This window comes from Staurois parvus, unplaced genomic scaffold, assembly GCF_062004578.1.
Source record: "Staurois parvus isolate SC_StPar_1 unplaced genomic scaffold, SC_StPar_1.0 ptg000687l, whole genome shotgun sequence".
Lineage (NCBI taxonomy): Eukaryota > Metazoa > Chordata > Amphibia > Anura > Ranidae > Staurois > Staurois parvus.
In genome coordinates this window covers 732-144910 of record NW_028318483.1, presented here as the reverse complement: position 1 = coordinate 144910, position 144179 = coordinate 732, and the positions used below count along the sequence as shown (strand labels likewise).

General features: G+C 40.5%; 1 protein-coding gene across 1 annotated transcript; it reads right to left on the bottom strand.

The window, feature by feature from the left end:
* Nucleotides 1-34156: 34156 nt before the first annotated feature.
* PPIP5K2 (diphosphoinositol pentakisphosphate kinase 2) lies at nt 34157-119182 on the bottom strand. Its single transcript, XM_089652596.1, has 30 exons — nt 118810-119182; nt 117724-117919; nt 115004-115094; nt 113584-113669; nt 96293-96447; nt 94675-94776; nt 94299-94460; nt 87578-87699; nt 85973-86074; nt 85041-85127; nt 83988-84063; nt 83773-83882; nt 79315-79400; nt 77238-77363; nt 75856-75977; nt 74736-74918; nt 69911-70052; nt 69461-69684; nt 64631-64758; nt 64198-64312; nt 60750-60857; nt 60548-60664; nt 55595-55768; nt 54640-54813; nt 51487-51553; nt 41127-41246; nt 40513-40575; nt 39367-39513; nt 38600-38722; nt 34157-37575 (listed from the first exon to the last, which is right to left on the bottom strand). The coding sequence occupies exons 1-30, from the start codon at nt 118963-118965 to the stop codon at nt 37460-37462; spliced, it is 3780 nt and encodes a 1259-aa protein (XP_089508722.1). The 5' UTR covers nt 118966-119182; the 3' UTR covers nt 34157-37459.
* Between the last annotated feature and the right edge of the window lie 24997 nt (nt 119183-144179).

Below are 144179 nucleotides of genomic sequence, written 5' to 3'. Positions count from 1 at the left end.
GATTTACACCAGAACATATTTTAAGAGTACGAACAGAAACTCTTTACATCCCCATTACCAACTGTGATTTCAAACCATGGCTCAGAAATATACCCAGAGGACAGTTTATGTGTATCAAACGCAATTGCACTAAGCAGAGTAAGCAAATTGCTGCTAGATTTATATAAAAAGGATATCAGGAAGAATTTTTAGAGAAAGAAAGAAAAAAGTAAGAAAGATTAATAGGTATTTACTCATTTAAAAGAATAAGAATAAAAATGATGAGAAGGATGAAAAGGGATTACTGGTAGTGCTGGGCTATAATACACAGTATAAGATGGTAGAGCACATTGTGCGCAAACACTGGCAGATACTGAAACAAGGTGAACATCTTACCACAACACCCGAGGTACTCCTTTGAGAATCCAGTAACAGGGAAGGAATATAAAATTAAGGAATTCATATCATGTGAAAACTAAAAGGAGTAATCTATGCCCTAAAATGTCCCTTTAATCTGATTTATCTAGGGAGAACCAAAAGAGTCCTCAAAGTTAGAATAAAAGGTGCATGTTTATAATATAAAAAGATGGTTTATTAACCATTATTTGTCGAAACATTTTTGTTTGATGCATAATGAAGATGCAAGCAAATTACAATTTTGGGGCATAGAGAAACATAGTAGCCACTGGAGAGGAGACAACACTATTAGGGAACTTAGTAAGAGGGAATCATGGTGGATCCATGAATTAAAAAGCTTGGCACATAGAGGCTTAAACAAAGGCTCTGATATGACCTGCTTTTTAAGCAATTATTGATTTTTAAGCAATAACTGATCTATATGGTAATCTCCTCAGTTCCACTACACTGACCTTCAGTTTTAGTTGAAAGATGGTGTGGATTATAAAATAAACCCATATTGATAAATAATTTTATATAGGGTCTTCGCATTTAGAAACCTATGCATACGGAGGTAATTTTATTAATATAATGGGTTACTGATTATTTTTGTTTTTTAATTTTCATTTTTATTTACGTTTTACCTAATTTATATATTTTTTAGCTCTTAATTGTGATTTTGGATTATTGATGATTTAATTTGTACAACTGTTAGCTTTATGCTCTACTCACCATCTATAGAAGTAGTCTACAAATGGTTGAATATAGAGGTATAGCTCTATATCTTTAGTATCCCATTACCAACACCAGGGAACACTATGGGTGATTCATAGTGATATGATCATTAGGAGATTTTTAGTTTCAAATTTTTTAAAAGATAGGATTACCTACAACAAAGTATATAGGAGGGATAAAGATAGATCTCAACAAAATAGCACATTTAGATACCGTCAATTACTCAGGTAGATCGCATACATGAACACTAGAGAATAGTGTTAGAAGAAGACTCATGGACCATGAGAAAATGGCGCTGATAATGACATGATGTACTACAACAAATTGGCGTCTGGATCACCTTTATATAGGAGTGAGCGCCGTGCTGTCCAATCATTTCCCCGATGAAGCCATGTGGCGTAACGCGTAGGGGAGTGGCTTGACAACGCGACGCTCGAGGTTTAGTGAGATGGGGTAAATATCAGCTGGCTGTTCACTGATCGGTGCATGTACATGGTTGGATTTTACTTGATGTGCAATATAGTGTGGTTCGCGAAGACACCTTGTAAATATGAGTTCATTTATTGGGAATTATCTATATAAACAGAATTTTAAAAAAGGATAAGCACTATGTTGGTGTCTTTTCCCATATATATGCTCTTGTCCTCTGCACCAATGGCTGCAGGAAAAGGAGAGTTGGAAATATAAGGAATGTGGTTTCATCTGACCCCACTGGGAACACAGATCAGTCCTACTAGATGGGCATAAGCACTATACGACCTCACTTAACGGTTTGGTCATAAATTTAAGCTGAAAGCACATCTGGTGGAGGGTGGTGTGCCACCATGTTGCAAAAATCATTATTATGTTGGCACAAACAGTGGTGGAAGATGATAACTCATAACTGAAGAAATGCTTCAAGTGGAAAAGGGATTATCTTTTGGAATTATTTCCACACATGGATGTTCATGGACATTATATTTATAATGCTGGTGATTACATAATGCGCCAATATTGTATTCTGGCACATAGTATTTATTAATATAGTGAAGTGCGGCACTTTGATGATAGATATATACAGTATATACACACACTATAGGCAAAAGTATTGGGACACCCCTCCAAATCATTGGATTCAAGTGTACCAATCACCTCCATGGCCACAGGTGCATAAAATCAAGCACCTAGGCATGCAGACTGCTTCTACAAACATTTTTTGAAAGAACAGGTCTCTCTCAGGAGCTCAGTGAATTCAAGCAGGGTACCATGATAGGTTACCACCTGTGCAATAAGTCCATCCATGAAATTTCCATGCTACTAAATATTCCACGAGCAACTGTTAGTGGTATTATAACAAAGTGGAAGCAACTGGGAACAGCAGCAACTCAGCCACCTAAAATTACACAGTGGGGGTCAGTGTATGCTGAAGCGCACAGAAGTCGATAACTGTCAGCAGTCAATAGCTAAAGATCTCCAAACTTCATGTGGCCTTCAGATTAGCACAACAGTGCGTAGAGAGCTTCACGGAATGGGTTTCCATGGCTGAGCAGCTGCATCCAAGCCTTACATCACCAAGCGCAATGCAAAGCGTCGGATACAGAGGTGTAAAGCACACCGCCACTGGACTCTAGAGCAGTGGAGATGTATTCTTTGGCGTGGCGAATCACACTTCTCTGGCAATCCGATGGACATGTCTGGGTTTGGTGATTGCCAGGAGAACAGTACTTGCCTGACTGCTTTGTGCCAAGTGTAAAGTTTGGTGAAGGGGGGGTGGGGAACTTATGGTGTGGGGTTGTTTTTCAGGGGTTGGACTTGGCCCCTTAGTTCCAGGGAAGGTAACTCTTAAGGCATCAGCATGCCAAGACATTTTGGACAATTTCATGCTCCCAACTTTGTGCGAACAGTTTGGAGATGGCCCTTTCCTGTTTCAACATGACAGCGCACCAGTGCACAAAGCAAGGTCCACAAAGACATGGATGAGAGAGTTTGGGGTGGGAAACTTGGCTGGCCTGCACAAAGTCCTGACCTCAACCCGATAGAACACCTTTGGAATGAATTAGAATGGAGACTGTGAGCCAGGCCTTCTCAATCGACATCAGTGCCTGACTTCACCCATGCACTTTTGGAAGAATGGTCAAACATTCCCATAGACACACTCATAAACCTTGCGAACAGATTTCCCAGAAGAGTTGAAGCTGTTAAGAGTAGTAAAGGGTGGGCCAACTCAATATTGAACCCTCCAGACTAAGACTGGGTTGCCATTAAAGTTCATGTGCATGTAAATGCAGGCGTCCCAATACTTTTGGCAATATAGTGTATGGGGGGATGTTTAGCTCAGTGATAGATACAATTTTTATACAGCGAGTCCATGTCACACTGGTATTATAGTTAAGGGCCTGGTAGCCCACTTTTTCTAGGATTCCCATGAAGGGGTTTCAACTTCATTCAGCAAACAAACGAAAAATACCAAGCCACCTGGCTTTCTGGTTAACAGTACCTCTGCTTGTTTTGGTCTTCCAGACCACTTGCTATTTAGGCTCTGGCTCGCTCGCTTTCTCTGTAGGTAGGCAATACCAAGATGAAACAGAAGTTTTATCCACTCCAAGTCTATGCTCTGTAGCATTGCAGTAAGCAGACATGCTAACTCTGTGCCTTTTCCCTGGCTATTTTCATAGTGTCAGAGCTTCGCACTGTCACATCCCCCCCACCTCTGTGCCAGCTGTCGGCAACATAGGCCCAACCCTTTTCTCAGGTGCTCTTCTAGGTACACCCTGTAGCAATCGTGCGCACAGAAATGGACGCGGTCATCCATTTTGCTCCAAACCCCTCCATTTTGTATCTCTCTCTCCCAAATCAGTTTTCCTCATTCCCTCTATGTTGAGTGACATGTGGTCTGTTTGATGCAGATCACAGGCAACAAACTCATTAGGAGGGTGTCATGGTTATAAATCTCACAACTAGCTGGTGCCCCTCTGTCTAGGAGACTCTTGCTGGAGAAGGTGTCGTCAAGCCATAAACCGAGCCCTCACTGAGCTTCAAAAGACATTCCATGATGTCGTAAAACAGACTTACATTTTAAAACCCACTTTTCCATATAATTTTATATCTCCAAACAGGAAATAATTACACAAACATGGAACACATATTCGGATGGCTCACTGTAAGACAAGTCGCCTAGTATATTACACCCCCTATCTGACATACACAGCAGAGCAGAAAATCATATCTCCTTAACCATTCAAGCAGATATTTCATATCTAACCATTCAGCAGATGATTCTGGGTATTAATCTACTCGTGGATAGAATGTTATATGTACCTAGGAAACGTTATTGGCCATAGTATAATTTTTGAAGGCTTTGGTCAAAGCCTGAGCTCCCCGCCTACCCAACCCCCTCCCCAAATGAGGTGATTGGTTCTCTGAGTCAGGGATACACCCTGTGAAGTTCCTAGAAAAGCTAAACCAAGCTGAGTTGAGGGAGTTGAAGAATTCTCCCTTTTTAACATCGGAACTAACGTTGGGAGATAAGGCATCCTTTTGGCTCATGAAACCTGATCTGCTTAAACCAGGATGTTTGGCAAGTACTTTACCTCCCTAAATTCCTTTCTGTTATCTCTTTGCTGTGCTATTGTTTTCTGTATATACAGTTGCAAGAAAAAGTATGTGAACCCCTTGGGATTACGAGGAGTTTTGCATGAATTGGGCATAAAATGTGCTCTGAACGTCATCTAAGTCACAACAATAGAAGAACACAGTCTGCTGAACATAATACTACACAAACATTAGATGTTGCTGTGGTTTAATTGCACATAACATGTAAACATTCACAGTGCAGGGAGGAAAAAGTATGTGAGGCCCTCGCTTAATGACTTCTCCCAGAGCTAATTGTAGCCAGGAGTGAGCCAACCTTGACTCCAATCAGTGTGATGATATTGGATGTGTTGCTGACAGCTGTCCTGCCCTTAAAAAACACACACCTGTTTTGGGTTTACTGGTTTCAAGAAGCACTGTCTGATGTGAACCATGCCTCGCAGAAAAGAGCTCTCAGAAGACCTAAGATCAAGAGTTGTTGACTTGCATGAAGCTGGAAAGGGTTACAAAAGTATCTTCAAAAGCCTTGATGTTCATGTGTCCACGGTAAGACAGACTGTCTACAAATGGAGAAAGTTTAGCACTGTTGCTACTATCCCTAGGCGTGGTCGTCCTGTAAAAATGACTGCAAGAGCACAGCACAGAATGCTGCATGAGGTAAAGAAGAATCCCAGAGTGTCAGCTAAAGACCTACAGAAATCTCTGGCACATGCTAACATTTTTCTTGACACATCTACAATAAGGAAAACATTAAACAAGAATGGAGTACATGGGAGGACACCACGCAGGAAGTCATTGCTGTCCAAAAAAGAATATTGCAGCACGTTTGAAGTTTGCAAAAGAGCACCTGGATGTTCCACAGCACTACTGGCAAAATATACTGTGGACAGATGAAACCAAGATTGAGTTGTTTGGGAAAAACACACAACACTATGTGTGGAGAAAAAAAGGCACAGCACACCAACATCAAAACCTCATCCCCACTGTAAAACATGGCGGAGGGAGCATCATGGTTTGTGGCTGCTTTGCTGCCTCAGGGCCTGGACGGATTGTTGCCATTGATGGGAAAATGAATTCCAGAGTTTATCAAGACATTTTGCAGGAAAACGTACGACCATCTGTCCGCCAACTGAAGCTCCGCAGAGGATGGGTGATGCAACAGGACAATGACCCAAAGCATACAAGTAATTCAACAAAACAATGGCTGCAACAGCACAGAATACGCCTTCTGGAGTGGCCCAGTCAGAGTCCTGGCCTCAACCCAACTGAAATGCTGTGGCATGACCTTAAGAGAGCGATTCACACCAGACATCCCAAGAATATTGCTACACTGAAACAGTTTTGTGAAGAGGAGTGGTCCAAAATTACTCCAGATCGTTGTGCAGGTCTGATCTGCAACTACAGGAAACGTTTGGTTGAGGTTATTGCTGCCAAAGGAGGGTCAACCAGTTATTAAGTCCAAAGGTTCACATACTTTTTCCTCCCTGCACTGTGAATGTTTACATGTTATGTGCAATTAAACCATGGCAACATCTAATGTTTGTGTAGTATTATGTTCAGCAGACTGTGTTCTTCTATTGTTGTGACTTAGATGACGTTCAGAGCACATTTTATGCCCAATTCATGCAAAACTCCACATAATCCCAAGGGGTTCACATACTTTTTCTTGCAACTGTGTGTGTGTATATATATATATATATAGGCTACATCTTTTTATGTAAATATTTTTATTGCACCCTTTTGACCTTTTAGTAATAAATCTTACTGTCTGAAAGTGTTGAACTGTTTCTAAAGCTCTTTAATGCAAACTGAGAACCCCTGCCTCTGGAAAGCGCTACTGTGTGTGTGTTTTAAACCTCTGTATAACCTGATAGAGAATAAACAGGTGGCGCACACACCTAGTGCATTATCCAAGGTTTATTGAAAGGAGTGAAAAATAAAAACATACTCACAGACGAAGCATGTATCTAAAAAGCATTTGCATAATGACGATGGCCACAATGGCAAGCAAGGTGTTCCTACTGTCAGTGTGGTCAATTGGCTGACGCGTTTCGGGGACGAATCCCTTTCCTCTGAGCTACTGACCAGCCTCTGATGCAGATGTGTAGTGGACGGATGATGGAAGGATACCCAACACATCTTGTACCACCTGGCTCTATCCATTGGTACTATGTAGTACCACCTGGCCCGACTGTGGTGGAGACACACAGGTGTACAGGGAATGTACCTTTACCTATTCCAGCATTTCTAACAATGTATTGGACATCTCAATACATTCCACATCTACATGACCTTTTTAGGGACTTTACTCCTGTCAGAAACATGGAAGGACTCATCCAATGAAACTTGGGAGGTTGTGGATAACAAATCTGCCATGCCAGTGCCCTGAATCGGTCCTCCAGACTGGAGAGGATCACCCTGAAAAATAAAAACATACTCACAGACGAAGCATGTATCTAAAAAGCATTTGCATAATGACGATGGCCACAACGGCAAGCAAGGTGTTCCTACTGTCAGTGTGGTCAAATGGCTGATGCGTTTCGGGGACAAATCCATTTCCTCAGAGCTACTGACCAGCCTCTGATGCAGATGTGTAGTGGATGGATGTTGGGAGCCTTGCTGGAGTTTCCTTTTTCTCTGTACAAAAAGGAGGCGGTGGCAGTGTGAAGGGTTAATTGCGTAATTAACCCAGTAACAATCGCTCTCAGGCTGCAAGTACACAGATCGTGGTCAATTAGCTGGAAAATCTGTGTGCAAGGTGCAGCTGGGCGCGGCTTTAGATTGGCTAACCCTTCGGTCACGAGTTTGGTGAGAAGGGCTGGGGTCTGACGCTGCTATCGTCACACACCCTACCCTGAATTTCAACAGAATCCTACAGTTCCTTATTCTTAGCCTTCTCCCTCTTCTCTTGTGGACCCTGGGCTTAGCCTCTTCTCCTGGGGGAACTCAGCCTTCCCTAACACTTCCTTTCAAGTCACCTTCTGGATCTTGTAGGGAATCTGCCTCTGATGATGAATCAACTTTTCCCTCATTACTAACAGTTTTACAATTCACAATAGGTCTTTCAGGTTCAAAAACTTGTCTCCGGTCCCCAATGGCAATCAAAGCATTGTTAACCCTACCAATCAATAATAGATTCCAAATTCCAGTAATTTCTCTCTCAGTGCTTGTTAGGACCACACAAAGGTGAGTGACTATATTCCATCACACAGCTCCACCTCACTTGTCCAATGCTCCTCGGGCAGCTGACCTAACAAATGACACTGATCCAAGCCCAAATCATTTCTTACTGCGATAATGCAGACTGGTGTACACATTACATTGTTACGGCAGCCAATACTGTTATCACTCCCCCCCCCAAGGCATCTCCGAGTACCTTAACTTGCATCTCTTTGTGACAGAAAGCATTTTAGCTAGTGCTGCCTCTATTCCAGGCCCTTCCTTCTCATGAGGTCTCGCATGCGAGACACTATCTACGCCCTCTATTGACCACACCTCAGACCGCACCAGCAGGAGTGTTCTTAGTCACAGCATCAGACGGAGAGACCTCTGATGTCTCCAACAGTTATGCTGAGCGCCTTCCTTACCAGCTAGTAACTGGAAGCACCCTCAAAAGGGAATCAGGACATCATGTGCCAAACTGTTAATAAGCATTGGTCCCACCAATTCCATTCTTGATCAAGGATACCCAACACATCTTGTACCACCTGGCTCAATCCATTGGTACTATGTAGTACCACCTGGCCCGACTGTGGTGGAGACACACAGGTGTACAGGGAATGTACCTTTACCATTTCTAACAATGTATTGGACATCTCAATACATTCCACATCTACATGACCTTTTTAGGGACTTTACTCCTGTCAGAAACATGGAAGGACTCATCCAATGAAACTTGGGAGGTTGTGGATAACAAATCTGCCATGCCATTGCCCTGAATCGGTCCTTCAGACTGAAGAGGATCAGCTTTCGCAGGGGGTTAACACACCCTCAACCACCGGCCGTTCTGCAATCCCTCCTTTGGGCATAGTGGGTATTATGTCCTCCCAGTTATTACACACCATTGTCTTGTAACGCACGGACACATTGTTTAGTATTATGTGTGCGTGCTCGCACCAACCATCCCAGTCAGTTTTGGTTCCATTATGAATGCTACACAGCACTGCATCATCTGCTCTAGATATCCCCACAGGAACCTGGGATTTATTAGCCAGAACAGCATATTTGTCTCTTCTATATACATCCCTTTGTGACACCATGCTCTTATTCATATTACACTGAAATTCTACATCCTCAACCAAGGCAGGCTGCAATACAAAATTTTGACCAGCTTGCTCTGGTGGCAGCTTTATCAGGCTGAATTTACCTCTCATCAACCGAGTTACAGACATGGTTGTGGGCCTGCAACCACACACTCTCACTGTGTGAAGCAGTCCCCCCCCTTGTTCCACCAGAGCAGCACCAGAGTCATCCTGGACAGCCTCCAGCTCCAACACATGGAGACCCAACGAGACTTCCTTGGACAATTCTGTGGCATTGCCTCTGGTTGTCATCATGGGAGCTATTCCACCAACTTCATCATTATTATTTTTGCTGACATTATTCTCAGACAGATCATTACCAGAAATAAAATTTCTCAATGTCATCACCATCAATAATATTACATTTACCAACAGTAACCCTTTTGTTGGCATGACCATCAGCATTCTCTTTACATGTAGACATGGCTTTTGCAGGTTGTCGCTGTCTATTACCCACCTGAGCAGCCCTTGAGTCACTCCTCACAGCACCCTCCTTCTTTAAAGGAACACTGTTTCCTACTTTGGCAGCTTCATAGCTGACCTGGGAAACCATCTGCTCCGTCACTGCAGGTTCCTGGGCATCTCTGCAGCACCTGTCACTAGGGAACATGGTATCTGGATTGTTTTGGTCACCCCTAGTTTTATTTCCCCAGCCATCTGCTGGATTATAGCAGGCACATACAGATTCCCCATGACCTTTTCAGTCTTTAGCCCTGCTGCCAGTTAGGCTTCATCCTGTGCCTTCCCACTGCAAGTCCATGTCCATCTGTACTGTGGAACTCCCTGATGGACACACTTCCACTTGATTGGGTTCAGTCTCATAAACAAACAGTCTTACCAGTTCCTGTAGCAGGTGTCATAGCCTTCACTTGAGTGTGCTGTCTTTCATCTGTGGCATCTCCGCAGGCTGACTCCCCCATGCGATCACAGGGCAACACTGCAGCCTTTCCAGACCCACCAGTACCCCCTGCAGGTAACACAGGATCCTTGTTGCTAGGGGTAACAGTGGACTTGCACTCAAAAGACAGTTGGCTATACCTCATGCAGGATGCAGACTATTGTGCCCTCCTTTCTGGGCTGACCACTTCACCCCAGTAGCTGAAACACAAAACCTTTTGTTTCTCTGCCTTTCTTATACCTTGGCCTCCAGTGACAAAGCTCCCAACCTGAAACATTGCTGGCAGACCATGACACCCTGGATCATCCCTCAAAGAAGGATTTCCTCTTTAAACTTGTGGTAGTCATCCTGGTCCCAATCCATCAAATGCTAAATTGACTGGAAATCCGTCTGTAATAAGGGTTGAAGCAATTCTGGCCACCGATCCCTATTCCATTTACTCTGTGTAGCGACTTTTCCAAATTTTACAAGGAAGTCCCCCAACCTCCTCTATAGGTAGCATGGGTTGCATGTAATCAGAAGCCCAGATCTCAGACCCTTTTGCTGTTCCCCACACTTTATTCTGGTTCCACTTGAACCAATCATTACTGTCTTAAACATCACTGGACCCTATGGACTGGCCCTCCCAGGTGGAGACATCTTCTCAGGCCACGCTGAGTTCTTACTTCCACAGGTACACATTCCTCCACAATGCCATTTGCCTGGCTGCCACACAGCCAGCAGCAGTTCCTGATGCAAAAGACTCTGGAGACCACTGGAGCAGAGACCCGGATTTCTCTCTCTCTCTCTCTGTGACAGAAACTTGCTGTCCAGGCCCACAAGGCCTCTTGACAGGATTTTGTCAGTATCTCCAGCTTGCATTCCCCCAGAGACTTACAGATTCTCTCCAGCCCCCTGGACTCATTGGCCTCCGCGGCTTCCTCAGTCTCCCAGACTCTTTTTTGGTCTCCCAGACTCTCAGCTCTGGCTAGACTTTCGCAGCCCTTGGGCCCAGAATCCCCCTCACGTGAGTTGTAGTCTCCAACAGGGACCCCCAGCTGTCCTGACAGGGCTGTCTTCAAGCAACTCCAACTCCCACCACCTACTGCTCTCACAAGACCATCATTATAAGGGCTGTGTGCACCTGGGCACATACCCTGCTGGTTATTCACAACACCCAGAGACAGGTTGCAGAATCCATCCCACCCAAAACTCTTAGAATCTCTAAACTACAGAGCCCCATCCGGCAATACCAAGATCCAGAGAAAGTTGCAACAGCAGTTCTCTCCACTCCAAATCTATGCTCTGTAGCATTGCAGTAAGAAGACATGCCAACTCTGTGTCTTTTCCCTGGCCATTGTCATAGAGACAGAGCCTCGCACTGGCACAATATATATGTATATTTATATTCACACATATATACTGTTTCTGTCCACAGATTTGGAGGGATTCAAGGATGTTACTGAGCACAACAGATTGGGGAAAAATGTGCAATCATGCCTGGGCTTTCCAATCAACTTTTGGATGTACAGTGGGGATCGAAAGTTTGGGCACCCCAGCTAAAAATTTGTATTAATGTGCATAAAGAAGCCAAGGAAAGATGGAAAAATCTCCAAAAGGCATCAAATTACAGATTAGACATTCTTATAATATGTCAACAAAAGTTAGATTTTATTTCCATCATTTACACTTTCAAAATAACAGAAAACAAAAAAATGTCATCTGCAAAAGTTTGGGCACCCTGCAGAGTTAATATCTTGTACTGCTCCCTTTGGCAAGAATCACAGCTTGTAAACGCTTTTTGTAGCCAGCCAAGTCTTTCAATTCTTGTTTGAGGTATCTTTGCCCATTCTTCCTTACAAAAGTCTTTCAGTTCTTTGAGATTTCTGGGCTGTCTGTCACGCACTGCTCTTTTAAGGTCTATCCATAGATTTTCAATTATGTTGAGGTCAGGAGATTGTGAAGGCCATGGCAAAACCTTCAGTTTACGCCTCTTGATGTAATCCCCCGTGGATTTCGAGGTGTGTTTAGGATCATTATCAAATTGTAGAAGCCATCCTCTCTTTAACTTCAGCTTTTTCACAGATGGCATCAAGTTACCATCCAAATTTGCTGAAATTTTATTGAATCCATTTTTCCTTCTACTCGTGAGATGTTCCCTGTGCCTTTGGCTGCAACACAACCCCAAAGCATGATTGATCCAACCCCATGCTTAACAGTTGGACAGAGGTTCTTTTCATTAAATTCTGTGCCCCTTCTTCTCCAAACGTACCTTTGCTCATTCCGGCCAAAAAGTTCAATTTTAACTTCATCAGTCCACAGAACTTGTTTCCAAAATGCATCAGGCTTGTCTATATGTTCATTTGCAAAGTTCAAACAATGATTTTTGTGGTGAGGAGGTAGAAGAGGTTTTTTTCTGATGACTCTTCCATGAAGACCATATTTGTACAAGTATCTCTTTATAGTGGAATAGTGTACCACAACTCCAGTGTCTGCCAGATCTTTCTAGTGGGATCGTGCAGTCAAACGTGGGTTTTGAATTGTTTTTCTCACAATCCCGCCAGCTGTTCTGTCTGATATTTTTCTTGGTCTTCCAGATCTTGCTTTAACTTCCACTGTTCCTGATGACTGCCATTTCTTAATTACATTCCGAACAGAGGATATTGACATCTGAAAACGCTTTGCTATCTTCTTATAGCCTTCTCCAGCTTTGTGAGCGTCAACTATTTTCAGTTTAAGTTTTCTAGACAACTGCTTAGAAGAACCCATGGTGCTGATTGTTGGGGCAAGGTCAGAAGAGTCTGGGCATTTAAAACCTTTGAGAATGACATCACCCGGTCTTCCCAGACGATGATTGAGAACAATCCATTACACTGGCAGGTCTCAGCTTGGCAAAGGGGGCAGTGCATGCTATAAATTCTGCAGGGTGCCCAAACTTTTGCAGACGCCATTTTTTCGTTTTCTGTTATTTTGAAAGTGTAAATGATGTAAATAAAATCTAACTTTTGTTGACATATTATAAGAATGTCTAATCTGTAATTTGATGCCTTTTGGAGATTTTTCCATCTTTCCTTGGCTTCTTTATGCACATTAATACAATTTTTTAGCTGGGGTGCCCAAACTTTCGATCCCCACTGTATATGGAACCATCAGAAGGAAGGAGTTCCAAAAGAAATGATCAAACCTGACAAGGCCCGGACTGGCCATAGGGCACACCGGGCATTTGCCCGGTGGGCAAGGGCCACTGGGCTTAAGAAGAGCGGCCTGTTGATGATCGGTCCACACAGTAGAATGTAAGCAGCGACAGCAGTCTGGACAGGGCTAACACAGACCATGGTTGATGCTCATCTCCTGCTGTGCTGACAGCAGGGCTGACAGGAGGAGCAGAGATGGCTCCAGACAACAAGCAGGAAGCACCTCCCCGGCCGGCCACTACACACACAGCCGCACTGAAGTGACAACGGCGGCCTCTCTCCTTCACCCGCTGGCACACTGTGACAGCTTGGCGGTGGACTGGGCTGTTTCTTTGCTGAACAGACTGTCTCTTTGCTGGGTGAGCTGTCTCTTTGCTGGATGAGCTGTCTCTTTGCTGAATGGGCTGTCTCTTTGCTGGATGAGTTGTCTCTTTGCTGGACAGGCTGTCTCTTTGCTGGACGGCTGTCTCTTTGCTGGTCAGGATGTATCTTTGGATGAGTTGTCTCTTTGCTGAATGGCTATCTCTTTGCTGAATAGGCTGTCTCTTTTCTGGGCAGGATGTCTCTTTGCTGGACGGGATGTCTCTTTGCAGATCGAGCTGTCTCTTTGCTGGACAGGATGTCTCTTTGCTGGATGGGCTGTCTTTTTGCTGGATGGGCTGTCTCTTTGTTGGGCAGGATGTCTCTTTGCTGGATGGGCTGCCTCTTTACTGGTTGAGCTGTCTCTTTGCTGGGTGGGCTGTTTCTTTGCTGGGCAGGATGTCTCTTTACTGGTTGAGCTTTCTCTTTGCTGGATGGGCTGTCTCTGTGCTGGACAAGCTGTCTCTTTGCTGGACGAGCTGTGTCTTTGCTGGGCAGGATGACTCTTTGCTGGACTGTGCTGTCTCTTTGCTATTAGGGGATATCTGTTTGCTGGACTGGACTGTCTCTTTTCTATATGGATTGGGATGTCTCTTTGTTGGATTGGGTCATCTCTTTGAATATATAGGGGGCACTGTGATTAGATCTCTAGGGGCACCGTAATGTAAAGGGGCACTGTAATCAATACGGTGCCCCTTTACAGTGCAGTACACTTTATATCACAGTGCTCCTTTACATTACAGTGCGGAGGATCGACTCCATGAATATTCCATTACCAACTGCCCCTGCGAACGCCGTTGCACCCGCCCCCCCGGAAAAATTGTCTGCTCAGGCTAAAATGCCGGGACTAGTTTTGTCCCAGTCCGGGCCTGAACCTGACAGTATAAGAGCAGGAAGTTGCAAAGAATATATTACAGGATTTATGCTACTTTCACGCTGCTCAATCGCAAAAACGCGGTAAAATGCACATGTATTTTTATTGTGTTTCTAGTGTGTTTTGTACCTGACATGTGACTCAATAAAACGCACCAAAAATGCAAGTTGCGGGTACATTTAATGCATTTTCCATTCATTTCAATGGGGAGATGTGTTTCTGGTATTTTTTTTTTTGTACCACACGAAAAATGCAGAAAGCAGGACATTGAAAAATGCAACACACCGGCAACTGCCCAGTGTGAAGAGGTCCATAGGATTCATTGGTCATGCATTTTCTTTCGCTTTTAACACAAAAAAAGATCAGTGTAAATGCAGCCTTGTAACTATATTGTGATACTGCCAATATTTATATATTTTGTAAAAGTTACGCTATAATACTTATCACCCCACTCCCAGAAGAATAATTACTGTACATGAACAGATTATGCTAGCTAATTACATATGTTCTCTTCAACAAAACACATAACATGCTCACCTATTAGAACTGAGGATGCTTAGCTCTTCGTTCTCTGTTACATGCTGTTTCTCACCTCTGTAAGATAACATTAAGCTATACTAATTTGTCCCTGAACCAGAATTAGAAGTTCCAGAACAAGTGCTGAAAAAAGACAGAGATGGTTGAACCACAGGAGAAGAAAGTGGTTCAGCTTGAACCACCAGCTGAGATTCTTGAAGTTGGCTTGCTTATTAAGCACATTTTATTTCAGACTTGTACTGTAAGTCTTCTATATTTCTTCATTGTAAATAATAGCATGCTGTATTAAATATCTATTAGATATAATGCCATATAGAGATTTTTAACTGGATAGGTTACGTAAAAAATGTTGACAAAGCATTGAATATATATAGATGAGCGAATCGAACCAGGCGAAGTGGAATTCGTTTCGAATTTCAGGAAAAATTCGATTTGCGTCGAATCCGAATATTTGCATAATTCGGGTGCGCGAATTGGATTTTTCCCGATCAGCCGGCAAAAGTGTCCCTGCAGAGAGCTCCGCTATTTCTGACAGTTCTCTGACAGTTCCTTCACATGTACAGCAGTTGAAACATTGTATCTATTTGTTTCCATTTAGGATACAGATGTTTTTATTTGGAAATAAATAGATACAATGTTTCAACCGCTGTCAACCGCTGGAACTGTCAGAGAACTGTCAGAAATAGCGGAGCTCTCTGCAGATACACTTTTTGCTGTACTGGAATACTTCTTCTTTTCATTCTTCTTTTCATTCTTCTTTTCATTCTTCTTCTCATTCTTCTTTTCATTCTTCTTCTTCTTTTCATTCTTCTTTTCATTCTTTTCATTCTTCATTTCTTCTTCATGAAAAGAAGAATGAGAAGAAGAATGAAAAGAAGAATGAAAAGAAGAATGAGAAGAATGAAAAGAAGAATGAAAAGAAGAAGAAGAATGAAAAGAAGAATGAGAAGAAGAATGAAAAGAAGAATGAGAAGAAGAATGAGAAGAATGAAAAGAAGAATGAGAAGAATGAAAAGAAGAAGAATGAAAAGAAGAAGAAGAATGAAAAGAAGAATGAAAAGAAGAAGAAGAAGAATCTTTTCATTCTTCTCATTCTTCTTTTCATTCTTCTTTTCATTCTTCTTCTTCTTCTTTTCATTCTTCTTCTTCTTTTCATTCTTCTTTTCATTCTTCTTCTTCTTCTTTTCATTCTTCTTTTCATTCTTCTTCTTTTCATTCTTCTCATTCTTCTTTTCATTCTTCTTTTCATTCTTCTTCTTCTTTTCATTCTTCTTTTCATTCTTCTTCTTCTTCTTTTCATTCTTCTTCTTCTTTTCATTCTTCTTTTCATTCTTCTTCTTCTTTTCATTCTTCTTCTTCTTCTTTTCATTCTTCTTTTCATTCTTCTCATTCTTCTTTTCATTCTTCTCATTCTTCTTTTCATTCTTCTTCTTTTCATTCTTCTTTTCATTCTTCTCATTCTTCTTCATGAAAAGAAGAATGAGAAGAAGAATGAAAAGAAGAATGAAAAGAAGAAAAATGAAAAGAAGAATGAGAAGAAGAATGAAAAGAAGAAGAAGAATGAAAAGAAGAATGAAAAGAAGAATGAGAAGAAGAATGAGAAGAATGAAAAGAAGAATGAAAAGAAGAAGAAGAATGAAAAGAAGAAGAAGAATGAAAAGAAGAATGAAAAGAAGAAGAAGAAGAATCTTTTCATTCTTCTCATTCTTCTTTTCATTCTTCTTCTTCTTCTTTTCATTCTTCTTCTTCTTTTCATTCTTCTTTTCATTCTTCTTCTTCTTTTCATTCTTCTTCTTCTTTTCATTCTTCTTCTTCTTTTCATTCTTCTTTTCATTCTTCTTCTTCTTTTCATTCTTCTTCTTCTTCTTTTCATTCTTCTTTTCATTCTTCTCATTCTTCTTTTCATTCTTCTCATTCTTCTTTTCGTTCTTCTTTTCATTCTTCTTCTCATTCTTCTTTTCATTCTTCTTCTTCTTCTTTTCATTCTTCTCATTCTTCTTTTCTTCTTCATGAAAAGAAGAATGAGAAGAAGAATGAAAAGAAGAATGAAAAGAAGAAGAAGAATGAGAAGAAGAATGAAAAGAAGAATGAAAAGAAGAATGAAAAGAAGAAGAAGAATGAAAAGAAGAATGAGAAGAAGAATGAAAAGAAGAATGAGAAGAAGAATGAGAAGAATGAAAAGAAGAATGAGAAGAATGAAAAGAAGAATGAAAAGAAGAATGAAAAGAAGAAGAAGAAGAATGAAAAGAAGAAGAAGAATGAAAAGAAGAATGAAAAGAAGAAGAAGAATCTTTTCATTCTTCTCATTCTTCTTTTCATTCTTCTTCTTCTTCTTTTCATTCTTCTTCTTTTCATTCTTCTTTTCATCCTACTTCTTCTTCTTCTTCTTCTTCTTCATCCTCATCCTCTTCTTCTTCTTCTGAGGATGAGGATGAAGAAGAAGAAGAAGAAGTAGGATGAAAATAAGAAGAATTCCAAGCTGGCAAAAAGTGTATCTGCAGAGCTCCTCTATTCTGCAGATACACTTAGAGGAGCTCTGCAGATACACTTTTTGCCAGTTTGGAATTCTTCTTATTTTCATCCTACTTCTTCTGCTTCTTCTTCATCCTCATCCTTGGAAGAAGAAGAGGATGAGGATGAAGAAGAAGAAGAAGAAGAAGTTTCCATAAATGGAAACAAATAGATACAATGTTTCAACCGCTGTATGGAGTGAATGTCAGAGAACTGTCAGAAATAGGCTATTTCTGACAGTTCTCTGACATTCAATATTCCATACAGCGGTTGAGGAGTGAATGTCAGAGAACTGTCAGAAATAGCCTATTTCTGACAGTTCTCTGACATTCACTCCATACAGCGGTTGAAACATTGTATCTATTTGTTTCCATAAATGGAAACAAATACAGTTGTGTCCAAAATTATTCAACCCCCACTGAAATTGAGTGTTTTGGCCAGTTTGACATTGCTTTTGATCATTCAGTCATCTTGCTTACATTTACATTAAAGAGGCACTTTTAGGTCAGACAAATATAACATAACAGTTATAATGAAATAACCACAAATGTCTTTTCTGTGCTCACAGCATTATCAGTTTTATTCAACCCCCAAGTGACATTCAATCTTAGTACTTAGTACAGCATCCTTTTACAGTTATAACAGCTTTTAAACGTGAAGCATAGCTTGACACAAGTGTCTTGCAGCGATCTACGGGTATCTTCGCCCATTCTTCATGGGCAAAGGCCTCCAGTTCAGTCACATTCTTAGGCTTGCGCACTGCAACTGCTTTCTTTAAGTCCCACCAGAGGTTCTCAATCGGATTTAAGTCTGGTGACTGCGATGGCCACTCCAAAATGTTCCAGCCTTTCCTCTGCAACCATGCTCTAGTGGACTTGGAGGTATGCTTGGGATCATTGTCCTGTTGAAAGGTCCAACGTCTCCCAAGCCTCAGGTGTGTGACGGACTGCATCACGTTTCCATCCAATATCTCCTGGTACTGAAGAGAATTCATGGTACCTTGCACACGCTGAAGCTTCCCTGTACCTGCAGAAGCAAAACAGCCCCAAAGCATGATTGACCCTCCACCATGCTTCACAGTAGGCAAGGTGTTCTTTTCATCATAGGCCTTGTTCTTCCTCCTCCAAACATAGCGTTGATCCATGGGCCCAAACAGTTCTAATTTTGTTTCATCAGTCCACAGAACACTATCCCACAACTTTTGTGGTTTGTCCACATGGCTTTTGGCATACTGCAGTCGACTCTTCTTATTCTTTGGAGACAGCAAGGGGGTACGCCTGGGAGTTCTGGCACGGAGGCCTTCATTACGCAGTGTGCGTCTTATTGTCTGGGCTGAAACTTCTGTACCCACATCTGACAAATCTTTTCTCAGTTCCTCAGCAGTCACACGGGGACTTCTCTCCACTCTACGCTTCAGGTAGCGCACAGCAGTCGAAGTCAGCATCTTCTTTCTGCCACGACCAGGTAGCGTTTCAACAGTGCCCTTTGCCTTGAATTTGCGAATGATGCTTCCTAAGGTGTCTCTTGGTATGTTTAACATCTTTGCAATCTTCTTATAGCCATTGCCCTTCCTGTGAAGAGAAATCACCTCTTCTCTTGTCTTCCTGGACCATTCTCTTGCCTTCACCATGTTTGTAACCACACCAGTAAATGTCTAGAAGGAGCTGAGTATCACAGTCATTTTAAAGCTGCCTAATTGGTGCTTATTATGCTTGATTGCTGCTCGGTGACATCCACAGGTGTTTTCAATACCTGATGGAAAGCACCTGTATGAACCTCTGTTCTTCAGAGTGGTAGTCTTTAAGGGGTTGAATAATTGTGGCAATGAAGAAACCACATAAGAACCATTTACTACTGTATTACATAAACAATTGATGTCATTTTAGTTGCATTTGGGTAGTTACAACGTCCTTGTAGGATTTGATTCTGAATACAATTCCAAATGTACACTATAGTCCCTAAACCCCTTTACAGCATTGGGGGTTGAATAATTTTGGACACAACTGTAGATACAATGTTTCAACCGCTGTATGGAGTGAATGTCAGAGAACTGTCAGAAATAGCGGAGCTCTACAGATACACTTAGCGGAGCTCTGCAGATACACTTTTTGCCGGCTTGGAATTCTTCTTATTTTCATCCTACTTCTTCTTCTTCTTCATCCTCATCCTCTTCTTCTTCTTCTGAGGATGAGGATGAGGATGAAGAAGAAGGAGAAGAAGAAGTAGGATGAAAATAAGAAGAATTCCAAGCCTGCAAAAAGTGTATCTGCAGAGCTCCTCTAAGTGTATCTGCAGAATAGAGGAGCTCTGCAGATACACTTTTTGCCGGCTTGGAATTCTTCTTATTTTCATCCTACTTCTTCTTCTTCTTCTTCTTCCTCTTCATCCTCATCCTCTTCTTCTTCTTCTGAGGATGAGGATGAAGAAGAAGAAGAAGAAGAAGTAGGATGAAAATAAGAAGAATTCCAAGCCGGCAAAAAGTGTATCTGCAGAGCTCCGCTAAGTGTATCTGCAGAGCTCCGCTAAGTGTATCTGCAGAGCTCCGCTAAGTGTACCTGCAGAGCTCCGCTAAGAAATAGCGGAGCTCTGCAGATACACTTTTTGCCGGCTTGGAATTCTCCTTCTTCTCATCCTTCTTCTTCTTCTCATCCTTCTTCTTCTTCTCATCCTTCTCCTTCTTCTCATCCTTCTTCTTCTTCTCATCCTTCTTCTTCTTCTCATCCTTCTCCTTCTTCTCATCCTTCTTCTTCTTCTCATCCTTCTCCTTCTTCTCATCCTTCTTCTTCTTCTCATCCTTCTTCTTCTTCTCATCCTTCTCCTTCTTCTCATCTTTCTTCTTCTTCTCATCCTTCTTCTTCTTCTCATCCTTCTTCTTCTTCTCATCCTTCTCCTTCTTCTCATCCTTCTTCTTCTTCTCATCCTTCTTCTTCTCATCCTTCTCCTTCTTCTCATCCTTCTTCTCATCCTTCTCCTTCTTCTCATCCTTCTTCTCATCCTTCTCCTTCTTCTCATCCTTCTCCTTCTCCTTCTTCTCATCCTTCTCCTTCTTCTCATCCTTCTCCTTCTCCTTCTTCTCATCCTTCTCCTTCTCCTTCTTCTCATCCTTCTCCTTCTTCTCATCCTTCTCCTTCTTCTCATCCTTCTCCTTCTTCTCATCCTTCTCCTTCTCCTTCTCCTTCTTCTCATCCTTCTCCTTCTCCTTCTTCTCATCCTTCTCCTTCTCCTTCTTCTCATCCTTCTCCTTCTTCTCATCCTTCTCCTTCTCCTTCTTCTCATCCTTCTCCTTCTTCTCATCCTTCTCCTTCTTCTCATCCTTCTCCTTCTTCTCATCCTTCTCCTTCTTCTCATCCTTCTCCTTCTCCTTCTTCTCATCCTTCTCCTTCTCCTTCTTCTCATCCTTCTCCTTCTTCTCATCCTTCTCCTTCTCCTTCTTCTCATCCTTCTCCTTCTTCTCATCCTTCTCCTTCTTCTCATCCTTCTCCTTCTCCTTCTTCTCATCCTTCTCCTTCTCCTTCCTCATCTCCAAGGGCATTTAAATTAAAGGTACAGTGTTCTGCACTAATTTAAAGGCTCTCTGAAGCCTAGAAACCCTTTTTATAAGTTAAATTCGTAGCGAATAAATTCGCATCGAATCAAATTTCTTCCTCAAATTCGGCGAATCAGCCGAATCGAATTTTTGAATAATTCGCTCATCTCTAAATATAGTGTCTCGGGAACAATTATTGTCTTCCCACTTACAGTGGGTTCATAAAGTATTCAGACCCCCTTCACTTTTTTCAATTTTGTTATGTTGCAGTTCTTTAAATTTGTTTTTTTTTCTAAATAATCTCAGTTCCCCATAATGACATATTGAAAACAGAATTTTTAGAAAGTCTGTGAATTTATTGTAAAGAAAAAACTGATATATGTACTTAAATATTCACACCCTCTACTCAGTAATTTATTGAAGCACCTTTGGCAGCAATTAGCGCCTCAAGTCTTTTGAGGTTTGACGCTACAAGCTTTGCACATCTGGATTGGGGGATTTTCTGCTATTTTTCTTTGCAAATACTCTCAAACTCAGTCAGGTTGGATTCAGAACTGTTGGTGGGCAGCCATTTTGAGGTCTTCCCAGTGATGTTCAATAAGGTTCTGGCTGGGCCACTCTAGGATATTCACAGAGTTGTCTCTAAGCCACTCCTGTGTTGTCTTGGCTGTGTGCTTAGGATTGTTGGCATGTTGGAAAGTGAACCAAAGTGAAGCCCAGTCTGAGGCCCTGAGCTCTGTTTGTCTGCCAGTCTCCCAGTCCCTGCTGCTGAAAAACACCCCATTGCATCATGCTGCCACCACCATGCTTCACTATTGGGATGGTATTGAACAGGTGATGAGCGGTGCCTGGTTTCCTCCAAACATAACGTTTAGAATTTAGGATATACAGTTCAATCTTGGTTTCATCAGACCAGAGAATCTTGTTCCTCACAGTCTGAGAGTCTTTTGGATGTAATTTTTCAAACTCCAAGTGGGCTTTCATGTGTTTTGCACCGAGGAGAGGCTTCCATCTAACCACTATGCCATAAAGCCCAGATCAGTGAACGGCTGCAGCGAGCGTGGTCCTTCTGGAACTTTGTTCCACCTCCACACAGGATCTCTGGAGCTCAAAGTGACCATCAGTTTCTTGATCACCTCTCTTACTAAGGCCCTTCTCCCCCGATTGCTTAGTTTGGTCGAGCGACCAGCTTTTGAAAGAGTCCTGGTTGTGCCACACTTCTGCCATTTGAGAATTATGGAAGCCACTGTGCTCTTGGAAAACTTCAGTGCAGCAGAATGTTTTATTTCGTAGCCTTCCCCAGATCTGTGCCTTGCAATAATCCTGTTTCTGAGCTCAGCAGGCAGTTCCTTAGACCTCATGGCTTTTGCTCTGGTACAGTATGCATTGCCAGCTGTGAGGCCTTTTATAGAGAGGTGTGTGCCTTTCCAATCAATTTAATTTAATACAGGTGGACTCCAATCAAGGTGTTGAAATATCTCTGCAACGATTAAGAAAATGGGAGGCACCTGAGCTAAATTTCAAGTGTTTTTGCAAAGAGTCTGAATACTTATGCCAATGTGATAGATTAATTTTTCATACATTTGCAAAATGTTTAAAATTCTTTTTTCACTTTGTCATTATTGGGTACTGAATGTAGATATATGAGAAAAAAAATTAATTGAAAGGATAAGTTCACCTTTCATAACATGTTACACTCATATTCAGGGTGTAACATGTTAGGAATAAACAAGCCCCCAATTTGACAGCTAGTGGGGGATCTTCTACTCCTGATAGCTTTCAATATTTTTAAAAAACGCAGTCGTGCAGTGCTTCGGCAGCCCGGCCATGCCACTCATTCATAGTCCTCTGTATATGGGAACTACCAGTCCCGACAGCCTTAGCAGCTGTTGGCTTGTAGTTTTCAATGAACTACCATAGCGCTGTTGAGTGCCGTGGTAGTTCATTGATTCTTCCTGTCAGTATATCTGCTTGCATGTACATCCTGTATGGGCAAGAAGATATACTGACAGGTCTGCAGGAAACCTGCATAGCACCAGCTAACCTTTGCATGTAACAAGAGAGCTTTCTACAGCTCTCAAAATCACAACAGACTACAGGAGGCTTTCTGTTTGTAGCCTGACACAGATCAGAGCTTACGCTATCTGGTGCAAGTAACAGTGACAGACGTTATAGGGTAGATGTTTACATTATGCATTTACTCTATATCAGGGGTCTCCAAACTTTCTAAACAAAGGGCCAGTTTACTGTCCTTCACACTTTAGGAGGGCCAGTAGGAATAGAAAATGTCCCTGCGTCAGAAGCAAAAAAAAATGACAGTGCTTGTAGTCAGTGTAAGGAGGAACAGTGTCCAATCACTGATATTAGTTGGAGGAATATTGCCCCATCATTGGTGTTATTGGGAGGAATATGTCCCCATCATTGGTATTAGTGGGAGGAATACTGTTCCATCATTGATGTCAGGGGAGGAATAGTGCCCCAACATTGATGTCAGGGGAGGAATAGTGCCCCATCATTGGTGTTATTGGGAGGAATATGTCCCCATCATTGGTATTAGTGGGAGGAATACTGTTCCATCATTGATGTCAGGGGAGGAATAGTGCCCCAACATTGGTGTCAGGGGGAGAAATAGTGTCCCATCATTGGTATCAAACGAAGTATTAGTGCCCCATCCTTGGTATTAGTTGAAGGAATAATACCTAATTGTTTATATCAGTGGGAGGAATTTTACCCTATCATTGGTGGCAGTGGAAGGAAAAATGCCCCATTGTTGGTGCCAGTGGAAAGAATTGTGCCTCCTTATTGGTATCAGTGGGAGGAATAGTACTCCAAGGGCCGGACAGAGACAAGCAAAGGGACGCAGTCTGGAGACCACTGCTCTATATCAAAACCCTGTAACTGCACACACTTATGCTCTGCCCAGCCTAATATGATCACATCTAAAGCTGTAAATCCTTGGAGATCACATTTTCCTTCTCTGCTCTCATGTCTCTTAACCAGCGTAGTCTGCATGTAACTATGAGACCCCTTTCACAGTTTATCTATCAGCTCAGTAGATTGTTTTTAAAAAGGCCTAGATTTTTTCCTAACTGCACATAATATAACTGGATACTAATATTTATTGCTAAAGTTATACCTGGGATATCCGATTGCCTCTTGGGGGATGAGGAGGGATTTTTTTTCCCCACTGGAGCAAATTGGATCATGCTTTATTGAGGTTTTTTGCCTTCCTCTGGATCAATTGTGGGTATTGGATAATGTATATGGAGATTTTCTATTTGTGTGTGTCTTTTGTTTTTCGCTGTAAATTGACCTGGATGGATTTATGTCTTTTTCAACTAGATTAACCACTTCCCGACCGGCCGTTGCATATAAACGGCCGGACGGTGGCACTGCAGGGTCGGGTGGCCGTTTATAAACGGCCTCCCCACACCCTGCTTGTGCGCGCTCCCTGGGAGCGCGCAGCACCGCGATCCGGTGCCCGCTGTGTCCTCCGGACAGTGAAACACTGATCGTCGGACGGGACCTCTGTACGAGGTCCCGATCATGTGATCACTGATTGGCCAATCAGTGATCACATGCAAAGTAGTAAGCAAGATGTCACTTGTGACATCATTGCTTACTACGTGTGAAATCTGTGAATGATCACAGAGGTCACATGGTACAAGGCTATTCACAACAGCCTTGTACCATGTGACCAATCACAGCTCACTCAGTACTTCTCAATGAGTGCAAGAATGCACACAGAGATAAATGATTGCTTTTACATCCTATATGGGTGCAAAAGCAATCAGTGTAAATAAAAAAAAAAAAACTTCATCACCCCCCACAAGTAGTACAGTGTCACCATGGTGATACTGTACTGCTAGGGTGACAGTATGTAAAAAAATAAAATAAAAATAAAAAATAATAATATAAAAAAATAAAATAAAAATGTAAAAAAAATGTTTAAAAATTATAATTTTTGGTTATAAACTAATTTGGATTTTGTTTTTTACTAAAAAGATAACAGAATACATTTTGGCAAATATTTCTGATGAAATATTATTTATTTGCAAAATTAAAAAAAAAAAACGTTTTTTCAAAATTTTTTGACTTTTTCATTTACATAGCAAAAAAAATAAAAATCCCAGCGGTGAATAAATATCACCAAAATAAAGCTTTATCTGTCTCAAAAAATGGTAAAAAATTCAATTGGGTACAGTGTTGCATGACCGCGCAATTGTCATTCAAAGTGTGATAGCACTGAAAGCTGAACATTGCCCTGGTCAGGAAGGGGGTAAAAGTGTTCGGACTGGAAGTGGTTAAGACATAACTGTTACATATAGTTACATAGTTAAACCATTGATAACATTTAATTTACTCAAAAGGATCTTTTGCAAATTCCCTAAAAAGGCAAGAAATAACCTGTAATGTTTATTCCCCACCAATTCGATGTCATAAACTAACATTTCTCATGATGCTGCCACCACCATGCTTCACTGTGGGTATGGTGTTCTTTTGGTGATGCGCAGTGTTGTTTTTGCACTATACATCTCTTTTGGAATTATAGCCAAAATGTTAGACCATAACACATTTTCCCACATGCTTTTGGGAGACTTCAGATGTGTTTTTGCAAAATTTAGCCGGGCTTGGATGTTTTTCTTCGTAAGAAAAGACTTCCGTCTTTCCACTCTACCCCATAGCCCAGACATATGAAGAATACGGGAGATTGTTGTCACATGTGTCACGATCGCGGCGTCAAACCCCAGACCTTCTCACCGAACTCGTGATCGAAGGACTGGCTGATCCAAACCACGATGTGATGTGCGTAACAATACCAGCTGCACCCTGCACAAGGATTTTCCAGCTAATGGACTACAATCTATGTACCTGCAACCAAAGTGATTGTTACTGGGTCGGGTTAATTTCGCAACTAACCCTCCACACTGCCACCACCTCCTTTTTGTACAGAGAAAGAAGAAACTTGCGTTATCACTTATAACACTATAATGATTGAAATAATCATCTGTATAAAACGATCCGTAGGCCGGTTATACAGAGGTTTAAACAAACAGCGTCTCTTCAAAGGCAGGGATTCGTAAATTGCAATTAAGAACTATAGAAACAGTTCAACACTTTCAGAAAGAGATTTATTACTAAAAGGGTCAAACAGGTGCAATAAAATATTTACAGAGAAGATGTAACTAAGATATATATATATAAATATACAGAGAACCATAGCACAGTAAAGAGATATCAGAGAGAGGTGAAAGGGTTAAAGTACTTGCCAAAGTCCTGGGTTTAGCAGATCCAAGTCAGAGCAGGAGGGTGCTTTGATCTCCCTATGTTACGATGGAAAAATGGGAGAATTCTTCAACTCTCTTCTCTTAGGCTTGACAGCCTGCTTTAAAGTTTCCCAGCAGGGGGTGGTCCTGAGTAACTTACCAATACTCTGTTTAGGGAGGGATCGGCAGGCGGAACCCAAAATTGGAACCAACATCTTTCATAATTCATATTCTGGTCTATAACTTCCCAGCTGCAGACGTGACAATTTACCCGCGGGTATATTATTATGCAGACAAGTCTGAGGATTATCTAGATATGAATTATGAAATATGTTGCATGGTTCACGGGTTATAGGTTTCGGCTCCCCTGATGGTCCGAGATAATTCGAATGACCCATCAAACTGTTCGCCTGCTCCTAGCCAATCTGACAGGATGTCTGGTTTTTATGTAAGTCTCTCATATTCCAAGATATGCGAAATAGTGGAAAAATGGAGTTTAACAGAGTTTATCTGATTCTGTCACCTCCACTGAGTTCGGCTCATCAGGTCAGCATTTCTTTCAACTTTTGGGAAGGCTCGTTATCTGTTTTACAAGGTGTGAAACTACAGAGGCACCTTGGTCAGTGAGGCTCCAATTCTCCTGGGAACCCTGGCCTTATCCTGGCCTAGGTGAGAAAGGCTACACTTTCGCAGACCGCTCGGCCACGAACTAGGGATGCGTTGCCCTGCCAGTGACCCATACACAGTACACGCACTCTGGCCACGTCTCCTCTCAGTGAGAGGGAGGGGTGGAAAGATGAGTTGAGAAAATGGAGATGCCTAACAAAATGGTTGAACTGCGTCCATCTCTGATGCGCATGTTTGCATCAACATGTACCACTCAGCCAGTACTTGCCAGATATTCCTGCAGCTCCTTTAATGTTACTGTAGGCCTCTTGGCAGCCACTCAGACCAGTTTTCTTCTAGTCTTTTCATCAATTTTGGAGGGACATCCAGTCCTTGATAATGTCCCTGTTGCGCCTTATTTTCTCCACTTGCTGATGACGGTCTTCACTGTGTTCCATGGTATATCTAATGCCTTGGAAATTCTTTTGTACCCTTCTCCTGACTGATACCTTTTAACAATGAGATCCCTCTGATGCTTTGGAAGCTCTCTGCGGACTATGGCTTTTGCTGTAGGATGTGACTAAGAAAATGTCAGGAAAGACTACTAGAACAGCTGAACTTTATTTGGGGTAATCAGAGGCACTTTAAATGATGGCAGATGTGTACTGACTCCTATTTAACATGATTTTGAATGTGATTGTTTAATTCTGAACACAGCTACATCCCCAGTTATAAGAGGGTGTGCCCACTTATGCAACCACATTATTTTAGATTTTTAATATTAGTTTACCCCCCCCAAAAAAAAGATTTCAGTTTGTTTTGCAATTGAATTATACAGTTTATAGGTCACATTAAAGGTGGAAAAAGTTCTGCAATGATTTATCTTTGTCTAATTTTTTTTACATCACTGAAACCTGACAATTTAACAGGGGTGTGTACACTTTTTATATCCACTGTATATATGGAAATGAACATGTATAACTGTTAAAAATATATTTATGTCTGAGAGCTGCCTCCTGAACATCACCTCTTATTTTCACACAGGCCACTGGGGGGGAATCCCGGGACCTCACAGTGGCTTTGCGTTAATCATGCTGGGGCTCCCAAAAAGTTCCTGACATGGGAATCTAAAGTCCCAAAACACCCAGGGTAGCACCAATAGGTGTGCAAAACATCAGCCACACCATTGGCCCCTCAGGAACACTGGGTGGCATCCAGAGCCATATCAATCAGTGCCACTACAAAACCTAAAAAATATTTAATGGTGACTGTCCTCTTTCCTCCATACAGAAGTACTTGAATCAGGAGTGCTGCTTCCCCAGTAAATAAAGGAATGTCCAGATGGGAACTCTTTAGTTGTAGTAATAAATTAATATCACAAAGTTCTACCAATAAAGGAAAGGGTTTCTTCATGGACAATACTTTGTATATTCTACAACAATGCAGCTTTAAACAGAGACTCAATGTTCACACAGTTTCACAGAATAAATCACAATAGACTTTAGAAACTAGTACAGGTCTGCCCCTAATTACGAGAGGAAATATGGCAGTTTTCTCTGTGTGACCTGTCAGTAGATAGCTCATATCCCTGTCTGCTCATCATGCAATAATTACACTACACGAGCAGAGTCTGCACAGGGTTAATAACCCTTCTCCCTTGGGGGGTCAGCTCTTCTTTCTCTTCACAGCCACAGCAGAACAGAGAACTGATCACTCCTAACTGACAAAGTAGCTTGCACCCATTTTGTTATAATTATGAACAGCATCTTCTCCATTTTTTATGTTTAGAAGACTGGTGCAAGCTTATGTAGAGGCCTGAAAACAACAGTAAGTGACTTAAAAAAAAGCAGCTAAGGCAGACCTAATATTTTTAGAATGATGTAAAAAAAAAAAGTGAGTTTTGTGTCACTTTAGCTATCCCGAGTACTCAGTGAGACAATGGAGTTATTTACTAAAGCTGGAGAGAGCAAACTTGGGTCTAGTTCTACACAGAAACCAATCAGCTTCCAGATTTTATTGCCAAAGCTTAATTGAACATGCTGAAGTTAGAAGTTGATTGGCTCCCATGCACAGCTGCACCAGATCCTGAGTGCACCAGTGTTAGTACATCTCCCCCACTGAATGGCAGCTAGATGCCACTAGGAGTTAAAACAATAGCCTTGGAGTCTCATTCTGCAGTAGGGAGGCAGTGCGGAGTAACAGAGAAGGGATACACATGCAGACAGCTGAGATACCTGTCATTGGTGTATACAGGCTTCCTTGCTGCGCCTAATGGCCCACACCTGTAATTCCCACTGCATATTTACTCTGTTTATAAGAGGTGTACTGTCCTAATTGGTAGCGTGAACGAGGGCTTATCGAAAAACCCATTGTTCTCCATTTGATCCCTCTCCCTAGCTACTTGTTCTAGTTCCTTGGTCACCCTTTCACCACCAAATCTGGCTCTCACTGTCCCATGCTGCATATTCACAGTGACAGAGAATGCTTCTGTTATAGTATGCATTGACATTTTTATCTGTAAATTATGTTTCAGTATCTAGAAAAGGGTATTTTATAAGCAATATGGCTCCCATTATAAAAAAAAAATATGCTGTGTCACTTTGTTCACACAGATGCACTTATAATAGTTTTCTCATGCAAAGTCCCACAAATTCCTGTTGATCCTGCCAGTGAAATCCACCTAGTGTAGCTTCCTGTGATGCAGTGGCAATGATGCTGCACTGCTCCTGAATTCTGAGCACAGTTGCCACTCTCATGTAGGCCGTGCCCTACAGTGGTGTCACTACTACTATTGTCACTGCTGATTCACAAGCTTGTATCATGTTATTTAGAACCTAGTAAGACCTGGTCCTGCACACTGCTTTCTTTATGGAAAACACTGCTTCTGTTGCTGAATCCCTGTGAGCTCTAAGCGGGAGAATGCAAAACATGATAGAGGATTTGGCTCACTTAGAGAAGAGATAACAAGTTTTCTGTTAATTTCATGAGGCCTGTGCATCACATAGAAACCAGATTTAGTACTTGTCTAAACTGTCATATGAGAGCCTCTATTTTCACTTTATCTTTTTGTTCACACCTTGGAAATATTGTAATAATTGTGAAAACAAAAATATGGCATTATTTGGTCAGGAATTACAGACGGTTCATTGTGGGATGTAGATCAATTCTGTCACACAACAAGGCTATGATAAACAGGAGCACCAGATTATGAGACATATTAATTGTAATTTCACAGTTTAATTCATAAATTCCTCATGCTGATGCTGTAAAGTAGCATTGTGAGACAATAAAACCTGACTCTGACCACTTTTTAATTCTGCGTTTGTTTTGGGGGAAATTCTGTCTCATCCTTGTTACAGTTTATCTCATCTCTAATGGCAGTTCTTTCACAGAACTGCATCAGAGCTAATTCATACATGTGTGGATTGAAGCTCAGATTTCACATCTAATTGATACAGTAGTTGTTCAGCGGTTCAGGTCAGGTTTACATCAGGTTCACAGCAGGATTGGCTCAGAATCTTATCCTGTTCACACATATGTGGTTTAGAATCGGTTCCCATAGAAGTCAAAAACTTGTAATCAGCACCTGAACACACTGCTCAGAAATCAGACAGGACTGTTTTTTTAAACCGCACTGAATCCGCACTGGCATTACACTGGATATATGTGAACAGGCACCATAGGAAGCAATGTTTTGTCACATGGCATGTGAATTGGATGCGATTCAAACCGCATCCAATCCTCATATGTGACCCGGCACTAAATCTGTCTTCCTTGGCTGTCAAGGATTAGGCACAGATGCAGCAAATAAATAAAAATTGTTCCATAGATTTGGTAACTGACAGGGAACCTGATTGGCATCTACTTTTATTGCAAATTTGTTTGCTACATGTCCTTCATTATATACTATATTGCCAAAAGTATCATTGGATTCAGGTGATCCAATCACCCCCATGGCCACAGGAGTATAAAATCAAGCACCTAGGCATGCAGACTGCTTCTACAAACATTTGTGAAAGAATGGGTCACTCTCAGCTCAGTGAATTCAAGCATGGTACCGTGATAGGTTACCACCTGTGCAGTAAGTCCATCCGTGAAATTTCTTTGCTACTAAATATAATACCACTAACATTTGACCGTGGAATAACAAAGTGAAGGCAACTGGGAACAACAGCAACTCAGCCACGAAATGGTAGGCCACGTAAAATGACAGATTGGGGTCAGCACATGCTGAAGCACACAGTGCGTAGAAGTCACCAACTGTCTGCAGAATCAATAGCTAAAGACCTCCAAACTTCATGTGGCCTTGAGAGTAGCACAACAGCACGTAGAGAGCTTCATGGAATGGGTTTTCATGGCTGAGCGGCTGTATCCAAACCTTACAACACGAAGTGCAATGCAAAGCATCGGATGCTGTGGTGTAAAGCACGCTGCCACCGGATTCTAGAGCAGTGGAAATGTGTTCTCTAGAGTGACAAATCACACTTCTCTGTCTGGAAATCCGATGGATGTGTCTGAGTTTGGCGGTTGCCAGGAGAACGATACTTGCCTGACTGCATTGTGCCAAGTGTGGTGGAGGGGGGATTATGGTGTGGGGTTGTTTCTCAGGGGTTGGGCTTGGCCCTTTAGTTCCAGTGAAGGGAACTCTTAAGGTGTCGGCATACTAAGACATTTTGGACAATTTCATGCTCCCAACTTTGTGGGAACAGTTTCCAACATGACAGCGCACCAGTGCACAAAGCAAAGTCCATAAAGACCTGGATGAACAAGTTTGGGGTGGAGGAACTTGACTGGTCTGCACAACACTATAGAGCACTTTGGGATGAATTAGAGTGGAGACCGTGAGCCAGGCCTTCTCACCCATCATCAGTGACTGACCTCACAAATGGGCTTCAGAAAGAATGGTCAAACTTTCCCATAGACACACTCCTAAACCTTGTGGACAGCCTTCCCAGAAGAGTTGAAGCTGTTATAACTGCAAAGGGTGGACCAACTCAATATTGAACCCTTCAGACTAAGATTGGGATGCCATTAAAGTTCATGTGTGTGTAAAGGCAGACGTCCCAATACTTTTGGAAATATAGTGTATATGTGTATTATGGTTCCAAGGAAGCTTTTCCATACATGAAAGAATAGAACTTTTCTACTTCAGAGGGTGATTTTAATTCTATTTTTAAACTATTTTAGAATCTGTACACAGTCTACTAGTACATCTGAAAGGACAAGCACATGAATGTCTTCTTAGGGCATATTCTGTCTACTAACCTAAATCTGCTAAGTATTCAAAGTTGACAGCAAAGATATTCCTTCTTTTTATGGGATAATATGGACGTTTGTGTCTAGAATCTAGTAGTTATAGGCAACACACTGCGCACACAGAAATATTTAAAAATTATATAGAGGCTGTCATTACAGACTTGCTGTATTTCTAAAAATGTGGCTGTCACACTAATTCTTCAAATTTAAGTGACTCTGTGAGAACTATACAGACAGTGTGCTTACTTTATTAGCTGCATACATATTGTGGACCAGTAACTAAAAGGCTCCTTCACACTGTTGCACAACACATTAATGAGCTAACCATGGTGCTGTGAAATTCCTTTTGAATGTCATCTCAATACATTATTGCAATATCTGCCAAAGTACCTGAACTGCAGTGCACATACAGAGTGTTGCTTTGAACTAAGTTATTATAACATTTTTTTTTGCTCACCATAAAACCCTTTTCTTAAAGTCCATTGAGGGGCACATGAAGTCTTTCATCTTTGGGTTTCACTGTCGCCTACAGGAGGCCTGGCAAACAAAAAACTGTGAGCCAGGCCAGGGTAACCCCAGTCCTAATGCCAAGCGAGCATGCTATAGTTCTATAGCAAACAGTGCCAAAAGCATGTGCAGAAACATACAGGGTTCAGAGACCTGTGTCCCTCAATGGACTCCAAGAAAAGGATTTTATGAGTACAAAAATCCTTTTTTTTTTTTCCCTGTCCACTAAACAATTTTGAGCCATGCAGTCACCTTGATCAAAATGGAGTGAGGTGGCAATTGTTAATTAGTTGTGCATTTTGTGTAATACTTCAGTATAGCATTTAATAAAATTAGCTTGTGTGAACTATAGCCAAAGATAAAAAAAAAAAAAAAACAGTCGGCAGCACAGTACGTAAAAAACGGCAGTTAGAGAAGCAGGCACAAACTTACCAACTGAAAGCTTTTGAACAAGTTACTAAAAATTCTAATAAATGCATCAGCAGTGTGTTTTTGTGGTATGAACTGGCTCTAAGGATGGATTTACAGTTGTGTGTGTTACTCTGCATTACCACAACAAAAAGCGATACTATTTATTTAGAATGGCAAAAGATACACCTTGCCAATGCACCACAATGTACAGATGAGATGTATTTAGGCTTAGGGGCTGCATTGAAAGAAATGCACATGTCCATTTCTTATGCATTGTATGCAAAATTTGAGTGCCATACAACAATGCACATTAAAGTAAAACTAAACTGCCAAGCCAAATGAAAAACGCTGGGCCCCAGGAGCTTTTTGCTATAATGTGCTAGTATGTACAGCATATTTGGAGTCTTTGGCCTCTTGATTAACTGGGCCCGGATGACGCAACTTCTGCACATATCCCGGCACAGAATCATGCCAAGACAGTACACTGTGCTGCATATGCATGGCTCAGTACACTTACAGAGTAAGATGCTGACAGGCAGAGAGTTATACACATGACAGTTGAGTTATACACAGCATTTCCCATCATAAAGCCTATGTTCAACACTTACCTATCAGCAACCCCAGACTCCCATCAGCTGCTGGCATCCAAGTATAGTTGTGATATATCATTTGGCTGCTCTAAAAAGGATGATGCTTAATCAGAGGAAGCCTGGTTAACAAATTTGCCTAAGTTAAGTGCGGGAAGGGAAGGCGCGGGCTGCAATACAAAACTTTTATTTAGAGCAGTGGTCTTCAAACTGCAGCCCGGAAATGGCCCTTTGCTTGCCTTTATCTGGCTCTTGAGGGACCATTCCATCCACTGACACCAATGATAGGGTATTATTCCTCCGCTAAATACCAACAATGAGGTACGATTCCTCCCACTAAAGCCAATAAGGAGGCATATTTTACACCCACTGATGCCAGGTCACTGCCTAATCCCACTGGCCACAGTCTGGCCCCCCTAAAGCCTAAAGGACCGTTAACTGTCCCTTTGTTTAGAAAGTTTGGAGACCCCTGATTTAGAATACTGTTTAGGTTTAATTTAAAGTCCTCTAGATTAATGTAAATGAACAGTTCCTCGATGCAGAGGTTCAGCATAATTGCAATATTTAACAATGCACCTTGCATGACTATTGCACACATATTTACAGTTTCTACAGTAAATAAAATCCTTTTGGCTCTTCAATACCACTCTGAAAATACCAAGTTTAGCAAAATAATTTATATTTTATTCAATATAAGTAAAATAAAACAATTGATGTCAAGTGCTAAACATACAGTAACAAAAAGGAAAAATATTTTTTATATAAGAAACAATAACAGAATTCCATTTACACAATCCTAGGCTAGAATAGATTATAGCCTATTCTGTGGTACATGAATGTGAACAATTCCCATAGTTCAATAAAAAAAGTAAGAGGACTATAGCAAGGTAACAGAAATAACATACTAAAACAATACTGCTAATGGATACAGATGTAAGTAACTGAAATATTTGGTTGTGAACTGGTAAACGGCTGATAAAAATGAACATTACAAAACACTGGGTCAAGCACAACCAATGTAACAGATGAATACCATAAAGAGAAAGTCATAAAACTAGTACAGACTAAAAATGAGATGTCTGCAGTCAGTAGATCTTCTCACTATGTGGTATTTTAGAATTTGAAGCAGCATAATTTTTATTGTTTATATATAAAAAAAAAGTGTAGTTTTAGTAAAGAGCATTCACTGCTCAGTTTCCAGCCTATGTTCACTTTATTTACCCCCCACCTCCACCCTAGGCCACACACGTATGCAAATCTCTATATGACAAATTATTGCCTACAACATCCAAATTTTCCAGGTTTTGTAGCAAGAGCTGGTTGCTATGGATAACAAAACTTGTCCTTTCAAACATCGTTGTTCAAGAAACCCTACAAAACGTATAGAAATATCAAACAAGAGCTGTTAAAATTAATGTGTTACAGCAATGTATGGTACCGCAGCATAGACGTGTTGGCACACTGCAGTGCCACCAGAACACATCTGTGCTTCAAAAAATTGTAGCATGCCCTAAACTCTTGTGCCTTGAGATACATTACACTTTTAATGGGCAAGACCAACGCAGCACGCCTCAACATAATCAAAAGGAGCACACTGCAGCCCATTGTGATCAGTCTGTGATGATGTCTGATCTGCATTGCCTTTATACACGAAAGATTGCTTGGATACAGTGACATAATCTCTCTTTTTCTGATTGGCTTGAAGTAGATTATATTGGCTGATGTCAGTCAGTAGCAAAAAATAATTCAAGCCAATTAAGAAAGGTGTGAAATCATCATTGCACCCAGGTCGACTTTCTGTGCATTGTGGAAGTGAGGTTGATTGTTACAATCTCATAAGACAGAAAACCCAAACAAGGGGACACCAGCCTCTATGTACAGGTACTGTTAGATAGCATAAGAACAGCATGCATCACTTTAAGCGGCAATGAACAAAAATTAAATATGATATGCCTTTTATAAAAGTTCTGTGTGCTGCTCATAAGCACCGAACATTTTAAAAGTTGTTAGGGTTGCCTTTAAAATGACATTAAACTATGTAAACAGTGTAAAAAAGAAAAAAATGAGTATGGTAGATTATCTATAACAATGTACCAATGGTGACCACAAATAACTCAACCTCCTGGCCCACTGCATTGTTTTCACCTGTAAGTGGTTCACTTCTGATGTCCAATTTGCTCATAACTGTTCATTGTTGGAAAACTCTGTGGGAGCGGACTCATCCTCTCTTTTTCCAAGATGCCAACGATGAACACAAAGCTTCATTCCCCTGTGGATTTGGGCACTACAAATAATGAGAAGAGGTTTCCCTAAATTCCAGAATGTGTAGTTAGCTGTGGTTAACTGTACTATACTACTGCTCAAAAAACCATCAAGGAAGTGTAATCCTTAGATAATTGTACAAGTGTGTGTGTATTTATATAAAAATACATTATGATTCTACTGGAATCATGCTGTTCTCTTATAAAGGAGGAAGCTACAAAGCTTTTACATGCAGGCTCAAAAAAAGCTTTTCAGTGATATTGAGATGCATGTGCACTATAAATAACACCTATCTTGATACTAAAAGGCTTCAAGCTAACCATTTCTGTGTCTCATTGTCTTGCAGCTCCCTCTGCCTGGATGTTGCAAGTTTCCTAGAAAGTGTATGAATCGGACACACTGTGTGGGCAGTTGAAGCTTCATGGCAATGGGATTCAATACACACTCATGCTGGTTAAATCATGCCTGCATGTCTATCCTCTGATATCAGAAACAGCAGACAACAGGATCAGAGGCATAAAGATCACCAACGTAACCTGCTAAATGCAAGACTGTGAAAGTCTTATGTGTCATATTAGTAATGCACTAACCATTCCAATATATAATTTTTTTTTTTTTAATCAGAAAAATAAAAAAGGAAATCGGCGATGGCCACAATAGTCAAGTTAAACATTGATTGATATATAGTAAAAGCAGATAGGTGAGAAGCAGTGATAAAGACAAACCGCACTCTCAGAAACAGAATGGAATGCCTTAGAGTAGACACTTCTGAGATCCACCACTCAAATGTAAGTGAGGGATCTTAGGCCACTGCACAAAAGCTACTTAATAAAAACACAGATTTTTATTTTTCTTTAAAGTGGATGAAAACCTCAGACATGAAATATGAACAAAGCATATTCCTCTATAGCGCTAAGTGGTATTTCTGTCTGCTGCTTCATTCTTCTATCAGCATGAATCACTTCTGGCAAGTTTTTGACACCAATAGAAAAAAGGTGACAGGAGAGGGACCTCCAGCACACAACTTATGATTGACGTCCTCAACTCTGTTCCTGTGTGCCGTGTGAACGGGGGTGTGTCCCTTTCCTCCAATCAGCTCTCCTCACTGGGCTTTACAGAGTGTGACTTCAGCTCTCCGCCCTCTGCTTTCTGGAAGCAGAGACAAGCTTTATAAATTCTGTACTTTGAATGGATGTAGAGAAGAAAAGAATGATAAACAGGTACAACTTAGGTTGAAAGATTTGTTTCATCTGTGTGTGTTATCTGAGGCCAGTCACTTCACTGGGTATATGTAAGGGTTTACAACCACTTTAAATATTTTTCTATATAAAGTTAACCATTATGAACAGTATATTCGTAGCACAGAACTATGCTTTATAAAAATGATAGGTTGTATTGATCAAGCATGTGGTCAGTTCTCAAAATGACAGCAGATTAGAGTTTAGCTTTCTTGATTCAGGTCAAACAAGCACTAACATTTTGAAATTTGTATTGCCACATATTAAAAGTTGATTCAGTTTAATATTAGCATTCTAGCTTGCTGGTTAAGCGTATTGTAAACACAAAATACTTTATGTACAATTCATCTGTCTTATCAGTATATACAAACTGAGACTACAGTAAAAAAATATCATTTAAATATGTTGCATATAGATACAAGGTTTAAGTAACCCCACTCTCCAGTTTTAAAGCAGTGCAAGTAATCAGGGATGCAGGTTCAGTGTTGCTTGCATACAGCCATCTGCTTTGACCTCAGTGGACTCTCTCTCCTCTTGGACAAGGTCAGTTCCAGATATGGTGTTGGATGCTCCACCGCCATCTAATATAAACAAGGAAACACAAATGATCATTTCTGCCAGTGATTGTATAACCTTCTCTAAGGGAGTCTCTCAACGCAGAGAGGTAAATAAACTACCCAGTCTCATCACAACCACCTTACAGAGCTGTGTCCTTGATGACACACACAACATTGAGTTTTGAAAAACAATGAATGATTGCTTATTGCTCATTCAATGTTGCCAGCATGACATTTGCAAGAAAAACTTAGTGTTACCAATGCTCACAAGTACTTCAAGCTTCCAATGTACAACCTGGAAGGGTTAAATTAGTTGTCAGGTTTTCATAGTTTCATGACAAAAAGGCAGCACTTCAATGATTCCCCAATAATTTTAGGAGGTCATAGATGCAAAAAAAGAAAAACCCCAGAGTTTCAGCATACAAAGCAGTGCTGAATTTATGTGACCATTCTCTGTATGCTGAAGTTCTATTTTTGGTATCTATCACCTCATTAAATTGAGGTTCCATTGAGTCAGGCTATCTTTTGTTACAAAGTTTTCATGGTATAGCAGTTGGTCAAGCACCCTCCTGCAGGCATTAGGCCCCTTTCACACAGGCAGATCAGCTGAGCAGGCGGATGACAGGTCCATCTCCGCTCTGCTTGTGCAGAGCAGACACAGACAAAGCCAGCTTTCCTCTATCTGCAGTTGGATGTAAACAGACTGCCTGTCTGTTTACATCCGACTGTCATCCAATCAATGGATGGGGTACAGATCCCCCATCCATCTGTTTTTAGCAGATCCAGGTGTGTGTAAAGTGACACAATGGGGGGGGGGGGGGGGGGTTTGCTAAAGCTGGTTCACTCAGAATCTGGTGTAGCTGTGCATGGTAACCAATCCGCTTCTAACCTCATCTTACTGAATTAAGATTTGGCAATAAAACCTGGAAGCTGATTGGTTTCTATGCAGAAGTGAAACTTGTTTTGCACTCTCTAGGTTTATTAAATAATCCCCACTGTATTCTTAAAAAATAGTTCCCAATCAGAAATTCTATCTAAGAAAACTTACATGGAGTGGAAGTGCTTGAACTGGAAAGGTCCATGCTCGGAAACAGTGGTGTTGGTAGTATTTTCGTTGGCGTATATGTATTCAAGGACACCTTTCTGCTACCAACATGAAAACCAGGTGTACCTGAAAGAAGAGGAAAAACAATCCATATTTTTAGCTTTGTACAGAATTAAGATAATGTTTTAAAAAATATTCATATACATGTAAAAAGGTAATCCATCTCTGTTCATTATCCAAACGGTTAATAATCATTATTAATATGCTTTAAATGCTTGACAGAGTATCAGTATATAGTATTTTTTCCAGATCTCATCCCATTTATGGTGAGTAAAGACAAAAGATATTTTCCAAAGGATGAGCACCTTTAATTTTCAATGCACAAATTCACAATCTTTTTTTTTTTTTTTAATTTTGGGTGGAATACAGCAGATTTTAATCAGTACTACTCTCTGTGGCCCCATGGATAATCTATGTAATCAGTAAGTGACAGAAAATCTTGCAAGAATGATTCAGCATTGTCACCTGCCCTCTTGTGGATTCTCTACATGATTTATCTAAAAAAAAAAAAACAAAATCACTTCTGCAGCAAACACTGGACACCAAGTAAGACTGGAGGTGGGGAGAAGGTCAAGCATGCAGCAGGAAACTGCTACGATGATTTCTAATGTCACATGATTGCAAAAGCTATCCTTGACTACAAAATATGACACAGGTGACATCCAAAAACAGAAATATGAATAAAAAGGTATAATAAAAAGACAGCCTACAGGGAGAAGCAGTGGGGGTATCCAGAAGACAGTCACTTGAAGGAGCTGCGATGGCAGCAAGAAATTCATCCACCTGCTTTAAAGACAAGGAGTTGTGGAGAGTCTCTAAAGGACATATGGAAGGCACCATGGAGTATAGTTCAAACCCTGAAAGATATACACATACAAACATATGTATTGTTAACTGAGACAGGTATATTATGATTGTTATAATTGCTATGTTACCAAGATTATCAACATACAAAATCTTAAACTATACAAGGCAATGCACTAAGAATTTTTTGCATTTTTTTTAAAGCAGAAAAACGGTCTTGGCCATCATCGCTATATACTTATATACTTACCTTCGCATCTGTTATTGCTAGGTTTGCACCTGCAATATTGCTTTTCCATGTTAAAAAAAAAAAAGGGAGGGGGGGGGGGGGATTCCATTACAGCCAGAATGAAAATAGAAGCAAAGCAGACTAACATTTTTGGACGCTAATAAAAAAACAAAAAAAAAAACAAAACAAAAAAAAAACAAAAAAGAAAAAAACTCTGAACTACAAAAAATTAAGCAATGAGTTCAAAATGTGCATCTTGTGGTTTTTGTAGTACTGTGAGGTTTTTTTAAAGCCTTTCGGAACAAATGCCCAAAAACTCACATATAAATTGAAATATTCTTGCATATTGCAATAAATTGTTTTTAAAAACCAGTCCCAACAGAACTTGAGTTACCATTCTGAAATATAGTTTAATGACAGTATAAAAAAGTACACTAAAAATGCCAGGTGCAAAATATTCTGAAGATTTTTCCAGGTTCATATAAATTATATTTAAATACATGTGCAGAGTCCTACACAATAATTTTTTTTAGAATAAACGTTATGGTGTAATATTAATATTCTATGAGTGCCCAGCTGTAATTCTTTAAAATTGTGTATTGACCATGATGTCTAACTGGTAAAAATTAATTTGTAAATAAACTTTCCCAAGATATAAGCATATGACAAAAATTCTTCTTTGGGGAAAAAAAAGTGAAATGTGAACGCCAATGGAGTTATGAATAATCAAAGTTTGGAAGTGAACTTGCGTTCCATGTCTGAAAAACCAAAAAGAGAAAAAAAATGGAGCACGGGGGTATCATTTAAAACAAACAAAACATACCATTGGTTGGGTGTCGAGCAAATGAGATAGAAAATCTTTTAACAGCAGAGCTGCGTGTGGAGTCTAAGAAAGAGAAAAAGAGGTACCTAAAAATTCATAACAGCTACCAAACGGGGAGAGGAAAAAAAAAAAAAAGAAAAGGAGGAGATAAAGAAACTCCCCGTGTGTGAGCCTGTTAAATTCAGCAGCATGCAGTGCACTCCACAGCAAAGAAATGTACTTGGATTAACTAGCACACTTCCCATTAGAAATATTAAGGAGAGATTCCAAGAGGAAAGCTGGCTACTCTGGTTCTAGGGTTACATTCATGTAATTAAAAATAAATTAATTCAATCAAAAATTGCAATTAAAATGGCCAAAACCAGAAATATAATAGACACCTATAATAATCAGAGAAAAAAAAAAAAAAGTTGTCTTCTTTGGTTTTTCACAAATTTATTACATCAATATTATCACTGTGAAAAATAATTATGGCCCAGGTTAAATGATTAAAACTCAAAAATAAATATGTTGTGGGAAAAAGAAATGAAAACACACCAAATATCTGTGTGTACTCCTCTGATGAGAGGTGTGGTTTTCACACAAAACGTGTGCGAGACTTAATGCGCACATACCATCTATGCAGCCAGAAGTAGTCAGCTTTTTACGATGAGCACGAGCATAATCCAGAAGGTTAGGTGCACTTGAAGAGGCCCCGAGCACTGTAGTACTAAACAGACCCGCGCAGTGAGACCCTAGTGGAAGTTAGAGAAAATACAGCAACCTAGTGTTCCTCCATTTTAGAAAAGTGATGCATGCAACATGCAGAACAATCTGGCCATCACTATGAAAGGCAAAAGACGAAACTGTATTATAGAAATAAGCTGTGTAGAATTCTACAAGATCCTGTGCCATCTTCTGCTCATCAATAAAATGGTTCCCTCTTTTTAACACAGGTTCAAATTAAAAAAAACAGCAGTAAAACTTTAAATATAAAGGAAAGCTATTATCTGCATTATAAATGGAAATTTATGATGATTTATTTGGTGAATATTTGGCCACTGACTAAAACTGAGAAAACCTTTCCCAGAAATGCAGAATCCACACTTTTTAAAACCTGGATGCCTTTCCAAAGCATTTTTTGCTTTACTTTCTTCAATGAACCTTTGGTGGCATGGCTAGCAGGAGAGTTAAGTTTTATTAATTTTGTGTCCCACAGACAGTGCTTTTTTAAAAATCTAATCAAGCACAGAATCACTATAAAAGAATATACATACACTTTATAAAATTACATAGAGGCATTTTAAAGAGTAACCTGGCAAACAAAAGCTTCTATTCACTGCTATAGGAATAACCAGGCCATAGAAAAGATCTTCTAATAACCTGACCCAAATATTGTACAGCCTCTAAATATGCAAGAACTGGTATCAGCCCATCTTCACACCAATAGCAGGACAATGTTTAGAGGCTGAAATTCTCCAACCAGCTTATTCAAGGTCCAATAGGTGGTGGTTGCATAGTTTGTTTTTCCCCAACACACATACAACCAGTTGCAAATACTTGTTCAATGCAGCACCCATGCACAGCAAAGGAGTCTGTGGGTTATGGTTGATAAACCATAGCAGTTCGGGTATCTTTGCACACTAGAATACATCACTCATCACATTTACAGTTAGTGCACAAGAATTTTCTTGCAGAACCAAAAAAATGAAGAGTATGGAGTCTGTAAGTAATTATAAATCATGGCTTCCACTGTACATCAGCTAGAAGACATAATGAGCTGTTATATGGATTAAACATGGATACAACACTATATGTACAAACTTTCTTTTAAAAACTATGGCTGTTTTGTAAAGCACATGTACACCCTGTGCATGCACATGTATTCCTATGATAAAACCATACTCCAAGTGACTGCGTGAGGAGACCATGAGATACACTTTCCCCTAGGAATAAATGGAGCAGTGGAGCACATGCACCATACAGAGCAGCCATTTGCAGGAGAAACAATATATACAGTATGTCTCCAAGCAGACTGACCATTCAAGCACTCGGGCACTGCCTGAGGGCCCGGGGTCAGTAGGGGGCCCCATGAGATGCCCCTGGTACCTTTCATTGATAGGCTTTTTTGGGTGTGGGCGAGGACACGGGCCCCATGATCCAATATTGCCCGGGGGCCCCATGAGTTGTCAGTCCACCCCATTACTCCAAATTTAATAGAAGTACAAAACTCCATAAGCAGGCCAAAGATAATGCAATTTTCTTTCCTTCCACCACCACAGGTGGAAGGGAAGATAATTGTTTGATCCCCCCATCAATCAGCCAGACCATAGATGGATCCAATCTCCGCCAGGCCTTGCTGAACTGGCCAAGATTCAAGGTATCCCTATATTTCTTTCACATTCACACTGCAATGCAGCCCGGAGCTGTGCTGCAATGGGATGCAATAAAATACAGACATGCTGCATTTTATCACAGCATACAGGATGGGATTGCATGTCATTGTACAGCAGCACACTGCTGTACAGTGACATGAACGAAGTGTCACTTTGTACACTTCAAATAAAGTTGACTAAAAAAAAAAAATACAACGCATCAAGCTGTCCCCTATCACTGGCTCACTGCAGATAGAATGGACAGCTGTTGCAAACTAAACTGCTGATGCAGCTGTCGGGACAGTGTGAATAGGCCCTTAATCAAAACAGTTTCTATTCAACATGGCTGAAAGACTGCACTGGGATGCAGTCCTTGCTTCTAGGGCACAGGTATCAAACTGGTGGCCCTCCAGCTGTTAGGGAACTACAAATCCCATGAGGAATTGTAAGGCTGACAGTTATAAGCATGACTCCCAAAGGCAGAGGCATGATGGGACTTGTAGTTCTGAAACAGCTGGAGGGATGTAAGTTTGACACCACTGAAAGGGCTTGTTCACACATGTGGTTCCCTCTGAACAGTGATTCATGGTCAGATTGCTTTTTAAAGGGCATTTGACAGGCAGTGAGGAGGGGATATGTTGCCTCCTCACAGCCTAATTTAACCCTGTAAATGCCACACCAGTGCGCCACATTTGCATGAGGTTGCAGCACAGCCCAATACACTTGCTTTGGTCACATTTGGTGACTGTAAAGCCCACTGAATATGACATACTGTTTAATTTTAGCCACGGCTGTGGCATGTGTATGGCCATGAGCAGCTGGATAATAATGTTCAGACGGTCAGTAAAATCCCATTTCAACTGCTTGGTTTCATGGCCCCCTGGCTTCAAGTGTGATTAAGGCCTAACCACAGTTGCAACAATTACAACTGAAAATGTACATTCACTGAAATACACTAGATCTTCTCTTCAAACATTTCACATCAATACATTTGAGGAATGAAGGTTGTCTGTGAATATAAAAGCAGCCAGCAGGTGGTAACAGAGCAACACAAAACAGTGAGCATTTCTGCTGGCATGTTAAGCTGCAGATCTAACACTAAAGCTAGATCTAAAATTCTGCTCAAAGCTACAAAACCAGTTTTTCCTCCAAGAAAACAATAGCCCCAATGTTACTAAATAGGAATTAAGCCTTGTGTGCTCATAGAATTAATATATTGAATAATGTAAAATTTCATGTGGTACTCTGATGATTTCCTTTAACCACTTCCAGTCCGGACACTTTACCCCCTTCCTGTCCAGGCCAATTTTCAGCTTTCAGTGCTATCACACTTTGAATGACAATTGCGCGGTCATGCAACACTGTACCCATATGAATTTTTTAGCATTTTTTTTGAGACAGATAAAGCTTTATTTTGGTGGTATTTATTCACCACTGGGATTTTTATTTTTTTTTGCTATGTAAATTAAAACGTCCAAAAATTTTGAAAAAAGTGTTTTTCTTATAAAATTGCAAATAAATAGTATTTCAACATAAATCTTGGCCAAAATATATTCCGTTATATTTTTAGTAAAAAAAAAATAACCCAAATTAGTTTATAACCAAAAATTATCATTTTTAAACATTTTTCTTATTTTTTTTATTTATTTATTTTTTTTTTTACATACTGTCACCCTAGCAGTACAGTGTCACCATGACACTGTACTACTTGTGGGGGGTGATGAAGATTTGTTTTTTTTTAACGCTGATTGCTTTTACACCCATAAAGGATGTAAAAGCAATCATTTTTCCTTCTCTCTAGCTACATTCTTGCAGCCATTGAGAACTACTGAGTGAGCTGTGATTGGTCACAGCTTGTCACATGGTACAAGGCTGTTGTGAATAGCCTTGTACCATGTGACCTCTGTGATCATTCACAGATTTCACACGTAGTAAGCAATGATGTCACCAGTGACATCTTGCTTACTACTCTGCATGTGATCACTGATTGGCCAATCAATGATCACATGATCGGGACCTTGTACAGAGGTCCCATCCGACGATCGGTGTTCCACTGTGTCCGGAGGACACAGCGGGCACCGGATCGCGGTGCTGCGCGCTCCCAGGGAGCGCACACAAGCAGCGTGGCTTATAAATGGCCACCCAACCCTGCACTGCCACCATCCGGCCGTTTAAATACAACGGCCGGATGGGAAGTGGTTAACATGTTTGGTGTAAAGTTTGCCCCTTAGAACAGTAAAGCAATCCATAAAACTGCGGCTACTACAGAAGAAACCAATAGCACTTATTGAGAAATATCCATTTTATCCAGCACTGTGAAGCACAGCTAGTATAAATGCATACAAGAACAGGTGCAGAAGGCACAGCTACTCTACTGTGCAGCAGGGAGGATGGAATACTGCTAGATTCCTTACCTCGGAGTAGAGAGCTCCCACAGTGACTTCTGATTTTACACTTTGCAGACTGAAAATACTTCCTTGTTTCTTTTTTCTGTGAATGAGGGTCTGCAGGGAAATATATTCAAGTATGACCCGACAAAATGGGAAGGCTCATGAATATGGGAATTGAAAGAAGATGCATTAGGGGCATGACATGTCAGAAATAATCATAGGTGGTAGGGTAGGAACAACTGGAGTTAAAGAAATTTTAACAGCAAAACAATACATAAATTAAAATATAACTGAAGGCAATTTTTTTTTTTTTTTAAGAGTGGAGAGGGATTCGAACACTGTGAAAATTTGGAATTATCTGTCACTTTCAATGCTGAGTGGTCACCAGAACAGGAATAGAAGGGAAATCTTCCAATGGGGACAGTAGTTTTTGTGCCTGCCAGGGATTTACTTCACTTTGGAAGAATTTCCTCTCACTTCCTGTTGTGGCTAGTGGACAGGAAGTGAAGAGAAGTCTCCCTAGTGGGACACAGATGTCAATGCCAAAACTGACAGGGGTTATATCCAAAATGAAAAAAAAAAGTTTTGCCTTCAGTTCTATTCTAAGGTCACTAAAAAGGGACACGTGGGAAAATTTACACCAGCCAGTCAATGTACGACAGCTCATTAACTTTAATAAAAATGGTAACGAGGCAGTCAGCCTCCATAACTCACATGGCTCTGATACAGAGAAAAGGGAACTTCAGGGGGGTTGGGGGTGTTACATCATTCTTGCTTAGGTGAGAATGCTGTGCTGCACGGCTCTTATTGAGGTTTACCGCAAACACAAACACCTCAAAAGAAATGACAGCCTATTAAAACCCTTACTTTTATGTGTTCCTGGAGAACATCAATAGGAGTCCCTTATGTTCTATTTAATGTAATACATGGGACGATACCCCAGGTTTTCATTTTGATGATTTTGTCTTGGTTCCCCCAACTTTTCAAATGTGCAATTTGCAAAAGGGTCAAAACTTTTAAAAAACAAGGATTTTTATCAAATTGTGGGAGAGGGAAAGGGGAGGAGCCAGGAGAAAAAAAAAGTTGTAATATTAGGTGAAGGTCTACTTTAACTATGCAATAATGTGTATAATGTATGGTTTCTCGGCCAGTGGTCTGTAGGGTTATGTCCTCTGGTTAAAGCTGAATGTCAGGAATTCAGCCACTTTGATAAATGTGCAGGCATAATAAGAGCATGCCACATCCTAGACTTGGTTCTTTAATTTACATCTGACACTTTTATGGAGCTTCAGAATGATAGCGATCGCTATAGTTCTGGAGTTCCAATGTTAGACCTCAGCTATTTCAGCAGCTGATGTGCCCAACCCTCCCCTCCCCTCTGTTGCCCATTCACAGAAGCCTTTGTATTTTGTGCATCCTCCAGGAGCACCATAAAACTGACAGATATAAATTAAAGAGATAAGTTCAGGTGGGTGGCATGCACATTGTCGAACTTAACTCATAGTGTGCCTGTACATTTTTAAAGTGACTGAATTCCTGGAGTTCAGCTTTAAATAAAACTCCAAACATAAATGTTTGAATAAATGTTTTTATATTTAAAAACATATATACTTAAAGTATATTGATGAACAGTAAAGGATGCTACTGAAACATCTGATGCTATATTATACCTAAGGTGAGAAATACTTGTATAAGGTATAGGTTCAGGAAGAGCAACTGAATATGTATAGATCCAAGATATAGAAAAGTAAATCACTGAAAATGACATTAGTATTAAATGAATTGGTGAAACTATAAAGGCCAGTACAGTCACTTACCTAAAACAGAAATAATTGCTGTAAACGCAGGCAACTATCAGAAGTTTCCAATTTATGGATAGTGAAGATCTTATATCTCTCTAGAGAGGGTGATGCAGTTTATATCAATCTCTACACTCCCCAGCTAAACAAGCACATATCGCCTGGATACAATGTTATCTTTTGTTATTTTCATTCTTGATGTAGACCAATTATTTTTTGACTTTCCTTTTTGAAAATAATCTAATCTGGCCATTCTCTCCAGAAATCCTTAAGGATGGTGACTCAAGACATTGCCTTGGCTACCCAAAGGAAGCATCAGCCTTTCCACCACGTCTCAGTGCAAGCAGAAACACACACAAAAACAGAACATTTACAAACTCCCAGCACTATTATGGACATGAGTATGGCACACAAGAATAGGATTCTTTGTTGGCTTTGCCCCAAACTAAAGCCCATAATAGAAAATGAGGGTAATCAGAAGAAAAGGCCTCTGGTAGATGGGATTTATTCTTTATGCTAGGAAGGTAAAGGAGATAAGAGGAGGAATAATATTGGAGTTTTCTAGATTTATAATCCTTGTTACAATCACGGGTAGATCTTTGACTTGCTGAAAGATTTTTAACTATTCATTCCCCACTTTAAAGGAAAGTTCAGCGAACACGGGTGCAATGCATGGCTCCTGCAAACTGTTAGTGTAAGCTTTCTGCTCATACCTTGTACATGCAAGAAGCTACACACTGACAGGAACCTTCAATGAACTACCAGATCACTCACTAGCGCTGTGGTAGTTCATTAAAAACTACAAGCCGTCAACCACAAAGTTGTAGTTTTCCTATCCACAGAACTCTGCCACTGAAAGCAGTCATGGATGTTAAATATTTATATGCAATTCAAGGATTTTACATAAATACAAAACATCAGATGAAAAAGTAATATTTAAAATAAATAAACTCCCAATAGCAGTTTAGTAAACTCACACTCACATAATATATATTTGCTCCACGTGTTGCCATTTAGTCGCACAACATTAAAATAAGGAAAACACTGCCACAAATGACAAGTAGTAAATTATTAAATTAGAGCGATATATTGGAATAAAAAAAGGTATCTTAACACTGACTGCACAGAACAGGTTCACATAGTCAGAAGGAAACAAATGAAATCATAAATTTTGTCGGCTAAATTAAAATCTAAGAAGTGCTACTCTGTATTAAAGGTGTTCCACAATCCACCTATAAGTATATTATAGTGCAAGCATTCAATCAATACTTACATTTCTTCTGAGAACTAAAGGAGAATGTTTTCTGACATGATAGCAGATACAGCAAAGGAAAAAAAATGAATTTTTGCTATAAACTAGGGGAGGCAGTGGTGATATAAGCTATATAATTATGAGAGGGAAGAAATTGGGGGCCCATATCTATTTAAAGGACAAGTTCACCTTTTGATCAATATATTAAATGCACATTTTTTGCAGGTAAAAAAAAAATGTGCATTAATTATTTTTGGTTGAAGTAGCATGTAAACCAGTGCACCAGCGATCAACAGATCACTGGTGCCAGGCAGGTCTCCTGCAGATCTGTCCGTATATCTGCTTGCCCATATGGGATGTACAGGCAAGCAGATGTACTGACAGGAAAAATCTATGAACTACTACGGTGCTCACAGCGCTGTGGTAGTTCACTGAGAACTACAAGCTGACAGCCATGTGGCCGCGCTCTATTATAAAGGTGACGGCTTCTACAGGGAACTTCTCCCCGTACTGCTGTCACAGGGAGGAGGAGGGGGGAACCGGGCGAAGGCTGCAGCAGTAGAAACGTTACATGTTCCACCCAAAGAAAGGGGGGAACATGTAATATGTTCCCAAAGGTGAACTTATCCTTTAAAACACAGTGAAGAACCAATGTTAGATTAGAACCAACGGCCTCCTGCCCCACTGGCAGATATTTTATTTTTAAGCTTAAAACATGGTTACCTACATTGCATGCAATTATCTTGTTCTTTTTCTTTCAGGATAAGGTTGTCCTAATGTTTTAAATCTGTTTAACAGAAACTAATCCACTAAACACACAGCGCTGAGTGAACTATTGGCGCTTTATAAATACTGTATAATAATAATAATAAACATTTTGCCTATAGTCAATGTCTGACAAATTACAGCAAAAATCTAATACGGGATCCAATGCCAAGATGTATAAAACAGGGAATATGTATAAGTACACAGGAAAAGGGGATTGCCATGAAAGATGTAAATAACAGGAAAGCAGAAGGTGGCACAGAATTATACACAAGGACCATAGCAGAGAAGAAACAACTCACACAGGAAATGATATACATATCACAAGATTTACATCAATATCTACATTACTAATTAGATTGCATGACATATGGCCTGCCAAGTTATTTTTATTCACCTGCTATTCATGGAAACACAAAACAGATGAATTGCATCTTTTTTAATGGCACCACTAATCTCTATAAACACAAAGCCCGTTCAACCAGTCATTGGGGCAATGCTGGTAAACTGCCTGGGATTTGTATTTTTGCATCTGCAAAGTGAGTTCTGATTGGTTTAGGAAAGGTCATTGGAAGCAATGGAAATGTACACATACATATTTATATATTTACTGTTAAAGGGGAACTCCAGCCTTTTAAATCTTTCTTAGACATAACTGTATATGTGAAAGAGGTTGAAGTGTAAATCATTTCATAAATGTGCTAATTTATTATAATTAAGTCTTTCTATGAATAGTCTGTAAATAAAATACGCTGGAGCAGTCCTTTTGACTCGCTTGTTTCAACGAGGAGGCTTTGGGGGGGAATAGAACTGCCCTATTAGACAACCGATTCCTGGCAAAGAAGTTCTTACAGAAAACATATGGTGAGGGAATGATAGCATCACTTCCTTCAGATGGTAAAGGGTCATTATTTTGAGGACAGTGAGGTGCACATTTTGGAAAGAGAGGACAAGAGATTTACAAGAGGGGTGAAATAGATAAATACATCAGTCTGGAACAACGATCCCTAAACAGAGGTAGGGGGCAGAGACAACAGCTGTCACTCACATATAAAGCTATGAATATAAAACATCTTCACCCTGGCATTCTGGTAGCAGATCATAGCTTCAGCGATATAGCTCAAACAATTAACATCTGCCCCAGACTACACAGCATCATGGTGATGGCATTATGGGAATAGAAAAAGTTTGTTTCACAAAAGCATATGCTTTGACATAATTCTAAACACAATGGTAATTGGAGTAAGGTGAACTATGTAGCTATAAATGTTGGGGTATATGTTCCGAACACTCAGAACTGAAGAAGCTACCTAGGAGAGTCGCAACATTTCTTCACCATTGCTATACCATGACCTGAATAAATGAGAACCTTCACAGAGATGTTATAAAAAGGCTTAACTGATAATAATAATACTAAGCAGTAAGACTCTTCTAAAAATACAATGGCACAGAACACAAGTTCTATGCCATGGTGTCACAAGTTCTAGGTGACATTCAAACAGTATACAAGTGACAATAAGTAGATACAGATAAACCAACAGGTATATGTCCGATCTTAAGATAATAAAACGTTTGGGCATAACACTGAAGATTGCCATGATATGCTAATCATGACATAGAACATTTTCTGGGACATCATATTTGTACTTTTGAGTTAAAGCTGCAAGTCAAGAACTGAGGGCGCCAATTCTTTTGTCTACTGCTGTTTTCACAGTTATTATCAGGTAGGGTTCACTAGTAAATTGTCAGCAGTGTGGTCACCTAACCGTGTTCACAGCCCTGTCTGCTTTCATCTATGCTTCAGTTGGAACTGTACAATTGTACAGAAATCCTAAGGACAGGAATACAGACCACACCAGATTTTAGGATGTAACTTCCAGATACCAAATGCATACAGAGTCAATATGTTTTCACAAAAAATAGATGCAGTTTAGGCTGCATTTGCAGTGAAAGCACTGCAAGGAGAAGGCACAGAACAGACCCTGGGCTCTTAAACCTAATAATGACTTAGCCACTGTAAAGTACTTCAGCAATGTACTACTTACAAAGCATATTTGTGTATAGCAGATTTTCTGGGAAATGATTAAAAAAATGATTAAAAGAATTTTAATGCAAATTGTTACACAAAGTTGTGAAAATGACTGAACATAGTAATTCTAGGGATTGGTGGGAATTTGGTCTTGTGCAGACCTAAATTTAAGTCAGAGCAAGATTAAAATTGTGCTTTCATCCAATACACAGCAAAATAACATTAGATGTTAAGTGCTGCTCAATGCCACCATGCTTGGATGCACGTTTATGTCAAGTAGCAGAGGTTAAAAAGCTGCCAGCATTTCATTAGCTTGTTAGCACTGCCCAATGTGTTTCAATAAACTTAATTTAAAAAAAAAAAAATGAACAGGAAATATACTTACCTAAGCCACTGTGCTTCTGCTCCAATATTCTGGCTGCTCTTAGATGGCTATTGTTATCTGATAGCACCTGGAAGGAAAGATTTCACTGTGAGATGTACAACGGGTAAGTACTAAAATTGTAATGCTGATATAGGTAACCCCGTCTCAGACAGGTAATGTTAATACTGATGCATGACACAAGTTAGTGGAGAAGAAACAGAAAACATTGTCATGCAATATTGCCTTCTGACAAGAATCCACTTCACAGATGAGACCCGTGGCAATGGGTTGGTGCAAAGCAAGCATTCAAAACCGTAATGGGCACATCAATTACATAGAAACAAAGGAAAAAGCCAGTAACTGAAGAGCGTTCATTTCTGCAAACCCATGTGCACATTTGTATAACAAGACATCCTGTTTGGAAGAAAGTGCACAGAAAAAGCTTGAAACAAGCAGTTTAAAAATGTCAAAACACAAAGTCACTATAGTCCATGCATGAGCCCTATAAAGAAAGTGGAGGACAGCTTGCAGTTTGTACCCAATGTAAAAGTCATACCCTTTTTCCTGAAAGAGCCTCAGCTGTACAGGCAGACAGACAGAGAAACCCTTAGCAAAAAAGGGAATGTGAAGCAGAACCTCTTCCATTATCTGTGAAATGCTTAAAGAGTATGTAAACCCAACATTTCCTATTCCTGATATGTGCCTTCTGTACCATTTACTTGTATGAGAAAATATCCTGTTCTCTTTGTATTGCTTCCTGCCAGTCGCTCTGCTTTCCTATTAAAACTGACTACACTAGGTATGAGAACAAAGTGTGGTCAGTTCTCTAGCTGTGCTGGGAACTCAATGTGCTCTCCTCCAATGATCAGCCTGCTAACACAGCTGCCCCTCCACCTCCCAGCCTTTCACTGGGAAGTTCAGTGTTCTGCTGTTTCTCCTCCCCCAGTTCTCTGTTCTCAGCTGCATGAGGAGCATAGAGGATATGTGATCACTTAAATAAAACTGGGAAAAAGTTATTTATATTTTTTTATATCTATGCACAAATGTTTTGACTTTCATTTCTAGTTTAAACAGAATGGGTTGTTTTACAAGGTGAGGGTTTACATATACTTTAAGAGCAAGGGCCAGAAGTCCATATCTAGCAGGACAAATATCAAAATAGTAATTGAATGCAACCTGTTGACCAAACGAAAGTTCTGGCATGGGCCATATTGAATCATTACTTAGAGCCACTGACCAGAACTTTTAATGCTATTGCAAAATTTGAAACAGCACAAAGGCCAACTTTTAAATGAATCAGCTGCTATATCGCTGAAATGAAGAATTCAAAGCTGGCTTTCAACCATTATTCTACATAATTTAGAAAGTGAACAGTATGACACCTAACGGCAAGGTATGGACCGACTCAAGAGTGCACAATTGTAGGATGAGCCGCCAAGATCAGCAAAAGCTCACTATGTGCGCTTCGATTTTAAAACCTTTACAATAATATGAAAATGACAGCCTGATTGCAGAACTTTCCAGGACAGCACTGAAGATGGGAAAGCCTGCGAAAAAAATCATTTCTATTACTATATCTTATGATAGCTTACTGCAAGAGAACATGTCATTGGGAAAGATTGCTGTAGGTATAAAGTGTAGACACAAACAAGTTCTTGCTCATACCTACAGCGGCCTGTATTATCCCTGGCCATTCTGACAAACATGGTCCCAGCTCTTCCATGAGCTTGCTGCTATCCAACACTCCTGCACATTCCTATAGACCAGTCACTATGGTGGGCTGCCTTGCTATCTAAAAGGAATTTGCAGGAGGCAGGAAAACGTCAGCACCATTAGAAAGCATCAAAGTTTAGTATGTCAGAATGACATGAGTTTCTGACATAAAGGCAGGGTATCAGAGCCTGCTGCAGGTATGTCTAAGTGCATGCATTTAATACCTGCAGCAGACTGCCTGTTTTTTTTTTTTTTTCCATTTTTCTTTTTGGTTGACAGATTCTCATTAAAAAATAAAATTTCTGAAAGAAACATGAAAGGTGTCATTGCGGACTTCCTATTTTCTTAAGCTAGAGGCTGATTGTCATGCTGACACTCTTACTTTAATACCATGCATCATAGACCCAGAACAAGGTGCAGACGTAGACTTCCAACTTTACATTGACTTTCAACATGCATACTTATTCCAGATAAGTGACTCAAATATTAAAGAACAGCCAAGCAGCTAGCATTTTGAGAAGTTAGAATGACACGCCCCATATTTACTTCATAGGAAATCTTTCATGACACTATGGAAGTTGTCTTTGCTGATTTATTTTTGAAAGTACAAGCTGTGGGCCAACACCCCAACCGATGATTCACATTTGAGTGTCTTCTAACAAAGATTCAGCCAGTGAAGTACTGGAACCTCTGATATGCAATTATTTTCAGTGGGTCAATGACTGAGAAAAAAAATGGAGGATAAATGTGACAGCTCCAAGCTTGCATTTTTTAAACCAGCTGAATGGTCACAGCTCCCATACCCAGCACGAAGAGAAATGTTGTCTGGTAATCACAGCCATTTCTAAGTTTCAGATTTGCTTACTTAATATTAATTTCACTTGTTAAGAAGCTTTTACTGTTGTGTGATGGTTCACTCTGGGCCAAGTCTATAGCTTGCTTGCATGTGACTTATTTGTAAATATGGCAGATTTATGGAAGAAGCACTGTTGTTAGCTGTCCATACATTAGGTACTAATTTGTCAGGAAGGTATGATTAGTAATGGATTGTCACCCCTTACACAGTTAATATCAAGGCACTAAACACATGATCACTTTGGATAAAGAAAATATATTTTGACCCCCACAGCATCACTTTTGCCAAACTATTTTTAAAAGATTGCCAGATTACTTGATGCCACATTAGTCTTAAAGGACAGCTAAGCCAAAGGTGTTTTTTAAATATATGTATTTGGTTATACAGTAAGTTACTGTAATTTGGATTCCTAATTGACATATGTACAAAGCTAACAATTTTACACTGAGGAGGAATGAAAAAAATTAAATCACAGATTAACATAGAATATACTACTAAACAGAGAGAACACAAACGCAAAGGTGATTAGATGTCCTTTAATACCATCGCTGATTTGTTTTTGTGCTTAAGAGAAAAAAAAGTTTAGTGAAGTAAAGTTTAAAAACCTGTTGCCATGAGCCAAATATACTGGATGTGAAAGCCAATGATTTAGGGGACACAGGGGAAGAAGTGATTTTATCCCCTGATCTGCGTCTTCGACGCCCAGAACCCACAGCACTGGTGTAATGCATCCAGGTACCGATACACTCTGGGCTAGACACACTCAGGGGGCTCTCTTCCTAGAAGTGAGAAAGGGGCAAAAACAGCAAAGCATGCAAAGTTAGAAACAAAGCCAAATGACCAGGAAAACAAAAAAAACAAAAACAAAAAAAAAATCTTGTTTCTAGACTACAAAACATAAAATAACCTTTAATGTGTGGCATGAGAGTAAGCAAATAGCTAATACTACAAACCAGACTTATAAATGTATTAGAAGCATTATTTAGGAAGAGATTATAGAGAAATAATGGAACAAAAATTAATGATCTTTGTAGCCATGTGCCAAGAACAGAGTAAATAAATCACGGACTCAAAAGAAGATCAGGATATAATGTTTTGGTGATTGCTTTTGACACATACGAGGTTAGCATTTTGATTGGGTTTAATGGGCAAATTAGGAACAGGCCACAAACAATTCTGAGTAAGACTTAAATGACACACAACAGTTTTACATAAACCAATAAAGTGCAGAAACAATAATATAAAAAGGAGTGTTTCCTCTTAATGTGCTGTGCATTATATGGTCTACATATTTGTATGTGCACATTTACTGATAGTGTGCAAATTGTCATCTTCGAGTAATATGCAAGGCAGTTCCATTAACTTACTGACTAGAGTGGTTTGTCTCAATTCATAAACAAAATGTCTGATATCAAACAGAAAGGAATAATCCTATAACAAGCCACATTAAAGGAAGACGTGACAAAATGATGTTTAAGAGGAGTTTATAAAGAAGAAAAGATTACCCAGACTGCCATGATAAAATGATAGTCATACTGTCAAGTAGAGGAGGGCACTTACCTCCACTGAACCTATCTTTCTGGAACGCGGTAAAGGTGATTTCCTGTGTATGTAAATAGGATCAGACACCATAGGTTTAAACATCACCATGGATCTGTCAGGCTCATCTCTTCTGCACATGCCAGACTCTTCATCACTGTCATTGCCGTGGATGTGTTTCTTGGAGCTTTCACTCTATTTAAAAAAAAAAAGAAAAATAAGAGAATTGTAAAAGTAAAATCAAAGAATGTACTTGCATAAACCCATCCAATGTGTGTAGCAATGTTAGGCCTCATTCACAGATGCTTGGAGGCACCGGCAGTGTCCGACATAAAAATATAGGAGTTTTTCCACAGCTGGAAAGCCGCAGGTGGCATGTAAAGCTGCTTACAGAAGTGAAAATTTGTATGTGATTGTATTCATGTATACAGAGCATGCTCACATGATGTATTTCCCAAAAAACGTTACATTTTAATAATGGTATTATGGACTCAGTATCAGAAGTAAAAAAACACAGTGACTAAGTGGTTAGCACTTTCGCCTAGGGTAGTTGGTTCAAATCCCAACCATGGCACTACCTGCCTGGAGTTTGCATGTTCTCCCTCTGCCTGCGTGAGTTTCCTCCAGTTTCCACCCACTCCTCCTGCCTAAATTGACCCCAGTATGTGTGTGTATGAAAGTGAGTTAAGCCGGCCATAGATCGTTCGAATTCGAGCCATCAATGTGAAGGCAGAATGAATGAACCCAAGTGATCGTTCAACTTTCAGACAACCAACCTACTGGATTTTACATGCGATTATCACTAGCAGCTATTATAGCTACTAGCAATAATCACTGTCTTCACCTGGCAGGGACGGCTCCGCCTCCGGGAGAACACAAAGGCTCTGCGGGAGAGATCCCTGTCAGCACTTTCTGTGTTGCTGGAGAGAAATGAAGCAAATCTCTTTCCTGCAACCATGGAATTTGCTCAGTCTATGGCCTACCTTAGATTGTACGCTCCTTGAGGGCAGGGACTGGTGTGAATGTACAATATATTTGTAAAGTGCTGCATAAATTGGCGGAGCTATACAAGTATCTATAATAAATATTTATATACAACAGTATGCTGCAGGAGAAACATTCTAAAAATCTTGGTTCAAGTGTGGGCAATAACAAATGTAATATAAAGTGTAACTATATGAATACAAAATAACACTGTTGACAAGCAAGATGTATAAAAATGTATCAAATTGATAAAAAAGAAAAATATATTTTCGAAAAGCATTCTCTCTTTACATTTCAGTCTGCCTAAAACCTTTGCAGTGTACACACACACGCAGCAGGGCTCACGTGTCAGGTGGAAGCAATCAGCGGCAGCGCTGCCGCCATCTGCTTCCACACAGTGCCAGTCTCTTTGTGCCCACACCGTGAGGTTTCCCAGGCTCCGCTTGCCCATATGCGGGCCTGACTCGCCATCGGCTAGAGGGGAGGGAGAAGAGCGGACAAGTCTGCTCCCCTTCTTGTGCTGACCCAGAAGTCACGTTATGATGTCACTTCCGGGTCCTCGTTGAGAGATTGTAATGCTATCCCTGGGAAAGAATGTAATGCAGTGCAATGTGCACTGCATTAAATTCAGTGGAGCAGAGGGGAGACATGGTCTTTTAGACCTTGGATGTCTCAAAGAGAAACTGTCAAAGAGAACCTGTAAAAAAAAAAGTAAAAAAAAAAAAAAAAGTTTTTTTTTTTTAATTGTAAAAAATGAAAATTACACCCAAGCACATACTATCTCCCACAAAAAAATATTGAGGCACCCACCCCCACATATACGCACGTAGAAACGTAAAAGCACATGCTGGGGCGCCTACGCATGAAACCGTCGGTTGCATTACACATGTTACATATCACTGCACACACCAGGATGAGAGCAATAATTCTAGCACCAGACCTCCTCTGTATCGCTAAACTGATGACCTATAAGGGGCTTTAAATGTATAGAAAATATAGGGTACTGAAATTCGTAGCCATTTAACAAGCACACGCAAATTTAAGGTTTGACAAGTTGGATATCAATTTATTCGACCTCATCTTTTATATTTTACAAAAAATAGGGTAACTTATTGCTTTTTCGTGCCCTAAAATTTACTTTGATTCATTAAATTGTTTACTGAAATTTTGCAGTAATATCATGTGACATAAAAAATTGGAACTACCACTATTTTATTCTCTAGGGTCTCTGCTTTCAGAAAATATATGTTTGGGGGTTTTATGTAATCTTCAGGACTAAAATGATTTTTTAAACATGTGCAAAAAAAGCAAAACGGCTCTGGCAGCGAAAAATGCAAAAACAGCTCTGGCAGCAAAAGGGATAAAGTATAAGCCCTGACACACCCTTTCCTGAGTAGCAGCCGAACGGTGCTCATTACACTGCAAGGTCTCTCTCCTCCCTGCTAGTCCCTGGGTGCGGTGCTGGAGACAGGCAGGGAGGGGAGGAGGAGATAAATAACGCAATGATACAAATATTACACGTTTAAGTTGCCATAAAGCCTCTTTTGTTTTTAAAAGCCCCAGAGATTCCTAAAATCACCTTCGATTTAGATCTATATATTATTTATATTTATTTATTTCAGGTACTTATATAGCGCAGTCAATTTACGCAACACTTTACATATATATTGTACATTCACATCAGTCCCTAACCCTCAAGAGGCGTACAATCTAAGGTCCCTAACTTACATTCATACATACACAACTAGGGCCAATTTAGACAGGAGCCAATTAACTTACCAGCATGTCTTAGGAGTGTGGGAGGAAACCAGAGTACCTGGAGGAAACCCACGCAGGCACAGGGAGAACATGCAAACTCCAGGCAGGTGGTGCAGTGATTGGGAATCGAACCAATGCCCCTAGCACTGCCAGGCAGAAGTGCTAACCACTTAGCCATTGTGACACACACACACACACACACAATGTACACACCCCTGTTAAAATGTCAGGTTTCTGTGATGTAAAAAAATGAGACAAGGATAAATCATTTCAGAACTTTTTCCACCATTAATGTGACCTATAAACTGTACAACTCAGTTGAACAAGAAACTGAAATCTTTTAGGTGGAGGGAAGTAAAAATAAAACACAAAAATAATACAGATGCATAAGTGTGCACACCCTTAAACTAATACTTTGTTGAAGCACCTTTTGATTTGATTCTAGCACTTAAGTCTATTTGGGTATGAGTCCACCACCATGCTTCACTGTGGGTATGGTGTTCTTCTGGTGATGTGCAGTGTTGTTTTTGCACCAAACATCTCTTTTGGAATTATGACCAAAAAGTTAGACCAGAGCACATTTTCCCACATGCTTTTGGGAGACTTCAGATGTGTTTTTGCAAAATTTATCCAGGCTTGGATGTTTTTCTTCATAAAAAAAGGCTTTCGTCTTGCCACTCTACCCCATAGCCCAGACATAAGAAGAATATGGGAGATTGTTGTCACATGTACCACACATCCAATACTTGCCAGATATTCCTGCAACTAATTTAATGTTGCTTTAGGCCTCTTGGCAGCCTCCCAGACCGGTTTTCTTCTCGTTTTTTCATCAATTTTGGAGGGACGTCCAGTTCTTGGTAATGTCACTGTTGTGCCATATTTTCTCCACTTGATGATGACTGTCTTCACTGTGTTCCATGGTATATCTAATGCCTTGGAAATTCTTTTGTATGCTTCTCCTGACTGATACCTTTTAACAATGAGATCCCTCTGATTCTTTGGAAGCTCTCTATGGACCATGGCTTTTGCTGTAGGATGCGACTAAGAAAATGTCAGGAAAGACCTACTAGAACAGCTGAACTTTATTTGGGGTTAATCAGAGGCACTTTAAATGATGGCAGGTGGGTACTGACTCCTATTTAACATGATTTTGCATGTGATTGTTTAATTCTGAACACAGCTACAGCCCCAGTTATAAGAGGGTGTGCACACTTATGCAACCACATTATTTTAATTTTTTAGGTTTACTTTCCCCCCTAAAAGATTTCAATTGGGTTATACAGTTTATGGGTCACATTAAAAAGGTGGAAAAAGTTCTGAAATCACTTATTTGTCTAATTTGTTTACATCACATAAACCTGACATTTTAAAAAAGGGGTGTGTAGACTTTTTATATCCTATATATATATATATATATATATATATATATATATATGTACATACACATACATACATACACACACATATATACACACACCCCATTACCTATAAAGTGTTACTAAACCCACAACAGTAAAATCAGTCTGTATATGCAGAAAAGAATGCTTGTTATACTCCTTGTGGAACCTAAGGGGTTAATCCTTCGCACTGTGTAAAAAGGCTGTTTGATCCTGTCTTCTCTGATCCTTCCTTTCTCCTACTGTCCCCAATCCATCTGCTGATAGTACAGAGCTCCAGGAGTCCTTCTGCACATGCTCAGTTTAGTGTGTATTACTAGTGTGTGTGTTTTCTTTGGGAGGGTGCATGTGATCAACATAGGGCCAATCAGCACTGTCCAGAGAGAGGGTCAGAGGTCATGCAGCCTCACAGAACAGTCAGAGCAGAATGAAAACTCCTCCTACAAGATTAACCAGTGCACATTTGGACACTGACAGAAGTCACAAGCCTGCTATATACTGCTGAGAAAAGGCATTTAGAAGTTTATATTTATTACAAGAATTGCATTTCCATGTTCTGTGTACTGTGGGAGACCAGATGTAGTGAACGCAGGGTTCCGTGCTGGGTTTAGTAACACTTTAAGTAATAAAGCTTCCACTATTCTGCACTGTCAACAGTTCCTAACTGCGGATTGGTTGCTCTGCCATTGAAAAAAAAAATTGGGAAATGTTTAGCTGGCTTTATTTAGCGATTTAATTGGCTTTCCATGGTAAAACAAAATCCTGCTTTTCAAAGCCAATGGAACTCATTTTAAGGAATTATATTAGCAGAGATAGGATTAAATTCAAAACAAACCTCTCTTGATGCTGGCCTGTATCCAAACCCTGAAGGCAAATTCTTATCCTCTTCGCAGCCTTTTGCACCTGGACTAAAGTGCAATTCTACATGGAAACGCTCCTCTGATGACAGATCCTACATAGAATTACAATGAGCCATGGTGATTCACTATACAATCTGCATTCAGCTACTAACAAGCTCAGCATACATGTCCATTTACCTTGTTTGGGTCCTCATACAGCATAATAACTATCTGTGTCATGTAATTCAGTTCATTCACAAAGTTCAAGTAGTCCATCGCCCTTTTCCACTGCTCATCCTTCGTCTCCTACAAATCAAAATGGAAAGTATGGCAGCACTGCTTTGCACACATTCATCAGATTGTTTTTACACTTTTCTCATGTAGAAGAGCACAAATACTTCCCAAACATAAAGCTACTGTGTGCATTTACTATGAAGATATAGATGTGCAATCCTATATATGCTGTATGTGTGCTCTTTGGATGACTTGCAGTGGATATAGCTGTATATCAGTAGTTCTCAACCTGTGGGTCCCGACCCCTTTGGGGGTCGAACGACCCTTTCACAGGGGTTGCCTAAGACCATCGGAAAACACATATTTCTGATGTGTAAAGAGCAGCTACTGTGTAGAAAGCAGCTGCTGTGTTGAAAGCAGCTACTCTGTTAAAAGCAGCTACTGTGCTGAAAGCAGCAGTGTTGGAGGTAAAACAACACTTCATGAATTATAATTACTGGGTAAACAATTTTATGGTTGGGGGTCACCACAACATGAGGAACTGTATAAAAGGGTCACGGCATTAGGAAGCTTGAGAACCACTGCTGTATATAAAGGGGACAGTGGGGTTGATTTACACATACACTGCACTCTGCAAGTGCACTTACTCCAGAGCTCAGTAAATGAGATAAAGCTTCACTTTGCAAAGAATACCCAATCACATGCATGTAAAATACAAAAACAGCTTCCTCTTATTTCAGAGCTTCCCCTCAGATCTAGAGCAACTGCACTTGCAGTGCACAGACTATTTGCATTTGGTAAATCAACTCTCATATTTTTCTGGGAATTATGCATCGTTTGTTTATAATCTGGTATTCTTTGATTTCTTGGAACATTAGCAATTCATATTGCTGTCCAATAAGAAACTGGTCCAATCTCTAACCTCGGGTAAGTCCTTCAAACCCTTGCCCAGTGATAGGGTTACTTGATGTATTATATATGTATTACATTGTCTTGTGTTTTCTGTAGATGTTGTGATTCCCATCGTTCCTGAAGAAGCAGCTATATGCTGCGAAAGATGTAGACACACATCAACTGTGAAATTGCTTCCCATGTGTCCTTCCTGCATCAATCTAATAGCATGTGCTGATATATGAAGAAACATGTTTTGATATATAAATAATGAGTACCAAACGCATGGGTATAGCCTTACAGTTCTATGGGAATCTTTGTGAATATGTCTGATTTCATGTTGTTTTTAAATAGAACATTTTTTGTAATAATAAAATCTTCTTTTGATACACAAATTTTTTTTTATGTAATCGGCAGAGTTGTTATTGGCACTGAGAAAGTCCTGTCTCCTAAAACAATATACTTTTTTGGTTCAGTGTAAACTAGATACACATTATGTGACCATGTACTAACTGCAATATTGCCATGTATTCAGAATTTGTGCTCTCTATAATGCTTTTCATTTTCTTATGAGCTTACAAAAAATATGGGTCCAAGAAAGCTGGATATGGCTTTTTTGCTTGTTCTCATACTCCATCTTTCAAACCGATTACTTTTCCTCTTCTCACTATAACATACCTTTGACTTATTGCCTGCCATAGGGTAATTTTGCAAAACAGTAGAACAAAATTATCCAAACATGTTTGAACTATAACACTGTATAATCTGTGTAAGATCTGATCGTTTATGCTAGTTTTTTCTAGTTTTTTTTTATTACATTAGCAAATTTTTTTGTTAGAGTAGGGGGTTTCTTCCAATAAGATGCCCAAAGAACAGCAAGTGTAATGTTTTACTACTTTTGCCCATCTCCTCAAGGGGCAGGCTAAGTAGTTTTTTTTTTTGGGAGTAAAGATATACGTCAGGCCAAGCAGGTATTATTTTCGAGAATCAAGATCTGTCTAATATATTTCTGTCTGCCGACATTCTTTGGTCATTTTGGGCTACATCATAGCCGATTTAATATTTGAGTGTTATTTAGGGTACTGCAAGTAGATTTCTCCATTTAAATTAGGCTCAATTACATATAGTAAGTCAGATAATGTTCACCAGATACTAGAACATCCTATAACCTTCCTTTCCAAGGAACTTTCAATATAGAGAACAAAGAAAAAGCCACAATACAGATCAGAAGAAGGAGAGCATGTTCACTTAGAAAAGATAAGGTAGTATTAAGCCCTAAAACTAAAAAATGAATGTACTCTAGCTTACCTATCCCTTAAAATGTGGTGGCTGCATTACTTTGCTTTTTTAGGCTCCCCCCCCTTTATTTTTACTTCCTGTCTCAGTGTGTCTCCACTCTGGATGGAGAAATCTGACTAACAAATTAAAAATGAATTGCAGCTAATGCTTTTTTTTTTGTTAGGCACTTGCAGCAATATATATATATATTTTGGGATAAGGGTTTACATAAATGAATAAAAGCTGAGCATTGTAAGCACCCCTGTCAGCATACACCCTTTAAGTGGCACTTTAGATGGACCGCAAACACAAAAGGAAAATAAAATTGCAAAGGCAATATAAAGATAAAAATAATGCAGCCACCATATCAAAGAATCGGTAAGCTGCAATATAATAAATGATTGTTTTAGAGTTTAATATCGTTTTAAGCCCCATTCTCTTTAATTATACAAAATCATTAACCCTCTGGCATACATATAATCAATTAGGAAAACACTAACAATTAAAAAGCTTTAAAGTCACAACAGAGATGTACATTTATTGTACAAGGGGTGTTCAAGTCTAACCGGGACTTTTTAGTTTATAGAATAAAAGACCACAATTGAAGGAATGGAAACTGCATTTATTTTTCGACATGCTCCCCTGCTACATTTATAAACTTATGCTAGCATAAGCTATGGCATTTGTCAGTATGCCTAAACCATCCTAGGACAGCCTACATCACTTCTTCATCGTTTTGTTCACCGTTCCCACAGAAAGATTTGTCTCTTGTGTAATTTCACGACAGGTTATGCGTCGATTATCCAGGATCAGGCGTTGCACATGCTGATTGTTCACAGGAATGATTGTTGTGGGCTGAGAACCACCACTGCCGGGATCGCCACTGACAGACGTACAGCCATCTTTGAAACGTTTACACCATTCAAATGTCTTATTGCGGCTGAGCGTCTCATCACTGTTCTGTACTTGAAGTCTTTTGATATTCGCGGGTTTTACTCCTTTGTTCACAAGAAACTTCATCACCACACACGGTTCCATGCACGCCCTAACACTGTTGTCTGCCATCTTGATTAATGGTCTCTGGACTGACCAGCAACATGTGCGCCGCCTATCAGTAATAGGACACACTTGCCAATTACTACTGCATGTACTACTGCTATGCTAGCATCCCCTTTTAAACCTGCAAAATTAAAAGTTCCGGTTTGACTTGAACGCCCCTCGTTTTTTAAAACCAACTACTTACATCACAGAGCGCTCCAAAACGAAGAATTGACAGTAGTGAATGAACATGACTTTCGCTGGTAAAATACAAACGTGTGCGCACGTGCCGCTCTGGAGACATCACACCACGAGAATACCTGAAAAACAAAAGATGCCAGCTTTTCCTGTGTGTTTTAGCTATTTTGGCACGAAAGCAGAGGTGCTTTTCAGGTATTTTTCCAACTGTAGGTTGTCAGACACTAAAGAAAAAAACACCATTATGTCTATTTGGTGAGGACAGGGGTCGGTTTCAGCTGTCTTAAGAACTTTGACCAATTATGTCTAAATGGTGAACGAAAACTACAGATTAATGGCGACAGGTCATCATTAATGGCAAGCTGTGACAGCTCATGCTTTTCTGTAAGTGCTAATACAGTATGGTAATATCTGGAAACAAAGGAAAAAAACCTTCTTACAGTGGATGAAGCTTATTTACTGTGTCATCATCTTGTGTTCTTTGTAGATCAGAGCGAATCTTTCGAACAAGAGGTGTACAGTAACCTTTAGCAATCTCCAGTTTTTCTGCTTTGGATATACCATATTCCTAAAATAGAACACAAAAAGTAAATGTCCTATGCTTTTCTGCCCAAAACAATTTAAAGTACAGTCTTATGCACCGGCTTTATGTGCACAATATAATAACCCTGACTATTTGTTACTTAACATTATGATTTCCTTTATATATACTTCTATTGATGATGTGCTTTCTATAATGCCACTGGGACAGAAACTCCACATCATCATTCAACAAGTCAGCAAGTTCAACAAGGCACTGGAAGCATATAATCAATATTAGAATTCAGAAAACACAATTCAAATCATGTAATGACCATAATTAAGAATGAGGTTTATAGACTCCTAGTTAAAGCTGAAATGTAATCAAAAACCTTATGGGGCATTAGCTAGATATGAAGAATCTAGGGGAGCATAATCTGCGATAGGTTCATAGTTGCTGAAGAGATCATGAGCTAGTAGCAGAAGGGAATTCCAGGGACGTAAGACTTACTGAGACAGCCAGTTGGAAATGTTTCCATTCTGAAATAAGCCTCGAGAGTAACATTTCTAGGGTCATAGTTCAGGAGTAACTCTAAACTGATAACCTGTAAAGGCGTTTAAAGTGTCACCTATGGAGAATTTTGGGTACCATCATTTTTTGTGAATTCACATGTGCACAATTTTAAGATTTGCACGTTTGGTTTCCATTTACTTGACAAAACCAAATCATTTATATTTAAAGTGTTAATGAATTAAATAAAAACAATGCAACACATGAAAAAAAAAACAAAAAAAACACATTTTATACATACATATATATATATATAAATTAGTTTTGGACAGAGTGGAGAGGGATCAGAATACCTGTCAGTTTTATTACTGCCTATGCCCCCCATTAGAAGATTCACCCATTCCATTTGTCCTGTTTATCATTATCATCAAAAGAAACACCAATTTTGGGTTGTCCCCAGAAAAGTAATAGAGGGTACATTTTACAATGGGGATGCTAATTCTGAAGATCTGGGGGTCCCCAGGGAATTCCCTTCATTTGCAGGGATTTACTCTCTCTTACTGTTTTGGCTATCGGACAGGAAGTGATGGTAAACCTCCCCAATGGGACACGGCAAAAAAATAAACTGACAAGGGTTATAACCCTCCCTTACTGTATCCAAAAATGAAAAAAAAAAAAAAAAAGGTTATGCCTATAGTTCTACTTCAAAGTAATTGCAGTGGTAGCCAGACCACATAAAATTACAGTTATTTCAACATCTAATTTACCAAGCTCAAGCTTATATCCTTCTGGAACAATGACTCAAAACTGAAGAAGAAAAAAAAAACCACAGACTAAAAAATAGCTGCCTTAAGGGCTATGCAACATGAGCACTAAGGGGAATGTACCAAGATTGGAGCAAACAGAATTTGCAGCAGCTCTGCTTGACAACCAATCAGCTTCTAGCTTTCATTTTGAAAGCTTAACTGTTACTAGCCACAGTTGCTCCAGGTTCTGTTTACTCCAGCTTTATTAAATTCTCCCTTAAGAGTTATTCTTAGCAAGGACATTTTTTTTACTTTTGAGGCGAACTATAAAAAAAAAAAAAAAAGTTGCCAGGCTCAGTAGCGAATGATTTCAATGATTTGAAGCTATAGAAAAACTTATTCCAGCCATCTACAAAAGCAGCCCTGTACCAAACTACAAATCACCAGAGAAATATGTAGCTGCTTCAGATCTCTGCTATAATAGTGCTGATGTGGTATGGTTGGTACAAAACGTATGCAATTTTTAGCTCTTGACTGTAGGCTGGGGTACCAAACTGTGTTATTGGATTACCATTTAATATATTATGCAAGCTAGAACAGCCACTTCTAAAACACAAGGGAGTCAATGTTATACACACACCTGAGCCAGCAATTATATTTTAGAATATAAACTGGTCTTAAAAAGCTCAGTGAGGCAAACATTAGGATGCATACGTGAAATACCATTCTATTACCTGCCCTACATGGTTCAATTTATTCAAAGTTCAAGGTGAAACAGAAGAAATCATTCACAGTATTAGGAACTGAGTCATCACAAAATTTGGTCTTTTGGATGGAAATCACCCTATTTGTGCTAGAATCCTAACCTTCAAGGGTTTCATCTTACAGCACTGCCAGTTTTACAAAACTGAAATAACTCATTCAGAATGCCGGTACCAGTACCTCATACTTTGATTATCACTTCCCATACTTTTCATTTCTGAAACTATGCTATTTAAGAGACAATGCATGATAAAAGATAATTTTGTTTCACCGTGAGCCTGTCATAGAACTTATGAGTTGCAATTCAATACAGCATACAGACTGCTGGAAACAAAATTAAACTCATTTTTTATTGTCATGCATTTGTGATAAATGTCATTTGTAAAACCCGTCTTTTGGTTTGTTGCAAATGCCTTCAGATTTATATAAACTCTCTGGTTTTCTGAAGTGTGGAATTTTTAATCACGGCACAACTATGAATTGGCATAAATAGCCCAATCAAGCCCCCCAGTTTTTAGGCTTGGTAAAACATGCACATAAACATTGCGCCAAGTAGGGCCATCATTTAGAAGGTATTCATTTAAGCGATCATCACAGATTTTTTTAAATATCTTTGTAAAATGACCAAAAAAATGCATTTATGCTATTAGAGGAAGTTGGGGTGCTCTAGGTGACTAATGATCATAAACAATGTCAATATTCCTAAGTAAAAGAAAAGTATAGCTCCCAATTTCATGCATTGCCTGAGATATTTAAGTGGTTTCTACCATCCCAAATGATCACACCTTCAAAAAATAGCCCTTTATCACAGCTTGTAAGATGATTTTCTCCCTCTAAGCAGAGGCAGTCTGCTTCCTCTGTTTTGGTGTACAGAAAATAATGAAAGTACCGTATTTTCCGGCGTATAAGACAACTTTTCAACCCCTGAAAATCTTCTGAAAAGTCAGGGGTCGTCTTATACGCCGATGCGAGCCGGTGTCAGAGCGGCACTTTTTCGAGGGGCGACGCGGCGCCGCCCCCCCTCCTCCTCCAACGGACACTAAGTACAGGGGTGGGCAGAGGGGCTGCTGTACCTTACCTGGCTCCGGTCCAGGAAGCGCGGCTGCTCCTTCTTTCAGTTCGGCCGCTCGATGGTCACGCGGCCGCTCGGCTCCGCCTCCTCACCGGTGATTGGGCGTCAGCACTGGAAAGGCACACAGGTGACCAATCACCGGCGAGGAGGCGGAGACGAGCGGCCCCGCAAAAATCGAGCGGCCGAACTGGAAGAAGGAGCAGTCGCTCCTCTCCCCCTAACGATGGGGCACTGTTCCTCTCCCACTGACACCAACGATGAGGCACTGTTCCTCTCCCACTGACACCAACGATGAGGCACTGTTCCTCTCCCACTGACACCAACGATGAGGCACTGTTCCTCCCCCACTGACACCAACGATGAGGCACTGTTCTCCCCACTGATGGGGCACTATTCCTCCCACTGATACCAACGATGGGGCACTATTCCTCCCACTGACACCAATGATGTGACACTATTCCTCCCACTGACACCAATGATGGGGCACGATTCTTCCCACTGACACCAATGATGGGGCACTATTCCTCCCACTGACTAATGATGGGGCACTATTCCTCCCACTGACTAATGATGGGGCACTATTCCTCACACACTGACACTAATGATGGGGCACCATCATTGGTGTCAGTGGGAGGAATAGTGTCCCATCATTGGTATCAGTGGGAGGAATAGTGCCCCATCATTGGTGTCAGTGGATGAAATAGTGCCCCATCATTGGTGTCAGTGGGAGGAGTAGTGCCTCATCATTGGTGTCAGTGGGAGGAATAGCACCCCATCATTGGAATACCATACTGAAATAGCATACCATATTGAAATCAAATCTGATGTTTTTTCATTTTTATTTGGTGTGTGTTGGAAGAGGGGTAGTCTTATACGGCGAGTATAGCTCAAACCCTATATTTTAGCAGGAAAATTAGGGGGTCGTCTTATACGCCCAGTCGTCTTATACGCCGGAAAATACGGTACTATGGTGTCCTTTTTTCATGCAGTGGTAAATGGCTGCTGCTCAGTTCTCCAGCATTCTCATAGAACACAGTTCTCCTGTGAATGCCTTTTTATGAAGCGGTGAAGATCAGTTCTCCAAATGAAGGGAAAAGCGATCTACAAACGCTGCAAAACGGCTGCTTTTACTATAATCTCGCGAGATTACAGTAAGAGCTCAGTCAAACACTGTTTACTAAGCTGCGGTAAATTATCGCTTCTGCGTTTGCGGTTCCCCCGATTCTCCAGCTCTGGGCTGGAGAATCTGGAGGGAGAACACAGATCACCAGTGAAAGGCTGACATCGCTCCTTCATATACTGGCCATCTGTGTCCTGAGATGATCAGTGGAGAACATGTTCTCCGCTGGTCATCTCTGTCTCCTAAACCACTAATAATTGGAGATCAGCAACGATCCCCAGGATTGCTGCTGATCTGTTTCATAAAAGGAAGTAAAAAGTACTGCTTCCTCAGTCAAGGCATAACAGCTGCTCTTGGCACTGGAATGAATCGGAAGATAGAGAAACCCCTGATTTTGTTTCCAGGGAAATATCAGACAGACTTCAGCCTCTTAAGCAATAAAGATATGTGATCACTTTGGCTTGGGACAGCCAAAGACCCACAGCCAGACTGAGGGATCAGTTCACTTCTACCCACTATAGTTAAGTATAGCCAGATTACCTGAGGAATAACAATATCAGCTAGTGCCTTGGATACCCTATACAATTCCATTGTGTTCTCCAGTTTTAATGACCCATTATGTTGCACGTCGTACTTTATACAATCATAAATATCAGGAATCTTGCTGATATCGTATCTTCCATTTTTTGTTTTGAAATCTTTTTCCAGTTTGGACCATCGGCGCAGCATCAATTCCAGGGTCTCACTGTGATAGAGCTCAATATCTACAAAAGAGGAACCGTGCAAAATGTCAGTGCATCTCATTTTAAATCAGAATTCATCATTGCAGATTAAATTTTTGGCATAGATCAGCAAACACAACTGTATAAAACACCAGCAACATGCATTTCCTTGTCCCATTACTATAATTGATGCTTTGGTAATTACAAACAAAACCACTGAAAAACATATGGAGGCTTTATAAAAGGCACATATTCTAGATCACATTACCTGCAAATTTTGGATCTTCCATTTTTAGTCGAATTTGGGATGTTAGGCTTTGAATTAATGAATACACTTTGTCACAGGTCTTAACTGGATTCTTTATAATCTGCATGGATTTAATCTGCGATATGCTTCCAGTAGGTGTCAGCTAAAAGTACAAAATTAAAGCAGTTTAATATTTCAATAAAATGTTCTAATTTTTCAAGAGTTTTAGGGCTTTTTTTTTTTTTTTTGTAAAACAAGAAGTTTAGTGATAATGATTCATATTGACACAGGAAGTATACACAACATTTGCTTGTCGCACCATTTCAGGAACCTTGGGTAAGAGAGAGACAACAAGTGTACTGTTGCATTTAAACACATGAAAGAAAACATATAGGGGTTGATCTACTAAAACTGGAGAATGCAACATCTGGTACAGCTCTAAAAAGAAACCAATCAGTTTCCAATTTTTTTTGTCAAAGTTTAATTGCACAAGATAAAGTTAGAAGCCGATTGGCTACCATGCAGAGCTGCACCAGATTTCACACTCTACAGTTTTAGTAAATCAACCCCATGGCATCCACCTACCACAACTGCCTAGGTTATACAGGGCTCCAATAGCTGATTCCTTGCTGGCATTTCATAAATCCACAAGAAATGAATAGAAAAACTAAGGCAGGCTACCTACTGTTCGGTTGTAACATTCCATGTACGAGCACAAACAGCCACTTATGACATTATTCAAAAGGAGTTACTATACAAAAAGAAAACCTGTACTGAAAGAAATATATAGGTTGCAACTGCCAACCACCTTCTGGAAATGCAAGGCTATTTATCTCTTCCATACTTTTAGGTCACTGATCAGGAGTAAGCATGCAGCAAGTAAAGTCAGAATTTCAGATCTGTGTACTTGCTCCACATCAGTGGCACAAGGACATTATTCATTATGACAGCCAGGAGACTAGTGTTTTTAAAAGGGGAGGACAGCAATAGTAGTCCTATAAAGTACTGACCTATAGTAACCAATCAGAATTCATCTAGTTACGGAATACAGCTGTTAATTGTTTAGGGGAACATAACCTACTTCATAATACTGTATTTAAAGGGTATGTGAAGCCAAAACTAAGTGCTGGATACAATGTGAAAGGGTTAGAAGCCCCACTAGGTGTTCATTGCTCTAAAAGAAAACACTAGTATTAGGATTTGGAGAAATTACCTGACAATATCTTAATTATCACCTTGTGCCTCATATCACAAAACAACATTTATCATTGAAGATTTGGACATTGATCTACTCAATGAAATACAATGCATTAAAGTACCCTTTTTATTTTTTTTCTTTATTGCTATCTGCCATTTTCTTCTAAACTTCACTATTGGTCTTGGTAAACAATATTATAACCTTTTTGAAATTACATAAACCCACTCATATTCAAATAAATAATAAAATTCAAAAATTCAAAAAAATTCAAAAAAACAAAAACACAAAAATCAAAAAAAGTCCAATATAAAGTGTCCCAAAAAAATGTCCTAATATAAACAAAAATAAAAATAAAAATAGTGTCCAACAAATTATCCCAATGTTCAAACTTTATTCTCCAATAGGAAGAAATTCCATTTCATCCCGTGGTACCTCAAAAAAAACAAATTTGAATAATCTAGTGCATTACCTTTATAAATGATATATTCACTCCGTGCAAAAACACAAAACCATAAAACTGTGCAAAAACTGTATATATATCTCTCCTCTGTGCACATATGAGTTAGCTGTGACCACTCTGTGAACACTGCAACACTGTGTATCCACCAACACCAATAGTATTAGATACTATTACCCTCTGTATCCATATACCAGCATCCAATGAGATCTTCTAATTCGCTTCAAAGAAATTATTCCAAGGTCCTCAAAAGACAGGAAGGGTCTCAAGGCTCATATTCAAGGTATTGTAAAGAAATTTTAATAGCCACTTACATTAAAAATTCATTAATCCAGCTTCCAACATGTTTCTCCTATGAGTTCCATCAAACAAATGCAATCTGCCATGTGTTGACAACCCACAAAATGGCCGCGGCGACACTTCCGGTCTGCGTGCGTGCGTCACGACGTCACACCCTTAACGCGTTTCGTCACTTCCGGACTTCGTCTGACGGATGAGAGATTTGAGCAGACTTCTACAGGAGAATATGGAAAACACTGACACGAGCAAAAATAACTTGTATTCAGGCCTTTAATCACCTCCACTCAAGCCTTCTAATGATTCCTTCACGTTTACTCCTTACTGACCAGACTGCACATGCGCAGCACTCACGTGGAGTGACCGGAAATACCATGGTATTTCCGGTCACTCCACGTGAGTGCTGCGCATGTGCAGTCTGGTCAGTAAGGAGTAAACGTGAAGGAATCATTAGAAGGCTTGAGTGGAGGTGATTAAAGGCCTGAATACAAGTTATTTTTGCTCGTGTCAGTGTTTTCCATATTCTCCTGTAGAAGTCTGCTCAAATCTCTCATCCGTCAGACGAAGTCCGGAAGTGACGAAACGCGTTAAGGGTGTGACGTCGTGACGCACGCACGCAGACCGGAAGTGTCGCCGCGGCCATTTTGTGGGTTGTCAACACATGGCAGATTGCATTTGTTTGATGGAACTCATAGGAGAAACATGTTGGAAGCTGGATTAATGAATTTTTAATGTAAGTGGCTATTAAAATTTCTTTACAATACCTTGAATATGAGCCTTGAGACCCTTCCTGTCTTTTGAGGACCTTGGAATAATTTCTTTGAAGCGAATTAGAAGATCTCATTGGATGCTGGTATATGGATACAGAGGGTAATAGTATCTAATACTATTGGTGTTGGTGGATACACAGTGTTGCAGTGTTCACAGAGTGGTCACAGCTAACTCATATGTGCACAGAGGAGAGATATATATACAGTTTTTGCACAGTTTTATGGTTTTGTGTTTTTGCACGGAGTGAATATATCATTTATAAAGGTAATGCACTAGATTATTCAAATTTGTTTTTTTTGAGGTACCACGGGATGAAATGGAATTTCTTCCTATTGGAGAATAAAGTTTGAACATTGGGATAATTTGTTGGACACTATTTTTATTTTTATTTTTGTTTATATTAGGACATTTTTTTGGGACACTTTATATTGGACTTTTTTTGATTTTTGTGTTTTTGTTTTTTTGAATTTTTTTGAATTTTATTTATTTGAATATGAGTGGGTTTATGTAATTTCAAAAAGGTTATAATATTGTGTTACTTTCTGGGGAGAAAGTGTGACTTTTTGAGGGGTTTGGGGGAAGGTGATTATACATATACTTAATGGTCTTGGTAAACATCATCAGTAACGGGAAATCCAAAATATTTGATTTTTCACAAAACAGGAGATGAGGGATAATCTTCAGATACCAGATAAGAGGATTTCCTTGTATTTTCTTGTGTTTTCTGAGCATGAAGCATAGGGAAATCTCCCTGGTGGGACGCAAATCAGCATAAAAGAACCTGATGGAGGTCTTTCCTTTGCGATCTAAAACGTTTCGTTTTTCATGTAATTTATATCAGCGTTTTTTAACCTTTTTTCAGTCAGGGCACACTTTAGAATTATGCACACTATTTTGCGCATTTCCCTGGGCATCATATTGCTTTAATGGGTTGCCCTATTTGTGTGATTCACACAAAAAAGGTGCCAGCGTGAAACTTTAAAAGCATGCTGCACCAAAACACATGCTACTGAAGTACCATGTGTTTTAACGGCCATAAATGCAATCACATTTGCTGAATGCGTGGGGTTGCCATTAAGACTACACTTTTATCCAGTTCGGGAAAACGTGTGATTTTGCACGCGCCTGGTGTGAACAAGCCCTGAAATGTGGTTTGTGAGGCAGTGTCCGTAAATCCTCTCCCCCCATAATCACCCTGCTAGCAAAAATCTCACCCCCAATCTCCCCTCCAGGCGCAAATCCCCACGTCCCCCCCCCCCCCTCCTAGCACAAATCCCCCATCCCCCAACCTCCCTCTCCTAGCACAAATCCCACCTCCCCCCCCCCCCCCCAACACAAAATATGTTCCTCCTCCCCAATCCAAATGCCCCCCCCTAACACAAAAGCTCTCATCCCACTATATCCTAATCATCACTACAGTACTGAGATCAGAAAAAGAAGGAGAGAGAGCAGGGAGGTGATGGGAGCTGTGCATTTCTCACTCCAGTATACAGAGAGGGGAGAGGGCACAGCACAGACCTCCCGGCTCTCTTCTCCTCTCTACCGCTAACTATACTCCCTTTGACGATACAGAAGCGCGCCACCTGACCTGTCCATGGTCTGGTCACGTGATCCTGCAGCTGCTGCTTCCTTCTGTCAGTAAGTGGCGAATACAGGGCTGAGGAGGGAGCGCCGACAATGGCTGGGACATGGGAGTCTATGGGTGACATCATAGATCATACAGCTCTTAACTGTTGCCAAGCATTTCATTACACAGGGGAGCTGGAGCTGCAGGATCAAGTGACCAAACTGAAAAAATTTAAGTATACAGTTTTATTTTATTTATTTATTTTTTTACACAGTGTATGCAGGAGGAGGAAGAGGTGGGAGGAGGGAACATTTTTAAGAATAGTGTTACCACTTTATTATTGGATACATTCTGTTTCAGCAGCAAGCAGATGTGCAGGAAGATATTGAGATGGCCCTTCAACACAGGAAGCTGCAAATTATTGACGTTATGCAGGCAAAACGACAGGTCTGAATTATGTAAAGACAGACGTTGAAGTAAAACAGCACCCTAAAAGCACAGCAATAACTTATAGCATTACTGATATAAAAATTCCTCTCCCATCTTCCAAAGTTACCTTTTCATAGTCCTCAGAACTAAAATCACGATCCCGCTGAAGTATTTCATGAAGTCGTGCCTTCACTCGATGCTGACAGCTACTTAATGAGTCACTGTCACTATCCAAGAGACCATTCATATTGGCACTTTTCACCATCTGCACAAGTATTGGGGTCAGCTCACCTTCCAAAGCCAGCAAGCCCTAGGAATTAAATTTGGTAAAACCAAAAAGACTAAGTGTGTGAACTTTCAAAGAATTGTTTATATTTTCCCTCTAGCAACAAATGGATTTCCCCCTTGCATTTCCTACCCTTTCTACCTATAGGAAATGGAAGATGCAACTGACAGCTAAAAGTTAAAACAGAGAGGTCCTTGGACACTTCATAAATATGCTTCTACCTGTGTAAAATACATATAAAAACAGCCAGAAAACACAGATGTAAATGTAATTGACCTTCACAAAATATGCAATAAGACTAAAAGGAAACTAAACCTGTGCTAAGAAAAAAGTTGCATAGCTGTAGTTTATAACAAACCTGCTTTATAACGTCCTTCAAAATTCAAAGTGCCCCCAAACTGATATGCAAATTATGACATTCACAAAGGCAAAGAAAAAGCTACTTCTGCACAGCACGCAAGATGACAATGGGCACAAGGCATCGAATTGTGCAATTTATTAAGTCATCTTTCTTTCCATAGGGCCCTTTATAAGGTGGTTTTGAACTAGTTTGGTTATATACGGTTACCACATTAGTCTCTACAGGAATGTTACAGTTCTTTTTCATTTTGACCAACGCCAATTTTTTTTTATCAGAACAGATAAAAAATGCAAACCTAAAACCAAGTAAGGCTGGCCATACATTATACAATTATCTGCAGATTTTCTGCCAAATTTCCTTTAGATTTACCTTCAACTATGTAGTGCAAGGGCCTGCCTAATTGGATACAACTGAAAGTGTTGTTTAGGTTTGTCCTCCTATTATATGGTTTTTGGTAAATCTAAACCAAAAATCTGCAGATAATTGTATAATGTATGGCCAGCCTAAGGCACTCTAAATCCATCTTGGTTTTTAGGGGAAAAAAAAAAACTAATATGCACACCCAAAAAAGCTGGAAATGTAAACCACATATCAATATACTTTAGCAAAAGCTGCAGCAGTCATCTGGACTCTCCCTTCATCTGAGGCGTAGATCTTCAGGTCATGTCGGTAAGTACTGTGTAATCTAAGTAAACCACATCCTGGGAAACCAGCATAGTCTCCTGAAAAACAATGTGCAATTGCAGATTATACTTGTGGATATCACACAAAACTGAGGCACTTGTGATGAGGGGGTTTGTTTTGATATTTACATAGCAGAAGTTAGGCACGGGTAAATATTTTTGACTTTCCAATTAAAGAGGTACATAATGTGTATGTATAATGGGGATCTGGGGAGAGTAAAAACAGAAAAGCAACCAAACTTAAGAGACACAGAGGACCTCAGCTCAGAGGAAAGATTAGCTGAACTGAATTTGTTCTGTCTTGAGAAAAGGCAATTAGGGAGGATATGATCATTATGTAGAGCAAGGGTCTCCAAACCTTTAGGCTTTAGGGGGGTCAGACTATGGCCAGTGGAGTAGAAAATACTCCGGCGTCAGTGGATGTAAGCAGTGCCCAACCCTTGGTTTTAATGGAAGGAATAGTGACCCCTTGTATTAGTGGAACAGTGTTCCATCATTTGTGTTAGTGGAAAGAATGGTCCTCCATCATTGGTGTTAGTGGGAGGAATGGCGCCCTATCACTGGTATAAATCGATTGATGTCAGTGGATGGATCGGTGCACCATTGTTATTGTCAAAAGAAAGAATGGTGACTCGCGGGCCGGATATAGGCTAGCAAAGGGCCACATCCAGCCCACGGGACGCAGTTTGGGGACCACTGATGTAGAATATAAAGGCAAAAATGGTACATATAGTGAACTTAATGTACAGTTATTCATTTTAGGCTCATTACAAAGGACAAGATGGCTCTCTGTGTGTAAGAAAGAAAAGAGTATTAACCTGCATGTACAGAAAAGCCTTCTTCACAGTAAGTGCTGTGAAAATGTGGAACACATTCTTTCAGGATCTAGTTCTAGCCTGCTCAGTGGATTTTTTTTTGTAATAGCTGGATATGTTCCTAAATGCACAGAAAATGTGTCTATTAACATTTATAAGTGATAACACCAGATATTAATGATGCAGGGAATATCAGATTGCCTTACTGGATCAGGAAGGATTTTCTTTTTTTATTCCTGTTGGAGCAAATTAGACCATGCTTTACAGGGGTTTTTTGCCTTTCCCTGCATCAAATGTGGGTATAGGGTTTTGTATATGGAGTTTTTATATTTTTCTAATTCATATTGTCTATTGACTGAACTAGATAGATTTGTGTCTTTTCAACCTAACTATACAAAACTAGATTAAAAGATAACTATTGCATTTTCATTACACATTCCTGCATAATGCCTAGTATAGTTACCCTGAAGCTGAATGTTATTACCTTGTCCTCCAGGATACATGCACCGAAACGCCCTCCCGAGTTCCTCAGCTTGAACTCGCCCTGCAGGGGTCAGTTCACCTCCCCACTTAAGGACTAGAAGTAGTGATGGCTCATCTCTTCGACAGTCTAAAAAGAACATGTCATATAAAGCAACAGCTTTTTCTAAATCAGTACAAATGGGACAGAAAGTGAAAACTTTGCCTTCGCTGAAAAATCAGCATAATCGCACCATGTCACTGCAAATATATCCATGTATACGTTGCTCTCACATCACTGAAGAGCCAGAAATTTAGTAGAAGACTAACAATTGGCATTCTAATCATTGTGGCAAATGAAATATGTGAAGAACTTAAGTAGGAGACTTGCACTACTAAAGTCTCCAAGAAGTATAGAAAGCTAGTGTATACTTGTTGATTTATTGACCTTTTGGGAAAGTTCAGTTTCCTACAACAACATACATTAGGATGTTCATACTATTTATACTGGCTTTATGGACAACATTTTGTCTAAGCTGTTAAGATAGCAATGACAAGGCTTTACTGGAAACCTGCACTAATAAAAGAAATGGTGGATGCCAGTACTGACATTCTTCTAAAAGTGATAGTTCCCTGGCCCTCTCTGACTTCAATACCTTTGGAGACACTTGAGGCAGAACATGTAGCCAATAAGAGTTATAACATCTGATCTACTTACTTGTGCCATGTCCATGACTATGAAAGTAATGAAGCCACTGGATTATGATGTTAGCCAGACAATTATCATTGTCCGAAGAGGTTAATTTCATCAATATTTAAATTTATCTTACTACAGGTTTTTTTTTTAATCCACATCAACATTTCAGAATATCAGCTTCAATATACAGCCTCAATCACATGGACGAACAGGTATAGACAGGCATGGACATTATTATTGCTAAGGCTTGGCTGCCAGAAGGTTGTGGACAGCTGGGGCTGCTCAGCTTGAACAAAGCAATGACAGAAAATGTACCGCATACTGAGGAATTACTTGAGCTAGGGACAGATGTCCGACCATGGACGCACACAGATGTAGGTAAATTCTCGATACATGCAAAGGATTAGTGGACTACCATGGATCCAATCAGCCTGTCATTGATTTGTGTAAGCTGAATGTTTGCAGCTGTTCGCAAGCATCCCTTAGCTCAGCTGCAGTAATATGCGGCCGCTGTCTGTGTCCGTTTGTCTCTAAGCTATGAAGTCATAAGAGTCACTTATGAAATGTCAACTTTGAGTCCTGTAGCAAGGTCAAACATTCCAGTTCTGATCAAGGCCATTTGGGTGATTTCTGTTATTGTTATGTTTAAAAAGGAGCCAAACAATGATGTCATAATAAATGGCTTCATGTGATCACTATCCATAAGTAAAAGCAAGTTTTTGGCATGATCAGTCATATCAATGCCAAAATTTCATGATTTCTGCCAGGGTATGCAAACGTTTGGGCACAATTGTATTTCATTTGCAAAAGGGCAGCTACACAAATTTATTTGAGAGTATTGAAAAGTGAAAAGGTTCATCATTGGTTTTACATACAAGGTATTGCCTGCATTTTTACTTTCCTTCTATTACCCACGGCCAACACAGAACAATAATCTAGTACAGTGACCATCTAACATAGCTGCACAATTAAAGAGGAACTTCACTCTCCCCCACCCACCCCCATCTTTTTTTTTCCTTTTCAATCACTGCTTACCAGGCCCTGGGTTTTGCACAATTCAGATACTCACCTACCCACCCCGTGTATCCAGTGTTATCCTACTGAGATCCTCTTCTCTGCTGCCACCACTTGGGTCCCTAACCTGCCATGTTCTTGTGTGATGTTGTTGGGAGGACTGCCATCTCGACTGGGTTCAACTGGCAGGCCTCCCATTGGCACGCCACTAGGCACGCCTCTCCTCCTTTTATGAATGAAAGACTTTGCCTCCTGGGGTAAGTGACATATTCCAGAAAGGACAGGGTGAAGATCCGCTTTAATGTAAATTTTGGAGCCTAACTATCCCATCAACCCAAACTTTTTTTTTTTTTTTTTATATATATAGCAGTAACAATAGACCAAACTGTACCTTCTTCTTCACTAGATGTCTTAGGACAACCATGGGGAAGATATGTCAACTGAACTTTGCGATTTATTCCAGAAAAGTGTCCATACCTTGAAAAATATTAACAATGATCTGGTAAATACAAACAAGTAGCAATAACCTGCATTTTCAGTAGCGGGTACATAAGACCACAAACATATGAACGTCTGTTTGTATGCATTATTTAATATAGTTTGGTTTGCAGTCAGTATAGCCAATTTTTTTGTGTTGGATAGAGAAGGGAAGATTTCTTTTCATTTCTTGTCTTGGAGTGCAACAGGAAAGAAAGATGAAATCTCCCAAAAGGGTGAATTTTCACCTAAGAAGAATGGTCACCAACACTTTAGTTTCCCTCTGGAAGATGTCTCAAACCTCTTTTTCTCACTGCTATAAAATACGGGCTTTCCCTTTGCAATAATCCAAATTAAAAGGTATGCGCTAATAACAAACTTATACAAAAGTGTATATCATCATCCAAAAAACATTAGTGTTTTAAATAAATTATAGTGTCCAAACATAAATTAGTGTCCAAAAAAATATATATATCTTCAGTGACTTGAATCAATTGTGAGAAATCCACCACCAAAGGAGATTAAATGAACTCACCAGAGCTAATGGCTGGTCAGATTATAAACCAGCAACAACGCTTGTGCTCCGGGAGCAATGAACCCGATGTCCAAATAGATATGGTGATGTTTCAGATACTTCCAGATAATAATAATCACAGCCAAACAACTTTGCAGCCCAAGCTCTTATGATGAACTTCTCCACTCTTTCTCATACCTCCATGAGAGCATGCAGTGCACTCAGGGACAAAAAAGAGAACATAATGGTGCAATACGTTTTTTTCATTTATCTCTTTAATAAAAAAGGTATAAGGAAACTCACAAACAAGGTGTCCAACAGACACCAGCTTCAATCGCAAAAAAGGGTTGAGATACAGTTAACGCTCACCGCAGATCTCTCCCATACAGCACAGACCAGCAAGGCTCTCTAACGTCCACATCAAGTAGGCTACGCCCAACCGGTTTCGTCACACCGACGTCATCAAGGGGCAGTTACTGCTCCCAGAGCACAAGCGTTGTTGCTGGTTTATAATCTGACCAGCCATTAGCTCTGGTGAGTTCATTTAATCTCCTTTGGTGGTGGATTTCTCACAATTGGTTCAAGTCACTGAAGATATATATATTTTTTTGGACACTAATTTATGTTTGGACACTATAATTTATTTAAAACACTAATGTTTTTTGGATGATGATATACACTTTTGTATAAGTTTGTTATTAGCGCATACCTTTTAATTTGGATTATTGTTGCCAAAATTTATTTTGGGTGGGATATGCTGCTGACACTTTGGTGTTTTTTGTAAGTGGCGCTTTTTTCTTTTTTAATTTGGTTTCCCTTTGCAATGACAAAAAAAAAAGTTTTGCTTTAACAATCACTTTATTAGCTGTCCTAATAGCTTTTTTATTTGAAATTTAACAAGAGCTGAGCTCTGTTGAAGAAATGCAGGCAGATAGCAAAGGACTAGTTACCATCTTGCCTGTGATCACCCTGCAGCTGATATTTCTATTTATTAGACTCATTCACCTTTCCAACCGCTCCATCTCCGCCACCCCCCTCTGCCAATCCCTCCACTGGCTTCCGATTGCGCAACGGATCAAATTCAAAATCCTAACACTGACGTACAAAGCTGTCCACCATACTGCCCCGTACTACATCACCGACCTAATATCCAAGTACCACCCAGCACGCACACTCCGCTCCTCACAAGACCTCCTTCTCTCTAGTTCCCTGGTCTCCTCCTCCCATGCCCGCCTCCAGGACTTCTACAGGGTGTCACCCATCCTCTGGAACTCCCTGCCCCAACCCATCAGATTATCACCTACTCTCCTCTCCTTTAGGCGCACCCTGAAAACCCATCTCTTCAGGGAAGCCTACCCCACCCCCTGCTAACCTGCCGACCTCCTCCACTCTTCCTACCACTCCAACCCCCACAGCTATCCCCTCCCTCCTAGATTGTAAGCTCGAAAGAGCAGGGCCCTTGATCCCCTCATGTTTTGCATTGTATTGGTATTGTTCTGTCACATGTTCTGTCCCCCTTTGTAATGTACAGCGCTGAGCGAACCATTGGCGCTTTATAAATACTGTATAATAATAATAATAATAATATTACGGACTTGACCATCTATTGTTCTGCACTGTATCTCTCTTTAGAGGTGGACATATTAGTATCAGAGAAACTCCAGCAAGGAGAACAGTTGAATCTCCACAACAAGCCACAGCAGACAGGAACATGAAAGAAGTTTGAGCCCCTGCCTGAAAAACATTTTGGGTGTTTATAACCTCTTGTCTACCAAGGTACATTATATACAAAATGATAGTCAAGTGGTTAAATCATGCCCACAGCTTTAAGAGCAGGTGAAGGGATTTCTGATAAAAGTGACTGGGGCGATTGTAGAGCCTCTTGATCAAGTTAATGGGGCTCTCAAAGGGTGCATTGCATCACTGAACAACCCCCCCTTCTTACTTGCAATAAGCACCCGATAGAGGGGAAGAGCACGGGATCATGGGAAACAGTTTTCCCGGTGAAAACAGGATGAACTCCTTCATGGGACTAATGACCCCAGAAGTAACGTGTATTAAGTCACTTTCAGGAGTCACAGCTGTCATTCATCGGCAAGTATAACTCCAGGTATTCAAACAGAATCTGTGTTTGAATAGGTGCACCTGACCTTCAAGGTTTACGTACCTTTCACCTGCCTATGTTATCATAGAGGCCTTTCATTAGCCCCCTTGTGTTAGCAATAAAATAAAAAAGAATTCTAGAACATAAATAAAAATAATGGAAAAAATTTTAAAGCTCCCCCATCACTAAACGCACACACCCCATATAAAAAGCATAGGGTAGGGCGAGCCAGTGTATGTAAACAACAATTGCGCCACACACGTGAGGTATTGTTGCGAATGTCGGAGTGAGAGCAATACTTCTAGGGCCATAGTTCAGGGGTAAACTCTAAACTGATAACCTGTAAAGGCACTTAAAGGGTCACCTATGGAGACTGCTGGGTACTATATTTTTTGCAAACCCAAGCATGTGCGCAATTTTAAGTCTCAATACGTTTAGTTACTTTTTTTTATGGGGGAGGGGTTTACAGTAATTTTAGCAAAAAAAAAAAATCTGATTTTAGCATGTGTGCAAAAAAATGAAAAAATTGTCCTAGTAGGCAAGTGGTTAAGACACAGTGAATAACGCAATTAGCAAACAGTTTTATGAATACTAATTATAAACATGAAAGGGGACATTGACAATAACTTTGCTTTTGGTAAATTTTAAATTGATGAGAAACATCAAAGGAAACCTGTGACAGGTCCCTATAAAGAAACTTCTGGAGTTTCAACAAACAGACTAATTGGCCTAGTTTACAGTGAAAGTGACACTAAAGAGATGGCCTAATTAGAATAAGAAGTGGTTTTAACTATTTCACTAATTAAATGCCAGGAATGGCAAGGTTACAACCAGATGTCCTCAGTAACTAGAAGACTCAATGTCCCTTAAAAAAGATTGAGTTTACAACCTAGGAAGGTTTCTATACAAAAAAAAAAAATCTAAATTTATGTAAAACCTAACTAAATTACTTTTAGTTTGATAAAGGACTGTGTATAAAATGAGTGTAATATTTTTCTAAATAAAACACGGTTTTCATCATTTTTACATTCAGTTCTGCTGATCTCCTGCAACCCTCTTTATAGCCACATCCTGTCTACATTAATACACTTCAACAACTTCTGCGCATCATTTTCCACAGCAGGTTTCCTGATGACAACAGTGTACCATATCCAATAATGTGTGCTTGTTGTAGTTATTGTTATACCATGTGACAAGGTGACCACAAGGGAGAACAAAGTGCTTCTACCCTATGACCAGGTATGGTTTCTTGAAGGCTACTGATTTAAAAATATTTAACTTTAGAAATCACATTAACAAGTTAAAGCTTATTTGAGATTTGGGTTTAGCATTATTTTCCAACTCTGTCATAAAAAGACAAAAGAAAACATTTATAAAGCAGTGAATCTGATCATCACCAGAAATTCACTCTAGGTCAATCTTCCAGAAGCATGTGTAATAAATGATTGATGCACTACTGGTGAATGTTTGGTGAAAGTCATTTTCTGCTTTATAAATATTCCACAGCCTTTTTTCCCATGCAGGACACAGGTATATCTATTAGTAAGAATTCAACAAATCTGTGCAAAATATATCACCAAACATGCCTATGCAGAGGGCTAGGAGGTGTTTCAATTCAGGAAACAGGACAGGTACATATCATATAGTATGGTCTTCCATAGACACCAAGGAGAAAAAAAAAAGGATCATTTTAATATTATGAGCATGAAGGAAATGCATACTTTTACTACTTTCACAGAGTCAAATCTACTTACATCTCTAACACTGTTTTAAGCTGTTCCAGCTTTGCTTTGCTTTCCTCAATTTCGGAATCATTGTTTTGTCCAAGCTCAACAAGAAGCTGCCTTGCAATATCCAGGACTTCCTGTTAACATAAAACAAAATATCTTACCAAATATAAACCTGAAAACACCTGGCTTGTCTTTCTTTAGATTTTGCATGTGACTCATTCCTACAAAAATTTACTTGCCTGCAATTGCTTTGGTTTCTTCAGCTTTAATTTCCCAGTCTTGTAGCCGTAACATTTTTCAAACAGATCAAAAAACCTTGAAGAATTCATTAAAAAGTAAAGATTATTTCCCATTATATGAAAATATTACTATACATCAGGTGGGATAACAAAATGTTATCTTGGTTTTACTTAAATGGCTTTAACTTTAAAAGACTTTTCACTTGAACAAAAAGTGAAAGCCTCACAAAACTCATTCAATATAGGTAAAATTCTTGACATCAGGTTTCTTCTTGCTGAACTTTGCAAAATATAAAGAAGCATTCTAAAGTTAACCATTTACAAAGGAAGTTGCATTTACTTGCAGTACATCAATAGATTTATTATATTATATTAAGTATACAATCAAAAGGCCATAAAGGTATTCTTTACAAGAACAAAAGCAGGAAAAGTGTCACATACACACAAAACACCCATACAGGTAGAAATTTGTAGGCTACTGCCAACCTCTTTTGAAAGTGCCAATTGCCTGGCCATTTAATTTAATGCTTCAATACCCTCAGAGTCTTTAAAGGAGACCAACTTTTATCTCGCAGCACATATTTCTTTTTAGAATAAAAAACATCTAGCATTTAGCTGGGTCAAGTGTTTGGGCATTCATTTCATTGGACAAAATAATTTATTCTGGCCATTGAACTGAATTAACACTCAAGTGCTAAAGACACCTAGAGTTAATGAAGCATCAGGCATTTTTCCTGGCAGTGGGTTTTTTTTCCTCCAAACACCTCTAAAAATGTATGTGTGCATAAACACAAAGGGTAGCATGCAGGCGGTTTTAGAAGCAGGAAAAAAAGAAGAAAAAAAAAGCCAGAGGACCCTAGGAGCAGATGTAAAAATATCAAGTGTGCATGAGGCCTTACACTTATATGTTACAGTGATGCCTAAATTTAGATGATCAAGCTTTAGGACCCCAATATAGTATATCAGGAATTTCTAACTTGCATGTACTCTCCTGTGTTGCTAGAGTGATGTAATAAATACAAACTTCTGCATATACATTAAATTTATTCTTACCTTTGATGCCTTACTTCCATTTTCATTTTTTGCTTTGGTGTCCGATCACCATGTCTTATCACTGCAATAACACATCGAAGCTCCATCCTTTTAAAAAAAACAAAAAAAAACAAAAAAGGGCAAAGTGCTAATTAGATTCAGAAAGATTCACACCTAACAGCCACGTTACAAGCCACTAGCTTCATAATTCAGATTTTTCATTTCACACAATCTGAAAAAAGGTCCTTTATAACCAACATGACTGTATGAAAACAGCAAAAACTAGGAGAGGCAAATGTACAGAGAATCATCATTATAAGACCATAATAAAATACTCTTCTGCTGCTTTAGTTCACCAGCATTGAACTGCTCATGGATGGATGATGCCAGCATTTAGATGCAAAAGCAACAGGAAAAACAAGTAGATTTAGGAAGGATAATTTCCTAAGAAACTAAAAATGCATGGAGGGAGAAAGCTCAATGACATCTCCCAAGATGCATCTGGAGGCACTGTGGTGGGAGAAATTCTGGGGATCCAGTAGTTATCTTTACATTGTACGATTTTTCTGAACAATCTACACCATTTTTGCCTATGCTTGTGGACATGGAAAGGGCATTTGCATGGGAATTAAGGTTCACTTTACCAGCTAGTTCAGTTACACTAACGGGGCAGAACAGAAAAAAAAGTTGTCAAATTCACTTTTCACATTTCCTCCAATTTATCTTGGTACAAAGAAAATCGCAACTACTCGCTGACAGCATGACAACTATACACTGTATTAATTAGTACAACCATGAAAAAGTGGAAGACATTTTAGCACCACTATGTATTATAATTGGTAAATGTCCTAGAGCCTGTTATAAAATGTATAAAAAAAAAAAATCAACACCTTGTACTTAAAATAAATACAAACAAATATATAAACAGATAAAACAGAAACAAATTTGCTTACATTGTTCCAGATGTTGTGGGAACTATAGGTATATCTTCTGCTTCCAGTGGTATTGACCAGGGAATGTGGAACTGAGGGGCTAGCTCACGCATAATGATATTTCTGAAAGGTTACAAACACAAACTTCATAAGCTTAAAAATGATCAAACCTTCATGTGACTTTGAACACAAAGTTCAGGGGACTGCAATTTGTAGGCCCCTGACTCAAATATTCTTAATATGTTTCCAAACATTATGATTTTTGATTTTGTCATACACATCATTCGAATATTATCAATTTTTGTAACAATTTTTGAATTGAGATATCTATAAGGAAAGCACAGAGTGGACTATTCCAGATGGAATACCAATTCATAAAAATAAAGGCTCAATACCATTTCACACAAAGGCAACAGTATCTGCACACATTCCAAATTGATTGGGAAATGGTGCACACACCATTGATTGGGCAACATTGAGGACTGTAGATGCAGTGGTTGGCCAAGGAAAGTTAATGAAGTAGAAAGACACATCATACTTACTTCCCTTCGATATCGGAAGATGTCCAGCGGTGCCATCAGCACAAAACTGGCGGAAACCAGTGGGAATCAGGTACACCCATTTACTGTTCAGAAAAGTCTGTCCAGAAGTGGTCTTCATGGAAGAATTGTGGCCAGAAAGCCATACCTCCGACGTGGAAACAAGGCTAAGGGACTGAACTATGCACGAAAACAGGATGGAGTGCAGAAAAATCTTGCGATCAGACACATGCTCTGGCTATTTGATCAGGGTCCAAAGGGTTGGCAGAGCCCTGCGGCACACCTGTCCATGGGACTATCAAATATGACAGCTCCAGTGGAGGGCAGCGGAGTCACAATCAAAGGAATTGAAGTTCCTCATTCACTTTTTTCCCCCTACAGCCTTTTTTTTTTTTTTTTTAATGCATTGGCATGGGGTGGGAGAGCAATATAAATAACTGAACCTTGCAGGTGCTGGAGGTGTCTTGAGGAGAGAGATGATGATCTATCATCAACAGGCAAATACATATCCACACTAAGGTGAGAGTTCTGTGAGCACAGTGGTGTTGGAGCTGGCACTATTTTCCAGGTATTATTATTGAAGTTGAAGCACCATCTGGATTGAAGTTGATATTCATTTTCACAGGATAATTTCTTTTGATGACTGGAGAAAATGGACTTGATTAAACACTATATCAGAAATGTATTATTTCTTATGTTACCATTTACTATGCGCACTATTTATTTATTCTAAGGGAAGATGCTATGTTTTATGATTATTTTTTTTATGTGTTCATACACAAATGTAGTTTAGTTTAAATGCCTATACTTATCACTAGGGAGTGATTTATTTAATTGAATCACATGTATACAGCACACCAGCAGCGCAGAATTCACCATTATTTAATAGTTTTAAAGGTGTGGGAACACCAACACATACTAGCAGCAGCGGTTCATTTATATTGGTACCAAATGAAACAAATTGACAGTGTAGGAGTTACACTTCATTTAATCTCTCTTCAAGGACCCTTTAATATTTGCAAATAATCTGGTTTCTTAATTTAAAAAGTCATCTTGTCAGCTCTGCTCATAGAGAAATAATTCTTACCCAAGAATCTTTGCACAGTCATCATAATACTTCATGGAGTTCTTCACAAAGCTAAATCCATTAACATCACACACATAAGACTGGCCATTTGCACGAAGCAGATCAAAGCCACAAACCGTTTGCTGAAAAAGCAACAACATCAAGGAACATTCATTACATATTTATGTATGAGTATTTATGGATTTTATATTTCTAGTGCCAGTAACTGTATCTAAACAATAAAAAAAGCCATTGGCATCACTGCATTGGAAGGGGAAGCCATTTTCCTAAGAAGCCCTTTAAAAAACCTCTCCCAGTGGCATGCGGCATGTGGACTTGTCTCATCATCGCAGGGGGGCTGAACTCCATGAGGAAACCAGCTCATATAAATAGTGTGCATCACTGGTGGCTTCAGCGGCGGAAAGGGCACATTTTTATTTCAAACAGTTTCCTTTTGTTACAATGGAAAATACCTGCACACATTCTCTCGCCTCACCTGCAAAGTTATCTTTCTTAAAAAAAGAACAAAGTTCAAGTTTTTGAGTTTTATACAATTGTAAAACAGAAAACAACAGATATAAAATATATTGATGCGACTTACAGTAGAAAAGGAATGACAACAGCAGTTTTCCAACTACTGGTTACAAAAATAAATGGAAAAGGCCTCCAACATGTAACAAGTTATAACAGGACATTGTATATATTCGATGCTGGTGCAATTAAATCCAAGATATACTTAATTGTAACCTAATGGTCTGTGTGGGTATTTTGTTTCATTCAGTTCAGCTGGAATACTAAATGTATGGCTCAGAATACAAATACGAGTTATCTATCCAAATAACCAAGATCTCCAGAGTCTATAAACAACTAGACCAGGGGTGTAAGGGTAGGGTCTTTTAACCATTCATAGACAATATTTTCAGGGCTACCTCTCTGTACAAATTTTAGGCTTCCCAAGTGCAGAATATATTTAACTTTTTCTATCCACAGGCATACAGTAGGCAGTTGGGGCAATAGCCTGTGTTGTGCAAAAAAGTTTTCAATTCCAGATACAGAGCTCTGATAAGGGAAGTGCCACGATTTTCCAGTGTCCCATCTTAGGCTGGAATGCATAGTTGATAATATCAAACACTTTTTGCCAGTATCAAGTCAGAGTTGGGCATCTCCAGAATATGTTACAAAATCTCCTTGTCCCAAGGAACATCTGGGACACAACAGGGATTCTCTATAAGAAGGAAGAGTTGTGTAGGACTCATGAAGGGATACAGACCCCTTGTTGTCCATGGAAGGAAGTTCAATCTCTAATTGTTAAAAGGATTTAGAGCCCATTTACACTTGGGTGACTTGTCATGCGACTTGTGGGTCCAAGTCGCATGACAGGTCGCACCCCATGTGTCTAAATGAGTACCATTCATATCTGGGCAACTCACAGTGACTTGAAAGCAGTTGCTGTGCTACTTTGGTCTGATGTTCATGCGACTCATACCATAGATCTCAATGTAAAGCCACCAAAGTCGCACCTGAATGATATACATGTGACCTGTGTGCGACTTTGTACAGCAGAAACAATCATCCTTGGTCAAAGACAAATTTGCACGTGTCCAAAGTAGCACTGTCACGTTGGGGCTCAGGTAAGTATAAGTGTGTGTGTGTGTGGGGGGGGGGGGGGGCTGGGTGGAATTTCAACCGCAGAAGGTTTTTTACCTTAATGCATAGAATGCATTAAGGTAAAAAATCCTAAAGTTTTAGAAACACTTTAAGTACATTAGTGTTGGTATACCATTTACTGAATCCCTTAGGATTCAGTATGTTGCCATATCTCATGATATATTAAGAGTGGGATAATGTGAATGTTTCAAGAGGAAATCTGCTTTCAGGGCTTATATAGGAGTCTGCTCACATACACAGGATGGAGTCCGTGTTTGTTTTGTTAGCCTAGGATCATCTAATGATGTGCAATTGCCATGCCTTAAAAAGTGTTGTAATTGTGCTACCAAATAATAAAGTCAGGTATGAGAGACCACTAACTCTTCTTCCTCTCTCAAACAATATATAGAGTTTTAAAAATAATGAGAGGTTTATCTCTCAAGACAGGTTTGAAAGAAAAATGTATTCAATTTTTAAAACCATTCTTTCTGGAGCCAAAATTGGAATGTTACGAAGAATACAGTGCATTCAAAAAAAATTCCCGTTTTTCAATTTTGTTATGTTGCAGCCTAATACTACAGTTGTTTAAATTCCTTTTGCAAACTCCACGTGGGCTTTTATGTGTTTTTTACTGAGGAGAGCCTTCGGTCTAGCCACTTTGCCATAAAGCCCAGATCGGTGGAGGGCTGCAGTGATGGTCGTCCTTCTGGAACTTTGTCCCACCTCCACACAGGATCTCTGGAGCTCAGTCAGAATGACTATTGGGTTTTTGGTTACCTCTCTTACTTAGGCCCTTCTTCCCTGATTGCTAAGTTTGACTGGGCAACTTTCACATTCAACCTTCCTACGATAGTTAAACTGTTACAGTACCTTAGGCATTGGCCAGGGTAAGCATTGGGCCACAGCACATTAGCAGCATTTTAAGTTCAGTCAATTCAGGCCAGTGAATGTGCCAGCTTTACAAATGTGCCCTTTTGTATTATGCACATAATTGACAGGGACCTACTGGATGCCTGTAACTTTAACAGGACTAATACTTGCACTAAAAACATCCCAAACTTTAATGGTTATGGTCATAAACAAGGACTTTGGCTTTAAAAATGGATATAGCTTTAAAAGCAATCTGGTGCTGAGAGAAAAAAAAAATCAAATCTCCTAGATGTCATGCTGACCCTGCAGCTAAAATAGTTTATTTTTTTATTAAGTGTATTAAGACCACTTACTGTTATCTCACATATATATTCTTATTATAGCCAAATTTACCACCCTAACTCCTCCCACAATTTTTACACTACATAGACAGTAATATACCGAAATGTGCGGATTGTTCCCGATTGGTGTGCTATTACTTTGTGGAATGTTTTGCCGAATGGTTCACGAAAAATCAGCGGTTTTGTGGTGAAATTGGTCCCATAGGAATGAATGGCGGAATGTTCAAAACTAGAGTGTGAGCTGACATAAGCTAGAGTGTGAGCTGAAAAATCAGGACATGATTTCTAAACTGCCATCACTCCCTCATTTTCAAGCCCACCTACACAAATCTTAAATCAAAACGTTCAGCTATCCCTGCTGCCACTAAAAATGTCCACGGCTAAGCCATAGTCCTGATAGTTTTCACAATATGACCATTTGTTTACAACTCACGCCGCCCATTGACATTCATTGAAACTCCACTCTAGCCACCTCAAATTTGAAAGGCAATTTCTAAACTGCTACTGTGCCTTCATTTTTAATATTTCAGAGACATGCTATGCATCAAAATGCAGGTCTGTGTCTTGTGATTCTCACAATATAAAGCTCTTCGCTGTAGGATTTATAGTTTTAAAACTATAAATAATAAAATGTTGAAATACATTTCTCACTCTATCAAGCTTGCCATGTGCACTTTTTACATTTGATCAATTGGTTAGTGTAATGTTTACTATCTTTACTCACTCCAAACAGTTACTCTGCCCACTCCAACCTTTTCACAGTTACTCTGCCCACTCCAACCACACAACAGTTACTCAAGCCACTCCACCCAGTTACTCCGCCCACTCCAGTTGTAGACTACTGGTGGAGGCAAGAACACTTCACACAATTTTCCCAGAAATTGTAGCTTTTCTAGTTATATCTTTCATTATAGTTTTCCATTACAAAAATCCACATTATAACAAACAAATCATGAATACATAAATTCCTCATAAATTAAACCTATTCCATTTGCCTCCCACCCCCCTTCCACCAGTCCACATTCTTTCCATATCCTCCTGTTTCTTTTCTATCTATATCCCATTTCTCCTACCTCCTCTCTCTCAATCCTTCATCTGGAAGCCCATAGTTAATCAGTTAAACTCTCCCTGCTCTTCCTACCTTAGACTCCTACCGCTTCCCAATATATCCTAGATGTTTTAAAGTCATACCAACTACCACTTTTCTGAATTTTTCCATTTTATCCTCCTCCATATGATATAGCTCCTCCGTCTTATATATGTACTCAATTCTCTTTATCCATTCCTTTATTTCTAGGAACTCTTAGGCTAACCAAAATTTGGGAATTAGATCATTGGCCGCACTGAGTAGGTGATGTACTACATTATTTTTATAATGTTTCACGGGAGTCTCGGTATTGTAAAACACACAAACCCACGGGTCCCTCTGTAAGGTAGTTTCCGATACTTCCTATATATACCGGGTTATTTTCTGCCAGAACGCCTGCATTTTAGGACATTCCGACCATATTAGCCATTGTTTCCTTATTGGCTAAAATAGTTTAAGTAAATAAACCAGAGCTAGTATGTAAATAAGGTGTTCGGATTTCAATTGCAGCATAATTATTTCAAGGTCCTAACTCAGAAAGCGCTGAAGTGTGAGACAGGCAGGCATTTAGCATTTCCAAGAGGTGGTTGCAGGGGGTGCATTTAATACAAACTATGTGCCCATTTAATACATTCATTAAGGTTAAAGCCTAACTTCAGTAAAAAAAATTTAACAAAAATTATCACAAGGGACAGTCAGCGCAAAGTGTCCCTAGTGCTGAGGGCTGCAATTTTCATTAAAAATGCCCTGTCCTCGGATTCTGCCCCTGTAGTCAAAATTATTTAGTGCTGCAGGGTTAATACAAGCCAAGGGACCTGCATAATGCACTCACCAAGAGTGCAAACTATGCCCACCCTTTAGTTCCCCCCTCTCCTCCATTCATAAAAGCTGAACTACAGCTTTCATGAATAAAAAAACACTATTAATGGAGGACAGGCGGATAAATGAAAGGTCTTCTTCCTCCTCCTCTAATATTCAAAAATCTTTTTTTTCCATTTCCAGTGATTTTTATTAAATACAGTCAGGTCCATAAATATTGGGACATCGACACAATTCTAACATTTTTGGCTCTATACACCACCACAATGGATTTGAAATGAAACGAAAAAGATGTGCTTTAACTGCAGACTGTCAGCTTTAATTTGAGGGTATTTACATCCAAATCAGGTGAACGGTGTAGGAATTACAACAGTTTGCATATGTGCCTCCCACTTGTTAAGGGACCAAAAGTAAAGGGACAGAATAATAATCATAAATCAAACTTTCACTTTTTAATACTTGGTTGCAAATCCTTTGCAGTCAATTACAGCCTGAAGTCTGGAACGCATAGACATTACCAGACACTGGGTTTCATCCCTGGTGATGCTCTGCCAAGCCTCTACTGCAACTTTCTTCAGTTCCTGCTTGTTTTTGGGGCATTTTCCCTTCAGTTTTGTCTTCAGCAACTGAAATGCATGCTCAATCGGATTCAGGTCAGGTGATTGATTTGGCCATTGCATAACATTCCACTTCTTTCCCTTAAAAAAACTCTTTGGTTGCTTTTGCAGTATGCTTTGGGTCATTGTCCATCTGCACTGTGAAGCGGCGTCCAATGAGTTCTGAAGCATTTGGCTGAATATGAGCAGATAATATTCCCGAAACACTTCAGAATTCATCCTGCTGCTTTTGTCAGCAGTCACATCATCAATAAATACAAGAGTACCAGTTCCATTGGCAGCCATACATGCCCACGCCATGACACTACCACCACCATGCTTCACTGATGAGGTGGTATGCTTCGGATCATGAGCAGTTCCTTTCCTTCTCCATACTCTTCTCATCACTCTGGTACAAGTTGATCTTGGTCTCATCTGTCCATAGGATCTTGTTCCAGAACTGTGAAGGCTTTTTTAGATGTCGTTTGGCAAACTCTAATCTGGCCTTCCTGTTTTTGAGGCTCACCAATGGTTTACATCTTGTGGTGAACCCTCTGTATTCACTCTGGTGAAGTCTTCTCTTGATTGTTGACTTTGACACACATACACCTACCCTCCTGGGGAGTGTTCTTGATCTGGCCAACTGTTGTGAAGGGTGTTTTCTTCACCAGGGAAAGAATTCTTCAGTCATCCACCACAGTTGTTTTCCGTGGTCTTCTGGGTCTTTTGGTGTTGCTGAGATCACCGGTGCGTTCCTTTTTAAGAATGTTCCAAACAGTTGTTTTGGCCACGCCTAATGTTTTTGCTATCTCTCTGATGGGTTTGTTTTGTTTTTCCAGCCTAATGATGGCTTGCTTCACTGATAGTGACAGCTCTTTGGATCTCATCTTGAGAGTTGACAGCAACAGATTCCAAATGCAAATAGCACACTTGAAATGAAATCTGGACCTTTTATCTGCTCATTGTAATTGGGATAATGAGGAAATAACACACACCTGGCCATGGAACAGCTGAGAAGCCAATTGTCCCATTACTTTTGGTCCCTTAACAAGTGGGAGGCACATATGCAAACTGTTGTAATTCCTACACCGTTCACCTGATTTGGATGTACATTAAAGCTGACAGTCTGCAGTTAAAGCACATCTTGTTTGTTTCATTTCAAATCCATTGTGGTGGTGTATACAGCCAAAAATGTTAAAATTGTGTCGATGTCCCAATATTTATGGACCTGACTGAACATCTTTCCTTTTTTTTGTAATCTTGTTCAGCATGACTTTTGTATAAATTATCAATTTAATGAAAGATGTCCATCAATAAAAATAAAATGACACAGTGATAATACTTAGTGCAGGTCATATGTCTCATAGAGCACAAGTAATCACCTTGAAAGCTAGGCACACTTTCCAAGCTATTAGTTTCTCTCTGGCGTTTAGGATGACAGGATACCGTACTTCTTTTCCTTCACTGTCCCGCTCTACCTTGCCGTCAAGTGCAGGAGATTTCCGAGCTTCAGCATGGGCATAATCTGGTCCTACAGTGTAAACCTTTGTAATACACAAATGAAACCGTAAATTCCAGTGACAGCTTCTGCTGCAAGTGAAAAAAATGACTTTGTGCCATAGCAGCATAAGAAATGTGCTCTACAAGGAAATCGATGGTGTCCTAGACAGCATTAAAATAATCTAACAGTACACGGAATATCAAATACAAACGTCAAGATATTTTACCACAATTTTTTTTTTTGTATCCACCCCGTACCTTTACATCAGTGCCATCAGTAGGCATAAACTCTTCATAAATGTATGAACCAGTCTTTCTGACACTGCTTTCAGGTGAATACACACTGCTGCGGCTACCAATCTAAAAGCAAAAGCATATTGCACAGAAAATTAGTAATATTAACAGATTTAAATGTAAACAGTTGCAGCATGACGGATCAGGTTAAAGCCAGCCATTTTCATCTAGCGTTCCTCCAGAGGTTGCTAGGGGTTCCTTGAGCTGTAGTCAACTGACCTACCATGTGTTGGTGCCTGCTTAAAGCTGGGTGCACATGATAAAAAAAAAAAAAATCAGGCAAACAATCCTTGATGTTTCACAGCAAGTCGAACCAGAGGATGGTACTAATTGGATGAAAATTGTCAAACGACAAAGGCTTTTTTTTGTTTGACGTAGAAACGTAGCAGATTATTTTTATTGTCCCTGATCATGCGGAGTCTTTCATATTCAAGTTCTCTCGAATGAGAACCACACAATTTAAAACGAAACTCATACGTTCTGTTCACTTACGAGCACATTCTTTGAGTTTTTTCCTTTGGAAATTTTCATTTGGGAGGTCTGAATCTGATGCTAAAAGTTGTGTGCACACTATATTAAAATCGATCGTTCCTCGTACAGAATCTTTTGATTTTCTCATAGTGTGTACCCCACTTAACGCAAGGTCCAGTGCCACTTGGCAGATCTTTTGATCTGTACATAAGGGTGGCATTGTGTTGACCACTGTAAGGAGGGCATTCTTCCCAATGATCACCATTCTCTCCCCTCCCCACCCAAATTAATTCATTTTAGTAGGGATTTTGCGAGACCTGAAAATTATTTCAAAGGGTTTTGTCTTCAGGTAAAAATATTGCGAACGGCTGGGGTAACCTATATAAGCTATTTTATCCTCAAGCTACTGAGCACTTTTGAAAATGCCTCATCTGCAGCACATTAACAATTAGCAGTTAAATTATCGAGCAACACAAGGCAAAAATGTCCATGTTAAGTCTGAACTTTCAGAACCAAATAAATGAAAACTGTACTCGATTCCAGGAGGTGTATCAGAACTGTAAGGAGCACACTCTTAACTTCTCAGCATTTATCACCGGCCCCATCTACTGGCTGGGCAACACTCCAATGCAAGTTTTTACCTAGCACCCCCCCCCCCCCCCCCCCCCCCCGCTCCCCATATGACAGTAGGCGTGTCTCCCCATACAGTAAGTGCTTGATTTGTTTTGTTTTTTTCCAATGAACAGCAGGGGACCATTTCCAGCATAACAGCAGGCAGCTTAAGACACCTTCCATATAGCTTGGCAGCGATTTAAAGCAGACCTTCACTTCTATTTACAAGTCTTCTTCAGTAAATCACGATAGTTTTCTAGCAGAGCGCATGCTACACTTCTGCCTTTCTAGGGTGGTTGTTAGGAACCAGATGAAACCACCGGCCTCAATGAAGGAATGAAGTTGCTGGGCAAGTGAGTAAATTATTTCTCCTAAACCCAACAGACTAGGAAAGAAAGTGTTAGGAGGAAAATTAACCCTTTGATGGGGAGTATAGGGTAAAGCTTTACTGGATGCACAATTACATTAACACATATTGAGGCAGAGTTAGGCAGCTTACCTTTCGGAACAGTCTTTGGCTCCCACCTCCAGCAGATGTTGGGTAGTAGATGTAAACATTATGGTCCTCAGCACTCACTGGCTTTTCCACAAAGGGTTTCTGGAAAATTTCCCCATTTACCTCAACATGATCTTCACCCTCTATTAAATTACATTCTAGAGAACACAAATCAAAAAAACGTTGCCTCAGACATGCTGCACAAAAAAAAAAAATAATTAAAAATATTATATACACACACCTCAAAAAAATTTAAAGGAACACTTTTTAATCAGAGTATAGCATCAAGTCAATTAAATTCCTGGGATATGGATCTGGTCAGTTAAGTAGCAGAGGGGGATGTTAATTTCATTAACACAAAAGCAGCAGAAACTGATTAACAACAGGTGCACTAGATGGGCAACGAGACCACCCCCAAAACAGGAATGATTTTACAGGTGGAGGCCACTGACATTTTTTTCCCTGCTCATCTTTTCTGACTATTTTTTCATTAGTTTTTAAATTGGCTAGGGTCAGTGTCACTACTGGTAGCATGAGGCGATACCTGGACCCTACAGAGGTTGCACAGGCAGTCCAACTCCTCCAGGATTGCAGATCAATATGTGCCATTGCCAGAAGGATTGCTGTGTCTCCCAGCACAGTATCAAGAGCATGGAGGAGATTACAGGAGACAGGCAGTTACTCTAGGAGAGCTGGACAGGGCTGGAGAATGTCCTTAACCCATCAGCAGGACTGGTATCCTTTGTGCAAGGATGAACAGGATGAGCACTGCCAGAGCCCTACAAAATGACCTCCAGCAGGCTACTGGTGTGAATGTTGACCAAACAATCAGAAACAGACCTAACAATCAGAAACAGACTTCATGAGGGTAGCCTGAGGGCTCGACGTCCTCCAATGGGCCCTGTGCTCACTTCCTGACACTGTAGAGCTTGATTGGCATTTGCCACTGAACACCAGAATTGGCAGGTCCGTCACTGGCGCAATGCGCTTTTCACAGATGAGAGCAGGTTCACCTTGAGCACATGTGACAGACGTGAAAGGGTCTGGAGAAGCTGTGGAGAATGTTATGCTTCCTGTAACAATGTTCAGAGTGACCATTTTGGTGGTGGGTCAGTAATGGTCTCGGGAGACAAATCCATGGAGAGACAGACAGAGCTCTACAGGATAGACAATGGCACTCTGACTGCCATTAGGTATCGGGATAAAATCCTTGGACCCATTGTCAGACCCTACGCTGGTGCTGTGGGTCCTGGGTTCCTCCTGGTGCGCGACAATGCCCGGCCTCATGTGGTGAGAGTATGCAGGCAGTTCCTGGAGGATTAAGAAATTGACACCATTGAATAGCTCCCATGCTCACCTGGCCTAAATCCAATAGAACACTTCTGGGATATCATGTTTTGGTCCATTCGACACCGCCAGGTTGCACCTCAAACTGTCCAGGAGCTCAGTGATGCCCTGGTCTAGATCTGGGAGGAAATACCCCAGGACACCATCCGTCATCTCATTAGGAGCATGCCCCGACATTGTAAGGCATTCATACACGCACATGGGGGCCATACAAACTACTGAGTACCATTTTGAGTTGCTGCAATAAAATTTCAGCAAAATGGACTAGACTGCTACATAATTTTTTCACTTTGATTTTCGGGGTGTCTTTGAATTCAGTCCTCTGTAGGTTGATAATTTTCATTCCCATCAAACGATGGGGCATCCTTGCGTTACTAACACATTATACAGTCCATATCAGTATAGATACCCAGCATGATATTTTTCTGATCTGATGTGTTTTCAAATTGTTTGTTTAATTTTTTTTCTGCCCAGTGTTTGTATATATAAATATATACATATAATTTTAATGTATTATAATTAATAATTAAATGAACATACAACACTGTGGGCTCATTCTCACCAGAAGCCCCGAGCTGCCCAGTACAGTTCCAACACATGGACACAACAAATAGCCTTATTTCCCATTGGTTCATTTCACTTCAATGCACTGTGTTGAAGTGTGCGGTTACTGCGGCGCATAGTAACAGCATAAAAGTCCAAAAAAGAGTTTAAAAAAAAATGGACCATGTATTAAAAAAAAAAAAAGAAAGAAAAAAGAAAAAAAACACTGCAGCACAAATTAAAGTGTGTGTGTGTTGTTATGTGCATACTATTGAATGTGCTATAGTTTGCTTTAATGATGGATGTAGCAATCATGCACACAGATATGGACGCGGTCATCCATTTTGCCCCAAACCTCTCCATCTTATATCTCTCTCTCCCAAATCAGATTCCTCCGATATCCCCCCCTCCCTCTCTGTTGAGTGACATGTAAACCTCAATTAGCTGGTACTCATATGTCAGCGATACTCTTGCTTGGAAAGGGATCGTAAAGCCATAAACCAAGTCCCTCGCTGAGCCTCAAAGACATTCCAGATAAGCAATAAAGCAGACATCACATTCAAGACTCACTTTCCCCTATGATTACATATCTTGGAATATAACAGACGTACATAAAAACTGGGCATATATTCAGATTGGTCTCATTAATACAAGTCGTCTGATATATTACACCCCCTATCTGACATATACAGGAAAGCAGAGAATGATATCTCCTTATGTCATATTTCATATGTAAACGTTCAGAAGATTCTGCGCATTATTCTACTCGTGGATAGAATGTTATATGTATCCAGGGTAAGTTATGAACCATGACATCAACTGCGAGGGTTTTTGGTCATAGCTTGGGTCTCCGCCTGCAACACCCACCCAAATGAGGCAATTGATTCTCAGCCTCAGGGAGACACCCTGCTGTGTTCCTAGAAAAAGCTAAACTAAGCTGAGTTGAGCTAAGTTTAAGAATTCTCCCTTTTAACATCGGAACCAACTTGGGAGATGGCCCTTTGGCTCTGAAACTTGATCTGCTTAACCCAGGCTGACGGCAAGTACTCTCCCTCCTAAGCTTCTTTCTGTTATCTCTTTGCTGTGTTATTGCTCTCTGTGTGCATATATATATATATATATATATATATATATATATGCATGCTACATCTTTTTCTGTAAATATTTTTATTGCACCTTTTTGACCTTTTAGTAATGAATCTTACTTTCTGAAAGTGTTGAACGGTTTCTAAAGCTCTTTAATGCAAACTGAGAACCCCTGCCTCTGAAGAGCGCTATTGTGTGTGTGTGTGTGTGTGTGTGTGTGTGTGTGTGTGTGTGTGTTTTAAACTTCGGTATATCTCTGCCTGCGGTGACAGTGGTATACCGACGCTTATACAAACATCATAGTGTTATTGCTGATATTGCCGAGTTTCCGCTTTCTTTGTACAAAAAGGAGGTGGTGGCAGTGTGAAGGGTTAATTGCGTAATTAACCTGACCCAGTAACAATCGCTTCCAGGCTGCAGATACACAGATTGTGGTCCATTAGCTGGAAAATCTTTGTGCAGAGTGCAGCTGGGCGTGGCATTGTTACGCACATGACAGCGCAGTTTTAGATTGGCTAGTCCTTCGGTCACGAGTTTGGTGAGAAGGGCTGGGGTCTGACGCCGCGATCGTCACAATGGAAGCCCCATTCACTTGTCTTCCTTATTTTTAAATTCTTACTATTATATGGAAAACCTTTTGACAGCAGATAAAAGGAATGAAGCCTTCCATTTTTTTGGATGATTGATAGTGACCTAGACACAGTGAAAGCTGAACTCAAGGTAGATCTCAAAATGCAAAAAGGTAAAATACATACATGGAGTTGTTTTACCTAGCAAACGATCTGTATTTCTATCCATCCAGTCCCAGATACATACGGTTCACACATGCAGAAGGTAGGGCAATTATCTCCTTGGTTTGGACCCAATTTCTTAAAACAAGTGAAATATATACAGCCCCCTAGGTGAGAATCCAGCTTAATACCTCTTTGCACCCTTTATGATCTTTTGAGGTACTGAACAAAATTGCCCCCTCTGGCCTATACGATTTGCTGTAGCTTTGGAGCCACTTGCCTTACTACTAAGAAATTCCTCACCTGTTAAAAGTCCTAAAATTAATTGGAAAAAAATCTCTCTCTCTATACCGAGGATACATTCATTTATCTAGAATGCCAACCAATCTGTTTTTTCATCTATTGGACCTCAGAGAATATAAAGGTTTCTCAGGCTTCAAGGGTAACTGGGAGAAATCACTATTGGACACTGACACTATATCCAGAATAGATCCTGCATCCCAAATTAAAATAGTGCAGAAATAAAAATATCTGTCATATAATTAAGACTCCTATTTCACATTATTTGGATACTAATTTCTTACCCCTTATTGAAACACTCCATAATAAACCAAAATTTTGGATATCCCTGCTTCTATATCTCATGGGTAGGGTTAGTCTTATAAAAATGCACTTCTTCCCTAAATTCCTTTGTATATTAGAGAAATTACCTTGTGATATTGCTTAAAAAAAATTCTTTAAACAAATAAAATGCCATATGTTCATCATTCATATAGAACTACAAGACCCGCAGAATCTCACTTACTATACTCCAAATGCCAACCAGACAGGTGAGATTGGCATTAATTTCCACTTATAATATCTTGCTGCTCAACAGCTACCAATACATGACCGGCTAAGGCCAAGTATGGACAATGCCTGCACCAATATCATATGCCTGAGGAAACAATCTTGAGTGGCTCCAAAGCATCACGATTGTATTTATGATGTGGTTGCTTTAGACCGGTTCTGGAGATCCAAAGTGTGCTGGTAAGAAACTCTTCACTTTGAAGGCCACCAGTTCACTCATTTCATAGAGCTGATGAATAAAAGAAACCCCATCATGTGGCTGAAAGTAGAAGAAAGTCATCCTGAGGATCTTCTGAAGCACAGGAAGAAAATTACTTCAAGTCCAGAGTCAGATTTCTGAGCCACCAGGCCAGGAACAAACTGGTTCTCAGTGAAAAATGAGTCAAACACCATCAGTAAGCACACTGGAGCAGTTTGTAGACTGCGACGAAGGGTGCCTAGTACAGCGGGACTGTGCCCCTTCCTCACAATCAGATATGGTACAACTGCAGGGTAGTAAGGAAACCTATAACCTCAAGCAAGTACTCACAATACCCACACAGTTAGTAGCAGGTGAGGGCTGGATGGCCTGGCAGCAGGAACAGAGGACTAAAATTTTTCAAGCTCTTTGCAAGCAAGAGCAGCAGTGGGGAGCTGCTTCCATGATGCTGTATGGCGGGTAAGAGTAAGGAGCATGTGACACTCCACCCAGTGGAAGACATCAGGGCTCAGTCCCACAGTGTTATCCCCTTCTGCAAAGAAAATTGGCAGAAATGGGAAACAATGGCACCCAGCAGGTATGTAAATGAGGTAGCTGCCAGATCAGCAGGTAAGTAAATGAGGTAGATCAGCCTACTCACTGAGTGAATCTTTATAGATAGCAATTGTTTAAAGTGGAACTAAAGACAAAAATATTAACCTCTGTTCTAATAGTCTGACGCCAGACGCTGGCAACTTCTCTCCAGATTTAACAGGGTGCCAGTCTTTGGCTGTGATTATTGACTGGCACAGGATGATGTCACCCCCCCGTGCATGTGCAGGAATGCAGTCACCCTGGCACACAGGCAGTATGCCAGGATGTAAACTGAGCTGCCCAGTGTATGGTAATAAGGGGATTGTGAACAGGCAGGTAAGTATTTTATCGCAGAACAGACAGTGCAAAAACCCTGCCTGTTTGAAATGTATTTTGCACTTTAGTTCTTTGTTAAGTAATGTCAGTGGTCAGAGCCAATCACAAGAGTTCATGCAAAATTATCCGAAGGGACAAGCATGATATTTTTTCTCATACAATAATACCACAACAAAGTTTTATTTTTTTTTTTTAAATCCGTACAGTATCCGTCCATAAAAAATGGGTGACCAAGACCATGCATGCTTGGAAATGAAAGAATACACCACAATATATCATTGCAGGAGTTATATTCTGTCTTACGAGAATTTTCGTAACTCTAGTAACCTATTCGTTTTCGATATGAGACTAGCATGCAGAAAAAAAAAGAAAACAAAAAAAAACAAAAACAAAAAACACGGGCGATTATTCGTCCGATTTTCTCCTTGTGTACTAGGCATAAGGTCGCTCAGTCTATCTGGTTAATACCTTGGGGTGTGCATAAAAGGAAAACAATTTTATGAATGCTTGATTGATTGCAAACACAAATGTGGATGTAGTGATAGGCCTGTAACTTTAATCAATAAGGAACAACTGCAGAACATGCATATATCTCTCCAATCTAGCACGCTGAAGCAATATCCTTTTTAATCATATGGGGGCAATTATGATCTCCAAGGCTTTTTCCGTGATTTTCTCCAAGATTTATGGAATGAAAACAGGGAAAGAAAGGACAGGAAATGCTGGCAAGTCTATTTTTATACAATGGTACATGCTGGTGCTTCAGTTAGCCTCTGACACTCCTAGAAGTGCCAGAGGCCAAAGAAAAAAAATGCATTAAGAGCCAGTTCACACCTGAAACAAGAACAGGGACTCTATGCGGTGCGATTTTCAGCCCAATCATATGAATGGGATAAAATCACACTGGATCATACAAAAATTAACGCGTGCACTACTTTCAAAACACACTGCACCAAATCAAATGGTACTGTAGAACCATGCAATTCTGTGCAGGCAAACTCACTGCGTTTGGGTTGTCATTAGGAATATATTGACACCTGCAGATCGTACACCCAGTGTATTTTGAACAAAGTGCAGGAAATGCGTATGTAACAAGGATTTCCCACACCACATTCGGATGCAAACAAGGGAAAAGTGGATCAGACATTATTGGTTAATAAATATAAAAATGCAGCGCAGTATAGAATATGGATAAATCGATCTAGTAAACTGTATGTATGGTATAGTAACAATAATATGCGCTGTGGAGCGCTATAACCAATAATGTGAATAACATCTTGGTATTGACGGTTAAAGTGCACAAGTGATACAAAGGTAATATGATTCCAAGTTCAGTAATATATCATCAGGTGAATTTCTGTGTTTCCAGTGGCTGTGAATGAATGTATATTGCACTAACCAGAAAGCGGAACATCATGCGCATTTGAGTAAATCAGACCACTTCTGGTCATCTGGATCTGGAAAGGTAACTCAGGGGATCATCTGGCAAACCTCAGCAAGACAGGTAATACACAGCGTCACTCTCCAGGCTCCAGGAATAAGCATCCATTTAGATTTGCCTTTGAGCTGGGAATGGACAACTGTGGTCAAAATGAACAGAGCTGCATCGCAACACCGCACATTGCTGCACCACAACAATATGAACAGGCCCTTGATTATCCTTAAAAATCCAATTATTATATCATTATGCAGGAATTATATAGCTCCAACAGTTTCCACATCTCTTTACAGAATTGAGACATTACATTTACAATACAATACAAGAGGAATCAGAAAGCCCTGCTTGTTAGAGCTTACAATTTAAAAGAGCGAGACCTAGCACAGAAGATCACTACTACAATATCATTAACATTTTAAATATAAATACATCCTATCATACCCTCCCACAAATTTATGCCATGCCTCAATTGCTTAATGCTAGTGTTGACAACACTATGCAGCTTCAAAGTATCACATTAGAAGCTCATGTGATCTGAACAATGAAAGTCTATCAGATTGTAATTGTAAGTGCTACTTAAAAAGGAATGCTCCACATCAGAACCCTTCCAGGATACATTCCAGTAGCACTGCTTTTTTAACCACTTCCAGTCCGGACACTTTTACCCCCTTCCTGTCCAGGCCAATTTTCAGCTTTCAGTGCTATCACACTTTGAATGACAATTGCGCGGTCATGCAACACTGTACCCATATTAATTTTTTTGCATTTTTTTGAGACAGATAAAGCTTTATTTTGGTGGTATTTATTCACCACTGGGATTTTTATTTTTGCTATGTAAAAAAGTCCAAAAATGTTGAAAAAAAAAGTGTTTTTCTTATAACATTTTGCAAATAAATAGTATTTCATCATAAATCTTGGCCAAAATTTATTCCGTTATATTTTTAATAAAAAAAAAAAAAATTAGTTTGTAACCAAAATTATAATTTTTAAAAACATTTTTTTTTACTTTTTTTTTTATTTTTTACATAATGTCACCAAATGGTGACATTATGTAAAATGTCACCATGGTGACACTGTACTACTTGTGGGGGGTGATGAAGTTTTTTTTCTTTTTTACACTGATTGCTTTTACACCCATAAAGGATGTAAAAGCAATCATTTCTCCTTTTCTCTAGCTGTATTCTTGCAGCCATTGAGAACTACTGAGTGAGCTGTGATTGGTCACAGCTTATCACATGGTACAAGGCTGTTGTGAATAGCCTTGTACCATGTGACCTCTGTGATCATTCACAGATTTCACACGTAGTAAGCTTACTACTTTGCATGTGATCACTGATTGGCCAATCAGCGATCACATGATCGGGACCTCGTACGAAAGTCCCGTCTGACGATCGGTGTTCCACTGTGTCCCAGGGAGCGCGCACAAGCAGGGTGCAGCGAGGCCGTTTATAAACGGCCACCCGACCCTGCACTGCCACCATCAGGCCATTTATATACAACAGCCGGAAGGGAGGTGGTTAATGTCCAGACTTCTGCTCCTTTTCAGATTTGACAGACCAAAGGGAGCACCAACTGTAAAAACTATTCAATCTCTAATTGTTTAACATTCCTCTAAAGAAAATTGTACTAAGAGAAATTGGCAGCTGGTATGAATTAATTCTCTATAGATTTACCATCTATATAGAAAACAAAAAGGTAAAATATTTGGCAACTCAATATACAATATATTTCCAACCTTCATTAGCTTGTGACATTCAGACATAGGCAGTGACTTTACAATTAATGTCTGTAATTTTTTATTTTTTTTTAATGCATACGGTTTTAGAAAAGTCCTGAGCTACTTTAAAAACCAAAAAATTTACCGTACAAGTTGTACACTTATCACAACTGAAAAATTCATAGGGGCTGATGAACACAAGTGATAAATACTATTAGGCCAATGCTAGCAGTGGTAATACTAGCATGGCATGCAATGAACATGTTGGTAACATTATGTATGTATAATGCACCAAATCATCACCACTATAAAGCTGTACCAACATGCCCCCAACAGAAATGACAAAGTTAAGGAAGAGATTTACTAAAACTGGCGCACTCAGATTCTGGTACAGCTATGCATGGTAGCCAATCAGCTTCTAACTTCAGCTTGTTCAATTGAGTTTTGACAATAAAACCTGGAAGCCGATTGGTTTTATGCAGAGCTTCATCAGACTTTGTACGCTCCAGTTATAGTAATCTCTCCCTAAGAGAAAAGCCTGAAGTTTGTGGGATCCATTTCTTTTGTAAGCTCTTTTGTAAGCAATTACTACAAACGTGGCAAGCCAAAAGAATACATTTACCCTATAATTTCTCATTTATTTTACAAACTCTTTCATTTCAGTGTGAATCGGCAGAAACAAGTTACACAGTCACAGTTACAAAAAGATTGGTGTGAACCAAATAGCAATCTTGCAGAAAAGAATGAAGAAAGACCTCAAAATCAGGTATGCCTTATCAAATTAGATGAATGGAACAAGGAAGAGGTAACAGAAAAAAAAAATACAATTTTTCTTTTTCTTTTACATAAAAACAATTATCATAAACTCAGCCTACAAGAATTGTGACCTTCTGCAAGACAGTCTATGCAGTGGACATGTTGGCTCTGATTATTTGGGATTGGGAAAGGGGGGGGGGGGGGGGACTCATGTCTTAAAAGTAGGCCCTTCCAGGCCAGTAAATCAATCTTTGTGGAAGTCCAACAGAATGGAACGGAGACAGGAGAGGGCCAAGGATCAACATGGTTGCTGCAATGATGACTGAATACCAGGGCATGGAAACTTTGGTGATAACAGGAACTTGAAGACAAGAGGATGAGAACAGACACATGAAGGTGTCTGCTCTATTGACCTGTGGTTGCCTTAGAATGTTACAATAAGCACACTGGTTCACTTCAATATTCTACGCATTAGCTATGCAGAGCTCAATCTCAGTCCCGTGAAGACCAAAACTGAGATCTGCAGTCACTTTTGCAGCAGTGGTTTTCTTATTCTGGGTCACAATCCTACACAATGTCCTTTTGTCTCTTTCGGTCAGTTGACCATGTCGACCGTGCTTATACTTATCAGACGGCGTTTACCCAGAAACTGTATAAGCCATCATACTGTAGCCTGCGACATCGCAAATAAATTGGCAACTTCACTCACAGAGGCATCAGCTAAGCGGACACCAACAATTTGCCCTCTTTGAAGCTAAGTAAGCTCTGACATGACTCTGTATTACTAGCAGCGTACGCAGTGAATGATGAAAGTGAGGCTTCCCACCTGTTAGCTAGGTGTCTCATCACACAGTAGAAGCAAAAAAAATGTTACATCACATCTGCTTTCAAAAGGAAACAAAATGTCATCACTTTCACACCTGCAAATCATGGAGTGTTTCAGTGTTTTTGTCCAACCCCTGTATGTATGATTTAGAGGCCCCCCTCTGCAGAACCCATCCTTATCTACATTCTTAGGAGGTGTTATGGAGAGGCTGCTGAATGAAAACTGTTTAGCAGCCAGCAATACCAGTGCTGCCTCACTGTATGCATGAGCACATTTTATTTCTTTCCTAAAAAAAAGTATGCTTACAATGTGACTGTCAAGAGCCTGTTCATGCACTGTGCATACAGAAAAGGCACTTTGGAAATATAGTTGTGGGGGGGGGGGGGGAGTTAATAGGAATTTGGTTCTCAGCCACTGTGTCTGCAAGTATTTTACAAGCCTGGTGGTAATGTCACAGGGAGTAATGAAAGGGTTTCGCACTATAAGAACAAGGTAAAAAATATTGATGGCACATGAAAAGAGGGAGTTTAATGGTAAAATGTGGATAATGTAAGGTGATAAGCTTTCATTGTCTTTAACTTCTAGGCTGCTGATCTCTGTTAACAAGCTCGATAGTGCTGGATAATGTTAAAAATAGAGCTGGCTTTATGCTTCAATAGTTCATCACAGCTGTCAATCATACAGATTTCCTAGAACATCTCTCCTGCCAGTAATGACTGGCAAGCATCTTCCAAATGACTACGGAAAGAACTTTGATGATAGGATGGCTGCTGTACCCTACCAGTCTTCAACCAGCATATGTTGTTTTTTTTTGTATGTATTTATACAGTATACTTACAGTCACTGGAAAATGCATAACACCTAACAATATCAATATTAAAAAGATATAGGGATACTAACATATTTTACAGTTCATCACTATTTGCTCTTCTCCAGTGTAATTCATGAGCAATTTGTGAATATTTTCCACAACTAATGGTAGGCTTGGTTCATATCTGTGTGATGCAGTACATTTTTTCATGTCTGTATCAAGTTGCGGTAGAGCAGCCCGTTCTTTTGAATATGCTGCATAATGCACCTAAAACACACCAAAGAAGTGATTTACCCTTTTTGTTATTAAAATCATGTTGCATGAAAACGCATGGTAATTTGCTACCATGGGTTTTGTTGCAAGATCAATTTCCCACACACTTCAGCAAGGTGCATTGGGGTGTCAATAACAATTAATGGCACCTCCGTGCACATGCAAAAAAAAAAAAATAATGAACCTTTTAGTGGGCACTGCAAGAACACCCACGATTTTGCGAGTGTTCCTGCATTACACAAATATGAACCTAGCCTGAAAGCTCAAGGCTGAGATACTTTACTACTAATCATGGGAAATTACTTTTCCAAACTATAAAAAGGTCATCAATTAACCACCTAGCCTATCATCATAATTTTACTACATATTTTACTGAATTTGAAAAATTATGCTCTTCTGCCACCCCCACTGTGACACCTCGTATCATAAATATACACCTGCCTTGTTTCCATGTGGTCCAAATGGAGATTCAGTGCCTTCAGAATGGGCTACAGATTTTCAACCAGAGGAGGACTGGAAGCATTATGTGCACCATCCTACTTAACCACTTCAGCTCCAGAAGGTTTTATCCCCCTTCATGACCAAGTCATTTTTTCCTATTCGGCACTGCGCTATTTCAACTGGTTATTGCGCTGCCATGCAACACTGTACCAAACAAAATTTTTATCCTTTTTTCACGCAAATAGAGCTTTCTTTTGCTTGTATAGGATCGCCACTGGGTTTTTATTTTTTGCAATATAAATGAAAAAAGACCAAAAGTTTTGAAAAAAAAATTATATTTTCTACTTTGTTATAAGAAATATCCAATAAACTCAAATTTAGGCCAAAATGTATTCTACTAATCCCAATTAAAAATGCCAGGGAAGTACAAAAAAAACCCCAAACTACCCCTTTTTGGAAGTAGACACCCCAAAAGAATTTGTTGGGAGGCATGTTGAGTACATTGAAGATTTTGATTGCCACAGGTTTTTGTAAACTGACAAAAATGTTTTGGTTTTTTTTTTTCACAAAGTTGTCACAAAATTATATATTGCTCACACATGCTATGGGTATATGTAGAATAACACCCCAAAACACATTCTGCTACTTCTCCCGAGTATGGGGATACCACATGTGAGAGACTTTTTGGCAGTCTAGCTGCGTACGGCCCCCACAATCCAATGACTACTTTCAGGCATATGTCCTCATGTCACATTCTCACTACCCATCACAGTTTCAGAGGCCCTAAAATGCCAGAATAGTACAAACACCCCCAAATGACCCCTTTTTTGAAAGTAGACACCCCAAGGAATGTGATAAGAGGCATGGTGAGTATTTTGCAGATATTTTTTGTCACCAGATTTTGAAAAACAAAAAAAAAACAAAGAAAAGAATAATTACATTTTAATTTCTTTCTTCATTTTCCAAAAACTTGTGGCAACAAATGAGATCTGCAAAATACTCACCATGCCCCTTAGCAAATATCTTGGAGTGTCAACTTTCCAAAAAGGTGTCATTTGTATGGTGCTTCTACTATCCTGGCATTTCAGGGCCAACACATGAAAAAAACTTTTTGCTATAAAATTACCTTGAACATTTTATATTTTTTTAAAGAAGAGGCACTAGAGCGACTATGGCGCAAATCCAGATCCCAACAAGCGTTCACCCGATATAAATCCACCTTCCTCACCTACACTTCCTCCCTCCACGCTGTCAAGCAAGCCTACTTTGTAACCCTCATCAATACCCTCTCCTCCAGCCCTCGCCGGCTCTTCTCCACCTTCAACTCTCTGCTCTCTCCGCCTCCACCTCCACCGAGTACCTCACTCACCGCCCACGAGATTGCTAACCACTTCCAAAGAAGGATCGACGCAATTCGCAGGGACATCACCACTGCTCAGACTTCCACCCCACCTAGCATCCCTCACACGAAAACCCCTCAACACTCCTCCCCTTCGACCTCGCCACTGTGCAGACCTCTACCCCGCCCAACATGCCCCACACTCAAACCCCCTCAACACTCCACTCCTTTGACCCTGCTACCACTGAAGAGGTCACCAAGGTCTTCTCTGAAGCTCGCCTTACCACCTGCCCCCTTGACCCTGTCACTGAACAACTCCTACAATCATCCTACGCTCCCTCACTCACATCTTTAATCTCTCCCTCTCTACTGGCACATTCCCCTCCCCTCTGAAGCACGCGCACATCACTCCCATACTTAAAAAACCCTCCCTGGATCCCACCGACCTAAACAACCTTAGACCCATCTCCCTGCTGCCATTCTCATCCAAACTCCTTGAGCGCTTAGCCTATACTCGCCTAAGCTCCCACCTCACCGACAACAACCTCTTTGATCCCTTACAAACTGGCTTCCGTCCCCTACACTCCACCGAAACCGCCCTACTCAAACTCACCAACGACCTGCTAACCACCGAAGCCAAAGGCCACTACTCAGTGCTATTACTCCTCAACCTCTCTGCGGCTTTCGACACGGTCGACCACCCCCCTCCTCCTCAAAAAACTATACTCTTTTGGCCTCAGAGACTCCGCTCTCTCCCTATCTATCACAACGCTCCTTCAGTGTTACCTATAACGTTGCCAACTCCCCCTCACTTCCTCGCTCTGTTGGGGTCCCCCAAGGTTCTGCCCCTTCTCTTCTCCATCTACACCTCCTCCCTTGGTCAACTGATACACTCCCACGGCTTCAACTACCATCTCTGCCAATGACACTCAAATCTATCTCTCCACCCCTCGCCTCACCCCTTCAGTCTCCGCCCGAATCACTAGCCTTCTGAACGACATATCAGACTGGATGTCACTCCACTTCCTTAAACTAAACCTTGCTAAAACCAAGCTCCTAGTCTTCCCCCAGCTTGCGCCCATCCCCCCCCCCCGACCTCTCCATCACGACCAACAACGCCACCATTAGCCCCACCCTGCAAGCCAAAGTACTAGGTGTCATTCTAGACTCCAATCTGTCTTTCCAGCCCCAGATCCAATCGCTGACAAATTCATGCAGACTCCACCTCTGCAACATCTCCAAAATACGCATGTTCCTAACTCCAGAAACCACAAAGCAACTCATTCACTCCCTTATCATATCACGACTTGACTACTGCAACTCCCACCTCGCCGGCCGACCCCAACACAGGCTATCCCCGCTTCAGTCTATCCTGAATCCTGCGGCCAGACTCATCCACCTCACCAACCGCTCCGTATCCGCCTCCCCCTTCTGCCAATCCCTCCACTGGCTTCCGATTGTCCAACGCATAAAATTCTAAATATTAACATTGACGTACAAAGCTGTTCATAACACTACCCCAAACTACATCACCGACCTGATATCCATCTACCACCCAGTTCCCTGGTCTCCTCCTCCCATGCCCGTCTCCAGGACTTCCCCCATCCTCTGGAACTCACTACCCCAATCCATCAGACAGTCACCTACCCTCCTCACCTTTAGGCGCACCCTGAAAACCCATCTCTTCAGAGAAGCCTACCCAGCCCTCACCTAACTGCTGATCTCCTCTGCTCTTTCCACCACTCCATCCCCCACAGCTATTTCCTCCTGTACCACTCTCCCCTCCCTCCTAGATTGTAAGCTCCAAGGAGCAGGGCCTTCGAACCCCTTGTGTATTGTATTGCTACTGTACGGTCTCGTGTACTGTCTCCCATTATAATGTACAGCGCTGAGCAAACTATTGGTGCTATATAAATACTGTATAATAATAATAATAATATCTCCTAAATGCGCACCGTTTAGGAGATATTTACTGTAGAAGCGCCGGTGAGAACACTGGAGTATGATCACTGCACTCTGAATGGACGACGTGACGTACATTGAGCGGCTGTGCTGTGGCCGAAACTCCCTTCACGCATATGCAGGACTGACGACAAGGAAGGCTCGGGGGCCATGACAGCACTCTGCTGGAGGGCTTAGTTTTCAAGTAAGTCTTTCATAATGTGCTAGTATGCATTGCATACTAGGACATTATGCTCTTAACTTCCAGGAAGATTTTTTAGAATTTATTTGGGCAGTTTACCATCTCTTTAAAGCAACTGATCACACCAAGATTAGTGTGATCAGATGCTTTCCCAATTTAAAAATGGCACCGTTTATATCCAGCAAAACGGAAATGATAAAATGCCCATTGCTTCCGGTTTCTTAGACCATAGAGATGACTGCAGCCTTTCCAGTCTCTGATCAGCTCAATGGTCAGCCAGCATAACTGCCAGCTGCATTCTCTAGTTCCCTGGTGGGATAAGAGTGCCGAGAAAGTCATGTAAGGTGGCAAGCGGGGGTAGGGACTGCCCCTTCCCGCTGCTTGTAAAAGCGATTCAGCAGCCAATTAGCGCTAGGATTGCCTGTACATAAAAACCAAACGGCCAGCTGAAAAAACGAAACCAGGATGATGCCTGCAGCTGCAAGCATCTTCCTGTTATAACCACTCAAAGTCCAGCGACGTACCAGTGCGTTGCTGGTCCTTGTTGGGCATATATGCAATGTTCTTTTTTTTATTTTTTCATGAGAGTGTCATCATTAAAATGCACGAAGCGCATTATCATCTCATATCTATGCCTGATCATGGCAGCAGAGAACATGGGCGTATGATGAATTGGGTCTGTGGTCAAATATGACCGCAATTCATTCTTTTTTGTAATGCCCATGTTGAGGGATAGGCCCAAAAACGTTTTACAATCGGAAACTTTGATAGGTTTTCAAGCAAATTGTCTGGCAAGAGCTGAATATGGGTGGGCGGCGATGTATTGTTGGGCGTATAAACTGCTTTGACCCACAATTAATTGATACAAATCTTCCGTGAAAAACAGTGTAGGTTGCTAAATGCTAGTGCTTGCAGCGAACGGGGCTGATCCACACTAGCAGAGCAACCACTACCCTATACATTAACGCCTGGATGAACTCGACGCTTTTAAAGAGCCCGATTTCTTTAAACAATACATGTCTATCAACATTTAAAAGTAAACCTACATGTGCCTATGTCAGTGTTATGCCAAACATTCTCTATGCGTGTAGTTTGGAGACCACTTTAGGCTCACCTTCCCTGGAAAACCTACTCCCACTTATCTCTTTAATCATAAATTCTTTCCTACTTTCTCTCCTCTTTTCGTCTTATTTTCGTTCTTACAGTGGTAGTCTTCTCTACCATTTTTCTTAAAATTTTTATTCACGATTTTTTCCTAATAGTGCTTTGATAGCTGCGTATCTTTAAGAATACATCCTTTGCTTTGCCTCCGATTGCCCACTTAAGGACTATTTTTCTTTCACAGCATTATCTTCCATCTATCCCCTATCCTTTCATTTCCCACCCCAATAAATGGTGAATACGCCAGTAAGCACCCGAGACATACCCCTCCTCTTGCATTTTAGGTTTATATTTTAAGAAACATGCACCTCTGCTTCTATGTATGTATCTTACTCTCTCAATGTACTTAATGGAGGATCCCCTGTTGCTATTGTTATTGCCTGTAACAATTTCCATTGTACAAATGGAAGATTATTTTCTGATTTCATCAATAAAATATTTGAAACAATAAAAAAAAAAAAAAGGGGGTGCTCCTCTCTTTTGTAACATAAAGCAACTTTAAACTCGTGCTTCATCTACTCCAGCGAAAGGAACATAGGTTGCAATTAACTCACACCTCAGCATTTATGTTACAAGTGGGCAGTGTTGGAAGTTTGATCCTTTGTGATCCAAATACAAATTAATTCTACTGGACAGAACGCCTGTCTGGTACACATGGCTGGACTCCCGAGGCATTTGTCCATATCTTGGCAAACCCTGGATAAAGCAAGAACGCGTTTACTTACCATCAGGTTTGTTTGGATCACGGTTTAGGACAGCATATCGAGGTAGCAAGATCCCCTCATCTTTAAGGATCCTATAAACCTCTCTCCTGTGAGTGAAACAAAGAGTCAAGAGGGAACACTGCATTAAATTGTTATACCAACTAAATGCACTTTCAATGAAAAACAATGTGCTTATTAGTCTTTGTAGAAAATGGAGTGACTCAGTTATGCTAGCTTTTCATATATGTTCCTTTCAATAATTGCTATAATACTTGCAATGTCAGTTATTACAGTTTAATTGACCAAGATTATTATAGAATTAAATTAATGTAGCATTTCAAATCCTAACTATACCTAAACCTGCTCCCACCCTTATTCTAATCACCCTGCAAAGAAAGATGTCTATATTTACCTATTCTGAAGGTGCTCCAGTCACATGATGGGATCCCAGAGCTGGCTTCAGTGTAGAAGAGGGACAGCAGACAACAGATGCCCCATAGTAAGCCTACGGGTGGCGTCAACGTCCAGGCTCTGCAGGCGTGGAGGGCGATCCCTCCTCTTCACTGAAGCCAGGCGCTGGAGAGATTATGTGACTAGACCAAAGCGGCATCAGAATAGAGATGGGGTGGGAGCAGAATTAGGTATAGTTAGGATCTGACTTGAATTTCACTTTAAGTACATAAAATGAAAGCAAAAAAACACAGAAAAACATTAAGAAAAATAGTGTAACACACGTTAATATTCAGTGTAAAACTTGCCACAAGTAGTACTAAGTACGGTCAGTAGTACTTATAAGGTGATCATAGCTTGCAGACACTATTATAATAATTAAATGGCACTTGGATAATTGTGGTATGCAAACATTCAGAGCTGATACAACTGACAGAATCTGTGCATAGTGCCTGTACCTGACTGGATCCAGGCACTGTTCAGATGAGAATTTTCCGCCTGGCTCCTTCGACAAAAGTCAGCTGAAAATGTTGTTTACGTTAAGCCTCGTGTTGCCGAAAGAGCCACCAATTAAATTAACTGACAAATTCAGCAGGAGTCAGCTGAAATTCAATCTGTGTATAGCCAGCTGTACTCTAGGCAACCACTAATTAACAAATGTGCTGTATATAAGATATATACTCAATGAATGGATAACACAACTGTTTCAAGATGTCAAGCACCAGCTTTGTCTCAGGAGCAACACTCAATGGCTGAATGGCTGGAAAATCTCAACATGGCCAATCAAATGTAGCTCAGTTACTTAGACAGAAGGCAGAGGTCAATGATCAATTCAGGTTACCAGTGTGGTTTACTGCATAAAGATGAACACCAGCTGAAGGGATCTCCTAAGTGGGCTTTCAGCTGTCAGGGAAACCAATGTTGGAAGAAGCCCTGCAGCTCCGACAAACTAAACAATCTTTTAAAGCAGATATGGGCAACAGAAACTTACCGGTCTTGAATTTGATATTGTAGATTCAAGTCATTGATAACAAATGGATTCCTGAGTTTTGCATAGTCAACTGCTTTGTCCAATGGAAAACCTTAAATAAGGAGTACATTTATAGACCTAATTAAAATCAAGACATTAAACATTGCAAAAGAAAATGTTATTTCAACTGAAAGACAACGAGAACCATTGCAAATGTCTTTTTATTATTAACTCCCTAAAAGAAGCAGGGAAGACTGGGACAGCCTACATTAAAACAAGATTTAAAGAGAACCTGTACTCACTTAGCATTCTAGATCACCACCAGACACATACAGCAGGCAGGGAGCTTGGAGGTGCCTCTATGAATGGTTACAAACTATCAGTACCAAAACCCAGGGCACTTTGTTAAACAAATTTAACCATGCCCTGATTGTGACCTCAGGTCTACCATCTTCATCCCCGAACTACTAGTCAAAGTCTTTTTCCATAGTTATCCTAGTGAGTTGCGAGGGGAAATGGGTGTAGCAGAGCTCTTAATGACAGCATCCTTAAGCTATATGACTATCCATGCATCCCAGCAACTCTAATAGCTTGCTGCGCCCCTATACCCCTCGAATAAAATCTATATGTTGTCTATGGTAGAATATTTCTAGTTTGTTTATAAGTAGATGGTACAGATGTGTAACTGATGGTAGTGCTGTTGGGAATACTTTACATGATCCATATAATATAAAGGCTGCATTGACCTATACAATCATTTATTACTTGATAACACTCTTTTAATTTTGTAACTCTTAAAGGTTAAGTTCACTTTTGGAAACATGTAACATGTTCCCACTCCCGGAGCTGCTGCCCGCTCTGCTGAATCTAATGACAGCTAACGGGCGATCTTCTCCCCCACTAGTCGTCAAAATAAATTAAAAAAGAAAACCCACAGAATTCTGTGAATGGAAAACTACAAGTACCAACAACTATTGCGGTTGTCAGCCTGAAGTTTTGAACTACCACGGTCCAGCTGAGCACTGTAGTACCCTGTTTCCCCTAAAATAAGACCTACCCCGAAAATAAGACCTAGTGTGTTATTTGAGCCAAAAAAAATATAAGACTGTCTTATTTTCGGGGAAACACGGTAGTTCATTGTCTCTTCATATCAGTGTGTATCTGCTTACCCATACGAAATACCAGCATACACAGATACACTGACAAGTCTGCTGGTGTCCTGCATGGCACCCACAATCTGCGGATCACGAATGCAATGCTTTCTAGGCTCCAAATCAAAAAAAATTTAAAATAAATAATAAATGTACTTTTTTTTTTACCTGCAAAAATTTTTTTTACAAAAAGGTGAACTTATCTTTTAACCACTTGCCGCCCTGCCACTGCATATATACGTGTGCAGGGCGGCACTGGGGCGCAAAAGCACATTTTAAAACGGGCTCCGCGCTCCCGTTTTCGCAGGCAGGGGGCGCGCACGCTCCCGCTGACCCGCGGGTGACACCATTTGATCCCGGAGGGATCAATCATTCGATTTCAGCCAGTGATGTCTGGCTGAAATCAGATGATCGGTCCCTGTCCTATCCTGTCCTGTGTTGACAGTTACACAGGACAGGTTATGATGTCATTCTTCTCTGTCTGGACACATTTCGTTCCAGACAGAGAAGAAGACATACAAATTGTGAGTAAAACAGCACATACCCACAGTTAAAACACTCTAGGACACATTTAACCCCCTGATCGCCCCCCCCCAGTTAACCCCTTCACTGCCCTGTCACCAGTGTCACTGATCAGGGAACCGATTTGTACTGATCACTGTATCAGTGTCACTGGCGACTTCCGATAGTGTTAGCGCCCCTCCCAGATAGCGCCAGATTGCCCGCCAGTACACCAGTAATCCCGTTTAACCCCTTGATCGCCCCCCCCCCCCAGTTAACCCCTTCACTGCCCTGTCACCAGTGTCACTGATCAGTGACCGATTTTTACTGATCACTGTATCAGTGTCACTGGCGACTTCCGATAGTGTTAGCGCCCCTCCCAGATAGCGCTAGATTGCCCGCCAGTACACCAGTAATCCCGTTTAACTCCTTGATCGCCCCCCCCGAGTTAACCCCTTCACTGCCCTTTTTTTTTTTTTTTTTTAATTATGTACAAGTTCTTGAAACGTGGTACCAGATACGTGCTCAGCAATTCTACCTTGGGTGTGTGTGTGTGTATATATATTAGTGTCACTTCTTGAGTGTCAGCTCTGAATATACTGGGGCTGCCAATAGCACATTCAAAATGGCAGTGTTCAGCAGCAGTCTCAGGTAAATAGCGTGCCTGAAATGTAAATGTAACACTATATATATATATATATATATATATATATATATATATATATATATATATACACACACATACACACACATATTACTATACATATAAAATTTCTTTCTAAAAACCCATGAAGTAATATTACTGAATTGAGAGGTGCAGATATTTTAAAGTCAATCTGATTAGCCGCTAGAAAGCTTTATAGGAGTGAGTCACTGTGTGGGCAGCACATCTTATGTTCAGATTACCAAGTGTGATACCTGCAGACATTTACCTGGCCTAAGCAGACAGCTCTGCAACTGTAGACAGGATTAACCATAGAAACTACAGCTTTTTCTGTTTTCTATCTGCTCTGCATCTGCAAGAAGGCGATTGTTCCAAAAAGGAACCCACTACCCACAGCTAAAAGTTCTATCTATTAAGAGCTTTACCTTTGGAGTGAAAGGAAATGAGGCAATCACACAGTGGCCAGTTTTCCACACATTCGTTTAAAATGACGTCTTCTTCAAATATAACAACAGTGATGTACTTGAACAGCGACAGACGTTCCAAGATTTCTTTCATGGGCTTAGATTTGGATTTTTTAGCCATAGCGCAGATTCCCACCACAATCTGTCTCTCTGGGGGCTACAAAGAAAGCAAGAGGGAGGATTAGGATGAGCAGAGTATCATTAACCACTACAGTGCTGGAATGCTTTCATTCTGAACAGACCACTGGACTGCACTGAAGCGACAGAGACTTCCAGCATTCTAATTTATCACTATGGACACAACTGCATTTTTGTTTTCATTTCTTTTCTCCAGCAAGGTGGTATAGTGCTTAAAGAGGTATTCTTGAGATTTTTATTTTTTTTTAACTTATATTCCATTGAAGCTTCAAAAGAAGTTAACATGATTTTTTTTAGCTGAAAGCTTCAAGCGACACTACGTTCAGGTGTGAACAGGCACAACTGAAAACTAAGATTTTGGTAAGAATTGTGAATACATAAAAGCATACAGTGGAATTTATTGCACTACTGTTACAAATATTGCACTACTTTGTTTATTATAAAAATGCTCTTTTCAACTTACACATATAATTAGCCCCAAACAAAATCACAGTTATGCTTATTTACATCTGGCCTACTGGAATGTACAGATCAAAATCTCAGCCACCACATGGCTGGTCAGCACTAAATCAGAGCAAGCAATCCACGGATGTTAGGATCACAAAGGGAAAGGAAGGGGGTGTATGTCCTTAGTTCACCAGTTATGCTCTGTGTGGCCTCCTCTTAGTACATTCTAATACTAAAGGGCACAGCGGGAAACTGTTCCATGTATACAGGTTTTATAGGATAATCCTGGCCAGCAATCTTCAACATTCTATATAGATACAGGACATCAGAAAAATCATACCATGAAAAGATCATATCATGTGGGATTAATGCGGACTATCGAAAGCAGCAAAATATAACCACTATATGGACAAAAAACCTCTAAAATAAACAGTAGTGAACATTTAGGTGTATGATACATACAGAATCATATTCTTCATCCTCGTCGTCATCCTCGTCATCAATGTTGTCATAGATATTATGTACATTTTCTGCTTTATCTTGGTCCAGACCCTCATCTGATTCCTCACATCCCACAAAGAACCTTGGGATGTCACCCTCTGTTGCGCTAACAGACATGGTGGCAACCTTCACTGGAGGTCTGCATGTGCCTGACTGCTGTGATAAACGATATTTAAACTCGGTGATGCAGCTCAAACATGGACTGGGTAAATCAGCCGTTCAGTACAGCAGGCTGTGCATTCCTCATGCCTTCAGTCTCTCAATGTAACCAGGTCTTCTGAAATACCCAATCATCACCAGCTGCTCTTCATTTCAGGCCATAGACTGCATACTCTTCCTAAAGAGAAAATAAACAGAAACAACACAAAGGTGTAATAATTACAAAGGATAAACAATTTTTAGTGAATATATTTAGGTGGTTTAAAGATACAAAAAAAAAAAAAAAAAATGCCTACAGCTTTCGAGCAACAAAAATCTTTTCATGCCACGGCTATTGATGTTCTATTGAAGTCCATGAAACATAAGCAATTCTGTTGCTGTTGGCAACTGGCCAGGAACGATCAATAAAGAGAGCACTCACCTGTTCTTAGCCAACCCTCCCCCACTGACTGCGGCACTGAGGACAATCTTGATCACCAGCGAAGGAGCAAAGTTGGAGCAATAACTCATTGGCTTGGTCAGTGACGGAGTGATGCCACAAGAACAGTCAGAGCAGTCTTGTGACTTCTATCAGTGTCCAGCAGAGCACTGGTTAAAGCTTGTAAGAGGAGTTTTCATTCTGCTCTGTGAGGATGCAGTAGCCCTGACCTCTGTCTGGACAGTGCTGATTGGCCCTGTGCTGATCACATGCACCCTCCCAAGAAAAAGAACAAAAACAAAAATAAAACAACCTATTTCGCAATACACACTAAACTGAGCATGTGCAGAGTGACTCCACATGATATATCTTATCGGAAGACAAGAGGGGGACACTGGAAGAAGGGGAGGATCAGAGAAGTCATGGTCAAACCGCCTATTTACACAGTGCAGAGGGTTAACCCCTTAGGTTCCAGTGAGTATAACAAGCATACTTTACTGCATATGCAGACTGATTTTACTGTTGTGGGTTTAGTAACACTTTAAATTTTCATTGGACGTTCTTGTAAGGAACTTCAGAAGCCTCATTTTGCTCATGAAATCCGTTACCATCAGTCAGTGAAATCTTTCCTGCTAGGCATAGAGTACTGTCACAAATGATATATGAACCATAGTAGGTGTGATGATTACATACCTGCCGCTCCCAGTTCAGGTACAACCCAGGAGCTACAACTGATGGAGACTGCTTGATCATCAGTGATCTATCACACAGAATTATCCGATTCATTTACCATTGCATGACTTTTTTCTGCAAATGCGGTATGAATAAATATCCTAACTGTACAAAGCCAGCCATAGATGGTTCCAATCTCAGGCAGTTCAGCAGGGGCCAGCCGAGAAGGGAAGGCTGAATGTACCCGTTGATTGATCAGCCTTCCAGATTTTACACTCAATTATTGCTAGCAGCTATTAGAACCACTAGCAGTAATCACTGTGTTCTCCCAGCAAGGACAGCTCCATCCACCAGGAGAACACAATGGCTCCATGGGAGGGATTTCCCCAACATGGACAGTGTTGATGGGGGAATTGAGTGATTTTCTTTCCTGCATCCCATGATTGCAGGAAGAAAATCGCTTCATCTATAACCTGCTGTAGGTTTCATCAAGCAGATTTATCTCTACAATATTTATTTATTTCAGGTACTTATATAGCGCTGTCAATTTACGCAGCACTTTACACACACATATATATATATTGTTCATTCACATCAGTCCCTAACCCTCAAGGGGCATACAATCTAAGGTCCCTAACCTACATTCATATATACACATATTAGGGCCAATTTAGACAGGAGCCAATTAACCTACCAGCATGTCTTTAGAGTGTGAGAGGAAACCGGAGTACCCGGTGGAAACCCACGCAGGCACAGGGAGAACATGCAAACTCCAGGCAGGAGGTGCCGTGGCTGAGATTTGAACCAACAACCCTGCTCTTGTCTTTTTCTATTTCTCTCCATTTCATCTAAAATTCAAAAATAAGTCACAGATCCACATACAGTCATTAGGATAAGGCGAGCCTGGGCCTGGATTTCCCCTGTGAGTCTGTGTATATAGTTACCTACCAAATGGATTTATTTAAATGATTCTTCCTGTGTAATCCACTTAGGTTAATCCAACAAGGTATTTAGAGTATTGATGACACAGGGTATAGTCATATTAATGTGATGAATCCGTTTTCCCCAGCTACTTTTTCTTCCACCTGCATAACATCCTTTATATAACTGTTACATAGAACTCAATTTCTCCATTACGGTTTACACCTATAAAGTCTGCTATTCATGTGTACAGAGGTTAAGATTTAATAGGACTGCTGGGCAGGATTCTGGCCACAAAAGGTTTTTTTGGTTAAAATCAACACAATCTGCCAATATTCCTAGACATTTTAGACATTCTTAGACAAACAAATTGGGCTGAAATATTTCTGCTCATTTCTGATTCCAGAGAGAACTCCAGGTAAACAGCTAAATTCAAGGTTTACAGACACACATATATGGACTGTTTCTGGAAGACAGAAGAGATTTTAGTTCTGTTCAGTTAGTATTATGGTTCACACTCCCCTACCATATAATGTCCTGTGCAATGTGTCGACCTCCTGGACTAGGAATGCCATGGTGCTCTCTGTGCTTCCAGTTCAGCCCTCAGTACCAGAGAATACGCCAGATGACAGTTATGTTCCAGCAGGGAATAATTACACAGAATATAGTAGAATTTACACATTTAATGATTTTTAGTGAATACCTGGATCAAAGGGAGTTTTGCAATGATATATCTCTGGATATTTACCTTTATGATTCCTTTCATAAAGCTAAGGTTTAATCTGCTTATGTTTTGCCTTCCCTGGTTCCTCCTTCCTTCATCTACATGCTATCAAAACCTCAGTGTTCATTTCCTGAATGCAGACTATCCAAGGTAATGTCTACATAAGAAGCTGAGTCTTCATGCCTTCAGCTAATGACAGTTTGGCTGCAGAGGAAAGCGCTAGATGATGCTGGTTGACTTCCAATAAGGAAATGAGGTGGGTTCTATCTGACTTGCTTTAGCTTCTAATGCACACTGTGAGAAGATCAGTGTGCAGTGAAAAAAGTAAGCATTTTGTCTAAACCCTCTAACTGCTACATATGTAGAACAACGTGTATGGCTAAAAAATGACAGACTTACTGGGCAGATCACTAGGTGAAAGTAAAAGAAAAAAAAAGTCTAAAAAAAAACAAAAACGAATACAGCCATCACATTTAAGAACTGGTAAAAACATATTTAATGTTTGCTTTTAGGTTTAATACCAGTTTAATATTTTGAGTCACAGACTCAGAACACGTTTAAGTGGTTGTAATGGCTCAAGGTTTTTTACCGTCATGTATTATATGCATGAAGGTGAAAAACCTCTGTGTAGGAGCCCCCCCTAACACTTACCTGAGCCCCCTCTAGATCCAGCAATGCTCAGGAGAGACTTGGTATACTGGGGACTCTCACTCCTGATTGGCTGAGGCAGCCATTGCTGCCATTGGCTCCCGCTGCTGTCACAGTCAGTAAGCCAATCAGGAGAGGGAGGCAGTGGGGCCGAGGCTCGGCTGTGTGTGTGAATGGACACCCAGAGCCATCGTTCAAGGGCACGCCTGCTCGGTTGCACCCATGGCAAGCTGCTTACTGTGGGGGCACCCATCAAGAAGAATGTACAGGAACGCCGGCGGGGGAGCCGAAAAAAGGAGGATCCAGGCTGCTCTGTGCAAAGTTACTGCACAGAGCAGGCAAGTATGCCATGTTTGTCATTTTGAAAGAAAAAAAAAAAAAACAAGACTTTAGTATCACTTTAAGCCAATATTCATGACAACATATTTGTTGTTCCAAGTCAGGGGACTAATATTATACTGTCATCATAATGCATGACTAGGAAGTAGGTCAGCAATGGCAGCCCATGTTTTTTTTTATTTTAATCCATATATGAATCGAAAAGCCACGACATCCCTTTAACTGGATCTTCCCACTGGGGTGGGAGCCCATCATGTGAGCACTGATCAATACTATAGACCATGAGCTGTTTATGACAGCTCAGTCCCTATGCTGGAAACATGCGGTCTCAGCACAGAAACCTCAGCCATTCATGGACACATATAGTGTGCCCACCCTCCTTGAAACCACACATGTGTTACAGAAAAGACTCTGAATGGTAGAAGTACAAACCTGGAAAACTGAAAACTATCCTCTACACATACAGAGACTAAATCAAAGACAAACAAGTTGATATAGTTAAAATTTAAAGAATGCCATCCATATAATACCAGACTACAGAGTGGAACAAATGAGATCTGTACACCGGGAACATGAAGCAGGGGGAAAGTTTTTCTGTATGTAACAAAGAGGCTTTGTTGGTGCTTGTAACAAAGAGCTTCTTTCTAGAAAGTGTAAACGGTATTTTATACAATCTCTGGACAATTCCAGCACACAATAAATGGAAAGAATTTGCTGACAGATACAGTTTAAACTCTGATCCACATAGCGACACTAACTCTTTCCATAGGTACCCAGCACGCTTTTCTCCCCAGCATCATTTACATGACAGGGGTACCCAGCTTGTAGACGTTCGGGTTCTCAGGGCTTATTCAAACATGCAGCAGCCCTTGTCGCACATCTAAAAAGTGATCCATGATTAACTGCTTATCAGATGCATTTGACTTTGCAACCGCATGCTTTACACGTGTTGCAGAACGGATGTAGAACTGCCCTATACGTCTAAATAAGTTGTGTTCGGCAGTATTACTGCCCACTAAATGCAACATGCTGCTTCATTTTTGCCATGGCTGCAGCAAGTGTAAAGCTGCATATCCTGCAAACTGCATATTCAGAAGGAGAGCAGCAATTGCAGCCTTCGCATTTCCTCAGGATGTTCCCATCAAGTCTGAGCTCCAAGCAGATATATATATATATATTAAATAAAATACACCTGTCAGGAGAACATTATGTGGGCTGCCACTGAAAATACTATTTGCCCAGATGTCTCTAGACTGATAAAAGCATGCAGCAAATGAAAGTCACAGAAAGTTCAGAACGTCTCATCACTCAGAGTACTGAAGGCAGACCATCCATCATGAAAACTATACAATTAGAATTTTCAGGGGACAGATTTCTTTAGGCCCTGATGTGCAATTTAAGGCACATTGGGGAAATAGCACAGGTGCCTTTCCTGGTGTATCAACGGAATATTTTGGCCCCGTGGACTTCAATGGCAGCGCATGAAAACACATTTAGGTCTAATTCACATATGTAGGTAGGGTTGCACCAATACCGTTTATCGGTGGGTACCGATACTTGTGCTCAAGTACTTGGCAATACTGATTACTGATCCTTTGTGATGCGATTTGAACCCATACAAAATTAATGTGCTCAAATTGCACTGCAGACAAATCATATGCGATTTGAACAGGAATGTGGTGCGATTCCTGTCCAAATTATATGCGGGTTCCAGTGCGATTTGAGCTATGCAAAATGAATAGCTTAAATCGCACCACACCCGCAGGGAAATGGCATGTGATTTGGATAGAAATCACACGGCATTCCTGTTCAAATCACATGCAATTCTCTGCAGTATGATTTGAGCCCAATCATTTTGTATGCTTAGTATCGGAACAGATTCCAATACTGGTGCAACCCTACACACAGGCATGCCGAGCCTGCACTCACCCTCCTAGGACCCAAAACTGCCAATTGAGGTGCTCAGTTATGCATTGAGGGTTGTATAAAGTGCACACAGATGTACTGTATCTTCTGAATGCATGCTTCCAGTGTTTGAGGCATACATCTGGGTGTCTTACACAACCCCTGGTGGATAACTGCATATCAGGGTGGATAAAAATCAATAGAAAAAAAACAATATTTTTCTGATTGTTTGGAGTGGAATAGATCTGCACTAGAAGAAAGTGAAACTAAGTGTGAGGAGGAAGGGGCTGACAGTCTAAGTTTCTTAAAATATATATATTTTGTTTAGCCAAATTAGTTACCAAACATGGATGTTTGTTTAAGCAAATAACATATGCTGGAATGTTATTGTTTCAGTTGAATAAATCTATTTAAATTGTTATTATTAAGGTAATGATTATTTTTCTCCTTCCTAATTACAACAGAAAAGTTGTCCAAATATGAATGATTAACCTAATAAACTGGGGATAAAAAAACTAATATGAAAAGTTGTTATTCTAAAAATCTTCATCTACTTGCATATTAAAGTTATACCAGCAAGAATTAGTCTATGTAGAAAACTATGATTTAAATCAAGCCTTACTGACTAGTGATTTAAATCAAATCCACCCTGCTGCATATAGCCACTTATTGTAAAATTAATCTCAATCAGCAGCTACGGGTCCTGGGAGAGTAATTGCACAGGCTCTGCATGATGTACGGCCTCTGTATGGCCATGTACATAAGGCCTTAAAGGGGAGATTGGGACGGGGACACACACACGCGCTGCATCAGTCCAATGCTGCAGATGTCCCTGCAACTGATTGCTCAGTTCCCGGCTCTGCTCTGAGCAGAGAGCAGTAACTGTCAGTCACCGCTCTGTGCTCTGTCCCTCTAGCACTTACTGGAGCGCCAGGCAACAGAGGGTGCAGGAATGGCTGGCTCAGACTCTCAGCGGGGTGTTAAAAGGCTGAGCCAGCTGCCAGTCAGGCATCTGGGTAGATCCTGACATTATTGTCGGGATTCTCTGAGACTGGATCGGCTCCGTTAGCCCGCTGTCGGATGATTCTGAGTCATATGAGTGCAAAAGTAAGTGTACTCCTGTGAAACACAAGAGAAGAATGACCAAACAAGCTCTGGCCATGCTTCTCTTTTAACATGCATTTTTGACCATGACAACATCCCCTAGCAACCTCCACATTATTTAACTTTCCTTGGCCAAAAAAAAACAACTAATTTTAATATATAAATATATATATACACACACACACACACATACAGTGAGGAACAGAAGTATTTGCGATTTTGCAAGTTCTCCCACTTAGAAATCATGGAGGGGTCTGAAATTCACATTGTAGGTGCATTCCCACTCTGAGAGACAGAATTAAAAAAAAAATTCAGGAAATCACATTGTATGATTTTTAAAGAATTTATTTGTCTTGCACTGCTGAACATAAGTATTTGAACACCTGAGAAAATCAGTGTTAGTATTTGGTACAGAAGCCTTTGTTTGCAATTACAGAGGTCAAATGTTTCCTGTAGTTCTTGACCAGGTTTGCACACACTGCAACAGGGATTTTGGCCCACTCCTCCACACAGATCTCCTCTAGATCTGTGAGGTTTCAGGGCTGTCGCTGAACAACACGGAGTTTTAGCTCCCTCCAAAGATGTTCTATTGGATTTAGGTCTGGAGACTGGCTAGGCCACTCCAGAACCTTGATATGCTTCTTACGGAGCCACTCCTTGGTTATCCTGGCTGTGTTCTTTGGGTCGTTGTCATGTTTTAGGACCCAGCCACGACCCATCTTCAATGCTCTGACTGAGGGAAGGAGGTTGTTGCTCAAAATCTCACAATAAATGGCCCCATTCATCCTCTCCTTATTACAGTGCAGTCATCCTCTCCCCCAAGCACCCCCAAAGCATGATGTTACCACCCCCATGCTTCACAGTAGGGATGGTGTTCTTGGGATGCAACTCATCCTTCTTTTTCCTCCAAACACGATTGAAGTTTAGACCAAAAAGTTCTACTTTGGTCTCATCTGACCACATGACTTTCTCCCATGCCTCCTCTGGATCATCTAGATCAGTGGTACTTAACCTGGGTTCGATCGAACCCCAGGGGTTCGGTGAGTCAGTCTCGCGGGTTCGGCGGAGGTGAAGACCCACACCCGACTCATATGATTCGTGCAGTAAATATTCATTATTATGTTTTTGTTTTTGTGTGAAAATCATGTTTTAATGGTTTTGTTCTTTGTTCTTAACGGTTTTGTTCATTTTGTGCATCTATGTATAAATATATACCTAAATATATACCTATGTTTTGAATTTTAAAAATCATATTTTATTTTTCCAATTAAGAAGGGTTCGGTGAATGCGCATATGAAACTGGTGGGGTTCAGTACCTCCAACAAGGTTAAGAACCACTGATCTAGATGGTCATTGGCAAACTTCAGACGGGCCTGGACATGTGATGACTTGAGCAGGGGAGCCTTCCGTGCAATGCATGATTTGAAGCCATGACGGCGTAGTGTTCTACTGACAGTGACCTTTGGAACTGTGGTCCCAGCTCTCTGCATGTCATTGACCAGCTCCTCCCTTGTAGTTCTGGGCTGATTCCTCACCTTTTTATCATCAGTGATACCCCACGAGGTGAAATCTTGCATGGAGCCCCAGTCCGAGGGAGACTGACAGTCGTCTTTAGCCTCTTCCATTTTCTAACAATTGCTCCAACAGTTGATCTATTTTCAACAAGCTGCTTGGCAATTGCCCCGTAGCCCTTTCCAGCCTTGTGGATGTCCACAATTCTGTGTCTGGTGTCTTTTGACAGCTCTTTAGTCTTGCCCATGGTAGTAGTTGGTGTCTGACTGACTGTGGGGTGGATAGGTGTCTTTAAAGAGCTCAGACAGGTGCTACTAAGTTAGATTAATGAGTGGAGTAGAGGTGGACTTTTTAAAGGCACAGTAACAGGTCTTTGCGAGACAGAATTCTTGCTGTTTCTTAGGTGTTCAAATACTTCTGTTCCTCAATATATATATATATATATATATATATATATATATATATATATATACATATATATATACATATATATATATACATATACATACATACATATACATACATACATACACACACACACACACTTAAGAAAATAAAAGCACTTGTGCCAGGTCAGCTGATGTCATAGGTCCTTTTTCTTCCTCCAGCGGAGGGTGGATTCTAAATGTTGCAAAGAGCAGTGCAAGGTAATGATGTGGTGCTATTTTTGCACCATTTGCAATTGGTTTAGGATCTAACGGACACTGCCTGTTGCTTATAACCTCCTCCTATTTTTATAAACACATTAGTTCTTATGTCAGCCAACAAATATTTAGATTTTTAGAGAATTAGGTTTAAAATAAACAGATTAGATTGTAACACAGGGTCAGTTTTAGGCTGGCCAAAGATGGATTGAAATTCAGCCAGTTCAACAGAAACCAGTCAAATTTCGATCCATCTATAGGCAGGCTGGTGGAACTGAAGTTAATCGATCAACTGCAGTACAGCCAGCCTGTTGGGTTATTTTCATACAATCACTGTCACCTAGGTGGCAGCAATAATTATTGTATACTGATGGCATGGAAACCTCCCACTGCCAGAATACAATAGCACAGAGAGGGATTCCCCCATCAACACCGACTGTGTTGATGGGAGCATCAAGTGATTTTCTCTTTCTTCCAACCCATGGTTGAAGGAAAGAAAAATGCACAATCTATGATTTGCTTTACCCCCCGGTCACATCAAACCCGACTTTGAAATCGTGTGACTTGCAGTGAAGTCACAAGATTTCAAAATCGAGTGACCTGACGATTTCAGTTGCAATTTGCAAGACATCTGACACAGATGTCCATGCAAATCGCAACAAAAGTAGTGCAAGTCAGAACCGCACCGATGTGACCGCTCTAATAGCGGACGATAGGGTGTGACTAGGCATACGATTTACAAGTCGCCTGGTATGGAAATCGCATGCCAAGTCGCACCCGATGTGACCGGGGGCCAAGTCTACAATGGAACATTATTATTATACAGGATTTATATAGCGCTAATGGTTTGCTCAGCGCTTTATATTATAGTGGGAGACAATACAGTAACAATACAGTTCAATACAAGAGGCATTTGAGGGCTCTTCTCCTTGGAGCTTACAATCTAGGAGGGAGGGGTGAATGGTACAGTAGGTAGTCACTGTGGGGGATGGAGTGGTTGGAAGAATAGAGGATTCCAGAATTAGCAGAGGGCGGGATAGGCTTCCCTGAAGAGAAGGGTTTTCAGTGATCGCCGAAAGGCAAGTAGAGTAGGTTATAGTCTGATAGATTGGGGTAGAGAGTTCCAGAGGATGAGTGACGCTCTGGAGAAGTCTTGGAGATGAGCATGGGAGGAGGAGATAAGGGAGCTAGAGAGTAAGAGGTCTTGCGAGGAGCGGAGTGTACGGTTTGGGTGATATTTAGAGACAAGATCGGTTATGTAAATTGGGGCAGTGTTGTGGATGGCTTTATATGTCATTGTTAGAGTTTTGAATTTTATCCATTGGGCAACTGAGCGCCAGTGAAGGGATTGGCAGAGAGGGGTGGTGATACAGAACGGTTAGTGAGGTGGATGAGTCTGGCAGCAGCATTCATGATAGACAGAAGAGGGGATAGCCTGCGATGAGGTAGGCCAATGAGGAGGGAGTTACAGTAGTCGAGGCGTGATATAATAAGGGAGTGAATAAGTTGCTTAGTGGTTTCCGGAGCTAGGAACGGTCGTGAGAGTGGAAACCCCAAGCTTGAATTAGCCGTGCATCTGTAGAAGAACAACCACCATTATCATGCGGACACTTCAACACGCTATTACATGGATGTTACTTTGCATGCTGTAGACACCAGTATAAAGCCTTCACGCTAAACCAGAGCTCATGGATCCTTCCCTGTGCACCTTGATGCCTCAAGAGGGTTACTAATGGCTCCATTTACACCAGGCTCAAGCATTTAACACATTACACATCTGCAGTACAGATACATTTAAGCCATTTGTAGCTCACCAGAGAACGGACCTTAAAGGTAATCTAGCATGGTGTGAAATGTTTCTCTTTATTGGTATTCTTTTATAAAAAAAAATTTCACCAAAACAAGCCTAGAATCTACATGGCACAATGTCAAAAAGTGGTTAGGCCAGTTCTGCCTAAACTGAAATTACAGGAAATGTTATTGATCAAAACGTCACATGAAATGCCTGTATTTACCCACACCAATCACATCGAATACTGTCTAAACTTTCAATAGTATATTTATCAGACCAAAAGAAACCAAAATAAGAAAAGTTCATTACTGGGGTGCATTCACACCTGCAGATGCACCCTGGCTGCGATTAGATTTCAGAACCTCAGCAAAGGTTCCCATGATTAGCTGCGAGCAGCAGCCCCATTCAAAGCAATGAGAGGCTGCCGGCTCTTGCAGCTAATCACGCCCAATGATGATCACATACAAGTGATTGGCCCTGCACGCAGGCAGTCTATTAAAGAATAAATAAAATGTTTAAAGCGGATCTTCACTGCATCTGAGCACAACAAACCAAAAACACTATTTAATTCACTTTTAATATTCAAAGCAAACTCCCTCATCCATCCATGCCTCTATGCTTTATTGTGCTGATAAATTACTTTAAAAAACACCCCCTTGTATTTCTGGCTGTGGCTATCTTGAGTAACAGCAAATTATTCATGTAACGTTTACTTCCTGGTATCCATCTGCCCTTAGCTCAAGCATTCATGCAGAGAAAGCGTACTTAGCTGAGAAAACCCCTCCTCCTTTCCTGAAGACTCCTGGGAAGTATGACATCATTTGCTTAGGCTAGAAATCAGGAAGTAACTGAAGAAACTAAATTAAAAATAAAAAAATTCAAAACAAATATGATATACTCTCATATCCATTTACTAATGCTATCAGCATGAGGATTAAAAATATTCAATGTCGATTGGGAGAGTGACGTTCCACTTTAATTTAGCTGTACTTCATATATTGGGCTACACTCAGACTGAAGAGAATAAAATATACAGCTACTGATCTCTACAATAAAGAACCTCAGCTTCTGCAGTGTTTACAGATGAATGGTCTTCTAAGGAGATATTTATAAAAGACAAAAGAAAATTAAGAGCGGCCAAGTGCTGATTATCTTCACTGCAACATCAGTATGCAGTTTTTGGCAGGGTTGCCCAGCAACCGTACAGCAGTCCTCCTGTACAAAGATCATCATAAATACGCGTCGTTCATGATAGTCAAACGCATGATGTGTTGTCTGTATGTTATAAACAAATTTAAAATAATAATAATAATAATAATAATAAAAAGGCAGAAGTTCAAGTGCTGTATTTTTGGGTCCTTTAGGAAACGAGAAGTGGCTTTCCCTATGAACAGTTTGTAGAAGTCTGCTTGTACTGTATTGTATGCCTGCTAGAAGCTTAAAGTGCGTGTAAAGCCAACACTTCCTTTTTCCATTTTGACAGATTTGGGCATGGGTAAAACCCCTGTTTATATTGCTGTGTGCCTTTGTGAAATTTCATTTTACGTCCCTTCCTTTAGACACTAACGATCATCAGTCCATTTTGACAGATTTGGGCATGGGTAAAACCCCTGTTTATATTGCTGTGTGCCTTTGTGAAATTTCATTTTGAATCCCTTCCTTTAGACACCAACGATCATCAGCACGAAAATTCTCAGTACATTTACATGACGGAAGTACAGTGCTTCAAATTTGGTTTGCTTTTAACATTCAATGTAGGAATAAATGGAATTTCTTGAACAAAAGCCACATACAATGTTAGAAATTTGTTAAAAAAAAAAAAAAAAAAAAAAAAAATCAATCCTGCTCCGTTGAATGTTTTCATCACAGCAGTAGAAAACAAATGTTGATTTGACAATTAGAAAATCATACAAGCATTCCTGACATTAAACGTTTCAAATAAAACATTCTACTGGTTTATACCCATCTTTACTAAACGGTTTATCAAAACCATATCTCATCTTTACTATACCATCATTCAACCTGTCTCACCTTCACTATCCTTATCACTGGGCTCCATCATCATTCCAGGCTTCCTTCAACCTGATTTTACTTTCCTCACTCTATTTCAAAGAATCAGAGCCCATGGGAGAAAAGTGGCAGTCTCATTTCTTGACACTTGCACATCTTAGCTATTTTTTTATTTTTACAAGAACTGCTTATAGAAAAAAAAAAATCTTCGCTTTGTGATACCAGAATATCAGAGCGAACGTTTGTCTCAGGGTCCATTCATGCAGACAAGTACCAACACCCAGCTCTGTGTGTAGTGCATTGCGATGCCATTCATCCCAACCCATTGCACAGTAATCAGCAATGCATCACATCACATATGACATAGATTGTGCTGTGCTCCTGTGGCACAACACAGGAAAAAAAAAAAAAATGAAAAGAAAAAAAAGCGGCACATCTTAACTGGTCTGTTGAGATGAATTTAGACGTAGTTAATGTGGGTTGCAATGCATTGCAATGGATCATATAGGTATAAATTGGCCCTCAAACATTTCTGGAAGGAATCATTCACATCAGCATGTGCAAGGTGGCGAAACACATTTTTACAATACAGCACAAGGTTTGCCTTTTTTTTTTTTGAAGTGTCACAAAATGACACTTCCTCCAACTCTATGCAGCACTGCACACAGAGATGTATTGGGCTCAGTGAACATTTACATATCACACATTACCACACCTGTATGGTGTGGAAAACAATTGCTTTCTCCTTGCATTAAGCCTGCATTTATCTGCATAGAATAGACATGGTGTGAATGAGTCCCAAGTGTTGCCTACAGCCATCTTTCTCAGCAAATTGTATGTGGACCCCAAGGAGTACTTTTGCTTTCTAGAAAAATGATGATTAGAATAGTCAGGGGTTTTAGCAAAACAAAATATAAAATACACATGAAAGGGATATCAGAATTTTCTAGTACAGACACCAAGTGCATTTATATGAAATCAATCCTTTCCTGCAGCAATGTGGTCACCTCCTCTCCCTTCCTGTGTACATAGGGTAACCAGAACTGTAAAACCAGCAATGTGAAATAAAGAACATTAGAAAGACCGGTTTGTTATGTTTGATCAGCATCTTATCATAGCAATAAAGGAGGTACAAAATGCTGCTTTCATCCTACCAGCCCCATTCCTCGTCTAATCTGCTGCTGAACAATAGGATGTTACTTTCACCTTTTAAGAATGATACTTTCACCTCTTCCGCACAACAGATTGGATCATAAAAAAACCAGCACGCCTATTTGCTATAGCTATACAACAAACATATTGGACACATCTGTGATTATGAGACATACCATTACCCTAGTACTCATGATAATATGATATGGTTATAATGGCCTCCATTCATTTTCAAATAATGAATAGCAAAATGTCCTGAAGATGCAAATGTCACTGCAGCCAGACAGTAAAGGCCCAAGACTATATTGTGTCCTATTTACAGATCTGATAGGAAGAAGCGTCTGTATAACAAGGAGGAAGATGAGACTACACATTACAGGAAGTCCTGCATCCAAACAAAGTTTTTTTTTTTTCTTTTAATATATTCAGGCATGCACTTGAAAGCTCAGATCACCTGTTAAGACAGGAAAAGGAGTGCAGTCAGATGCCAATACTAGCTGATCACAATCTGCAAACATCAACTGCCTGTGGGCCAGAAGAGATTAGAATCATATCAGTGAAACATTAGGTGGGTTACAGAGTGAACTAATTGTTCTTTATGTCATCCAAGACTGCATGTGCTGTCTATCACGCTTTATGCGAAGCGCATGGATCACTGATAATTAAAGAGGTCCCACCCCCAATTCTCTACAAAGCTGGCAAAAATATACAGGAGGGTTAGAAACAATCATACTTACCTAAAGGGGTTAGAAAAAAAAAATGGAAACGTTCCATTATTTGCAGTTGAGAAAGTGAGGACATGTTTCGCATTGAGCCCAGGTTCACACTGATTCGCATCAGTTTCTGCGCGATTTCCGCATAGCATCATAATTGCACCCCGTTCATGCGAACCGCTGCAGCTGTGTATTTTAAGGACACCCCGAAATCAGTTCGCAAAGCGTGGCATGATGTGCAGAATCGGATAACATGGTTGTGAACACCCATGCGATACAATTCTTCTGCGGACCAAAAAAAGGGTCCTGCACTTTTTAGGTGCAGATGAGGTGCGATTTTGCGAAATTGCACCGCACAGAAATCACATGCGATTTACACAGGAATGTGGTGCGGTTCCTGTGCCAATCACATATGATGTGCCGCACAGCATCAGTGTGAACCCGGGCTAAAAGCGGAAGTAATGTAACATTCTTTTGTTTCCGCTGTGTGATAAGATACCTAGCTAACAGGTGGGAAGCCTCACTTTCATCATTCACTGTGTGAGCACTGCTAATAATATGGAGTCGTGTCAGAGCTTACTAAGCTTCAAAGAGGGCAACTTGTTGGTGTCCGCTTAGCTGGTGCCTCTGTGACTGAAGTTGCCAATTTAATTATGGATACGTCTGTTGAAAAGGGATATGAAAGGGAAACCCTCCATGAGACTATTGAGGAGATATGTAATATACCTAGGGAACAGTGTTTGATAAACAAGTGATTAGAGATGATAATAAACATCAGTGGGGTTTTGTATCGGATTTTCATGTTCTGTATAAGTGGAACAAATATATGCCAAGCATTGGCATATATTGAAAATAGACAAGGTCTTGGGCCCACTATTGCCAAATAAACCAGTGTTCATATATAGAAAGGCTCCTAGGTTTGGAGATAAAGTGGTCAAAAAAATCATAGACCCACCATGTATTTTAGAAATGTTTGCGAACAAAAAGGGTTTCCTTTCATGCCGTAAATGTTCAGCATGTAACGGTGAAGAATAAGTTCAGGGGACTCACCAAATTTAGGACAAATGGGAAGTTATTTGAGATTCCGGCTTTCATAACATGCGAGACAACTCATGTTGTCTATATATAGAGTGCCCATGTGGTATATTGGACGTACCAAAAAGGCATCTTAGGAAAAGGATTAATGAACATTTACACAATATGTCTATCGGATTTAAATATCACAGTGTGTCCTTGTATTTTAGAAAGTATCATAATAGGGATCCTTCTTGTGTTAAATTTTGGGGAATTGACACCATCCCCCGTTCTTGGCGAGGTTCTAATAGGGTGAGGGAATTATCTAAAAGGAAACCAAATGGATTTTCCTTACTGATGCTTTAACACCTAATGGCTTAAATATTGAACTAGACATTAATTGTTTTATTAGGGATCAATGATTTATTATTTATGGTTATTGTCAATTTATTAATTTATTTGTTGATCTAAATTTGTTTATTAAATATCATTTTTTATTATTATTATTATTATTATTATTATTATTATTATATTTAAATTAGTTTAATTTAATTTTCATTTTTATTTTTTTTATATAATTCCTGTCATTTTTTCTTTATTTAATTATTGTATGTGGAGTTTGATCTTGAATGTTTAAGTGTCCAATTGGTTGCATTTTGATCTTCTGTAGTTAGTTTTTGTATAGAGAAAGGTTTTAGAATGCCCATCAAACTTATTATCGATTAATTTGATCTCATCTTAAATTTATCCACAAGATGGCGATCATTAGCATTAATTACCTAACCAATAGTATAACAAGCTGCCTTATATAAAGCCATCCTCTTTTACGTATGGTCACACCCTCAGAGGAAGTCGAATATGATGAAACGTGTCAGGCCATGACCATCCATGATGCCAGCACGCACGCCGGTGCAGCCCGGCAGGTCAGGAAAAGGAGGGGGCGAGCAAGCGCCCCCCCCCCCCGAACCATATCAGGCCACATGCCCTGAAAATGGGGGGTGCTTTGGGGTAGGGAGAGCTCCCCCCCAAAGCACCTTGTCCCCATGTTGATGGGGACAAGGGCCTCTTCCCCACAACCCAGGGCTGTGGTTGTGGGGGTCTGCGGGCGGGGAGCTTATCAGAATCTGGAAGCCCCCTTTAGCAAAAAAAAAAAGCTGTAGTGTGATAAAAGACAGGAGTCATTCTTTGACAAGTCCTTTAATAAAATAATGTCCCCGAAGTAAATCCAATGTCAATCACAATGTCTGCTGCCTCTGCTTCAAAGAGAAAAAAAAAAAAAAAAAAACAACACTGGTTTGACAGTTCTTAAACATACAAGGGGCGGGGCCACCCGGTGACATCACCCGTGCGACATCATCGACCGGGGCATGCTGGTCACTGCCATCACACATACATGATGGCCCCTCCCTTTACATATTTAGGAACTGTTAAATCAGCTTCTGAGCAGATGGCCGGGGGCCAGCGTCGGTAGCGGAGCCTTTTTTTTTTTTTCTTCGGAGCGGCCGCGGACATCGTCACTGACGTTGGATCTACTTTGGGGGACATTCTTCTTACACACTACAGCTTTTTTTTGTGAATGGGTAGCGCTACCATGTACCCCCATACTCATTCGTGGGGGGGGGGTGGGATCTGGGGGCTTCCAGATTCCGATAAGCCTCCTGCCCGCAGACCCCCACAACCACAGCCCAGGGTGGTGGGGAAGAGGCCCTTGTCCCCATCAATATGTGGACAAGGTGCTTTGGGGGGGGGGGGTTGTTTCCCCTACCCCAAAGCACCCCATGTTGAGGGCATGTGGCCTTGTATGGTTTGGGTGGGGGGGCGCTCGCTCATCCCCCCCCCCCCTTTCCTGACCTGCCGGGCTGCATGCTCGGGTAAGGGTCTGGTGTGGATTTTGTATTTTGCCTTTTTTTTTTGCCTGGGGCTTCCCCTCAAAATCCATACCAGACCCGAAGGGCTTGGTATGGATGGGAGGGGGGACCCCACGCCGTTTTTTTAAAATTATTTTTTAATTGCCGGCAATTCTTTCTTTTACATTCAGCTGTCAGTGAGAACCCCGCTGACAACTGAAACATGATACATGCTTTTCACTACTAAAATACCACATGACTTGATAAAATCATGCAGTATTTTAGTAGTCTTTTTAGTGGATTCAAATGGGGTTTTTTAAAAAAACGCTATGAGGTATCCTACCACATACTCTGATGCAGTAGGATACCGCTTAGTGAATTGTGCCCTAGATATGGACCAGTCAAGAACCGCTTCTAAACGCAAATGCTTATAAATGCGGTTAGCCGTGTTTACATGCGTTTGGTGTTTGAAATGCTGATAAAATCTACTCCTGAACGGAAGTTTGGTGCGTTCAAAAAACAACTGCAAACTCAACTGCCTGCAAACGACTGTAAATGACAGTGTACATGGACACATAGGAAAACATTAGGGAGAGTTCAGGGGCTGCTGGAAAAAAATGCAGAGAGGCTCCTGAACGTGAGTTTATCAGCAGCAGTGTACATGAGCCCTAATAAAGCAAAAAAAAAAAAAAACATTTATTTACCAAAGCAGTGTTAGGCGATATCACATCAACATGCGGGGACACGTGCTGAAGTCAATTTTAGGGAAAGGTCTGCTTTAAATGTGCAAAAAAATTAAAGAGTTTTATTTCTGATCTTGATGTACCATATCTAGAGCAGAAAGCTGCACAGAATATGCCCAATACAGTCCTTGGTGTGGTCACATAAAAGAATGGACAGGAGCATAGCTCTGTCTTCCCCAAAATTCAACCTCATGCTTATACTGCATGCTAACATGTGTATTTGCCATTTTACAGGCCATGGGCAAAAAACATGTTCACGTTCAAGTGCACCTGTGTTCAGACTGTGAACATTAAGGGAGAAGTATGGCCAAAGCTCTTCTGAACATACTGCATCTGTAGGTCAAAGGAGTGCACTTTGTTCCGCTGTTAGCTGACGTCACTGAGCTGGTCCAGGCTCTGCAGGGATCCTGACAATAATGTCAGAATCCGCCTAGATGCCTGACCGGGGGGACAGGTGCAGCCTCGGATTAATGCTGCAGCTATCTAAGTAAGTATAAAAGTTTGTAATTTTCCATTACCACGCTTCTCTTTTAAAGGCTAGCTCTACTTTTCTTACCATATTACAACCAAATTGTGGCTGTAACGTGGTGACCGGGAAACAGCTCTGTGGCAACTGCCTCTTATGATTGGTCAGTACTTTTTTTGCACACTTTATTGATCATACCCACATATTCTAATACCAGCTAGAATGCACTAAGAGGACCGACCAGAAAAGTTTGTATTGTGCCTGGTTTACCATACATGTATTTACCTGGTTTACCATGGTTTTACTTATTCTCATTACAGGATATTGCATGGCATGTGTTTTCTCTAATACTTCATTAGTGGACATCCTGTAGCTGAACACGTTCATCATTTTAATGGTTCTAAATCATATTAAAAAGGGATTTGTATGTAGCAATGATTACTGTTGCTCGTTCCATTTGGCTACAGTTAATAACAAATATGCATCCTGAGTTCACATGACTATTTTCTTCATGGAATTGTTCTTATTTAACCCCGAAAATGGCAATCATAATTGTACTCAGGCTTCAAAAAGAACACCCAAATATCACCCCTATAAAATGCATAACAAAATATTATTTATAAATTAGCACTGTATGTATTTGTACTTTGGATCTGAGCTGAAAAAGATTTTTGATTAAGATTTCTGCCCACACATACACTTTAACCCTTTTCTAGCCAGAGGCCAGTGATGTGAGGTGGAATCTCAGCCAGGACACTTTCACCACGGGGCATGCATGCTCTCCCTATGTTTATGATGGATTTCTCTGGGTACTCCGGTATCTTTCCACACTAAAGACACACTGTAGGTAATTGGCTTCTGTCTGAATTGGTCCTGGTATGTGTGTACAAATTGACTATGTACATGCGTTATAAAATTCTGCATGCCAGGCCTAAGCAATTGGGGAGATCTGAAGAACCTGGTGACCTACAAATAGCATGGAAAAGTGCATCAGTCATGGGGCCAAAAAGATGGCCCATAGAATTGCTGTACACAGCTGAAGTGTGAGTGTGTATATACATACATTATATATACACTGCTCAAAAAAATGAAAGGAACAATTTGAAAACACATCAGATCTCAATAGGGAAAAATCATGCTGGATATCTATACCGATATGGACTGGGTAACGTGTTAGGAATGTAAGGATGCCTCATCCTTTGATGGAAATGAAAATGATCAACCTACAGAGGACTGAATTCAAAGACACCGTGAAAATCAAAGTGAAAATATGATGCAGCAAGCTAGTCCATTTTGATGACATTTCATTGCAGCAACTCAAAATGGTACTCAGTAGTTTTATGGCCCCCACATGGTTGTATACATGCCTGACAACGTCGGGACATGCTCCTAATGAGATGACGGATGGTGTCCTGGGGTATTTCCTCCCAGATCTGGACCAGGACATCACTGAGCTCCTAGACAGTCTGAAGTACAACCTGGCGACATCGGATGGATCGAAGCATGATATCCCAGAGGTGTTATATTGGATTTAGGTCAATTTAATGGTATAAATTCTTTCATCCTCCAGGAACTGCCTGCATGCTGTTGCCAGATGAGGCGGGGCCAGGACCCACTGCACCAGCGTAGGGTCTGAAAATGGGTCCAAGGATTTCATCCCGATACCTAATGGCAGTCAGGGGGGCATTGTCTAGCCCGTAGAGGTCTGTGAGTCCCTCCATGGATATGCCTGCCCAGACCATCACTGACCCACCACCAAAACAGTCATGCTGAACGATGTTACAGGCAGCATAACGTTCTCCACGGCTTCTCCAGACCCTTTCCCGTCTGTCACATGTGCTCAGGGTGAACCTGCTCTCATCAATGAAAAGCACATTGCGCCAGTGGCAGACCTGCCAATTCTGGTGTTCAATGGCAAATGCCAATCGAGCTCTATGGTGCCAGGCAGTGAGCACAGGGCCCACTAGAGAACGTCAGATCCGCAGGCCACCCTCAAGAAGCCTGTTTCTGATTGTTTGGTCAGAGACATTCACACCAGTGGTCTGCTGCAGGTCATTTTGTAGGGCTCTGGCAGGGCTCATCCTGTTCCTCCTTGCACAAAGGACCAGATACCGGTCCTGCTGATGGGTTAAGGCCCTTCTACGACCCTGTCCAGCTCTCCTAGAGTAACTTCCTGTCTCCTGGAATCTCCTCCATGCTCTTGAGACTGTGCTGGGAGACACAGCAAACCTTCTGCCAATGGCACATATTGACATGCAATCCTGGAGGAGTTGGACTGCCTGTGCAACCTCTGTAGGGTCCAGGTATGGCCTCATGTTACCAATAGTGACACTGACCCTAGCCAAATGAAAAACTAGTGAAAAACAGTCAGAAAAGATGAGTAGAAAATGTCAGTGGCCCCCACCTGTGAAATCATTCCTGTTTTGGGGTCATCTCATTGTTAGCCAATCTAGTGCACCTGTTGCTAATTTCATTAACACCAAAGCAGCTGAAACTGAACAACCCCCTCTGCTACTTAACTGACCAGATAGATATCCCAGGAGTTTAATTGCCTTGATGCTATACTCTGATTAAAAAGTGTTCCTTTAATTTTCTTGAGATTGTGTGTGTATATATATACATATACACACACAATATGAAAATTATATGGGGACACTAAGTGGAGAGGTTGGCACAAGAACAGCGTTTAGGAATTCAAGAAGATTAGATGCATAGTACAGCTTGCTGGGAATTACACAAGCATTTAAATTAGCATCACATATGACTGCAGTCAAAACATTTTGCCTATTTGTTCTGTACTGACTGAACACTTGTGAAAACGAAGACAGCATAGATCCTCTGACAGCTACCCCAGTAAAAAAAGAAAACATTTCTTACACATAGGTGGTTGTAAAAACATTGCCTCTGTGCTGTATATTCAGCACTGTCTAATGGGGAGAAAACATTACTTTCTGCCAGTGTGTGTGTGTGCACATATATATACACACACACACACATATACATAATATATATATATATATATATATATATATATATATATATGAATAAATCATATAAAATCAAATTAAAACTACATCCTAAACTACAGATACAAAAAAGATGCATGCTATTTTATGTCCTAAACACTAAAAATCCTGACCCAACATATTCTAGCTTTCACTGTCAAAGGGAAAAAAATAAAAAGGATACATTAATGCACCAAAGTAAGTCCAGAGGTTAAGGTTAATAAAGTGTTAGTAAACTGTATAAATAAAAAATCCACTGACAGGCAGGGATTTTATCTCCCCTCCCCCCAACTATCAGTGAGTAATGTGATTTGAGCCACACATGCGCAGCTCAGACCACATTTACGGCCCACTTTGCATGCCATGGCAAAGTGACTCCCGTGCGCATGCATGGGAGTGATGTCACCAGTGCCCAGCCATTCAAGTGGTTGAAGATTCCAAATCGGAAAGAAGTCCAAGGGGAGCCAAGGCAGTGCAGCGCTGGAGGGCTACGTTTGTAGGAAAGTCTATTATAATGTTCTAGTATGCTGTGCATATTTGTACATTATGACTTAACCCTGCACGGGGCCATTTTTTTAGTTTAATACAAAGACTTCACTGCCGCTTTAAAGAGTGTGTGTGTGTGTGTGTGTTTTTAAATAACAAAAATTTCATACTTGCCTATCTGTGCAGTGGTTTTGCACAGAGCAGCCCGGATCAGCCTCTTCTTGGGTCCCTTGCCAGCTCTCTTCGCCCCTCCCCTCCCGTCAGATGCCCCCACAGCAAGCAGCTTGGTATGGTGGCACCCAAGCAGGCGTGCTCCAGAGCCGCTGCTCTGCATGTCCATTCACACACTCTCCTGATTGGCTCAATGGCTGTGATTAACAGCAGCGGAAGCCAATGGCGCCAGCTGCTGCCTCAGCCAATCAAAAGTGAAAGCCCCACAGAACCAAGGCTCTCATGGACATCACTGGATCGGGATGGGGCTCATGTAAGTGTTAAGAGGGGCTGCTACACACAGAAGGTTTTTTTTACCTTCATACATAGAATGCATAAAGGTACAAAACCTGGAGCCTTTACAACCACTTTAAGGCTTCTCATTTTTCTACATTCCTTTGGACAACTATCCTAAAAACTGTACAATTACATATGATAGCATTCAGTATACGAATTGCAAGATCAGCTAAATGACTGTAATGAGAATTGCGTCACACTAGGACATTGCCAGGGCTGTTTACAATGCTCAAATGTTAGGCTACGTTCACACTAGCCTTGTTTTCAAGTGGCAGAAAGGCGTTTGGGAAGCGTTTTTACCGCTTCCCAAACGCCTTGGACAATTCTGGCCATTGCAGCACATGGTGCTGTTCTAACGGGAGCGGTAGCGTCGCGGCAAAACGGACACCTTCTGGTCGAGTCAGGAGGCATTGATGCCTCCTATTCTAGTCTATGGTGCCGCTCCGCATACGCCCGGCGTTTGCAGTGTGGTTGCGACGCGGTTTCGGGGCGGTAACACCATCCAAACTTCATTATAGGCGTTTGTGGTGCGTTTTTAACGCTCGGCAAATGCCTAGCAACCGCGCATGCGGCGTTTGCAGAGCGTTAAAAAACGCTCCGCAAACGCCGGACCAACGCTTGCCAAACGCTATAGGGGCATTTGGCAAGAGTTGGTAAAACAGTCAAGTGTGAACGAGTCCTTATTGGCGCACTCTAATACATTTTTAATTTTTTGCAGCAACTTCTTGAATGCTCCTGGCAGTGTAAGGCTGGCTTCCTATCTGTGTATGGAGGTAATAATGCAGCAACACATTGTAATGTTCAATGGACGGTACTGTGCCATTCAACCTAAACTAGAGCTCCTTGTGGACACACCCAACACAAGTGCTTTGTAGTGCGGTGCTCTCAAAAATAGCACTTGTTTGATTTTAAAGCGGTAGAAAAGTCTATTTTTTACCTACAGGTAAGCCTTTAAAATGTGCACCATTTAGGAGGTATTTACTTTAGCAGAGCTGGTGATGTCATTGGCACGTTTGCACTGCGCTCTCAATGGACAGCAGCAGCAACTCAGCCATTGGGTGCTGCGGGGTGAAGAGTGGACCAGTCTGCAGACGACTGGGGGGGGGGGGAGAGGGAGAGGACGAAGAGAGAGGGAGAGGGACAAGGGAGAGGGAGAGAGGATGGGGGAGAGAGGGGGATGAGAGGGGGGTGAGAGGATGAGAGGGGGGTGGGGGAGAGGATGAGAGGGGGGGGGGGGGAGAGGATGATAGGGGGGGGGGGGAAGAGGATGAGAGGGGGGGAGGATGAGAGGGGGAGAGAGGGGGATGGGGGGGGGAGAGGGGGAAGAGAGGGAGAAAGGGAGAGAAGGGGGAGAGAGAGAGATTTGGAGGATGCCTGAGTTCACCTCTAGTAGATACTGTACATGCCCTAGTGCAGTGGTGGGCAACCTTTTTTTTCAACTGAGCCAAATCTCGCCAAAACCACGATTGAAATTTATTTTGAGAGCCACATTTTTAAAACTGAAAATACATCTCCCATATAGTAATTCATCCCCATAGTAATTCATCCCCCATATAGTAATTCATCCCCCATAGAGTAATTCATCCCCCATAGAGTAATTCATCCCCCATAGAGCAATTCATCCCCCATAGAGCAATTCATCCCCCATAGAAGCAATTTCATCCCCATATAGCAATTCATCCCCATAGTAATTCATCCCCCATAGTAATTCATCCCCCATAGTAATTCATCCCCCATATAGTAATTCATCCCCCATAGTAATTCATCCCCCCATAGTAATTCATCCCCCCATAGTAATTCATCCCCCATAGTAATTCATCCCCCATATAGTAATTCATCCCCCCCATAGTAATTCATCCCCCATATAGTAATTCATCCCCCATAGTAATTCACCCCCCCCAGAGTAATTCATCTCCCATATAGTAATTCATCCCCCATATAGTAAGTCCCCCATATAGTAAGTCCCCCCCCATATAGTAAGTCCCTCCCCATATAGTAAGTCCCCCCCCATATAGTAAGTCCCCCATATAGTAATTCATCCCCCATATAGTAAGTCCCCCCCATATAGTAAGTCCCCCCATATAGTAATTCATCCCCCATATAGTAAGTCCCCCTGTGTCAATTCACTTACCTTGCTCCGCGCGTTCCTCTCGCCTTGCTTCCCGCGCCGTTCTGGTCTTCAGGGAGGACTGTGAGAGGAGAGGAGTTCGTCACGCTGCCCCGCCTACATCCTGGCTGCCCCGCCTACATCCTGACAGCTGCAGAGTCCTGACTTTTGGGGCGGCCGCCCGAGAGGAGGGAGGGGAGCGGGCGGCCGTCCGAGAGGAGGGAGGGGAGGGAGGGGAGGTGAGGGGGCGGCCGCCCGGCACACGCCTGTCCGAGAGGAGGGAGGGGAGGGAGAGGAGGGAGGGGAGGGAGAGGAGGGGAGGGGAGGGAAGGGGAGGGGAGGGGAGGGGAGGTGAGGGGGCGGCCGCCCGGCACACGCCCTGTCCGAGAGGAGGGAGGGGAGGGAGAGGAGGGAGGGGAGGGAGAGGAGGGAGGGGAGGGAGA

Coding starts and splice junctions, on each gene's coding strand:
- PPIP5K2 (XM_089652596.1), bottom strand. CDS start 118,965: ATGTCTGTTAGCGCAACAGAGGGTGACATCCCAAGGTTCTTTGTGGGA. Junction 84,064..85,040: donor ATGGAAGTAAGGCATCAAAG/GTAAGAATAAAT, acceptor GAATTCTTCAAG/GTTTTTTGATCTGTTTGAAA. Junction 64,759..69,460: donor CTGATATTGTTATTCCTCAG/GTAATCTGGCTA, acceptor GTTCTATTTTAG/GAATATGGTATATCCAAAGC.